This window comes from Camelus ferus, chromosome 9, assembly GCF_009834535.1.
Source record: "Camelus ferus isolate YT-003-E chromosome 9, BCGSAC_Cfer_1.0, whole genome shotgun sequence".
Lineage (NCBI taxonomy): Eukaryota > Metazoa > Chordata > Mammalia > Artiodactyla > Camelidae > Camelus > Camelus ferus.
This window is the reverse complement of record NC_045704.1, coordinates 31136095-31251953: the sequence shown is the minus strand read 5'-3', so window position 1 is coordinate 31251953 and position 115859 is coordinate 31136095. Positions and strand designations below refer to the sequence as shown.

Sequence of the window (115859 nt, the reverse complement as noted above, 5' to 3'; positions counted from 1 at the left end):
AACATCATTGTCTGTATTGTTTGTTTTCTGATGGGGACGTAATTAGGTTTCTTCATTGATTTTCGCTTGGAGGAGGTACCAGGGATTGAACCTGGGACCTCTTGCGTGCTGGGACTGCACTCTACCACTTGAGCTATACCCTTCTCTCCACTGATAATGTCATTGTTGCCCAGAGTCCACAGTTTACATTAGGGTTCAGCCTTGGTGTTGTGCATCCTGAGTTTGGACAAATGTACCCACCATTATACTACACTGAATGTGATGAATTAGTCTGATTAGAGAATGACTCAACTTTATCTATAATCATGAGCATCTTCCTAGAATATATAATATTCTTCCATGCTATTTTTTTAGAGGGGTACTTTTTTTTATCTATCCTACAAAATATTCCATGTGTACTTGAGAAGAACATATATTCTGGTGCTATTGGATAGAATGTCCTGTATATGTCTGTCAGGCCTATTCGGTGTATAGTTTTTTTTTTTTTTTTTCCGAATTCATTCTTTCTCTATCTGGATAATTTATCCATTTTTTGTTTTATTTATTTATTTTTTAATTGAAGTACAGTTGATTTACAAAGTTGTATTAGTTTCCGGTGTACAGCACTTCCACGCTGTTTTTAATAACGTTGTATTTTGACATATGTGCCACTGCTATTTTAACTGTTCTGTTTGTTCCAAATTTTCCTCACTACAGGCAGCGCTGTAGCAAATGCCTTGATCCAATGTCTCTTTTGTATTTGTGCTTTCTAAGGCAGTTTCTAGCAGTGGTTTTTCTGAATCGTAAACACGTTTAATGATTTTGATATTAATTTCTCTCTCTCCAGAGAGAGTCTATACTAACCCACTCCTCCCTGAGCCTTCCAAAACACTGGATGTTGACATTTTAAAACTGTTTTCAATGTGATAGTGATAAGTGGTATCCATGGTTTAATGTACCTCTCCTTGTTTCTGGTGCGTATGGACATTTTTCATGGGCTTACTGGTCATTTTTATTGTGCCCAAGGTTGTGAAAATGTTGTGTTTTTTGATTTTTGGTTTTCTTCTTTCCCTTTCCATGTGTCACTTCTGGATGGAGGCGGGACCGAGGGAGCATCTAATACTGCAGTTTAAAAAACGGCCAGCAGATAGCGCTGCCGCATTGGAGGCTCCGAAAGCTTCCCGGGCTGTGCTGGAGAAGAGGCATTAAACAGGAGGGAAATTGAGTGTTCTCTCTCAAAAGAAAAAGCCCCGACTTTGAAAAATCGTTCGAAGGGGGTTGAAATTATGCTTAAAAGAAAGAGATTTGTTGGGAAAGCATTGATCCTTCGCTGCTTCTTAACCGCCACTCCCCACCGCCCTTGTTTGGAGTTCCCCCATGACCCTCACTTGGGATTCGGAATCTCACTTCTCAGTTTCTGCTCCCTCATCCTCTTCCCGCAGCGCACAGACCCAAAGGGGCGGAAGGAGGCCCTCTCGCCGCCCCCGCTCCACCTCCTCAGGCCGATCAGCAGAAGGCAGTGAAACCAAAACTCCTAAAAAAAATAAGGCGCATGAAATAAGCAGCGCGCAGAGCCTCCAGGTTTCAGCCGGACTTTCAGCGGGCTGGCTCCTGAGGGAGGGGGCGCGATTCCAGTCCTGGTCGCTTGGGTGGAGCACGGGCTGCCCCTGGGCCAGCCCCTCCACTTACTGGGCCTCAGTTTCTCTGCTGGTAAGTTGTGTTAGTCTCCCATTACCACAAACCGGGTAGTTAAAGCAAACTTACTACCTCACAGTTCTGGAGGCCGGAAGTCTGAAATCTAGGTGTCAGCAGGGCCGTGCTCCCTCTGAGGGTGTGACAAGGAACCTGCTCCCTGACTCTCTCAAGGCTTCTTGTGGCTTCTGGCATCCTTGGCATTTCTTGGTTGTGGCTGCATCCCTCTAATCTCAGCCTCCGCCTTCACCGGAACTTCCTCTGTATGTAACTGTGTCCACATTTCCCTCTTCTTCTAAGGACGCCAGTAATTGGATGAGGGCTCACCCGGATCCAGTATGACCTCATCTAAATTTGATCACATCTGCAAAGAACCTATTTCCAAATAAGGTCACATTCGCAGGTACCAGGCGTGAGGAGATCCAGCTCCTCCCCTCTACACAACTGGCCTGTCTGGCCCCAGACCACTTCCCCTGCCTCATTTCTGCCCTCTCCCCTCCGCCGCATCCCCTTGAACCTCAGAACCGCCAAATGGTCCATCTGCATGGCATACTTTTCCCACAGCTCTGCGGGAGGACCTCCCTGGTGACCCTGCTGCTCTTCTTCCTCCTACCACTTATCTCTTTAATGGCTCATATCCCAGGAGAAATCGTCTTGAGGTCTGCTCACTGTCCCTCTTTGCCTCTAAGTGTGGGTCCCTGTGGGGCACAGCTCACCTGCCCTTGGCACCCAGAAGAATGTCTGGCAGGGCTGGCGTCACTGGTGTGTGACCTCTGCAGCCGCACGGAGCCCCATATCTACAAGGGCCCTGCACTTGGCTTAATGCTCTGTTGTCACTGTCCTGAAATTATTTTTTTTATTTTATTTTGTATTGAAACATAGTTGATTTCAATGTTAGTTTTAGGTGTCCAACAAAACGATTCAGTTATACATATATACATATATTATCAGATTATTTTCCATTGTAGCTTATTACAAGAAATTAAATATAGTTCCCAGTGCTAGAGTAGGTCCTTGTTGTGTATCTATTTTATATATAGTAATGTGTATATTTGTTAATCCCAAATTTCTAATTTATCCCTCCCCTACTTCCTCTTTCTGAAATTTGTAATACTTTTTGAAAAGGGATCCCACGATTTCATTTTGTGCCTGGCCTGTTCTGGTGCCTGGCAGATAGAAGTCACTCAATAACTAATTATTGAATGATGCCACAGCATCCACTGGGGGAGGCATACCCCTGTGCCCTGCACTCCCTGCTTAATCTCCTACTGAGAGTCTGGGCCAGGACTCCACCCAAGTTTATGCAGAGAATCACGAAGGGAGAGATTGCGGAGGTGGGGGGGCGGGGACAGGTCCGGCAGGGAGGCAGGGGAGGCAGGCTGCAGGAATCTCCCTGCTCCCCACCCCCACACCCCAACTCAGGGACCAATATGATGAACTCACTTTGAGGGGCACACCTGGATGGCCAGGGGCACACCTGGATGCCAGCAGTGGGAGTGGCCTCTGGCTCATGGGGTCCAGTCTCTCCCAGAGCAGAAGTGCAGCCCACCCAGTGATCTCATCCTTTAAACCGCCTGAACCCCAGAGTCCGACGACGTAAATCCCCTTTCTCACCTTCAAATTACAGCCTGGAGAAAGCCTCCCCTCCCCCTCCCCTACTCTTGTCAGCCTTTGCCTTTAACAAAGAGGGGGCTCTCTTCTCTTATCACGTCCTGTGGGCAAGAGTGTCTAGCTCGAATTTAATGATGTGTTGCTTTTCCCTGTATTTATTTTTATGGTTACTTTTCTTCCTCTGGACCTGATACTGTTTCATTCTTTTCCCATTTATGTTGGTGATATAAATTGTGCCTATTAAATTAAATGCATTTAAGTTAGGAATAGGGGAATCTTTGTGCATAACGGCCAGGTGGATATGGGGGAAACTTGCAGGAGATCCTGAGAAAAAGAAGAAGGGATTCTGAATACCGGTCCAGACCCTGAAAGAATGGCCCAGAGTTGGGGGTGGGGGCATGTCTGGAGCCCCAAGCAGGGCCGGTGGTGAGGCCAGGTCTCTGGGTTCCCTGCCCAGCACTCTCCTCCAGCTGACCATTCAGCCTTAACGGACTGCAATTCATGATGAATCTAAGGCTGGGTTGCGCTTTCCTCCCAGAAACTCTCTTCCACCAAGTTCCCTGGGGACCCCCTCCCCAAACTCAGGGCTCCTGGTCCGTTTAATAACCCAAGCTGCAGGCGAATCCTCCTTAACAATCCTCCGACAAGCCAAGCTGGAGACTGGAAATCATGTTTCTGCTTTGAAAACTGCCACCGACTGCCTCTCCCACCTTCTGCTCAGCAAATCTTCACACGCCGCATTTTAAATACTGTTTCTCCTTTTGCCATGATCAAAGCACTTGCTTGTTCCCCTGATAGGTGACAAAAGATGTCAGAGAGACTAATGAGACAACGTGGTGGCCGCCTCCTTCCTTTCTCCTGAGGGAAGAAGCATTGCAGGGCTTCTTGGGCTGGGTAGCCTTTAGGATTCCGGGGGTGAGTGCAGAGAGAAACGTACAGGCTACAGGCAGGGATGGAGGAGAGGACCTCAGGCAGGCTGATAATTGGCACCAGTGGTTGACATCAGTTGGGTGGGCCTCCCAGCATGCATTTTCCCTTCTCCTGGGCAATGCATCCCAAATTTTCCTTTAGAATAACCACCCTTCCTCCACTACTATTTCAAGAGGTGTTGGCTCTGCCTCAGCTTTCGGCTGTGTGTGTGATTCAGACCTGGCTGAGTGGAACCTTGTATTCTCCTGGCCCTGGCAGTTGGTCTTGTGGTGAGCATGGGAGCCAATCAGAACCTACAGAGAAGCAATCTTGGGGCTCCAATTCAACTGACTACTAGGAGAGAGGACAGCAATTCGGGCTGGCCTCGGTGGGGGAGGGATGCAAGCCTGGAGTTGCCAGGGAGTTTGGCCAAGAGGGACTAAGGAAATGGAGCCCCAGAATGGGGGGAGAAGTGAACACTGACCCCTGATGATCTTAAGCTCCTAGATCAAACCGCACCTGAATATGAAAGCAATAAACTCCCTTTTCTGCTTTACCTGTTGAGGTTTTTCTTTTCATTGTGACAAAAGATGGTTATTTCATGATCATCTCTTATCAACTGAACATGTGTCTTCAAGCACCTCCCTCCCTATGCCCAAGGATACAAATACCATTTCCTCCATGCCCCACGCAATTTCAGCACCTTTCAGGCTCATCATACACTAACACTGAAGACTTTCTGCTAGAGGGCGCAGTCCAGATATGGAAACTGAGGCTTGCTCAAGTAGGATACCACATGGAGCATTCCTGAGATGGGTCACACCTCTGAGGTTGTCTCTGCCTGGGTGTCTTCCCACCCAAGGGACAGCCCAGATGAATGGATCAAACGTCCTCCCAGCCCAGTGACTCCTGCAACCTGTATCACACTTCTTGAACATGAAAGTCCCATTTTACAGGTTCAGGGACTGAGGCAGCAGGGACCAGGAACATCTGACACTCCTACTCTCATTTCTTTATCTCGACACACATTTGGCACTTAATCCTCCACCTTGCAGCTAGGAGAGACGGAGAACAAGCACTAGATAAGAGTAAGTGAGGGCAAATAATGACATTGATTGTGCTCCTAGATTCAGCCATGCCTGAAGGCCTTAGATCAATTTCTTGAATCTTTCAAGTGCCAATCTATCCTTTTTTAGGCTAAGCCAGGTTAAGGATTCTGTCACTTGCAACCAAAAGAGTCCTGGTTATATAGCTGCCTTCAAATCTCTGAGGAGCTGTGCTTCATAGGACAAAGGGACAGCCATATCCAGTCAGCCCTAGAGGCCAGGAAGAAGACTTGTCACAGGAAACTCACATTTCATGCATCTCCCCAGTTATCTACTTGGTAAGGAGTCCCTGGAATCAGTGGGAGGGAAGGCTGTCAGTCTGGGGACATGATGGAGACCAGGATGCATAGGAGACCACAAATGCCAGGCCACTTCCACTCTGTCCATTGGCCAGAAACAGCCTGTGGCCCCGGGTAGCTGCAAGGGGGCTGGGAGACACCCGAAGACCTGTCAGACACCCCCAGCTGCAGGTCCACTCTGCCACCTCCGCGGGATGACTCCTTCCCTCACCAAACACCTATTGAGGAATGACTTAGAGCCAGGCCGTGCACAGCAGGGGCCCCACCACCATGAAAGGACAGGCTTGGTCCCGGTCCTTGAGGAGCTCAGGAGGGTGGGGGCGGGTGTAGAAGATCAAACAGACCCTCATCAAAGTTCCCCAGGCCCCCATGTCTGTGCCCTCCCCTTTGTGACTGCATCACCATCCTTCCTGACTCATTGACTAAGTTTAGTTGGCCCTCAACCCTTGACTGAGCCTCAGTTTCCTCATCTGTAGTTGGAGTAATAGAAGAGGAACAGAAGTTGTCCTATCACCGTGAGAAAAGTGAGTCTCATACTGGGGAAGCCTCACAGCCATGGCAGTGTAACGAGGATTCAAACACCATCAGTCTGATCCCACTGTTCGAGTCTCTTCAGTGGCCCTGATCTCTTCAGACCTCCCTGGGTGAGTGGCCCCTGCAGAGTTTCCCTCAAGCTTTCACGCTTAACTATAAGGAGGGGATATGAGAGCCCAGCCTCCCAGCCAAAGCAAAGGTTGGCCGTGCCTGTCCTCGAGCCAACTTGGTCCCCTGAAAAACAACTTGAGGCGGCCCAGCCTGAACTCCAAGGCATCCCTGGAGCCAGCTCCTGGCTCAGGTTGTCTCAGAAGGGCCATAGCAGCTCTCCCACCACCCGGGCCATGGACAGGGTCAGCGCCAAGCCCCTCAGCCCCCTCCGCCCTTTCTCCAGACTTAGATGTGGTTGAAAAGCTTACCACGGGACCAGCAAGGCCACCACCATTAGAAACCTGATCCTGAGTTGCTGATTAAAACCAGGAGGGGGTTTTAATCAGCCGGGGCCATATGCTGTTTAACTGAAGATGAAAGTACAAATGATAAGCATCATCTCAGAAAAGATGCCATTGAAGGAAGAGCAGAGCAGCGAGTGGCATCTTTCGTCATTACAGCAGCCCCTCGCAAAGCTCTCGTTATGGGCTTTGAGGACCACCTGGGCCCCCTCTTCATTACGCAGCGCTTATGGTGTCATTGTGTTTGACGCCGGCTCCCGAGCCCACGCCACGCTAGACTTCTAAATATACAATTAATGTCTATTAATTATCGTTTTCAAACCAGCAAAATGATCCTTCATTAACTTAATCGCTTCTTCTATTTTATCAGGAAATTGTATTCTCTTCATAATCCCTGCATCTGAAGCCACCCGTTGGCGGCGGCACGTGACTCTTGGCTGACTGTTTATGGGAAGGCCTGCCTGTCCTCTGGGCCACCTCAACAACCCCCACCCCATCCTCACCCCCAGCCCCACCCTCCATCACCACTGGAAGCCACTGCAGCCCTCTAGAGCATCACACTGGGCTGTCTGAGCAGGTGTGTCATCCAAAAGATAGTGGTGGAGGTAAGGCTTGGGTGGCTGCCACCATGGAACCTGGTCCAGCTGGACCCCAGGCCAGATTAAAGTGGATTTAAATCAATATGTGTATATGTAGGGGGTGATGTAGTGAGGAAACTGGGGTTGTCACCTTCTGAATCACTGTGTGTAGCCCTGGTCCTCACCATGGAACCCACCTGCTCCAGTCACACTAGCCAAGCACATATGGTATTACTAACCCCATTGCATAGGTGGGAAAACTGAGACCCACAACAGAAAAATAATTTCTTCAAGACTGCAGAGCAGGTCGGCAGCAAAATCTGCAGCTTTTCTAACCCCCAAGAGTGGCCTCACCCTGTCTGCAGGTGTGATAGCTGGCACTTTCGTCCCGTGGATTTCCATTCTCCATGTCCCCTTAGCATGGAGGGTGCTCTCCTGCTCCATTGCCTTTGGGCTTGGCCATGTGACCTGCTTCAACCAACGAGATGGGAGCAGTTGTGATGCCCACTGTGGCCCCTGCATCTTGGATGGTCAGGAGATGCTCAGGGAAAGAAGGGAGGCAGGAAGTCAAGAGAGAGAGAGAGGAAAAGAATGTCACAGAGCACAAGTTTTGCAACCTGATTGGGTCAAATGCCTTAGCAAAATTGTATAACCTCCCAGCCTTACCTTCCCCATCTGTAAAATGGACGTGATAGAAAACCTACCTCATAAAGTTGTCATGAGGATTAAATGGGCAGTGTCTTTCTATAAATCTAAGTCACCTCTACAGTTCACTCCCTCTGCTCCAACTTCGTTTCCACAGCCTTATTTTAAGCCATCTCACCTCATCTCATTTATGCCTTAGTTTACAGACAAGCTGTTGTGATTTGGGGACGTGTGGGAGGCCCAGGAAGGGCACCTGCCCCAGGCTTGGGGGTCAGGGAGGGCTTGGTGGAGGAGCCAGTTCTTGCAGGCGGAGTGGGGCAGAGGAACCGCAGGCCTGCAGCCGTGCGCAGCTCAGCTGGGGCTGCTGGGGCCAGCCCAGCAAGCACAGACTCACGTTACGCAGGCAGAATTGCATTCTCTGCTGTCCCTTGTCTTTCTGCAAATTCCCAGGGCCTTCTGCGGTCCCCCAGGAGCCTGCTTGCAAGCACACAGCATGGAAGTGAGGAGAAGTCAACATCCACGGAAAAGCACCAGGCTGGGACCTGTGAACACTGCAGCCTTTCGTCCTGCAGGTAGGACACTTGGGAGCGCTCTGTACACATCCCAGAGGTCCACCGCCTCCAGGGGCAGCCTTGGCAGCACATCCTTAAGTCAGCTTGTCACCTTGCATCTCACTCTCCTGCTCCCTCACTCCTCTTCCGGGCATCACTCTACTCAGACATGATCTGGCCTCACGTCCTTGTCTCAGGCTCTGACTTGGGGAGCCCAGGCTAAGCACAGGGTTAAGAATAGGCTTTGCAGGGAGAAGGAGCAGCCTCTTCTGGGAAGGAAGGGGAAGCAGAAGGCTCTCCCATTCAATGACCATCCGGGGGTGCAATGTGGCAGGGCAGAGGGGAGACAGGAAGGGACGGGAAATGGGCAGGGGCAGCTGACTGAGGGCCTGGTCTGCTGGTCTGGGACGGGTCCTTGTCCCGAGGGCAACAGGATGGGTTTGCACTAGGATAGTGTCATGGTCAGCTTGGTGTTTGAAAAAGCACTTTCTGTCTGCAGCTTGGGGACTGATGGGAGGGAGTGAGACTAAAAGAGGAGGTGACCATGCCAGGGGACAGCGGACAGGCTCCACCAGAGTCATGGCAGCTGGGATAGGGGGGTTGGGTAGAAGTGGAATCTCTTGAGGATATAGAACTAAAAGTTTTCAGTAATTGAATTAGGGGTGAGGGGGGAGTCGAGGAGGACACCCAGGCTTCTGGCCTGAGCTACTGGGTGGATTGTCTTGTCTATTAGACATAAGTTTAGACAAACTTAGAATAAGTTTGGAGTAATTTGTTTTGGGGGCATGTAGTTGGAACTCCTTGTCAACAGCCTAGAGATGTTCACTGAGGCCCTGGCAGTGAATGAGATCCCAGAAAGTGGGTCCACGGAGACGACAAGGGGGCCAGGACCGAGATGACAGCAATGCCACTATTTAAAACCTTTTTATTTTGGAATACTTAGATTCTGCAAAGATAGTACAGGGAGGTCCCATGTACCCAGTTTCAATGCTGCAATTTTTAAAGGAGGATTAGGCAAAGCTGGTGCTAAAAGCAGCTCAGAGAGGCTGGAGAAAATCCAACAGAGCTTGATGTCAGGAGAGTGATTTCACTTAGGATTTAGTTTGGCTGCAAGTGAGAGCAGTTTAAACCAGTGAGAAGTTGGTTTCCTCTGCACTTAATAGTCTAAATGTAGATGTCCAGGTCTGGAATAGAAGCCCTGTTCCTCTAAACCACTGGGGATACAGGCTTCTTCCAGCCACTCCACTATCTCTGGGGTATTGGTCTTCCCCTCATGGTCCAAAATGGTGGCTGCAATTCCAGCCATCATATTTGCTTTCCAGGCAGCAGAATGGAAGAAGGGTTGAAGAATGAAAGAAATGATGGGAATGAACAAGCAATCTCTTAAGGAAGATTCCCAGGAGCTGCCACACGGCACATAACACTGACTAGAATTTAGTTGCAAAATAGACTGAGAACTGTAGTCTTTATTGTTGAACTCAAAACGAGTGACTCCATTACCAAGAAGAAAGGGAGGATGGACACAGGGGAGCAACTAGCAGCCTGTGCACAGAATCCAAGGGTGAAGGGTGTTCTGAAAGGGAAGATATGGGCACTATCATGAAATACAGCCAAGAAGTCAAGGGAGGTAGCAACTGAAATTCCCACTGGATTTAGGGACAAAAAAGTCAGGGACAACTTGGTGGGGATATAATGATAATTGTCTGTCTGACCCCAGAGCCCTTGATCCTGAGCTCTTTACTTTTTCCAGAGTTGGCAGATGGTGGGTGGAGGGTGTACAGAAAGACAGAAGTGAAGGAGTTGAGGGCATTTGACAGAGAATAGTGGAAATCCAGACCACGGACTGTGGTAGAGGAAGCAGGAAGTGAAGATGAGAGAGTGAAAGGGAGCTGGTATCTTGGGAGGAACCAGGAGGGACTGTGGGAAGGACAGGAGTGAGGACAGAGAAAGGTGATAGTTTTTGTGGCTTCTGAGGTGGGGCACTTCTGGGTCCCCAGTGGGACTCAGGAGTGGGTGGCTGAAGACAGGAGAAAAAGGAGGTTGTTCCCGGGAGGGGATTAGTTTACAAAATTTAGAGATTGGATCCAGGTGAGTGCTGAAATCCACTAAGATGCTGGCAGGATGTCAGGTAGAAGCAGATGCCCAGTGTCTTTAGAGAAGTCCCAGGTGCCTTCCACACCACCCGCAACCCTCGTTCTCATTGTCATTATGGCACTCCCCAAAACCTTGAATGGCTGCTCATGGATTCCCAGGAAAATGTTCAAACCCCTCCCCCTTTCCTTTGAGGCCCTCCACGATCACCTGGCATGGATTAAGATGCTGTTAGCAACAGAAACCTCAAGGAGCACACAACGCCAGCACCTGGGCCTGAGTCCCCTGGATGAAGTACTTCTGTGTCTGCTAGTCCATTTTCCAACTGCCTGCACCCGTGACTCCTTGTGGAAGGCTCTGTGTAGCCAGCTAGCACAGTAGAGTTGGAGCTGCCCTCGACTAATGACTGGTAGGAATGGGAGGATCAATACCCCAGCTCCTTTGCTCTGTGGGTAGGTAACTCTGAGAGGCAGTCCACATGGGTTCCCCGCAGTAGCAAGCTCTGGTTGTCCACAGTTGCCTCCCTTCCCTGTCTCACTCCTCATGCCCTGCCAGCACTTCCCAGAAGCACCTCAAAATAAACACTTGCTCTCAAATCCTCATCTCAGGATCTTCTCCCGAGAAAAGCCAAACCACTGGAGTGCAGATGCTGAGTAGCTGCCAGGTACTACATGAGTGGTAACTCAATGACATCCTCCAGGACCTGGGTTCTCCCCTGTGTCTGTGCTCTGTGGTCCTCAGCCTGGTGGCAAGATGGCAGCCATCATGACATCACACAAGCCCCTCAGCAGACTTCCCTCCATGTCTCATTGGTCAGAATAGGGTTATGTGACCTTCCCTGAGCCAATCACTGCAAAGGGGATGACTACCAAAACTGGCTTAGACCAAGAACGCAATTAATAAAGAAGGCCTCCTACTTTCTGTGAATTTGTTGAAGAGGAGGAGGAAGAGAGAGAGGAGGAATAGAGTAGTGATGGAGGGAGAAGAAGATCAAAAAAAGAGAAGAAAAAGAACCCAAATGTATAATACCAAAAGAATAACTTTACAAGCTTAAAAATTCTTATTTGGTTATGTTATAAATACTAAAACCAAAATGTAGTAAGAAAAAAAAAAAGATTGGCTTAGACTAATCACCTAGGGGCAGAAAGGAGGTTGGGGTCAACCACAAGGACCAAAAAACGCCCCCACCTTCCCTTCCAGTCTGAATCTTCCTCTGTAGATGTGCAATAGTGAAAAGACAGAGCTGGTTGACCCTGCCTGCCATGCATTCCTTGATCCGTTCTTCCAGCAAGCGTATATTGAGCGTTTCCTATGTCCCTGCCTGCAGGAGCTCATAGGCTACTTGCTGGGGGTGGGGGTGGGGGAGACAAGAAAAACACAGAGGGCTGAGTGTGGTCGGGGTTGTGGGGTGGCAGAGGCATAACCCGGGCCCCCCGATTCATCTGTTTTGACATCTAGAATCCCATCCCCCTATACCCTCCACATCCCCACCCCCACCCCACATCATGCCTGCCCCATAGAGCCACTCTCCTCCAGGAAGCCTTTCCTGATTTCCCCAGGCCTCCAAGCTCCACCCGGACACTAAGCCCTCTTGGATTTTGGGTGGACCGGCCTCTGGGCTGACATTGCCTTGAATGGCTCCCAAGTGTCCTTGTGTCCATTCGTCTCATCTTTCCCGTTAAGGGTGAGGCTTCTTAAAGGGAGGGGCTGTGTCCCCAGGGCTGACCCACAGCCCAGGCCGACCTGCCTGGCCCCAGTCTCAGTCCCCAACCTGCCTCGTGGCCTCCTCCTCCTCTCCTTATCTCTCCCATCAATTTCTTATTTCATAAAAATCAATTTCTGTCCCGTTTTTGCCGTCTACATAAAAGACTGTGGCATCAATTAGCCTTCGTTCTCTCTCTCTCTCTCTTTTTTTCCTTCCTCGTCTTTTTTGGAAACCTCTTTGTAGGGAAAATCTCATATTTCAGCAATTTGCATTATCCACACACTCAGCTTTGAAGTTCTAAGTTATGGTAAGAAAAGGACCCACTTATCTGCCCATAAAAAATGTTCAAAGCTTATAAATTCCCTGAAACAGATGTACATTATCATTGGATTTGCCTTTCTTTTGCTAGAGCATGCCTAATAGAGTTTCGGCCGCCCCCTGGCCCCCTTCCCCCCCCCCGCCCCTGTTAGCATCTTGTCTCCACAGAAGCCCGCTCCCCACTGGGCCAGACCGACTTCAAAGGTCCCAGGCTGTCTGTTAGAAGCAAAGCACAAAGAGGGAACATAGGGGCCTTTTAAATCCCCCACGTTTAAGTCAATATCATGCCTCCCTTCTTCCCCCTCTCCCGGCAGAGGGACATCAGTCCGCCATTCGTTTTCTGCCTTTGCGAGCGCCAATTCAGCAATTACCAGAGGGAAGGGAGGCCTCTCCCTCTCCCTTCTCTCTGTCTCTGCCCTCTCATTCTCTCCAACTTTACTTTTTGTTCTTTCCCTCACTTATGAAGATGCTGTTCAACAACAGGAAAGGCATTGCTGATGCCGGGTGTAGACAAACCAGTGGATCCTCAGCACTTTCGCAGGTGAGAATGTTGTAAGTATCTTGTATCCAACAGGCGCCCTTGTGTCCTACGATGAGAGCCTTCTCTCTGGGCTGCTGTTTCCAGTCCCTTCTCCATTAAGTGGCCAGATGGTCACATTCTGTCCCCTACACCCAACCGCCTCTCCCCATTGACCCTCCAACTTATTGGTGTTTCTTCAGAGTTGTGAGCAAACTCTCCACCATGGTCCCCCCTGGGCCAAGTCCACCCTGGGCCTCCCCCTTGCTGTCTGTGCTCAGCTGCACTGGCCTCCATCCATTTGTCCAATGGCTTACCCTCTCTCCCACCTCAGGGCCTTTGCACAAGCTGTTGTCGCTAGCTTTTCACCTGGTGAATTCCTCCTCATCCTTGAGGTCTCCATCTAAGTGTGGCTTCCTGGAGAGGCCCTCTCCCAGCCTCAACCTCAATCAGGTCCCCTCTGGTCTGTGCAGGGAGCCTACAAGCTGAGCCCTGAAATGCTGTCCCTTTGCTCTGTGCCACCCAGAGTATCTTCAGCACATTCCTGGGTTTCATCTGTCCCAAGACTGTTACCCTTTCCTAGAGGCAGAATCAACATGTCAGGGAGCCTGAACAGGACCTTGTGAAAGGGTGTCCCCTGCCTGGCTGTCCTTACGAATCCAATCAACAGAGATGTGTTGAGTGTCGAGAGCCGGCCATATGCTGGGTCTGGCTTGGGGCCGGGTAGGGAGGCCAGGAACGTGCCATCGTTCAGTCGCTCAGCAGATATTTAACAAGCACCTATCTTTGCTGGGCCTTTGGGATTACAAAATAATCTTTGGGGAACGAGATAGCGCTTTAGTGGAAACAGATGTTAACCAAATAATCGGAGACACAAACAAGCTTATACAGTCAATCCTGATTATTCACAGATTCTATATGAATGCGCCTCCTCACTCAAATTTATTTGTAACTTCAGAATCGATGCTCACAGTGCTTTCATGGTCATTTGCGGTCACGAGCAGCAAAGCATTTGAGCCACTTGACGTGCGTTTTCTCAGCTGACATCAAACAAGGCTACAATCTGCCCTTCTGTTTCAGCGCTCATATTATAAACAAGTCTTCTTTCCAGGCTCTTTTCAGCACTGTGCTTTTTGCATTTTTGTGCTTCGTGTTAGCAGTGGCTGAGGGGCCGTGTAGTGTTCCTACGAGGAAATTGTATGTGTTAGACAAGCTTCGTTCAGGCATGGGTTACAATGGTTGTTGGCCATGGGTTCAATGTTAGCAAATCAACAATATAGAACAAATCAAGTGTCTTTAAACAGAAACACACACAAAACAAGGTTATGTGTTGATTGGTTGCTGGAAATGTGACCAGAGGATTCCCAGGAATCTAACTCTGTTTCCCCTAAGACCAGTGGTTTGGTACTGGCTAAATCAGTGTTGTCGATGACTTTAAAGAGCATAACTACCACGAATAACAAGACTCAGCTCTAATTACAAACATGATCAGAGCTATGAATGAAGGGGACTGGCAGGGCACCTGGAGACATTGGGCACCATCTTGCTGCAGCCAGGGGCTGAGGCCAGGCCAGCAGCCCCACCTCCCAGAACTTCCCTTCACTCACATTTCTCTGGACTTGGCTGGGGTGACTGTAGAGGAGAGGGTAGGACTGGTCTTTGCTATTGTGTGTCAATGCCCACAGGCTCCTGGAAGGGGGCAGTTGAGTGACTAACAGCTTGTCCCCATGGACAGGTGTCACACTACATTCAACCCGGCCACACATTCACCGTGACCTTGATAAGTCACTTAGCTGAACAATAACTCAGTTTCCTCATTGGTTTCCTAACAAGGTGTCCTAAGGGTGTCCTAAGGATGTCAGCGAATGCAGGCTGAGCATATAATAAGTGCTCCATAAGTGGTCAATATAGTCATTTAGACGCCTCAGCAATCCTAGGGCTCAGGGCCTGGTCCCAGGGGCTTGGCCGGATTCCTGGAGGACAAGGAGAGTCCTCGAGGCAGGGCAGCCAAGGACTATCCCTGAGGCTCCCCTCCCTCACCTTAAGCAGGGTGGAGCTGCTGGGCTTGGCTCTTAGGCTGCTAGTCCCACCACTGCCCCATCCTATTAGGGTGTTGAGCTGGTGCCACAAAGCTTATCATGCACACTCGGAATTTAAGGCTCAGAGAGGGCTGGGGCTTGCCCAAGTTCACAGTGAAGATCGGGTCTGTAATGGAATGAACTCATCGAACATGGAGGAGAAAAGCAACAGGGTAGGTGGAATGGCCCTCATGTGCCGTGGAGGGGACACATGGCAGTTGCTGACCTGCAGGGGCTCTTTGTCAGTCAGGACTGCACCTTCTTCCCCGCAGGTCCTACGGGGTCAGAGTCTCCTAACAGCAGCTGCCATTTCCCAAGGGCCTACTCTGTGCCAGACTCCGAGCTGAAGGCTTCAGCCTGTCAGATCATTTAATCTGATCCTCATAACAGCCCAGTGAGGTGGGTTCTCTGATTAGTCCCCTGGAACAGAGAAGGAAACGGAGGCACAGAGAGGCAGGGTCACTTGTCCAAGGTGGCACAGCTAGGAAGTAGCAGGATCAGGACTCAGTTTAGGTCTGCCCACCTCCAATGTTCTGCCCTTCTGAGCGAGGCACCAAGCCTGCGTTCTGTGGTCTGGCTACCACATCCAGTCACTTCCTCCAACTCCATCCACCAAGCCAGACGGGCAAGATTCAGGACAGCGGGTCCAGAGAATTTGGAACCACATCCGCCCAAGTCTGCAGAGGGGAAGGGCCAAATTCTAAGCTGAGCCGTGAGAAGCAGCCCAGAGGGACAGGAGTCATGGCGGGGGTGGGGGGGTATGTATTTGTTCAGGGGATTCCATGTGGAAGAATCTCCTCTTGCGTTTTTCACCTTACATCTTACATCTCCAAAGACCCAGGAGCTGCAGCAAAACAACCCTCATTAGGCCCACTTGACAGCAAAGCAAACTGAGCCTCTGAGAGGTGGGGTCACGGGCCTGCGGTCAGCAGCTCAGCTAGCAGAGCCAGATGGTGTCCAGCCAAGCCCTTTGAGTGGGGCCCCTTCCGCTTTGTCTCTGTAAGGGATGTCGGGTAGGGTCTCACACAGGCGGACATTCCTGAGGAAGCCCCGCCCACCCCAAGGAGGAATGGGTGGTGACGTGAGTGAGGGTCTCCAGGACTGGCCCCAAAGACCTCCCCACGGAAGTCCTCCCACAACTGAAACACCCCATTAGCAACCTTCCCTGTAAGACTCTGCCTTGAACAGGCCCAGGCTTAATGGCACGGGGGACCCCAAAGTTAGGTACCTGAGCATATTTGGGGTCCTGAGCATATTTGGGGTCCTGAGCTGAGATGCCACGGGAGCCAGCCAGGGAAGGCATGTGGGCACCAGACTGAGAGCGCACTGGGGTCCTGGAGATCGTGAGCTCACATGGCATTCTGAGGGGTGGACACTCAGCTCCTGCCAATGGCAGGCCTGGTGAAATCACATTCTTTGATTTTTATGAGAAAAGCCCCAAATCCAGATTTTTAGGTGAAACGTTCGCGTTTTGGAAATTAATTTTTTGAATCCCCAGATGGGTCAAACATGACATGTAGGTGGGCCATGCTGGGTAGGACTCAGGATCAGAGGGAGGACCCTGGAAGTCTCAGAGCAGGCAGGGAATGGGAAGGGAAGGGGAGGAGCGTCCTCAGGGAGCCTGCGTCTCACCAATCTGGCTCACCCACCCCACCCCCTCCATCACAGGCTGGGAAGCGCAGCTTGGTCCCCACTGCTGTGATGGCCCCTCCATCACAGGCTGGCTGCAGCGGGGCCCTGCTGACACGGGCAGGATGGTCACAACAGCCCCTGCAGAGTCACTGGCCAGTGATCCAGGCCATGGAAAGCCACTTCCCCAGGTATCATAGATGCCGGCCTGTCCCCTTATTCCCCAGAGGGCAGCTGAGGCTTCAGACTAGAAACGGGGTCTGGGCTCAGCTTCGGAAAGAAGTGTCATCACGGATGGCAATCCCCCACCCCTTCCCCAGTCTCTGTTCTCCTGTCTCTAAAATGAGAAGAGTAACTCCTGCCTGACCTCAATAGCTACTCACGAATATAATGAGCATTTGGACAAATTTTCACTGGTTTCCACCAGGGCAGGGTGGAGGGGGGAGAAAAAACAACGCAGTGAGAGTTTTTTCTTTTTAAAGAGGTCTGAATTATGTCTTTTCTTTTTTCTCTTTTTGGTTTGTTTTTCTTTAAACAGTAAGAGACTACAGTTTTCTTTCCTTCCTTCCTTTTTTTTTTTTACATTCTTAGCAAAATTAAAAGTCGATGCCGCTGCATTGCTTTGCCAGCTTTTCATTTGAAATGGCACTGCTTCGTAAAACTCCGCAGTCAGGGACTCACAGGCAAGAGGAGGCCATGAATCCTCCAGCCAGTAAGGGATGTGACCCCTCAGTCCTTTTTATCTCTCACTCCCTCTTTTCTGTGTACTGACCACCGCCGATGTACCCACTCTGAGGAACCAGCAATGCTGAAGAAGCCCTGGCCGGCCGGCAGGGCCTTTACAACTAGGAGGAAGGCGGCAAACACACCCAGATGCTGATGAGCAAGGGTGGCTGCCCCATTGTCTGGGTACCAGCCCAGCTGGCTCCAGCAAATGAGGCCTTGTTGATTTAAAAAAAAAACAAAACAAAAAACCAGAGAAGGTCACCTTTGATTAACTTACTCAGAATTTTGTGATGAGAAATATCTAGAAAACAGTTACAGTTGACCCTTGAGTCATGCAGAGGGGTTTTTTGGTGGGCAGGGGCAGGGAGGAACTTCCCTGCTTCCCCAGATGAAAATCTGAGAATAACTTTAGAGTTGACCCTTTGCATCCGAGGTTCCGCATCCCTGGATGGTGTAGCACGTGTTGATGAAAAATATCTGCTTGTAAGTGGAACCATGCAGTTTAAATCTGTGTTGTTCGAGGGTCAACTATATTTTTTTTTTGCTTGAAGTTTAGTTTATTTACAATGTTATATTAGTTTTTGGTGTACAGCATAGTGATTCAGTCATACATATATATGTGTGTGTGTGTGTATATATATATATATATATATATATATTATTATAGGTTGTTATAAGGTATTGAATATAGTTCCCTGTGCTGTAACATGGGACTTTGTTGTTTATCTCTTCTGTATACAGTAGTTTGTACCCATTAATCCCAAACTCCTAATTTATCTTCACCCGCCTTCCCCTTTGGTAACCGTAAGTTTGTTGTTTGTTTTCTGTCTGTGAGTCTGTTTCTGTTTTGTGAATAAGTTCACTTGTCTCACTCTTTTTAGATTCCACGTTTAAGTGGTATCGTGATGTCTTTCTCTATCTGACTTCACTTAGTCTGATCATCTCTGCTCGTAGCCCCGGGTCCATGTAATCTCACTCTCTGGCGGTGGGCCTGGATCGCTACATTTAATGTACTCCCTGGGAGATTCTTATGGCCCCTGAAGTAAGGTATTGCCCTCAAAGGAGCCCTCTGAGGTCATCCGGGGAAAGGCTCTGGGTACTTACCCTGGCTGCACGGGAGCTTGGAACATCTTGACGCCCAGACCAGGGAATCAACACCATCAGAGGCAGGGCCCCCAGGCATTGGTATTTTTAAAAATCCCCCCAGGTGATTCTGAAGCATTTATAGGATGAGCATTGCTGGCTGGGAGCATTCCACTTTCCCCACCTCCAGCCCCCACGCACAGCAATTCTATGCCAAAGTCAAGTCTGGAGGGGCTCCTGTCGAGGTAGAAACCCTCTTGTCTCTGCCAGGCTCATGGACTGGACACACCACAATTCTCCCACTTTGTGGGGATAAAGAGGAGGGGAGAGGAAAACTATGGGGTGGTCAATGGGAGATGGGGAGTCAGTCAGCCTCTGCCATTTCCTCCCCTTCAGGAGTCACCTCCTGCCACTAGAAGATGGGTCTTGCTCCCATTCCCTCTTCTCCTTCTAAAATAAGATGCTGGGTGCAGAAAGCCCTTTGCAGGGACATTAATCAGTAAAAATCATTCAAGGGCATGAGTTCCTGAGAAGAGGGGTGGGGTTCAGAGATCTGCTGGTTTGGGCCATAGGGACAAGACCAAGAACCAGATCAGAGTTCCAAACAAGGGGCACGACTGTAGGAAGTGATAAAACTTGAATGACTGGAGAAGGGAGCCCTTGGTACAACTTTTAGGAGACAATAAAGCGTTTGGCAAAATCACCTGTATGGATTCAGCAAAACAGTCATGCGCACATCGGGAGAAAGGGCGACGCCCTTCAGGAGCAAAGGCTGGGGCGGGAGGTGGATGCTGGGATTGGGCTGGACACGCGGCAAGGCTGCCTTGGGGTCTTCTGGGCCTGAACTCCCTGGTTTGCGCTGGGTGAAGTCACCGAGCACAGCTCAGGGGTCCCCTCTCATTCCCGAGAGTGCTGACAGGCCTCACAGAAGCCGGGTTATTAGTGCAGGCAGCCTTCCCCTCCTCCTGCCACCTCCGAGGTTGCCTTCCCTCTGGCCCAGTAATGATTTGACATCTAAACACTGAGAAAAAGGTCGGGGGAGGGGGTGTGAAAGAAACTGTTCCTGGATGTTTCCTTTGCCAGAATGTGTAATTGGCACAGCTGGGTGTGAGGTGCACTGGCCCCTCGGGGTCCCCCCCCCCCCCGTGCTCCCTGGGTGATGAGAGCCTCATCCAGCAGCTGCCCTAACCAGACATCCTCAGGGCTGGTGACAGATCAGCAGAACCAGGCATCCTAGCGACCAGCCGGTGCTTGTGTGCACGTGTGGGTGAGGCCGGAAGAGACAGGAGTCGGGTCTCCACCTCCCAGGGGAGCCCCAGTGCTTAGGGCTCAGGTTCTGGGGAAGAAGAGCAGCTATTCTCAACGGGGATCAGATTTGCACACAAGGTGACACTCACCCCCGCCAGCTTGCAGGGAAATGTGCTCAAAACCTCACCAAGGAGCATGGTTGATCCCTTCTCCCTTCCTTCCTTCCTTCCTACTCCCTTCCTCCTTCCCTTCCTTTTCTCTCCCTTCTTCCTTCAACTTCCAGTTACTTGGAGGTCACTTACAAATTGCATCAAAACTGAAATCACTCATGTTCTTGAACTCAGCAGTTCCGCATTGGCACTCTGTTACCAGGGCCCCGGCTGGTGGGCACCGAGAAAGCCAGGCACGAGGATGTGTCACGGCCTAGGATGAGACCCAAGTGCCTGCAGGAGGGGCTGGGCAAGCCCACGACAGCACCTCGGAGCAAGAGAAGACTGAGCAGCTGTTAGAGAAGAGGCGGCAGAGCTCTGGAACCAAGGCGGGGAGATCTCCAAATACATTAGGTCACAGAGAAAAAGGACCTAAGCATGAATACTATGCTACTCCTGGGGTAAAAATAAAAGGGTGGGGTGGAAGAGGATTAAACAGTCACTGCAGTGTTTTCTTTCTTAAAAATAGGTCTGAAATAAATATTGCAAAATGTCAGCATTAGTAAAATCTGGGTGGTGAGTTTCAGTTACCGTTAAACTGTTTTCTGTTTCAAACTTTGTTAGAAATGTTTTTAAAAATAACAAAATTAGGGGGGGGGGGTTACAGTTAGAGCGCATGCTTAGCATGCACAAGGTCCTGGGTTCAATCCCCAGTACCTCCTCTAAAAATAAATAAATAAATAAATAAATAAATAAATAAATAAATAAATAAATAAATAAATAAATAAACTTAATTACCACCCCCCCCACACACACAAAAAAAGCAACAAAAAAATTGGGGGTAGGAGAGAGATGAATAGGCAGAGCATGGAGCATTTTTAGGGCAGTGAAAATAGTCTACAATATTATAGTGATGGATATGGGTCATTATACATTGTCCAAATCCATTGAATATACAACACCAAGAGTGAGCCCCAAGGTAAACTATGAACTTTGGGTGACTACGATGTCTCAATATAGAATCATCCTTGGTGAAAACATACCCTTGGTTGAGTGATGTTGATAATGGGGGATGGGGCTGTGATGCACGCATAGGGGCAGGGGGTATATGGGAAGTCTCTACACCTTCTCAACTTTGTCATGATTCTAAAACTGCTCTGAAAAAGTCTTTTAAAAAATTAACAGAATTTAAACAGGGAGCAATCTCATATAAATGTATTCATTCTTGTGAAAAACGGGAGCGACACTTTCATGGAGCTCCTGTGGGCCCACCCCATTTTAACTCACCGAATTCTCACAAGAACCCTATAGGATGGACTCTTATGATCCCCCTTTATAAAGGGGAAACTGAGACTTGAGAGGTACACAAAGCTCCTAAGGGAGGGAGTCGGGATTTGAACCCAGGCAGCCAGGTACCACCAGCTTCTGCACCGCACTGAAGTCCCAGAAGGCACCGGGGAACTGGAGTTGGGGAGGTGGGAGGGAAGCGTACATCTTCCTGCACACCTTTGTGCAGTATTTGAATATTCTACATGTGCACATGCTATTATCTTTTTAAAGTTAGGTCAGTTTCAGTCACCAGGAAGTAACAGAACTTTGACAGAATTGGGCTTGGGGAGACACAGGGACCTCCTCTCAGAGGCTGAGAAACTGCTCTAAGCCCACCAGGCCACAGAGAGGCTCCCAGCATGGACCCAAGGCCTGGCCTGTTTCCATGGTGGCAGCAATTCTGGGCCTGGGGCGCCATCCATCTGCTCAATGCCCCTCCTCTCCCTTCTTCTGGCACAGACTCTACCCCATATCCACAGGTTGGACATGTGACTCTCCAGGTGGGCCATAGTGATCGGTCCAGGGATGGGCACTGGATCCAAGCTCAGCCGATCAGAATCCTTCCCTGGGCTTGTCCTAGTGGAAGATCTATCTCCATCTGGTGGTGTGGCCCAGAGCGCCAGCAGTCCCCACACTACGGCAAAGCACATCGGAGTAGAAGTATAAATCCAGGAAGGGAATGACATGAACAGTGAGCTCAGCTTCATTCACCTCCTGGATCTCAAAGTCCCTCCCCACCTTCCCTGGCTTCGTTACATTCCTATCAGTTTGAGGTGGTCCCTGATGGACAGAAGCCCACAACTCAAAACAAGGGAAGCCCAAATCCAGTGGTTAAGGAAGACTAGAATCCCACATCTGTCTCCTGCTGTGTGGTCTCAAGACTGTTACTCAACCTCTCTGAGCCTGATGTGCTCCCCGCACTTCCACTGGCTACCTCAGGGTTGTTGTCAGGATTAACTGTTCCAATCCAGTCCCAGGCACACCAGTAACTAATAAAATTAATACTACAGTGACAATAACTAATTTTTATTATCTTTAAAAATGACTCCTTACCAACCACATTAAACCAACACCTGAGGCTCTGGAAAAGGGGGTGCCAGCTGGGAGACCAAGCAGCAGAAAGACAGGCAGCTGGAGCCGCTTTTTCTTCCTGTGCCCCTCCAGATTCACCCTCCACTCTCCTCTGCCCTGGAAGAATGCCCTTGTGACCCCCATCAACAGCTCCCTTGGTCTCAGGCTCCCAGTGGCTTCAGCCAAGGGGGCCTCAGCAGGATACGGGCAGGCAGGGGAGTGAGGGCAGGAAGCCACTTCCCTATAGGATCCCCACAAGCTGGCTGCATCCTCTGAGTGAAGGTCATGGCTCCTCCAGGTGGCCCCATCCCCATGTCTGCTGAGGATGACTCCCTCCCACCTCCCCCCCGACTCCAGGGGTCGGGGCGGCACCCATAGTGCCAGCCCAGAACCCTGCACTCTTTCAAGAAGCTTTGCCCACACATTGTAAATATTCCCTTTATTCAACTCACCCCAAATTACCCAGTTATAAATGTGTGGCGTCAGTTTTTCACAGGGTCTTCGACTGGTTGGCAGGGGTCCTTTTCCTGGCCTCCCCAGGTCTCCATCAAACAAAATCCTGCTCTGCAGAGGACACTGCTCCAGGGTCCCAACTCTGGCCACTGTCCCCATTTCCCTCCAAGTTTCTGTACTCCAACAGGCTTCTCCCAAATCTGCCAGATCCCAAACCTCAAGAAAGGACCCCCAATGACAAGCAAGTGGCTACTGGCACCTAATGGACAGGGGCCCCCACAAGAGGCATGCAGGGTCATGTCTGGGCTTAGGATGTGTCTAGAGAAGCAAACCACGGATTTCTGCACACCAGAAAAGGTACCTGAGAGTGTATATTTATAGAAAGATACATAGAAACGGACTGACGGCATCTACCTATAGATACAGGAAGCTCTGTTAGAGAACCACGTAGGTACATCTATATTTGCCAACGATAGGACCCGAGGTTTCCACATCTTCGGTCACAACCAACAACACACAATTGCCCAATCTTGGAAAACCACGCTTGTTTATGTGGTTGGTTCCCTCTCCAGAGGTTTCCAAAATAAGAAGGCCGGTTTCAGGGGGTAGTCTTCAAACATGTGTGTGTATCTTTCTAAAGAAGAGAGGAGGAGGAGGAGAGAAAGGAGAGAGGTGTATTTTCATGTGGCACATGGCAGAGAAGATGGGAGTGGTTTGGGGCGAGGGCATGATCCCACTGGAAACGCATGAAAGATAACTCCAGAAAGGACAGCTAAGGTTTCTAGGCTGGGACATAAAAACACAACAGCTGGGAAGGTCGCACGTCTGCAGTCCGCTGAAATCCCTTGTAGCACATTGCAATCAGTTAAGGGCAAAATAAAATCCGAATAATACTAAGAGGTAGCAGCTGTTTATCTTCTCGGAGATTTCGAGGGTCTCTGGAAGCCAGGCCAGGTAAGGGTGTTCTTTTGGAAGAGACTAGGGTGGGGCAGAGCTCTGGCCAAGGGCTCCCGGGGGCTGGGATGGGTGTGGGATGTCCTTCGTAGACCCGGCAGCTCCAGATCCCCAGGGAGCCTCTGCCGCTACAGGCCACTTCCAGACCCAGAGTCACTTCTTGGGTAAGTTATGCAGTCCCCACAATATATAAATAAAAGTTAAGTTCTGTGTTTCCATATATCTTCTACATGGAGGCTAGCTGAATATTAGTGGAGTAACAATAATTATTAATAACAATAATCGTCATAATAACAATAATTAATAGAATAATAATGCCTTGGGGGCAGGGGGAGGGGGTCCTTCATACGGCGGGGGCGGGGCAGGGGGCGGGGCTCTATGTCTGGTAGAAGTGGTGGTAATGGTGGTGGTGCTCGTGGTGGTGGTGATGCTCGTGTCTCTGGACCGCCTGGCCGGCCGGGCTCTCGTACACCACCACGGCGGGCAGCTCCCTCACGTGGTCCCGCCCCACGACGGGGCCGCCCACGGCCAGCGGCGCCTGCAGGCCCCGGCACCCCGGCTGGCTCTCCTTGGCGCGGTGCTTGTGTTTCTTGTGCCCGAGGGGCGCCAGAGTGGGGAGCAGGGCCGGGCTGGCGGCCAGGTGGGCGGACGGGGACACCGCAGGGACGGCGGGTCCCACGGGGGGTTTGCTTCTTGCCCCTCTGGCCGCGTGGCCCACACCCACACTCTTGCCCTGGGCCTTGGGGGACCTCACAAAGTGCTTGCTCCCGTCCTGGGTGGCCCGGAGCCGCTGCTGGACCTCCGAGACCTTGGCGAATTGGGCGTCAAGGAAGTGGAAGGAGGCCGGGTCCGCGCCGGGCGGCTTCCGCTGCGGGACGTGGACGGCTTCTGGCTCATGCGAGCGAGATCGAGTCGGGTTGGAGGTGCGGGGGGCCAGTTCTGACTTCTGGGCCACGGACAGGGAGCCTAGGGACCAATTCAAGAGAGATTTCATGAGCACCTACTGTGTGCCGGTGTTGCAGTGTCCCAGAAACCACCCCCACCCCTAGTTCTCCAAGACTGGTAGAGGCAGCTGTTCCTTATCAGAGCTTCCCCCTCCCCACACATTGACTGCTCCTCCCTGCCTTGGAGGAAACTTTTCTCGAATGGAACTTTGCCATCTGCTAAGTGGGAAAAATTGTTTGTTAGATCTTTAAAAATAATTAAGTTTTCTTGTGAGAACTTTGAAAGAGAGGAGACAGAGACATTGTTAACTGTCTAAGGTCACTGGAGCACGAAGGAAATCGACAAGCAAATCCCTTAACTTAGAGGTAACCCACAGAGGAATTAAACATAAGAGGAGGAAGGGGAGAAGGGCGCTGGGGGGAGTGAAATTAAGTGGACTGTGTCTTCATTTATCTTAGTAAGAGCTAAGATGTCAAGGACAGAGCCATGTTTTGCCTAATTAAGCCAGGATCCTCACTGGAAGACAGGGGAACAGGGTGGGGTGGTTTGGGGTGCAGCACTGAACTGTCATTTTCATTGTATTATAAGCACTTGGATACCATTTGATTTTGTTCAACTTTGTGCGTGTGTTTTCATTTTTTAACTGTTTTGAATGTCATCTCCGCCAAGAAGACTTTCATCTGTCCAGTAAAAGCAACGCCTTCCCCCAGCCCAGGGGGGACAGTGAACACCTTCCACCCTGGCCCACTTGCCCACCCAGCTACACCCTCCCCTCGCCGCCCTCCCTGGTGAAGGAACTCCCTTACCAGGCCCAAACTGGGATGTGTAGTTTTCTATCCCGGCGAGATCTAAGTAGTGGTTTCTCCTCTCAATGTTTTCATCCACGCAATGGTGGTAGCAGCCATGCTGCTCCAGACGGCTGTCACCCTGGAACCTAGCAGGGAAGGCAAGCAAGCACGTGGGCCCTGGCCCCACGATGGGAGAGGTCCCACAAGCTACTGGGAAGCTGCCAGCAGGACAAGTCCTTCTGGATGTCTGTTAATTTCCATCTGGGTCTTGGGAAGCAGGGAGGGAGAGACTGGCCACCTTGCACTCATTCTATGCCCCCATTTCCTCCCCTGCCTGGCCTCCCTGGGCCTTCTGGGAGGACTGGACAGGGATGATGCTTTGAACAGGCCCAAAGCAAAGGAGAGGTTTACTGGTCAGAACCTAAGGATGCTCCAAAGCTAGGCTTAAAACTGTGTGTCCCTTAACGCCTTCCTGGCTCCCCAGGGGGTGGGGAGAACAGAAGCCCCCAGGCCCTGGAGTTGAGGCTGGCAGATTCTGTAAACTGCCCAAGGCCCAGAATGGGCCCTCCCAGTGTGTGTGCAGCACAGGGTGCAGGGAAGAGAGGTGACCATTCTCTCACTGCAGGATGCTGGGCTCCCTGCCCCTCCCCTTCAGGGGCCCCTGTGATCTGCCCACACCCACCTGCCTCCTCCCTGCTGCCCCCAGAACAGCCCCGCATATCTGTAGCCAGCCTGGGCCCCTCAGTTCTCAGTCCGGCCCCCACACCATGCTGTGTGCCTGCCTGGACGGCCTTCTCCCTTTCCCCTAAGCTAGTACTTGCCCGTCATTCCCTTTCCATGTTCGCAGCAGGTATCACACACTCACCCCTCCCATATTAGTTACTTCATATTACCGTTTACTCAACGCTTTTCTTCACCCAGTCTCTCTCTTTTCTCTTCCCTCCCTCTCTTCCCTTCCTTCCCTGTAGCTCAAAAAATAACAACAGGTGAAAGACAGATGCTGCCTTACCCACAATTCTGAAATCCAAAACGCCTGAAAACAAAGATTTTTCATAACCCATTTGGCAGCCAAGCTTGCTCTAAACAGATGTGAAAGTAGCCATAGTCTTTATCTCCCTTAGTGTGAGTATTTATACACGTCTCTGCAGAAATAGCGACGTACTAAATCCTGAGGTGCCTCTCAGACCCCAAATAGAATGCATGAGAAATACACCAGGAGACCCTTTCTCAAACCCAGCAAATGCCGGATTCCAAAACATCTGGCCCGAAGCATTTTGGATGAAGTGCTGTAGACCTACATTTAGCTATTTTGGAAAACTGAGTTTGATTTGTGAGCCTGTCCTCTGAAATCACTGCCCTCTGGGGAGAACACAGGACAGCGGCCTTCTGCTCAGAATCCCTCAGAGGCAGGTACACAGCTGGTGCTCAATCCGGGCTCAGAGGCCGTTGCCTGCTGTACCTGAGGAGGGCTCGCTGCTTCTTCTCCCAGCTTCGCAGCTCCTCGGCGGGCTTGGTCTCCGCTCTGGGCCTGGTGCTCTGCAGGTCTGAGTCCCGCCCGAGAAACAGCTGGTGAGTATCGTGTTCCTGCACCTGCCGGCCCCCTGGCTCCCCGGCTCCCCAGCCCTGCCCAGGTTGTCCCACTGCCTGGCACACAGCCCTTGAAAACTGACCCACAGCAGCTTCAGGACGGCTCTGTGGGGAGGGTTCCCCGAGCCAGGACTAAATAGAGAGGCCTCATAGCTACCTGCTCTGCTTAACTCCTCCCCCAGACTCACCTCCTCCCCAGACGCCTTAGCTGCCTTCCAGGGCCTGCCCACCCACACTCACCACAACACAAGCCTCTACTTGCTTGCCACGCCAGGCCCACCTCCAGTGCTCTGGAATTCCTTCCCTACCTAAACCCTACCCCTCCAGGACCTGCTCAGATCCCTCCTGTCCACAGAGCGGCTCGCAGGAGAGCCCCCAGGACTCCCGCCCACTCCTCCTAGCTGGGGATTTGACCCTTCCAGAGGGCTGGGAGTGGACTGACCCCCACGGCCAGGATGGGCCTCCAGCCCCTCACCGGGGTGATTGACAAGGATGCTCTTCCTGCTCTGGCTCCCATCGGGGGCCACGGTGAGCTTCACCCGCAGCGTCTTGCTCGATGTCGGGGAGTGGTTGACGGAGGAGTCGACCACCTCGTAGATGGTGTGCAGTAGGCTGGTGATGTCCTGGATGAGGAGGGAAGCAGAGCCCCACCCAGGCTTCAGTCACATGCATTTAAAACAAAGGATGGGGATGGGTACAGCTCAGTGGTAGAGCGCATGCTTAGCATGCACGAGGTCCTGGGTTCAATCCCCAGTACCTCCATTTAAAAAATAAAACAAAATAAAACAAAGGAATCAGAGGGCCTGGGGAATCTGATGGGCAGAATCCCCCTGGTTCCTCCAAAGCCCAGCATCAGGCAAACACTTGGATGTCAGAGGTTCATTGGGAGGGGAAGCAAGAGTGAGGGAACGAGGGAGAATGAATGATCTGAGAGCGCAGGAAGGGTGTAGGCAGCGGGGCTCAGTGGCACAAAGGCCCTCAGAGGGACTGTGTGGAAGTCGCTTCAGAAAACTCTCATCTGCTGCTGGTGGAGAGCTGCCCTGGGGATGCTACATCCTCTGGACCTCTGGGCTGTCCTGCAAAGATTAAGCCATCTCCCAGGCACCAGAGAAAGCTCTTATGCTGGGTACTAACAGGTAATCTTACAGGAAGGCCATGGATACAGTGGGGGCGGGTGTCAGCAGCGTCTGCTTCAGGTCTGATGAGCACCTTCTAGATGAAAAATGGAAAAGTGGATGTGTCCCTAAAGATAAGCTATTCTGTGAAAACTTGGCCAAATCTCATCTTCCCTCTGAGCCTCAGGTACCCCCTTAACCAGAACAGTGGTCTCCAATCCATGCTCCACAGGGCGTTTCAAATCCTTCTGATCGGGGGATGGAGTGGGGATTGGGTCCACCTCACTGGGTCTCCCTTTGTTCTTGGCATCTGCTAAGGTCCTTTGTCTGAAGGGAGGCTTTTAAATGATGTTGGAAACCTCTGGAAAAGGTATTTACTCTCCAGAGATCAAGCTCACAGATGGTCGATTATCTGCCCAGCATCTCTTTGGAACTCAGACGGACTCAGCCCGCTTTGCTCCTTACCCAGAAGCTCTTAGGCAGAGGTGACACCAAGCACTGCCATGGCCATGCAGGTGAGTGGATGGATGACCAGGAGTAGAGGGGCCACCTGGGATACTGTCCCCTGCCCACAGGAGGTGGCAGCCACCCAGCTCAGCTGCCTTGCAATGTGGCAATGCAGGCTGAGGGTCACTGCAGAGAAGCCAGGTGTCCAGAATCTCCTGTTACATCTTCAGAATCTTTGATACTGGCAACTAATTTAATTTTTTTCAACTCATTCCCTTCTGCCCCCCACCCCTGGCAACCACCATTCTCTGTCTCTCTGAATCTGACTCCTCTAGGTACTTCAAATAAGTGAAAGCACACAGCATTTGTCTTTTTGTGACTGGCCTCTTTCACTTAGCATAAGGTCCTCAAGGTTCATCCATGTTGTAGCATGTGTCAGAATTTCCTTCCTTTTTATTTATTTTTTTATGTTTTTTAAATTTATTTATTTATTATGACAGTTTACTTTATTTTATTTTTAACATTTTTTATTGAGTTATAGTCATTTTACAATGTTGTGTCAAATTCCAGTGTAGAGCACAATTTTTCAGTTATACTGTTTCCTTTTTAAAGCTAAATAACGTACCACGTATGGATAGGTCCCATTTTGCTTATCTATTCATCCATCAGTGGACTCTTGGGTTGCTTCCACCTTCTAGTTCTTGTGAGTAATGCCACTATGCACATGGCTGTACAAGTATCTCTTAGAGAATCTGCTTTCAATTCTTCTGGGTGTATACCCAGAAATGGAATTGCTAGATTGTATGGTAATTCTGTGTTTAATATTTTGAGGAACCTCTATACGATTTTCCATAGTGGCTGAACCAATTTAAATTCCCACCAACAGTGCACAAGGGTTCCCTTTTCTCCACATCCTCACCAACACTTGTTATTTCTTGTCTTTTCGATCACAGTCATCATAACAGGTGTGAGGTAATACCTCACTGTGGTTTTGATTTGCATTTTCCTGATGATTAGTGATGCTGAACATCTTTTCTTGTGCTTATTGGCTATTTATATATATTCTTTGGAGAAATGTCTGGTTAAGTCTTTGTCCATTTTTTAATCCAGTTGTTTTGTTGTTGAGTTGTAGGAGCTCTTTATGTATTCTAAATACTAATCCCTTCTCAGACACATGCTTTGCCGATATTTTCTTCTGTTCCATAGGTTGCCATTCACTCTGCTGATTGTGTCCTTTGATGCACAGATACTTTTAATTTTAATGTAGTCCAATTCATCTGTCTTTGATTTTGTGGCCTGTACTGGGCTGGAATATCTGGGGGCTAGATTGGGGCTGCCAGTTAGGATCTGGGCTCCAGCCAGTCACTGGCTGACTCACAGGGGATCCCAGCTCTTCTGGCAAAGCCCACAAAGGACCCCTCTTCTCCCTTCTCTTTCCCTTGAGCTGCTCTGCACAGCTACAGTTGCCCACTCTCTCTCATCATTGTAGGAAGCCCGTGAAAGGGGAGTCATTATCTCTATTTGACAGATGAGGAAAGTGAGGTCCACCAACATCGCCACCTAAGCATCAAATAGCAGGCCTGGGGTCCTGGTGTGCAATCCCAGAGGGTCCCAGCTGATTCAGGGTCTACAAACAAGTGAGCAATCCCAGCTGGAAAATCAGCCCTGTTGACTGCATAGAGTCTGGCACAGAGGAGTGGGTGCCTGTGAATATTGATGGTACAAATGAACACCTGAAGAATGAAGAGGGACTTTCTTCTGAGTTGGGAAGTCAGCCCAGATGCCAGCTGCAGGCTGTGGTTGCCGGGAGCCAGGAGCCGGTCTGCCCCAGCACGCAGGAACTTGCGTGCTACTAGCCAGAATGTGCGGAGGGGAATGGTATTTATAGTCAGATTGAAGGAGTGGCTTTGGGGCTAAAAATAGACCAGGGGAAACACCAGGCTGGGTCTTCCCTGGACTGGAAACCAACCTCCTTGCTCCTTGGCAGGGGAAAGACACCAGTGAAGGCTCTCTCTGGGGCTGGGGCACCCTCCCTGGAAATCCTCACTTCCTGGCTATTTCTCTTTTTACCAAGGGTTAAAGGAAAGCAGAATGCAGAATCAGAAAGCAATGACTGCCTGCAAGGTTCCTGTAAGGCCTCCTAGGTGGGGGGCACACCCTTTTTATCATCAGCTCATGAGGCTCCTCAGCCTCTTCTGAACCGGAAAAAAGGTGGTGGCGACGGGGGGCTGAGTTCTCTTGGCCACTGCACATGTTAGAAGAGAGGGAGCTTCCAGCACACCCCTGGAACCCAGGCTGGCTAGCCCAGAGATTTAACAAATAGGTGCCCCCCCCAATTCAGTTCCGTTACACAGGCTACTAGCCTGTGATGCTTCCCCTGTGAAGATAATGACATTGTAGCTGCCACTCCCAAACAGACTGGGAGGGTGGGGAACAGGGACTCCGCTCTCTGGAAAAAGAGTAACTCCTCACAGAAAGCATTGCAGCTGGAGGGCACTAGTGGGGGTCTCACCTAAACCATCCCCTATCTCCCCAGAGTCCCAAACTGGGAATGGTCTCCACTGCTTCTCAAACACCCAGGTCCCTCTGGGGGCTTTGCCTACCTCGAATCCATTTTCCCTTCTCCTAATAATAGCACTTTGATTTTATTTTGTGAGCCAAATCCATCCTCCCTCCCACTTTCAAGCGATGTGACTCACGTGTCAAATAACTTTCCCCTGACTCCAGAATGAGCACACGGCCCCAGAACTGGCCATTAAACACATCTTCACAAACTTATGGCAAAAATGACTGGTTCAGGACCAGACATGTGACCCAGTCAAAGCCAGTGAGATTCAGTTCTGGAACTCCAGCTGACATTCTGAATTTAGGGGTGGAGGGCGGCTGCAGACAGCATGGCATATAGATTGAAGCTATTAGCCATTGTCTTGCTCCTGCCAAAAGGAGAGCCTGCCTGATAAAGAATACAGAGGTAAGAAAACTGTGAAGAATAGTTAGTCCTAAAGACACTGAGCCCCTGGATCCAACCATGCCTGAAGTCAGTGCTCCTGGATTGAATTTCAGTAACATGTGCCAATACAGTCCTCTTTTTTTGTTTGCTTGTTTTAATTTATCTTAGTTTGTGTTGGAGTTCTGTCACACCCCAAAGAGTCTTGAATGATTAAAAAAGTCACTCACAGCTTCTTCTTCCAACCTGTTAGAACATCCTCTAAATCACAGCCTAAAGGAGAGATGGCCTTTTTTCACCCAGGTCTCCCCTCTGGCAACCCTCCCTGTACTATCTGCAGAGAAGAAAACACTGAGCCCTGAACCAGGACAGGGAGATAAGATGGCAAAGCTTCAGTTCTCCCTTGGAACACCCTGCAGCCCTCACGTGCTGGCCAGGGGGCAGGCGTGCAGCCAGCCATGCTAATCTCAGACCTCTATGCAGATCGGTTACAGGCCCCATGTGACCTGTCCTTTTGGCCTCTGGCTGAAGCCCTGTCTCCGGATAAGCAGTTAAGCAGCCACTGTACCAGTCTCCTCCATTTCCTTAAACACCCTGAGCACCTCACTCTCCCAGGCCCAGGGCTGTCCCCCAGCTTGGCACGCCGCACGGCTCAGCACCCACGTCACCTCCTCCAGGAGGCTTCCCTGCACACTCCCGCCCATTTTGGTCGGTCATACCACTCTGTTTATCTCCTTCACTGAACACATTCCAGTTTACAATGATCCTATGACTGCTTGGGCTCTGGTTCTCTCCACAGACCATCAGAGCCACACGGCTTGAAACTGCGTCTGTGTAGTTCCCCACTCTGCATCTCGTGCATGGGGGATGCACATGGCAGACGCTCCGTGTGCAGACCCAGGCGTGGAGAAAGTGTGAGAGGAACACAGGGAGGACAGAGATGCTCCATGTGGGAGGTTTGAGAGAAGAGAGACAGGCATGACCAGGGAAGGGTGAGGAGGAACAGGCTTGTGAACAGAGCCAGTGGCCAGGGGGAGGTGCTCATTCCTGCGTCAGTGAGGGAGGCATTGCCTGGCCTTCAGGTGCCCAGCCCACCCCAGCTCCTGGGCAGCCTAGCCAAGGTGGGAAGTGGCCTGGGGTGGTCCTGGCCCTGTCCCACAGCTCCGGGACCTGAGAGAGAAGGAGATAGGACAGCACTCCACTGGGGCCCAGGCTTCTCTAGGGAGGCCTCGTGGCTCTGTGCCTCCCTCTTGCCCTGCTGCCCTGTCCCATCAGCAGGGACAGCACCTCGGCTGCCCTGTCCTCTCTGTCACCTCTCCCTTGCTCATAGGTCTCCCTGAAGCTCCTAACACCCTCGCTCCTGCCCTCCCTACCTGCCCTGAGGAGCTGGGCCGACTTCAGGAGAGGGGAAGGGGCAGCAGAGGTGTGCACACTATGAACACTCCTGTGCCCAAGGGCGTGGCCGGTGGCGGGAGGCCGGGCGGGTGCGCTCACCTCACGGGTGACCTTGCCGTTGTTGTCAAAGTCATACAGGGTAAAGGTCCACTCCTGCCGGCTGTCCTCCTCCACAGACACGTCACACTGGAGCTCCTGGACACACACAGGCAACAGACGAGCGTGGCTGGTCACCTAGCGGCTGTAACACCTGGAGGCCAGGTCACGGGGCTGCCACCTCCCTGCTGCCTTCCCCAGACCCCACATGAAGAGGAGCATCATGATTGAGACATGATGGGCCTGGGAGAAGTGCCTGCCGGGGGGGGCCAGATAGTCTCTGGGTCTTCAAAGGCCAAAGAAACACAAGGGGGTGTCTAGGAGGAGGCTTTGCGGCCTCAGGAAGACTGAACTTGGACCAAGGGCTAAGAGCTACTAGAAGACACGGGAACAGTAACTCAGGGAGCCATGGCGGCACTCCCAGGGAGGGCGCCTGAGCTGGGAGGCAGGAGAGGAAGAGCATTAAGAGCTAAAGTTCCAGAGTCAGCCCCAGGTGCCAGCCCGCGCTGGGCCCTCCACAGCCGCGTGAACTTGGGCAAGGCCCTGCTCTTCTCCGTGCCTCAGTTTCCCCTCATAAATTATGGAAAACATGGTATTGGCCTCCTAAGGTTGTTGGGAGCATAAACTGTGGTGCCCCATGTCCCCTCGGCCCCCTCCGCGTTCCCCTGTAGTGGTGGTGGGCAGGTACCGGACTGCCCACCTCAAGCACCGGGTTTCCCTGTCCAGTGGCCACAAAGAGTCAGGAACTGAATGCCCAGAGGCAACCTGAACAAGGGAGAGGCTGAGCTGGGGGACACATCTGAGCGTGTTCTGCATGGCTCTCCAAGAGGCCTCAGCAGACGGAGCCTGGCTGCCTGTGACCCACTTACCAACCCCCATTACGGGCGTCCCTCCTTCCCTACTCCCCAGGATCACCTCCCAAGTCCTGTCTCAGGGTCTGCTTTGGGGAAACAAATACGTAAGCTGCTTGGCACAGAGAAAAGCCCAATTAATGGTGGCAGCTGCTATTGTCTTTGTTGGAACGATTAATACAACAATGACGTCATCTTCATCTCTCCCACAGCCTGAGGTGTCCAACCACAGGGACCCGGAGTGGGGAAGCGGTGAGCTCCGCCACTGGCGGCACATACGCGGGGGCTGGCTGAACATCAGAGAGAAAGTGGCCAGAAAGGATGGACGTTTGGGGAAAGAGAATCCACAAACAGCCTTTAAGATCTACAAGTTCTATGAAAACAAGCAAAGACGCCCCCAGACCATCCTGTCCCACGTCTGCCTCCCCTTTGGCACAAGGACAAGCTCAGCCCCCTAGAGAAGGGAGATGCCCAGCCTCCCAACGCCAGGGGTGTGAGCCCCAGCACGGCGTCCCTGCCCCTGTCTTCTGCAGCTCAGAGCCGCTTCCCTCCAGCAGTTCTCGGGCGGCCCATGCTGAGTTCAAAGTCAGCCTTCCCTCAGTTGTGACAAGCCTGTCTGATACCTGCCAAGTGCCCGCTCTGCTCTCCCGGGTACCGCTTCGTGCAGCACAGCACTCACCCCGCACATGCACACACACACAAGCACGCACACACATACATGCATGAACACACATATGCACACATGCGCGCTCACACACACACACACACACACACGGTGTTCACCTGATTCCTTCTCCCAGCCCCTCCACTTGGCTCCAAAGACAGCTTGGGTTAGAAGTTTGGAGACACAGGTTAAGTAACTACCCCATCTCCCGTGACCTGCGTCATGGGCATCTTGTCCACCCCCCACCATCTGGACCCATCAGGTGAGTCTTCCTCATGGACCATGGATGAGTCATGGGTGGTCAGCCAGCCCCACTCCAGAAGCAGACCCTCTCCAGCTTCCAGGGAGGCGAGATGTCTGGGTCTGGCCCTTCCCTCTGCTGCTGGGCTCGGCGCTCAGCTTTGCCAAGCATCACCAGGAGACTTGCAGGGACCCAGGAAGCGGTGAGCCACCCCAGCTCCTCAACCAGATGCTGCCTGCCCTGCTCGGCTCCTGCATTCAGGGCCCTTGGCAACCTGTCTTACCCCTTTTCCTGCTTCATCTCCCCCAGGCCCCAGCACACTCAGCCTCCTATTCCCACACAGCAGGCCCATGCTGGCAAGCTGCCAGGCCTTCGATCCTGCTGTTCCCTCCACCCCAAGTGCCCTCCTCTTCCCAAAGGCCCCCCCGTGCGTCACCGCTTCCAACTCCTGCTCCTATGCCCAGAAGTTCAGCTCAGACACCTGCCCCCCTCAATCTCTGCTTGCAGCCACTGCTCCCTCTTCCTGGCCCCATCACTCTGCACCCCTTCAGCCTGACTAAGGTGAACCCCCTGCCCTCCCAGCCCCGTGCCCCCAAATCCCCATCACATCACCGACTGTGCAGTGACTGGGTCTGGGTCACTCATCTGTCCCCCTCACCACACTGTGTTCCCTGAAGGCAGGAGCCACGCCCAATTTGCTGCCGGGTTCCCTGGTACCAGCGGGTGTCAATCAGCATTGGTTAGAAGGAAGAAGGAAAGTGCTTACTCTGCACTGGATGCCCTTTTGAGCACTTGAATGCCTTAGGTCATGATGCTGATGGCATTCCAATAAGACAACGTCGTTACTGTCCCCGCTTCCCAGGGGAGGGGAGTGGGGCAGCAGCAGAGCTGGGAAATGAACCCCCCACCTTGCTGGCTCCAGAGCTCTGCCCTAGGGATGTCGTGAAGGAAACAGAGAAGGAAGGAGGGAGGGGAAAGGTGGGTGGGGAGAAGCCGGTGGCTCGGAGTGGGCAGGCCTGGGTCTCTCTCTTAGCACCTGGCCCTGTGCTCGGCACACAGAAGGAGCTTAATATAATATTCAGGGAGAGATGGGGCAGACTATGGGCTCTGGGTGGGCATGTTGCTTTTGGTGTTGACCCTCCGAGGAAACTGAGTACCCAGACAGAGTTAGGGACCTGCCCAAGGCCTCCTGCCTCCTGCCTCCTGAGAGCCCCCACGTGTTCCCCAGGACAGCCTCGGGAGCTGGAAGGAAAGGTTTCTTTCACCAACGAGGAAACTGAGGCCCAAATAAGAAGGTGGTCCACCTAGCACTGTAGCAGCAGCACCAGGGCCAGCGTGCTGTCTCCCCTTGCCCACCCACATGTCCTTCCCCCAGACCACCAGGCCACTCCCCAGTGGCATCCTCTGGCCACCACCCTGTGCTGAGAGCATGAGCTGGGAGGGGAGGGCAGTGGAGCCCCCAGGCCTGCGCTGAGCTGGGGCAGCCCCGGCTGGGGCAGGAGGAACCTCTCCCAGAAGGCAGCTCTTCACACAGGAGGGGAGGGGCCTTCCCATCCGGAGAGGTCTCTGTTTCCCTCCTCAAAAAGCACCACCGGGAAGAGAAAACCCTTCTGTCCAGGGCCCAGCACCAGGAAAGGGAACTTACTTCAAACTTCAGCTGCTTCTTGGAGCCCGGGCAGGATTCGCTCACCTTCTCCATCCTCTTCTCATCCCCACTCGCCAGCCCGTCTGTCTTCTCGGGAGGCAGGGCCACTGCAGGGGAAGACAAGGGAGAAAGTATGAAGAGGAGGGTCCCTCGCCTCCCCACACCCAGACGCCAGACTGCGGGGCCACCACGCTCACTGTGGCTTTGTCCCGAGGATGTCCTCACCTCAGTGCTGGGGCTCGTTCCTGTCCTGCCGGTTTGCTGGAGTCAAAATCACTCTGTTCTCTGGCCCCAGTAACGCCCAGGGCTGTCCCAGGGGAGATGCTCACCAGATGCTCAGGTCACCCTAGTGGGCCCCTCTGTTCTCTGCCCTGACTTCGCAGCCCAGGAAAGCAGCCAGGGCAGTATTGGGCTAAAGAACAGGTAAATGAGGGCAAAGGGGTGCTTTTGGAGCCCAGAGGGAGCCTGGGACCCTGGCCATTTTCTGCAGTCGTGCTGCCTTCCATGAGGACATTTTGGCGTCCTCAAAGATGCCACTGGCCTGGACCCAGCATGGCACACTGGTAGGAGGTCAGGAGGATGGACAGAAATGGAGTTCAATGGGGTGGGTGCAGGGCACACACACGTGCACGCACGCACACGCATGCACACACAAGTGCACACACACGCATACCACGGTATCTCCAGCAGCCTGCTCTCCCTGTGCCTCTCACTCTGCCTCTGCTCACCTAGAGGGCCCGCCCTCTGCCAACGGGGTCGAGCAGAGGGCTCTGCGGTCCTTGTGTGTCCTCCCAGGAGCAGTGGGAAGATGGGCACGAAAGCCCATGGCCTGTGGACATCATTTTCCCAACAATACCCGCAAGAGGTGCCCGGGGGACAGCCCGAGGGAGCAGCCATCATCCCTGAGCTAGGACTCAGTCCAGGAGGTCCCCACAAGACCCCTTCAGCCCCTTCTGCCCACTTTGTCTCATCCTGACAAAGGTAACCTGAGTCTGACTGGGCGTGTGCTTCGCCAGAACATCTTCACAGCTGCTCTCATTAGATTCCCTCAGCTGCCCTGGGGCAGTGATTCTGTTGTCCTGTTTTCCAGGGGAGCAAACGGAGCCTGGCTCCCACTCGAGGAACTGTCCCCCCGATGCCCTACTGGGGTGGCCCAGGAGGACCATGTAAGGAGCTGAGATAGCTGGGCAAGGGCCCCAGCCATCGATGGGCTTTCTTGGGAAGTCAAAGGCCTGAAGAAATGAGGCCACAAAAATGAGGCCAGGAAACTGGCGGTGGGGGGGGCTTTGCCTCTCCCCCACCCCATCCCCCCCACCACACTCGCACACCCCAGCTTTGCAGACCAGGACCCAAGAGTGGCTGCTGGGAAAGGTATGGCCAGAGCTCCTCTAGTTGGGACTGAGCCCCAGCGTCCGGCTTGTTCCTGCCCTGTGGGCCCAGCAGTTATCCACAGCACTCTCCATGGGGCCCTTCCCACCATGGGGACCTCCGGGCATAAAGATAAGGCAGTGATCTCACACAGTGCTGACTACACTGTTTATCAACTCAGTCCTCACGGCAACCTTGTGAGGCAGTCACTATTATCAGCTCCACTTTCCAGATGGGAAAACTGAGGCACAGGGAGGCTAAGCACTTTGCTAGTATATGATGGGGCTGGGACTGGAACTCAAGTGGCCTGGCTCATGCTCTCGACCACTCCATGGTGTTCCTGGCTTGGTTAAGGAGACTTGAGGCCTCTCACAGCCAACCGGGGGAGAGGTGAGTCTCTGCTTGGGTTCTGATCCCCCCTACGCTGTGTGTGGTCTTGGGCAGGTGTCTCACATAGGTGTCTCAGTTTCCCCAACTGTAAAATGGGGATGAGAACAGTCCTCCCCAGAGGCTTCTTGTGTGGATTCAAGGAGCTTTGCGGGAAAGGGCTAAGGGCCCAGGGCCAGCACACAGGGTCCAGCCATGAGTAGTAACAGTCTAGGGAATGACGTCCCCAAACATTTAATCTTTTGGAAATCAGGAAGTGAGTAGTTAAGTTTTCTAGAAACTAAGGCTTTTGGATATAGACCCAAAAGCATCGTATCAAATACAAACAGGCTGGGTGGGGATCAGGACAGAGAGGGAGGACATAAAGATAAGGATGCTCTGGCCACCAGGCCAGACAGGCGGGGACAGGAAGGCCACAGCGGCCAGAGACTGACTGGGCTTCATCACAGTTCCCCTCCTGGCTGGGACTGGGGGCTGGGGCAGCCATGCCTGGATGCCTCCTTCCTTCTCTTCACCTCAGGCACACCCAGTGGGATGCAGGGAGCCCTCAGCTCACAATGCCCCCATATCAAGGCAACAACTCCCTAGAGCTGTCCAGGGGTCCAGCTAGAGACCCCGTCTCAGTCACAGACTCAGCTCCTCCCTGGTGGCTTCACAGAATGAGGCCAAGGAGGACAAAACTAAAAGATCTGGCTCCTCGGTGACCCTCAGGATGGGGGACACCTGGCATCCTCATCCCTGGGGTGGTCGTCAGGGAAGGCCACAGATGCTGACCGCTCCTGGTGTAGTGGATAAACCAAGTCCAGCCCTTCCTGTCCCGCTCCGGCATGGCACCGAGCCCCAGGGAAGTCAGGTGGGAGATTGGCCAGTGACCCAAAGACAGCCAAGCATATGGCCTGCATCACCCAACCCCTCCATCTGAAATCTCCTAGTGTCCTGCTGGGCCAGAGCTGCTGCCATCACGGGAAGAAGAAAAAGAAAAAGAAGAAAGGAAAACAAAGGCCAGATCCATCTTCAAAGCTGCTGCCTCCTCCGCAGAGGTCCTGGCTGGAGATGGAAGCCAGCCAGGCTTACCGAAACCAAACTTCAAGTTCAAAGGGAAGTTATCAGAAAACCACCTTCAGGTTCAATGTTGCCTTTCAAGTTCCACTTGATAAAACCCAAAGAAAAGAAACCTCTGTCCCTGCTCTCCTTCCCTGGAGCACCTCTCCTCCTGACACCCTCAGGTCCTCCCCTGCCTGCCCTCCTTTCTCCTCTCCCCGGGCTGGAGGGAAACATCCCCCTCCATCCCTTATCTTTTTCATGTCTTCTCCAAAGACCAAGGCACCCTGACCTGTCCTCTCTTAACCAGTGGGTCCCATCCCTCAGTCCATCCAGCTCAGATGTCCACCAGGGGCCCCTATCCAGGGGCCAGGCACAAATGGGCAGTAAGACTGGCAGCCACCTGCCTTGGGGTCTAGGAGCCAGGAACAAAGACAGTCAGCACCGCTTTGCCCCCACCAAAGAGAGCCTTTCTCCTCCTCACTGTCCCCTGCCCAATGGCCAGAAGAGGTATCAGAAAGCTATGCAGACTCCAATGCCAGGGGCCGGGGCTGTGTACATCCACAGGTGAACCCTCTGAAACCAAACAACGTCAAACTGCCACCCGGCCCCAGCCATCCCTGTGCGGAACAGATCACCCTCCCTCCACCCCTCCATCCTCGGGCTTGTAGGCAGGTGGGAGAAGGGTGAATGGGGGTCACTGCAGGCTGCCTGGGGCCAACCAGCCAGAGAAGAGCAATAGTTTTGTCAAGATGGGTTTTAGCACTAGAGCCCGAGCCCTGCGCCTGTCCCTTACTCCTGTTCAGCCCAGTGATGATCTTTTGTGGGGCATAATTTCAGGGGGACTCCGATCATTCTTCAGTGGCCACAGTACTAGCACTGCTAACCTGACAGCAGGAAGGAAAGCAGTGGAAAGGGTAGGAGAAAAATGGAGGGAAGGGACAGATTGAGGAGGAAGCAAAGCCCCTCCCTGCCCATGGAGTACCCTTGGGTGAACTAGAGCAGGGACTGGCAAACTACAGCCCGTGAGCCAAAGCCAGCCCACTGCCTGTTTTTGTCAGTAAAGTTTTACTGGGACACAGTGACACTCACACCCAGTGTATGTGGCTGCTTAGCCAAAGATCATGGCTGAGTTGAGAAGCTGCAAGAGACCCTCCAATGCCCACAAAGCTTAAAATATGTACTTTCCTGAAAGCCCTTGACAGAAAAGTGTGGGGATCGCACCTTAGGTCAGTACAGCTCTGCACACCCACCAGCGTACATCCTTGACAGGCACAGTGCATGCTGAACTTCACCTGCTGCTCACCTGCTTAACCAGAAACCCTTGTGCAGTACACAACCTGCCCAACCATACACAGTAGCTATGGAAGAAAGAAAATGTCAACTATGCTTTCTTAAAACCAAATCTTAGCTCAGACAGGTCTGGAGCAATGTGTGAAGCGCCTTCCTTTGGAAGCTGTTTTCTGTCCCTCCTCTCATCATGGCCACAGCCACAGCCACGAGGAGCCAGCCGGCCGGCGGTGTTTACCAGATGATGGCTCTGTCCCACATTAGCTCCCAACCTGGCATCTCTCCACCCCCAGCAACTGCCAGATTAAATGCATTACTTGACCATCTTCACCCGGCTCCCTTTGATGTTCCCTTCTCAAGCTTCAAAATACCTTTTGGAGGGAGATCAGACAGCATTAAACAGAATTACTAATTAATTAAGCAAAGTTAAATTTTAAACACTGTTTGTTGTGTTAGCCAAAAGCCTGAACAGAACAGACTTCTTTTCCTCCACTGAGATCAAAGACAGTCTCTTCCCTCTCCCCTCCCCCAGTTTAAAAAAAAGGGGGTTGGGTGGGGTGGGGAGGAAGAGAGAAAGAAAGAGTGCTTGAGGAGCACTGAGCACAGGGAGAGTAGGAAATACCTGAATGGGGGCAACTTTGATCACGGGTGCCCCACGCCTACCCACGGACCCAACGGGTGGCATCCGGGGCTCATTTGGGACCGCACGCTGGGAGAGCCATGGCCACTTTCCTGGGACTGTTTACCCAAGCAAATAACAGCAACCCAGGGAGCAGAATGGCACCACCCAAACAGCGTGAGAAGAAGGGCTGTGAAATAAAACAGACCCACCCTCCCAAGATCCTACCCTCCTGAGCTAGATGAGCCCCTCGGGGCTCTTCCCCCTGAGCTTGGGGTCAGGGTCATTTGGGGTCATTGGGAGACTGGCTCTGAGAAGCGGGCTATGCACTGTACAACTCTAGGGGGCGCCGTTCACATGCTGGCCATCCTAGATTTGTTTATTGCTTCTGACATTTTCCCGACAGATGGCAGAAAGGTGTCTTGAGGAGGGGCCCTTTTTTCCAATTTGCACAAATGCACCTGTTGCTAGCAGAATGCTGTCTAAACCCATTCAGTCTAGCACTTTATTCTGCAGTCCTCTCTGGGATCTTCTGATGGCTTCACAGGAGCCTGCGCATCCATGCAGCCAGAATGCACGTTTCTTGAGAGCTGGGGCCCGGCAGGCTACTGCCCCTGGGGGTACAGCCTGTCCCATACATGAACAGAGCAGACACTCCATCTCAGTGTGCTCCACTGCACCAAATCCCACGGGTGGAAGGCTGTATCACAAACACCGTGAACTCTAGCGTGATTGACATTGGTAACCGGCATGGGAAAGAAGGGGGTTTAAAAGGGGTGGGTCTCTTCCTGAATCCCAGACTTCAGCTAAAATCCCAACCCTGGATGATATCAGCAAGTGCCAGCTTACTTTAACACAATCCAGAAAGGCCTGGTTGATATTAAACTTTGGAAGAAGAGACAAATTTGAAACACGGTATGACTAAATCAGCCCCACCAAAGACCAGAAATGACTAATACTCAGAGGCGTGGCGGACACCTCTCTTATCCCAGATACCTGGCAAGTTCTTCTCAGTTGATACAACATAAGATTTAACACAAGCCAGAGCTTCCTGGCTGGAGTTTGGACACTCGCCTTAATGTATCCACAGGCCTTTCTAAATTGTCCACGTCCAGATTATCTGCTGCAAATATTTTAGTCTCAGAGTGGCTTGCCAGGATGTTTCTGACTCCCCAACCCTCCAGCAGCAGCTGTTAGAGGGAATGCAGATGAATTTCAATATTAGCCTACGCCAAATATAATTAGGAGGGGAAATCTGCTGCCCGTAAAAAGAGAAAGATATCATATGCGCATTCCAGGCCAAATGGTTTCTGGAGGCTCTCCTTGGGGAATGAGGGTCCTAAAGATACACATATCCGTTCATCCATGCACACAGCAGCGGGCCATGCAGGGGATGCTCGTGAAGTCAGTGGGTACACACATTATTTCATTAAGTCCTCTTAATAACACCACAGAGGGTGTTATGTTATTTGCATTTTACAACAGGAAACTAAGTTTGAAAAACAAACGTGATCGAGCCACATCCTTCCTGCTGTCTCTCAGTCCTGACTCTCCGCGGAGCTGCTTTTCTCTGCCAGGAAAATTTTCTCTGTCTCTCCAACTCCTGCTCATTCTTCAGGTCTTCTGTTGAAGCTTCCTACTTCTGAGGTGCACGCCTTCACGCCCTCAGGAGCCAGGTTAGGTTTCCCTGCTCAGTGATCCCTGGTTACCCCATTTTTTTTATTTGGGGAGGGGGGAATTGGGTTTATTTATTTATTATTTTATTTTTAGAGGAGGTACTGGGGATTGAACCCAGGATCTCATGCATTCTAAGCACGCACTCTACCATTTGGGCTATACCTTCTCTCCTTGTTCCCCCAATATTATCATTATTCATTTAACGGAATCCTCCTCCTACTGCTCTGCTATGTAGTGCAGCACCTGTCACACTAGACACAGGGGTTTCACCACCACCATCATCAAAATGAAACAGCAATCAGGAGCAGAATCAGGACTGGAACCCAGAAGGTATGGAAACATAACTAAAATCCCAGTTTCCTGCCTCCTCAGCCACTGGCCTCGCCACTGTCACATCACAATAGTTCACACCTGCTCCCGCCTATCCCGAAACCATTCTCCTCCTTCCGATAATAGAATCCGGGTTTTCTCTCGTGGACTGCCCCTCCCCCATCTCAAGCCATGTGGCTTATCGGGGGCTGATCCCACCCCAAGCTTCCGGGATGCACCCAGCACCCAGACCCGACCAGCTTCTTTCATCCTCATGGCCATGTGTCCTAGGTCAGTGCCAGAGGAGAGTTCATGGTGAAGCTGACCAAGATAAAAGTTTCTGGGCCCCTGGCCTGCACGGGTCCCTTCCAAGTTGGAATGTGTTCACATGGTTGTTTGTTTCTGTGACATTTTCAGAATCAGGTCTTTTATCCTCAGTCTGTTAAGAACGCTGTCTCTCTCCACGCTGACTTTCCAGATGTCTCTTTGTGTCACGTGGTGTTGGAGTGAACACAGGCATTTCTGGAATCGAGCTAAGGGGAGGTTGAGTTGGGGACCTATTTATTTAGGCTTAGAGGGAAATATATCTATATTTAATATAAATATAGAGTGAGTCCATCATTGTGAAAGAGAATCATGTGTTCTTTTACTTAAAGGAGGCCCCCCAGATTGGATAAGCTTTGGGTCCCATGAAACCTAGACCTACCTTGGCCAGTAAAGTGAGAATCAAGTTTTGCAAGAAATAATGGACTAGGGGGCTCTCTTTCACCCGTGATGGCTCATCCTAGAGCTGGGCAGTCATTTGTGCACCTTAGTGGGAGAGACTAACAGCACACAGAGAGACGTGATGTAGAGAGAGAATGAATGTGTGTGGGTGTGTGCGTGCGCGCGTGCACACACGTGCATTTGCATGTGTTGAAGACATGGTTTGAGCTCCTGGATCCAGCCAGCCCCTCTTAGGCAAGATCTACCCCTAGGATTTTTCCATTTCATGAGCCAGATCTTAAGTGAGCTTGGGTTGAGCATCCAAAAGAACCCAAAGAATCCCAACCTAACGATCCATCACTCAGAGCCCCTGCCTGCTTTTCAGGAAAAACAAAACCACCACCAGAACAGTAATTGACCCCATGCAGTCCTCTGGAAGGTGGTTTCCGGCTGGTTCCACCAGTGGTGTCCACTCCTTCCTGGGTCTTTTTCTCCACATTCCTGCCTCCTCAGGTCACATTTTTCTGTAAGCAGATTTTATTTAAGGGCCAGTTGTGACTGAGGGGAAAGAAGAAAGGGGGGAAAAAATCTGCCCAACAAATAGCATTCTGGCCTTTTTTTCTCATCAGAGCCTAAGGTTGATGGCTACTCTGCTTTGAGGTTTGAATAGGATTGAGACGAACCATCTGTTGGGGGAGGGAGGGGGGAACGCCAGGAGAGGGCGAGGGAAAGGGAAAAAAGCCTTCTTTGGGCTAAAAATACCACGGCCCTTCCACTCTCTCCCCATCCCCGCCCAAGTTAAAACATGTGATGAAATTCAACTTTAAAAATCTAACCCCGAGCTACTTGAAACTATGAAAGCCTCCTCGGTATCTGACACAAGTCAGAATTTCCACTGTTCAAGCTGAGCTTTTATGAAGATCAGACTTGAGAGAAACTGCTGTCACTGCTGCAACCGGGCTTCTGGGGGGACCGCAGTGGAGTGGAGTCGGGGCGACCGACGCGCGCCAGCAGGACAGGTTCTGAACTGAGGGAGAGAAGCCAGCGGGGTGGGGCCCGCCTGCCCCCTCCGTCTGGGGGTCTCCGCTGCTCCTCAGTGAACTCCCCTTCCTCTCAGACTTCCAGGGAACCGCCAGCCAGCCCCACCGATCGACAAGCCTTGCCCGGGGCTCCTGTGGAGCTGTCTGTGGCCCCTTCCAGAGAACCTGAGAAGTCCTCTCTCTTTCTCTCCCCCCACAACTGCCCTCCTGAACTCCAGACCTGGGGTCCAACTGTCTACTCAGCATCTCGACTTGGACGTCAAACAGGAATCTTGAACCCAACACATCCAAAAACAAAAGCCTTCACCTCGAAGTGACACCACCAATTCCTTAGTTCCTTAAGCCCAGACTCTAAGGTGTACCCGGGACTCCTTTCTTTCCCTCATCCACCTCCTCCCCACCACACCTCCGTCTCCCACCTCTTCTGCCCCTCCCCCAGACCCATCCACTTCTCTCCAGCCCCCCAGCTCCCAGGTGAGTCCAATGCCATCCCATCGCCTTTCCCCTGCACTCCCCAATCACCTCCTGCTTTCATTGCTTCCTTCCTCCCCCTGAAAAACCCATCCTTCCCAGCAGCCCCAATTATCTCCTTAAAATGGAAGTCAGAATCTGGCATTCACCTACCTCAAAACTTTCCAACAGTTCCTTTTCATAAGCAGCATGAGACTCAAGCGCATGGCCCCACCCTTGTCGGCTGCCCCACCCTCCTCTCCAGAGCCTCCCTTCTGTTCTTCCCTAAACCCCACATCCTTCCACCCAGGGGCTGTGCTCACTTCAACTGGCTGCTCTCCCTTCCCGTCCTCCCAGGGCTGGCTCCCTCCACCATCTGCATCTCCGCTGAAATACCACCTCCTCAGAGAGGTCTGTCACACTCCACCCTTCCCTGGGTTTTACCTCTTTGCGAAGCACCACTCCCAGAACCTTGCATGCTCACTTCCTGGATGATTTATCCACTGCCTGTCCCCCTCCCACCAACAGTCTGACAGCAAGGGCCACCTACCTGTTTGTGGCTGGAACCCAGGGCGCAGCAGGGCCCCACACCTGCAGCAGGTACTCCGTAAATACTCACTGAATAAGGAGGTGTTAAAGGCCTGAGTTCTGTTCCCACTCCGCTGTGTGACCTTGGACAGGTCACATCCCCTCTCTGGGCCTCAGATTTCCTACCACAAATGAAGGGAACTAAAGGCCTCCCAAGGGCTCCTCTGCTCAGTGAATGGTTGACATCTCACACCTGGGAGCCTGGATGGACTGGAGCGGGGTACATGGGACCTGCCTGGGGGCCTGACTTCAGTAACTGCGTGGTGGTGGCTTCATTCATCCAGTGAGTACAGCTGGTCCCTGACTTGCGATTTTTCAACTTTACAAAGGTGTGAAAGCAATACGCATTCAGTAGAAACTGTACTTCGAATTTCAAATCTGGATCTTTTCCAGGGTCTGGTGACCTGCAGTATGGTCCCCTCTTGTGATGCTGATAGCAGCAGTGAGTCAGGATCCTGACTCCAGGGGCTCTTAGGGGCTTTTAGTCCTGAATGAAGGCAGGACCAGAAGGCAGGACTGGGTTCTCTGGAGTCAGCTTTCTATAGAAGTAGCCAAGCTGAATCAGCCACACGATCACGGGGCACACAACACATACACTGACACCCATCCCGCACCCAGACAACCATTCTGTTTTTCACTTCCAGTACAGTATTCAACAAATGGCATGAAGTATTCAACACTTTATTGTAAACAGGCTTTGTGTAAGATGATTTTTCCCTAGTGTAGACTAACATGAGTGTTCTGAGCACGTGTAAGGCAGGCAAGGCCACGCTATGATGGTCAGCAGGTTGGATGTATGAAATGTATTTTCGAGTAACGACATTTTCAACTTATAATGGCTTTATCGGGACATAACCCCATCATAAGTCAAGGGAGATCTGTATTTACTGAGCTCTTACAGCATGCCAGACTATGTCACGCACTGGGAGTAGAAGGAGACATTCAGAGATTCTAATAGGATTAAAGAAGCTTTGAAAATAGGCCCTCTTTGATCTGGACTAGTAAATAATTACAAACACCAGTTGGCCCCTCGTCAAGAAAGATGGACCCACGAAACAAGAGTCACGGCAGCTCGCAGACATTGGCATACTCTGTACCAGGGCTGTTCTCTGGGCTTCCATAAATAACCTCGCTGTCTTCATAGGAACTCTGAGGAAGAAGTGCTATGGCTGCCCCCAACAAGAGACTGGGGAAACTAAAGCACAGAGGAGTTAAGTGAGTCACTCAAGGTCACACAGTGATTTGTAAACCAGGCTGGATCTGGGATCTGACTTCAGAATAAAGGGAGGAGGGCGCCTCTCATGCACTCTGATAGGGTTGGAAGAAGACAGGGCTCGGTGGTGCAGACTGGGACAGGTCCTGAGCTCACAGTGGGGCTGCTCCACCTTCCGGGTCTCAGTCCTAACACCGCTGCCCTGCTCGGCAGGACCTGCCGCTCCAGGTACAGCCACCCTCAGGCGAGGGAAGCAGAGAACCCACAGACCTGCCAGGCCAAACCCGAGCTGAGCCAAAGCGAGGCCTGCCTGGCAGCAGCCCTGGGAGCCTGGAGGGAGGGCCTGGCCCCCAGGATAGAGGCCACCTGACTCCAGGGACTTTGAGGGGCTTTTAGTCCTGAATGAAGGCAGGACCAGCAGGCGGAACTGGGTTCTGCAGAGTCAGCTTTCTACAGAAGATGTCAAGCTGACTGCACCCTGCCCGCTTTCACCCGTAAGCAAAGAGGTGGAAAGACAAGAAACAGCCATGCTGCTGAGGGTCCGTGGGCAGAGGCCGAGGATGAGAGGGAGGAGTGAGCCAAGAGGCTGGGCAGGGGTGAAGTCGGGTCACGGCACTCGGTGCGGGGGGAGGGGCCCCAGAGGGAGGGGCCTGAGACCACTTACAGGTATTCCCTGCCTGACGAGCGCGTCCTGGAGGCTGCTCAGGGTGACACAGGTCTGCCAAACAGGCCTGGCACCAATGTCCACCTTAGGCCACAGGCAGCCACCACTTGTCATCCTGCCCAACTGGAGAGGTGGGGACGGCAGGTGGTAGTGGAGTGAAGTGTGGGGTGACCGTCCCTGGTCCTCAGTGTCCTGTGGGGTCAGCAGAGGAGGGTCCCTCTCCCCTTCCCCTGCAGCCGCAGGTCCTGCCTGCCACGCCTGCGGCCTCTGGAGTGCGGGACTCTTCCTGCTCACTTTGTTCTTGCCACAGTTCAAAAAGAGCTCCCAGCCCCAGCCCTCGCTCCCAGCCCAGCCTTAATCTCCCATCCCTCGAGCTCCCAGCTGGCCAGTTAAGGCAGTTAAGACGCTGGATTAGGGGCCGGCTTTACATAACAACGCAGGAGCTAAAGCCGTCCTCTCCTGGGATGGCTAAAAGACTTCTTTTTATCTTCACGCCTCAGATGGCCTTTTTCCTCCCTTAACAGCCCTCCAGCCGGCCAAGAGGCAATGAACTTGGCCAACAGGAAGACAAAGAAGAGATTCAGGCTTCAGCTTGCTCTCCCTTGGCCCGGAGCACAGAGGGATGCCCGCAGCCCCAATTCTGGGGCCAGGTGGATGCTTCTCTGTGGCCAGGACTTGGCAGCACCCATTCTCACCAGGCCTGGCCATGGGGTGGCCTGCCGTCCACAGCCATGTCCTCCATACTGGGGGGTAGGGGGTGGCCTTGGACCCAGAGCCAAGGGTGGCCGGAGGACCACAGACAGTCACTGGGGCCAGCATCCCTTCCAAGGAGTCTCAGGAGCGACACAGGCAGCCCCACGCCACTGCTTTATTTACTTATTCTTCTCGCTTTTTAACTCTGTTGTGAGTCTCCCATTTCAAAGGAATATATGATTACATTCTTCTTGTAAAAGTTAAAAGATTAATTACAGTTAATGCTACAAACCTCTTTGACCACGCTTTCCAGTTTTAGTCTCCTCCTCCCCTGCCCAGAAGGAGCCACTGTTTTTGTCTGTCTAGACCTCCAGCTACACGATAATATATAGATGTATGTGCTATTCACTCATGTATACAAGGAAATACAGAGTACTGCCCACGCCCTTTTTTACCTAAAAGATAACATACTGTTTATAACAGACATCTTTGTCTATGCATATATCTAACTGCGTCTTTCTGCAACCTAGTCTGTTTTACACTTTGTGCTTCTGTGTGAGCTTTTGTTTGAAGAAAGGGGCTGGAAACTTGAAAACCTAGTCTAACCCCTAGTTGGGAAACTGAGTCGGACTAGTGGCTCCCCTTCCCTTGTCAGTGGTGGCATCAATGTGCCCAGACACCATCCAGGCAAGGCACCCTGGCTGCCCTCAAAGCTCGACCTGTAGCTGTCAACCATGGGGACAGATCACGTGCCACCAACCTCAAGCCCTTTTCCCAACAGGAGCTGGGAAGCTTGGGCACCTCATATTTATTCCCCATCTGTCAGCCAGTGTTTGTCAGTGCCACCCCCACCCCCCACAGCAGTTCATCCTCCCTGTAAGGTGCCCATATCCTCTGAGCATCCACCAAATCCAGCTCCATGTCCCCAAGCATCATGTTACCAAAGGCAGGGGACCCAGAGAGGGAGGAACTTGGCCAAGGTTCACGGCAAGTCACTGCGGGAGCTGGGAGGAAGCCAGGTCCACAGGTTCCTAGGCCAAGTGTTCTTTCTACTTCATTACAACAGGACTCATGCTCTGAATGCAGTGACTGAACAAAGTACTCTACCTTTCAGAAAGAGAGGTTGATGCCATAGGCAGGCCATTTCATGTCTACAGGGAAAGATGCCTCATTTGAAATCAATTACATGATTTCAGACTGAGCCTCAATGGACAGAAGTGCCTCGTGTTTTGCAGGAACCAGGGACTCAATAAATGATGAATAGATAGATAGGTGGATGATAATTGGAGGATGGTTAAATGGATTAAGGAATGAGTGATGGATGATGAATAGTTGGGCAGAGGATGGATTATGGGTGGCTGAGGAATAGCTAAGGGCTGGCCAGCTGATGGGTGAGTGACAAAAGAGGAGGCAGATGAATGAACAGGCAGTGATGGAAGGATAGGTGGGTGATAGGGGGAGCAACAGATGGATGGATAAGTGTTGGATAAGTGGGTCATGGATTATTGGGTGGGTGATGAGTGAGTAATGGGTGGATGAATGAACAGATAGATAAATGGACAGATGGATGATTGGATGGATAGTGAATGGCTGGTGGATGGAATAGATGGGGAGGCATAAATGAACAAGAGAATAAAGTTGCTAAGTTCCCCAGTGAGTGAGCAAATGAATAAGTAAGTGGAATGAATACTGAAGCCCATGTAATCCACATGGGGTGGGGGGGTTGGGGGGTCACCTCAGTCCCCAGGGACATCCTGCAGACCTTCACCTGACTCCCCAGATCTTCTCTAGGCCCCAAGTCCTGGCATCTCTCCACAGAGCCAAGGATGACAACTGAGGGTTGGGAGAGCCCAGGGAACAATGAGAATCAAAACCCCTGAGCCCCTGAGTGTAGCTACCAGATCCACAGGCAAACACGCTCAAGGCAAACACCCCAGAGCCTGGGCAGAGTCATGTCCACGTGACTCCTCCCGCCTCTGTGCGGGATCTACTTGTATCTGAGCAAAGTCTGACAGATATCTGGGTCCCCAACCAGCTTCCAACTCCTGGGCCACTGCGTGAGTCTCTTAAAACAGTGCTTGTCAAAGTGCAATGTGCATACAAGTCACCTGGGGAGCCTGTTACAGAACAGGATAGGGGCCAGGGATTCTACACTCAACACAGCTCTCAGGCCCAACGTGGCCACAGTCCTCGGGTCTGGCCCAGGCTCCCCTCCAGAACCTCCTGGCACAGACTACTCTCCTCTCAAGGCCCTACAGGACCCTCAAGGCCCGGATTCCCCCCAGAGACCCCTGGGTGCCCAGCTTTCCTGCCAGCTACCTGTCCTGGTCCCGGTAGAGAGGACTTTACTGTCCTACAGGTGCCCCAGTTTGACAATTCTCTCCTCTGTTTCTCAGTAAAAAAGGGAAATGCTATCTCATCTATTAAGTGTTTTCTAATGCCAGCCAGTCCTTGCACCAACGCAGGGACTCAAGCAGGAAAAGGCCCTCATTCTTATTCTACAAACGTGGAAACTCAGGCTTAGAAAGGGGATGTGGCTCCCCAAAGCCAAATCAGCACACCAGAGGCCAGCCGGCCCTCTACTGAAGGGTCCTAATTCTGTCTGCACTGTGCTGCTTCCCCTTGAAGAAAGAATGGAGTGAGAGCAACAGAGGAGAGCAGTGAGGGGCTGGGGTGCGTTTGTGTGTGTGTGCACGCCTGTGCTCCATCCAGGTGGGTGACGTGAGTGGAAAAAGGGGGAAATACAAGGACTACTTCGTGCAGTGCTTGCTACATGCCCAGCCTGCTTGAGGGTCCTATGAGTGGTTACTGTGATCACCCTCAGTGGGGAAGCTGCAGTCAAACAGCCTGTCCAGGACCCCACAGCTGATACAGGGCAGAGCCAGTATGAGAACTTGTGTGGTCGGGCTCCACCCCAGGCATGTCCCTAAGAGGTGCTTTACTTCCCCTTTGCTCCTCACTCCACCTACCCCTAGACCACCCCTATCAAGAGTCAGAGTCCTGTCCTCCACCTGGTTTGCAAATTTTCTGGAGGAGACGTGGGGCATGAGGTAGACCAGATGGCCCTTTTCCACTTCACTGCCCTTAGGAAGGGAGTGATGGACTCTAGTACCTTCTAGCCGAAAGTCTTCCTCTTCTTCCTCGCTGAGCGTTTCTCTGAAAACTTCGCCCACAAGCTCCTAGAGAAAGACAAAGCAGGGATATTAAGGCAGTATCGGGGTCAGATAGGAACCTAGCATTGTCACCATCAAGGTGGTATCATGAATGTGTGAGCGGCTGGATGCAAAGAAGCAGGGACCCCGTTCTGATTCTTCTGATGGGAACTTAGGTCAACTAGGTAGATTCTATCACACATGAACAGTTAATTATTGCACTGCTTTTTAGGAAGTAAGTTTTTCCTCAGTCTACAGCCCGCTATGGAGCACTACACCGGACCACACTTCTCTCTCAGAAAGGGAGTTCGACCCCCTACCCTGGAAAAAGACAAAGACAAGATGAGAAAATGTCCCTCCTCTATCCCTCTGAGGCACTTTATGGATCAGGACCACAGCTTCCCCTCTGAGTTCCAAGAAGAGATCCCAATTTGGACCCTTCCCGTACCAGAGGGGCCCAGGTGGTGCGTCTTGGTGGATTTATCAAGAGGGCATGGTGTGCTGGTAGGGCAGGTGCCGACTACCCTTAACATAAACTCCAACTCTTTAGCACAACATCTAGGAACCTACAGGCTTTGGCACCAGCTGACTTCAATCACACCTCCCGCATCTCCCCAACACACACACCTTCCAGCAACTAGCCTGACCCTTGCACACGCCTTGCCTTGGTTCCCACGTGTGAGTTTAAAATGTCTGGTATCTCATCCCACATGGCAGAACTGCTCCCAATCAGCCTGGTCAGGCTACCACCCAGGTGTTGTCAGGTTGGCAAGGGGAGTTTGCTCAGTCCACGGGCTGGGAAATTTTCGGGATGTCAATAAAGGTCCGATCTAGCTGATCCCACCCCAGCAGGACCACCTAGACAGGGAGGAGAGCCGCTCGTCAAGCTGTCTTCCGTATTTATGGGTATTCTGCCAAGAGGAGTTCCGTGATCAAAAGAGATTGTTTGAAACAAAGTTAAACAAGATCCCTTACTGCAGGACTTACTACGCTAAAGGACACTGAGGATCTCAAAGTAGCACTCTATGTTGCATACCCCAAACCTACTCAGACCACGAAGTTTTGTTTTTCAAAAGCATTACATGGGATTCGTGTTCTGAGGAACCCACGGTGGAAAATGCTCCCCTTTTGGGGGAGAAATGAAGTTTGGTTGGGGGCGGGGTCCACAATGCTTCTCTCTCTTGATATCCACAGTGATGCCAGGCAGTGCTTCTCCAACCACAAAGTGACAAGCGATAAAAAAAAAAAAAAAAAGCCTGAACTCAGCAGCTGTCACCAAGTTCTCTTTTTTGGGGGAAAAAAAAAAGTATAAAGAAAAAGAAAAAAACACCCTCTTCTTGAAAAATTAAAAGAAAAAAAATCCTGCACTGGAGATGCTTTAAAAGAAAAACCAGTGCTCGCCTTGATTAACAAAAGAAAAACAATGCTTTCTCTAGTTGATCTTATCAATTGGACACAGCTGGAGAGAAGTCTCGTGTGTGTTTTTAAAGATGAACAGCTAACAATTTATGGATTAGGGCTGGTCTTCTCTGTTCTCATTCTTCTTTCAAATTGTTCTGGGGCATTACACACTCTCTCGGAGGTTGTTAAAATGTGGTCATTCAGACTCTTGGTGTCCCATGGACTTCAAAACCAGGCTGCTTTATTCCTCGAGTCAGGATGGCTTCTCTCTCCTCCTCTACCAATTATAATCACCGAACACTTCCTGGGCTTGTAAACTGGCTGTTTGTGTTAACAGGGCTGGAGTTGACAGGGGGACTGGGAGACGGTGACAGGAAAGGGCGGCACTCGGCTGGCATCATTAGATGGCTGGGATGCCCCGGCAGCCAATTAAAGCCCATCTTTCATGCCGGAGGAAGACGGATGCCGCTTCCCAGAAAGGCTGGCAGGCAGCACTTCCTCACAGGAGCAGGCGACCATCTTCAAGGGAAGCAAGAGACCTGTTCACGCTGGTGCCTTGAGGAGGGCGGGATCTGGCGGTGACCTCGGCCGTCACCTTGACCGCTCCTGGCAAGGCTGACAGGACCCGTGAGATGGATACTTTTGGGAACTTGCATCTTTTTACTGGTATACTCAGAGAAGTTTAAAGGCTCCAAATGTCACCACCAACAAAGCAGCCGTCTGGAAGTCCCATAACGATGCCTCTCGGTGTGTCTAATGCACCCACAGTCATCACTCTGATGGCGGCTTCAATGCTCTCAGAGAAGAACTGTCTGCTGGGGGGACCTAGCTCTCTGACATATTAAAGATATGTCTCTGCACATTAAAGCAGAGTTCTGGCAAGTTCTGGGGTCGCCTTCTTCCTGCTAAACCTTACCCTGCTCTGTACAACACAGCGAAAGCTCCTCAGCTCTACAGTCTGCTGACACACAGTGCAGAGCAGGTGCTCAACTGTGGCAAAAATTCATTTCTTCCACTGACCCAGACAGCCTGGGACCTGAGAAGTGCGGTGTCTGTGGCCCTCAAGCTTTGAATCACTGGGCCAGAGGCAACACAGAATGCTAAGCCAGACATAGGATCACATCCTGGCTCCACCGCCTCCCACGCCCCTGGATGTGCGGCCAGCCACTGCCTTCTGGGAACCTCAGTCTACTTACCTATAAGTGGGCACATGGATAAACTATAACAATAACAAAACAGCTGACGCTTATTATGCATTTCCTACGTGCCGGGCACCATGCCAAGCACTTTATACATGTATTATCTCCCTCCATCATAACAACAGCCCTGCTCTTTCCATCTCTCAAGGAGCACATGCTCATAAAACTGATTTGCAAATTGTAAAGTGAGAGGTGTAACTGTTATTATTTTCTTTGACAAAGTGCCCCATCCCTCAAGGAACGAGACAGGACAATAATGCTAACGATGGTCACTTACATCACCAAGTACTCACGGTGCATGAGGCACCGACTGACAGAATATTCACCAGAACCTCCAGAGAACGGGGTTCCCAGCAGCCCTGGGTTTAAATGAGGAGGAGGCTCCAAGAGGCCAAGCAACTGTCTCTGGATCATCAGCAGAGCCAAGACTTGAGCCAGCTCCTAGTGGTGCCTGGCCTGAGCCCGGACAGTGGAATCAGGGCTCCCATGGGCATGGGGACAGAGGTGGCCCAGAGTCCCGGCACTTGTCAGGGACCAAGAGTCATGCTTATGGAAGTGCAAGAAAACAGCCCAGCCAGCAGCTCCAGTGGGTCAGGGGCCAAGTACTCCCAGCTGCCCTGCAGGACTCAAAGGCCCCACGGCTCCTCCCCACTAGGTTTAAGACTGGACCAGGCTATGGCTGGGAGCCTCTGCATGCAAGGTTTGGGGCCAGGCCCTCAGGACCATCCTGCAGGAAGGCACTCAGACCCCCTCAACAGCCACGAGCCCCAGTGGGAGCCCCAGCACAGAGGGTATGGGGAATGGAACTGGCATTATTCAGACCTTGGTTCAAAGCCCAGCTCTGCCTCACATCAGCTGGCCATCTGGATGAAGGAGCTTTATCCCCCAGTGTGCCTCAGTCTCCCCATCGGTACACAGGGAGGACGGCACTCACCCAGTCTCAGGGCGGGTGTGAGGACTAACTAAGTCATTTCACATCAAGTACTGAGCGTTATACCTGATACCACGACTGGGGCTCGGCAGACAGTGGTTACTGCTTATTGCTTCTACTCTTATTGTCAAAAGGCCACCGGAACATTGCTGGGAGAAGCTGAAAGGCCCAAGGTGCCCTCGCATACACGGAGAAACATGTTCTTGTCCTGCCTGGTGCATATTTTTAGTGCTTTGCGTTTAATCCCCATGGCAGTCCTTTGAGGTGGCACCATTATTATCCCCACTCTACAGGTGAGAAAACTGAGGCACAGAGAAGTTAAGTGACTTGCCCAAGGTCACACAGCTAGTAAATATCAGAGCCAGGACTGAAAGCAGGCTGCCTGGTTCCAGGGTTCTTACTCTTCACCGCTGCCCTAGAAGAAGCCGAGTATGGGGCTTGGTATGCAGTGACTGCCCTTCACTGCTTCCTTTGTCCATTCAGCTGTCACTCTGGCCCCTGGTCCCAGCCCCCGCTCCTCTGGCCTCTAGGACAGTCAGCCTCAGCCTCTGCTCCAAATTCTGATCAAAGACCTTCCTGGATACCCAGACCTCCTGCCCCGGCAAGCTTGGTGTCAGGCTACCCTCTGCCCAGTGGCTAGGTTTGGTGGCTTCTCAGGCCACAGGGCCCAGAGCCTGCCTCCTTCCTGAGTCCCAGCACTGCCCCCTCCTCTGCCCCACACTGGGCCCCAGGAAGAGAGGCCAGCTCCTCCGGGTGCTGAGTGTGCAGCCAGCACCAGCCCAGAGCCCAGGACTGCAGGCACAAGGCCTTATAAGGCCTCCAGGGAAGGGAACCCACATCAAAGTAGGGCCTTGGGGAGCGGCTGGAGTTCGGTTGGGGTTTTTCCTCTTTGTCTTTGAGACTTCATACTCCTGAGCTTAATATCTTCCCCCACCGCCGGCCCCAACAGTTCTTTGTCAATCTTTCTGTTCTCTAAGAGCTAACAGATGTTGGTGCCACAGGGTTTCAAAGGAAACTCCTGGTGCCCACAGAACACGGCACAACTTACAGATTCCAAGAATGCACAGGGCTGCGACATGCGGGGCGAAGAGAAAGGTGGGAGGCAGGACCCAGCCACCCTGGATCCCTTAGATCCAAGCGGTCTGCCCTGGAAGCTGCTCCAAGAAATTCCTGGCTCTCTCTTCTCAGCACACTGCATAAAGGCAGCGTTCCCGCACACAGGACATTCCTGGGGAACCAGCGCCGCAGTGGGCAGGCCCCTCAAAGAGCATGCTCTGGCTGTGGAGGGCAGGGATGCTCCATTCCCGGAACCCAGCTGCACCTGGGAGCCAGGGTGCCTGCCTGCCCATCTTCGATAGCAGAGTGACAGCAGATGCCTTCCTTAACCCCTCTGGGCCCCCTTTTGCTCATCTGTAAAATGATGATTTCGAGGTCAGAGGAGTCAGTAAGAAAATGTAGACAAAATACGTAGCATGGCATCTGATGCAAAGGTACCAACTTCGCTCCTCCATAGTGCCCTCCTCCTGCTACGTGTTCGGAACATTCTCACATTTTATCTTTGCAAAACCCTAACACCCAAAGATTTGATGCCTCAGGCTCCACCCTGGGACAACACTCCCACATGTGTCCTGGGAAGGCATGTTCAAGTTCAGTGATGTTGATGGTAACATTGTTCCTATTAACCTACCGTCAGAAACACACTGAACACCCATCAAAAGAAAGTGTGCTAGTGGCAGTTCAAAGGAGCTAGGCAGGTCTGTACACACTGACACGCAGAGCCCACACCACATGAAAGACACACAGCGTGTGAAGTTCCTTATACATCCAAGAAAACGCCAAACACACACATGTACCATGAGATCACCCCCATGTGCACGATGTCCATGGTTAAACCCAAGGAGGGGAGGGAGACGAGATGGAAGCGGGTGGGAGTCAGAAACTTCAGGTGTATCAGAACTGTTCCAATGTTTAAGATAAGTACATCCATGTGTCACTTGGGTCATTAAAACCTACTTTAACAAAACCCCCCACAATAACCCACTTGACAGAAGAGGGACTTGAGGCTCAGCCAGGAGATGAAGTGGCTGGTCCAAGGTCACATAAGGACAGAAAGTGGGTTAGAGGCCCCAGGCCCTGGGGTCCTCACCTCGAGGGCAGCAGGCCAGGATGATGCTCGTGGTCTCCTGGGGCACAGACCTTCTGGGGCTCTGGCCCCCCACCCAGCAGTGGGGCAGACCCCTTATTTTGGGCCAGACCCTGGAATCAAGAGTGGGTGGGAAACCAGGGCCATCCACTTTCTGGGCCTCAATGTCCCCGACTCCAACATGCGACTCTAACCTGGAGACCTTTATTACTTCTGCCCCTGGGAGCTTTCTCTGGCCTCCAAAGTCTGCTCTGCCCACAGGGGTGGGGTGGCGGGGTGGCGGGGAGGGAGATGGCACTGGCTGCGGCGTTAGGGAGGGCTCCTGGGGGCCCAGGCTCCAAGAGACTCCCCCCTCCCTGGGGATGGGTGGGAAGCCGACTCACGCTTCCCGGACCAGATGTCAGCAGAATCCAGATCTCAAGGGGCGGCTTCCAGAGAGAAATGGCCCTTCCTCTCAAATGAGCGAAGTGGGGCAGAGCCTTCAGCCACTCCCCAGAAGACACTGCAGCCGCCCACAGCCACAGGTCACCAGTGGGGGCTGCAGCTTTCCACCCGCATAGCACCTGTCCCCTGGCCACGGCTCAGCCACGTGGAGTCATCCCCCGGGATCCTTCTCATGAGAGCTGGCAGGAAAGACTTCTCTGGTGCCAAGGCTGCGCGTCTAATCTCCTCTGCAGCTGCTAGAGAAGGTCCTCCCCAGGAGAGAGCTCCCACGGGGGCAGAGAGAGGCCAGTGCCGGGAGAGGGCGCTCGTTCACGGCCTCAAGGCCAGCCTTCCCTAACACGCAGCCCCTCCCAGGGCTGGGGTCTGGATCTCTTTAGCTCTAGAACAGTGCCTGAGGCATAGGGCGCACGTAGTAGATACCTGCTGGGTGAATCCTGGGCCAGGGCCACCCTCACCTGCCTTTCCTGGGGACGGGACAGGTACAGAAGCCATGAAATTACCCGTCTTGCTTACACCAGTTCATGTGGGCTCTCGTTACTCGCAACTGGAAGCTCTGATGCCCACAGCCCCCAGCACCAAGCCACAGGCTCCTAAAACCCGAGCCCAAGACGCCTGGATGAGGTTGGAAGCCAGACAGAGGAGGCTGCCACCACTGGCCTTGCTGCAGCACCGCCACGAGGGTCCCCGAGCCTGGCTCCTCCGTGAGAGCCCAGTGAGCTGGGTGGAGGCGGGAAGCCGGACTCCCAGGGCTGCGGCCTGCAGAGCTGGCCTGCATGCTTGGCCTACGAGGACCAAGACTTCAGGACTCCAGGGATGTGTGGCGGTAATTAAAATTCCTCAGATTTCTCCCTCACTGTTTTTATCTGCTCGAGATGTAATCCCTGGGCATGTAATCTACATCCTAGGGGCTCCAGCCTGAGCTTGCTTCCTAGACTTCTCAGGAAGGTGGATGGTGGGCAGGGAGTGGGAGGCAGGGCTTCGCAGGGAGGACTTCAGACCCTTGGAGCCTGGCTCTGAAACCACTGCGTCCCCTTCCTCTGAGCCTCAGGCCCTAGTCCCTACAGGATACAAATGACCCCTAAAGATTGGTTGGTCCCATCCTGGAGACACAGCCGGCCACAGGCAGCAATAAGCCAGCAAAGTCCACCTCCTGGGCTGTCACCCCAGCAAGCTGTCAGCACCCACAAACCATTGTCCCAACTTCTCCCAGAACCGGGTCCCACCTGGGCTACCATGAGTACTTAATACTTTTCTTGAAATCAGCCCTCTCTCTTCTCTTTTTAAAAAAACCTAGTCTTGCCATAAGATCAATACAATCATGGGTGTGATGTCCTAGTTAGGAATGGGGTTTTAAAAAATGTAATGCACATAAAACAAATACAGAACCATTACAATACAAGACGTCCACCACTGGCCTCAAGTCCCATCCCCCCAGTAGAATGTGGGACGTCCTCTGGGAACGACAAAGTTTAAGGAGCCCAGAGTTGAAGTCTCTGCTCCTTTTTCAGCCCTAAGCAATCAGGCTGCTTCTAACAGGTGGGAAGAGTTGGGGGAGGAAGGAGGGAGGCCCCAGGCAAGGCAAGCACCTGGTGAGGACCGTTGAAAGAACGCTCTGCTGGCCCAACGGACACCCCTCCCACCCAACCACAGGCCTTTCCTCTAGGGCTCATGCTTTTGCAATGTGATTTCTGGACACAGAGAAAATGGCTGATGCCAATAGAAAATGGCCAAGTTCAGCATTACCCAGAATCCGCCCTGACCTCCAACCTTTGGGATTTCGGAGCTCGGCGGAGGAGATGTCCCCACACGAGGCAGATCGTCCAGGGCTGGGCTGGGCACGGGGCTTCAAGAGCTTGCTGCTGGCGTGACTGGGATTTTCCTACGAGTCAGTGCTCAAAGGAGTTTCTGCAGTGGAAACCAGGATCTGAGGATGGGCTTGTCTGGGTGTGGGAGGAACTGAGGTCACAAATATAAAGGACTCAGTGATAATAATAACCAGCATTTCTCTGGTAAGGGCCCAGCGGATGCCAAGCGCTCTGTTCTGCCCATTACATGCACCGCTAAATGCTCAGAACAGCCCTACAAACTGGGTGCCTGTTGTTACCCAACTCCAATCACAAAAACTGAGGCTTCGAGAGATTAGTAACTCATTTGAGGGTCTGATTTTGACCATGGCTCCTCTGTGTGACCATGTACAAATGACTTCACCTGTGTGTGCCTCAGTCTCCTCACCTGCACATGGAAATGACAGCCCCGCGACTGGAGGGATGGCTGCCACGGGGACACGGGAAAGCAGCGTCCGGACGCGTGCAGCACACGGCCAGGCAGTCCGCGTGTCATCAGCACAGCTGTTCCTTCTCTCGGGGCCCCCTCTTTCATTCCCGGCCGTTCCGTCCTCTCTTCCACCCCCGCTGTCTTTGGGATGCCGTACAGCTGATCAAAGCCGGATCCAGCAGAGCCTCAACCACCCCGTGAGGCCTCAGGCGGCATCCCCGGCAGGCTGCCTGCACTCAGCACCTCTCAGGGTCTCTGCGCTCCTGCCTGGCCACTGGCCAGCCGGGCTGCTGCCCCTGCCACACGACTGGCCTGTCATGCCACTGGTCCACCACCCGCTGGCCTGCCACACCCCACAGCCGAGTGCTGATAACAGGAGAGGCCAAAGGGGCTGGGGTGTGCACTGATCACCGAGCAGCTGGGCCGCCTCTGCCAGCAGCTCCTGGCCCGGGGACAGGCCCCAGGTCTGCTGCCAGGGTCTAGCCCGTGTGCCCTGCTGAGCAGGGTGGCCGAGAGCCAAGCTGCTTATGACGGACGGCACTTCATCAGTCGACCAGAGAGCAGTGCCCCCATAGACCACGGGCCGCTTCATTGTGGGGAAAGGATGTACACCCCTGCCTGGTGCAGAGCCCAGCCCAATCAGGGACCCTGTGCAGCCAGGGGCCCCGGGGCAGCACGGTATTTCTCTCAGCCTGGGGAGTGAGAGGTTTGGGCTTCTTGCTTCCACCAATGTAAATAAGTAGATGGAATAAGATGCTCTTGTTTCAACTGTCCAAAAAGTCCTCACTTTCAGGACAGAACCAGAGAACAATGGTTTGGGCCGGACTCTGGGACCCTCCTGCCATACACACACACACAAACACACACACACACACACACTCAGCCCACCCCATCAGGCCTTGAAGCTGTTGCAGGAGTCATCTTCCTGCCCCCCTGATCCTAGCCACAGCAGGCCTCCCTTCCTCTCTCCTGGGCCCCCTCCCCACCCCATAACCCAGCTTTGATGACCTCTCACCATCACCCTCACTGGCTGGACCACCCGCCTTGGGGCCTCCAAATCCTGCCTGTGCTGTTTCCTCTGCCAGGAGAGCCCTTGACTGTGGGATGAGGCCTTACCCTCTCCTGCTCTGGGGTGGCTGCAGAATCGCAACATCCCCCCACCCAACTGAGGCAGCATCAAGGGTTGCACCTCTGGGATCCCAGAGGACTCAGATCATTCAGGTCTTGGCTGACTATGTGTTGCCCAATCTGTGCCTCAGTGTCCACATCTGTAAAATGGGCCTGTGACACAGGAGTGCCCTGAGGGTCACACAAGAGGTGGCCGTGAAAAAATAGAAGAGTTAAAGACATTGTTGGGAGTGAGAGATCCCTGGGTCCACGCCGTCGGGTGGGAGAGCAGGTGAGGAAGAGCTTAGAGTCCGACCCTGCTGTGTCTGTAAACAAAAGAGGCATACTCTCCGGAATGTTTCTGGAACGACATGCAATAGTAGTGGCTACTCTCAGGAAGCTGGGGAGCGGTCCCTCTAACTGTCCAGCTTTCTGGATTGTTTGAATTTTGTCTTGTCTCTCTCCTTTCTTTCTCTTTTTTTAACCAAGAACATGCAATGCTTTTATAGTAAAAAGAAATTAAACTTTTGAAAGTGGCTGTTCCATGAAAAGAATGATGCGGCTCCCCCGCCTACTCGAGGGCTCCACCAAGCTGCTGGACCGGCATCTCCAACACCACGTGTCCCAGCTCTGCCACCTCCCCTTCCCCCACCCCCCACCGATTTCCTCCCTGGGTCCATCTGGGGCAGCTCCCTCCTTCCTGCTGCTCAGGCCAGAAACCTGGGAGTCATCCTGCCATGTCTCTTTCAACCCTTCTGTTCAATCCGCAGTACATCCTGTTGGCTTGGCCTCCAGAAGGTACCCTGACACCGAGTCCTCCCTCCTCCACGCCGACCACGTGCTCCGGGCCATGAAGAGAGGCCTTCATCCCTCACCAGGATGATGGCCTGCACCCACCTCCCACCCGATTCTCCAAACTCCTCCCAATGCCCCACAAAGCCCCGCCCAATCTGTTACATCACTTCCCTGCCCTCATCTGGTACTTGTGCGGTCACCCTGCCCCAGCCACCTTGGCAGCCTTGCTGTTTTTCAAACATGCTTGGCACAGTCCCAACTCAAGGCCTTTGGACTTGCTGTTCCCTCTGCCTGGAATTCGTTCTCCAAGTATCCCCTCCCCCTCCCCCTCTTTCAGGCTTTGGTCACCATCATCTCATCACCTGGGTGAGATCTTCGAAAGCCCCCTATTTAAAACTGCAGCACCTCCTCCACTCCCTCACCCTCTTCCCTGCCTCAGTTTTCTCTGGGGCATTTCCCACCATCTGACACATATATCGGTGCCTGACAGAGGAGACACGCCACAAATACGTGTTGACAACTAAATGCAGCTCTATATTTACTGACTCAGAAAAACATTCCCCGCATTTTCTTGAAAGAGAAAAGCAGTTGCCAAAGAGCAAAGGGAATCCGATTGCATCTGCTAAAATTATCTGCGTGTGTCTCCACGCGATGTAGTCAGAGAGGCCCATCTGGTGAGACCAGCACCAGAGTGGCCCCAGGGGTTTGTGCCTGGGGGCCGGACTGGAGGGCATCAAACTGTCATGAGCATGCATGAGGACCCCTACAATCAGAAATAACAGTCAGGCATTTGGAAGAAGGCACAGGAAAGCAAACAAAGATGGGGACCCGAGCTAGTTCTAGCAAGGCCCAACACACGGAAGTCCGCCAGCGGGGTCCTGGCCCGAGCAGGTGGTGAGGCCCACAGCTCTCCAGTGAAGTGGGTGGTTTTCTGATCCTAGCTGGGAGGGGAGGTGGAGGCTCCGGGCTTCTCTGCACCCTATGCCCCATCGCTCCTTCCCACAGCCATGCCTCGCTCACAGACCGCAGAGAGGCCACTGCCAGAAACCCACCACTTCTCCCTGCATTTGGCTATGCATGCATAGGAAGCCCGGGGGTCTTGCCAGCCCCCCTTTTGTGGTCATGTAATGCAGACAAGGCTTTGATTCCACAAATGGCATGAGGCCAGCTGAGCATGTCAAACTGGGCTGTCACTGGAAGTGGGGGAAGGAGGCAGCTCCCTCCTCCCTCCCAACCGCTGCACATCAAGTTCCATTCTGAGGCAAAGAAGGAAGGAAAGAAGGAAGGGAGAAAAAGAGGAAGGAAGGAAGGAAGGAAGGAAAGAAGGAAGGAAGGAAAGGAAAGGAAGAAGGAAATAGGTTTTGGGGATCAGGCTACCTGCCCCTGCTTGTCTGGTCAGCAGCCCAAGTCTGAGACCCCTATTACAACACAGTGGTCCTCTGGGAAGTCCATGGAGGTCTGTGAGATGCTGTGTGGCCAGCATCTAAAGTCTAAGGATGTTCTTGGGCCTGGGGGCAAGAAGGCACCCACTGCAGTGACTCCATCCATCACACCTGTCCCTTGGCCCACTGCAATCCTTGGGGCATCTGACCCACACAACAACCCTGGGAGATCAGCAAGGGAGCTATCACCCTTTTTACAGATGAGGAGACTAAGACTCTGAAAGCGAAGGCAAGAACGTGGTTGGGAAGGACAAAGGCCTCGTGGGTGGAACGCCCGGGTCCTGGGATATGACACCTGGTATGTGCCTGTGTGCAGTGCGTGAGCACACCGGTACACACACACACACACACACACACACACACACAGCCTCCCAGACCACAGGCAATGGGGCCAGAATGGAACCCTCATTCAGAAAAGTCTAAACCCCTCTAAGAATGTCCCCCTAGAAAAGTGCCACACAGATAAAACTGCGCATTGAAACTTCTTGCAAACTTTCAGTTAAGGGTTCTGAGTACAGATGGAGAAACTGAGGCCACAAAAAGTGACAAGACTTGCTCAGAGCCACAAAGCCAAAGGATGCCAGAGCCATGATCAGAATCCAGATCATCCAAAGTGAGCAGCAAAAGATCAGCCCCCACGGAGGCCAGAAATAAAGACCAGAGCCCCTCAACTCCAGTGGAAGCCGGGGAGCGAGCACTCTGACAAGCGTTTCCACGAGCAGGGTTCCGTGGTCCATGTAGTTTGGGAAACAATCCCTGGTTCTGCTGAGGGACTTCTCAAACCTTTACAGACTATTTGCATTAGGAACCCCCTCCAGGTGCTCACTGCATGTGGGATTTCCCTTTGCTGCTGGCTCACCCCCAGTCTCTGACCATTTCTGCATCCCTCCTGCCCTGACCTTCAGTGTGTGGTCCCCGCCATCAGCCCACACCTGAGATTTCTTCAGAGGACAGCCCTCTGGCTTTGTCTGCAGGGTCAGAGAAATGTACATCCCCCACCCCACCCTCCACCAGGCCGCCCTGGATCAGTGACTGCCTGGAGCAGGACATTGAAAGCCCAGCATCCTTGCCTCCCGTGGGGACCGACTCTGAGCCACAGTTTATACTCCAGAGCTCTCCATGGGGTCAGGCTAAAGCCAAGACTCTGCCTGAAACCACGCCTTGCTTGCCTTCTCCCCCTTCTCTGCCCACCCGTGCCAGTCTGCCCTGGGAGGACGTCCTCCATGAGCCACTGGCACACGATCCTCGTCTCCAGCTCTGCTTCTGTGGTTCCTGTGGATTTAAGTCATCTCCCCACTGAACTACCCAGGGTAATTGGAATGACACATTGGTGAATTCACAGGGAGCAGACAAGGCCAATGGACAGCAAGCTGGTTAGTGTCAGACAAAGCCATCACCCCATGGACTGGCCAGCGAGGTGAGGGGCCAGGGGGCTCAATGCCAGGGCTCAGGCCTGAATGACAGGCAGGCAGGGACAGACATCTTCTCTCCCCTCATCTACTCCACCCCCACAACAAGAATACTTCGCCTTCTTTGAGGCCCAATTCAAGTAAAGGAAGCCCTCTCTGGGCACCTCATCCCCCAGGACTTCTCCCACTGACCATCCACAGCTCTCAGGGCTGACTGACATCCACAGATTGTACCTTCAGGAGGAATCCAAGGCTGAAAGAAAGCTCTTCATTCCTTTTTTCGCTTCTGCAGGGGGTACCCGTGACTCGGACAACCTCCACCCCTCCCCTCAGTACCCACTCCTCCTTCTCCTGACAACACCTGAAGAGCCACCCCTCCATAGGCTTGCCAGATTCCACAAATACACAGGACATTCAGTGAAATTTGAATCTCAGATTCAATACTGTTTAAGATAAGTCTGTGCCATGCAGTATTTGGGATATACTTATATTAAAGAAGTTATGTTATTTATCTGAAACTCAAATTGAACTGGCCATCCTACATTTTATCTGGAAACCCTACCCCTTCACCACTTTCATCCAAGAGGTGTAGACAGGGCTGACTTCTCCCCCAACCACAAAAGTGGACATGTGTCCCAGGCCTGACCACTGAGAACTCTGCACATCCCTGGCCACAGGGACAAGTCAAGGCTGGACACATGACCCAAGTTAGGCCAAAGAGACGCAAACGCGAGACATCTGCTCTTTTTCTGCTAACATTAGTGAGATGTGAGGGTGGGGATCTGACACTGAGGAGAACATTTTGCCTCCTCACAGAGAGATTCAAAGAAAAAAAGCCATCACAGAGGAAAAGAGGACCAGGAGGTGAAATAAAAGAAAACATTATGCTGTACACTAGAAATTGACCCAATATTGTAAATGGATTATACTTCAATTAAAAAGAAAAGAAAAGAAATGCATCCTGACAACACTGTCTGAGCACCTGGATCAAACTATGCCTGAAGCTAGTCTTTCCCCTAGACTTTTCAGTTACCTAAACTAATAAATTTCTCCTCTTTGCTTAAGCCAATTTGAGCTTGTTTTCTGTCAAAAATTGTCTGCTCAGTTCAGCTTCTTCTCACCCCACCCACCCCTGGCACAATGCTGGGCACAGAGCCCGTGCTCAGAGAGTATTTAAGTTGCATATGTTTGTAACTTTATACTTTACTGAGGATGGTAGCATGGGATTATGGGAAAGCCTGGGCTTTCAAGTTAGGCAGGCTCTGTTCCCATCCCAGCCCTGACTCATTCTCATTCCAGGACTTGCACAAATAACCCAAGTCTCGTGAGCCCCAGCTTCCTCATCAGTAAAACAAAGATCCAAGGACCTCTGCCTGGCATGCCTGTACAATTTCACTGCCCAAACCAGCACACGTCTGAGAGTGAAAGGGGGCAGTGTTAATAACCAGGCCAGGACAACAGGAGTGGCTGAACTGTCTTGGGTAAATGGGCCACTGGTAGCCTGACCTACAACGGACCTTGCCCATGCCCACCTGCACCTGCCCCACGGTCAACGCCTTCCAACCTGTCCACCCTCACCTCTGCCCAGGACACTCCCCACACTCTCTCCTTCTAGCTACTTCTGCCTCAGCTTTAATGCCCCCTCTTGGAGAAGCCGTCCTGAGACTGCCAGACTCCGTATGGTCCCCACTCTGTGTCCCCTGGCCACCTGTGACACCCTGATTGTTGTCCATAGTCCTCTGTCTGACGACTACTTGTGGAGAGCCAGGCTCCTCGCGTGCTAGACACGCCCACCAAGGACAAGGACTGTACATTTCTTCCTCATTCCTGAAGGTCCCGCAGGCCTGGCACAGTGCCTAGAACACAGAACAGCCGCTAAAGGAGTAAACAGCTAACCCTCCTCGTCTTCTCTGCAGGTCCTGTGTTTTCTCCGTGTGTCGGTAAAACCATCCTCGGTGAGATGTCAAGTAGGGCCGAATGGGAGCAGAATCCCGGAGGGGGAGGGCATGAGGCAGGGGAGGGCATGAGGCAGGGGCAGGGCCCGCCCCCAGCAGGCCAGGACATGCCAGTAATGTACTCAGAGCCAGTGACTCTGGGGACAGCAACCCCAGGAGGCCCCACCCGGCTCAGCAGCCCCTAGGCGGTGGCGGCAGCAACGTGCTGGCCCTACGACAGCTTTCACTGATCTGGGGCCAACATGGACTGGACCTGGGCCGGTTGCCTATTCCAGAATCCAGCCCTGGCTCCTGTTCAAAACACAGGCCCGGCATCTCCCTGCAGCCCCAGCCAGCTCTGTCCTCGGCAGTAGCCAAGTCACTGCCCAGAATGCAAATTGGGCAGGTGCAAAGGGGCCTCTCCAACCTGAGACGGAGACCATGACATCCCACACCCAGCCCAGACTGCTCCACTCACAAGCAGATAGCGTCCCCTTGGGTGACTTGTCGCCTGCCCACACAGCATCCCCGCCTGCCCCAAGGCAGCCTCCCCGCCTGATTTCTTGGTCCAGCCAGGATCCCAGCCTGAGGTCGGCTACCTGGGGAACACTTGCACCTTGACCCACACCCCGATCCAGATGGCATACTACTTTTTTTTTTTCACAACATCCCTCCCCTGCTCTACAGCCCTCAATGGCTGCCAATTCCCGACCCACTCAAATCCCTCTGCAGTCCTGCCCTACCTTCCCCGTCCTGCCTCCTGGGAGACAAGTAGTGAAGGGAGCAGTGGGATGCTCGCCTGGGGAGCCTCACATCCTGTCTCAGTTTCCCCACTGGTACAATGGGAGGAGGCAGGGCTACAACAGTCCATGATTCTACGGACTCATGATAGGTCTAATCTAGCCAGGACTTGACCTCGGTCCTTCCTCTGCTCCTCAGGCCACCCCAAAGGGCTATCGCCCACTTGCACAGCCACTGGTCAGTCTCTCAGGACTGCCTCTCCCAGGAGCAGAAGTGCCACAAGGAGATTTGTGCGATCTGAATGCTTCCCTCAGTCAGATGCTGGGTCAGCTCAGCACATAGCAACTTCAGCCCCACACGTCCTGCCCCACGAGTGAAAAATGGACAGCTCACAGACTGAGAAACAGCAAACATATAAAATACCCCAGGCAGGACCCCAGCAGCTCAGCCTGACTATGTGCACCTCAGAAAATAATACTTCTCAAGGTTAATCTCACAACAGGTCGAGTCCTAATGGCCAGGAGCGCAGACGGTGCCTCAGGTGCCAACAGCCTGAGTGGGGTGGGGCCTGGATTTTGCCCCAAGCTTTGGGTCTTGGCTCTGTCGCCTACCAGCTGTGTGATGCTGGGCAAGTTGCTACCTTCTCTGTGCCTCAGTTTCCTCCTTTGTATCATGGGGAAACGATAATATCTACTCCGTGGAACTGTTGTGATGATTAAAATAGGTTAATTTTTATAAAGTACTTAGAACAGTGCCTGGCTCATCTGAAGCTGTATATAAATGTTTGTTCAATAAATAAAACTAAAGGGTAATATAAAATACATAGAAAGGTACTTGTCATAGTAAAGAAGGATGATTCCTCTCCCTGCCCAAAAGGATGACTGTTTCTGAGTATCATTAGCATTTGTTGGTGTTGACGTATAGGAGGGTACGAACGTCCATGGGTAATTCTGCTTCTTCCATTGGGCGTAAGCCAGTCTTACAGGAGGTATTGATATGTTCCCATAGTACCCATACAAGCACAGAAGGGTCAATATAGAGACGAGGCTGGGCCCAACAGTCCTAGAAAGGGCTGGGCCTCTTCCAGAAACAGGAAGGCTGAACTGGCAGGAAAGGTTACTGACAACACCAAGGTCAGAACAGAGATCACACATAATCCACCTGCCCGATCCCTTTATAGGGAAACAGAAACTGCCCAGACTGGAGCCACCAGTAGATGAACCCTCAAGGCGGTCGGACTAATTACAGGGACAATGCTAGCAAGGCCCAGCCCTGCCTTCATAGTGCCCCTGACCAGGCTAATATTTCATGAGGCCAGGGGAGCAGGCTGTGAGCCCTAGCCACATGGGGCTTCTGCCCCACAGCACTGCTGGGCACGCTGGACTGCAGAAACACAAAACCAAACAAAACCCCAGGAGTTTCTTGTGGATAGTGAACAGTTTTTAATACATTCAGCCACTCTATGTCTTTGAACTGGGGACTTTAACCCATTTACGTTTAAAGTAACTATCAAAGGGAAAGGATTCACCATTGCTGTTTTGTTCACTGTTTTCTGTTCATCTTATAGTGCTTTGGCCCATTCTTTTCTTCTCTTACTGCCCTCTTTCTGTTTTGTTGAATTTTTGTATTGGTATGCTTTTACTCCTTTCTCTTTTTCTTTTGTGTAGCTTCTCTGGGTATTTTCTTTGTGGTTACCATGGGGCTTACATAGAATAGCTCACAGTTATAAGAGTCTATTTTATGTTGCTGAAAACTTAAGTTTGTGGATGGACCTAGAGATTATCATACTAAGTGAAGTAAGTCAGACAAAGACAAATATCATGTGATAGCACTCATATGTGGAATCTAAAAAAAAAAAATGACAGAAATGAACTCATTTACAAACCAGAAATAGACTCACAGACATAGAAAACAAACTGGTTACCAAAGGGGTGTGGGGAGGAGGGATCAATTAGGAGTTTGGGATTAACAGATACACACTACTATATCTAAAATAGATAAATAACGAGGACCAGGTTACGCAGGGGACTATATTCAATATCTTGTAATAACCTATAATAGAAAAGAATCTGAACAAGAATGTGTATATACATACATACACACACATATATAAAACTGAATCACTTTGCTGTACACCTGAAACTAACACATTGTAAATTAACTATACTTCAACTAACAAAAAAAACTTAAGCTCAGTTGCACACAATAACTCAACACTTACTTCCCTCCCCAACACACTTTACATTTATGTCACAATTTACATCTGTTTATGTTGTGTATCTATGAACATACATGCTAGTGATAGTTATTTTTAATACTTTGTCTTATAACTTTTGTCCTGGAAATGAAAGTGATTTACCCACTGCCATTATAGTATTCTGTATTTGCCTAAATATTTCCCTTGACCAATGAGTTTTATACTTTCTTATGCTATCATGTCACTGTTGAAAGACTCCCTTAAGCGTTTCTGGTAAGGCAGGTCTACAAGCCTCCCCCAGCTATTGTTTGTCTTCGAAGGACTTTATTCCTCTTTCATTTCTAAAGAACAGTTTTGCCGGATAGAGTATTCTTGGTTGGCAGGTTTGTTTTTTTTTTTTTCCCTATCAGCACTTTTAAATATATCAAGATTTCAAAGATCTATTAGCATCCTCATGTTCATTGCAGCACTATTCACAATAGCTAACAGCAGAAACAACCAAAATTTCCCTCAGTAGATGACTGGATAAAGAAGATGCGGTAACTACACACAACTGAATAGTCTTCAGACTTAAAAAGAAGGAAATTCTGCCATATACAACAACACAGATGAACCGCATGGTTGAACATTATCACTAAGTGAAATAAGTCGGTCACAGAAGGACAAATACTGCATGACTCCTCTTACATGAGGCACTTAAAATAGGCAAATTCATAGAATCAAAGAGAGGAACGGTGTGGTCAGAGGCTGGGGGAGGGGAAAATGGGGAGTTGCTGATCAGTGACTATAAATTTTGAGCAAAGCAAGACAAATAAACTATACAGATCTGCTATACAGCACTGTACTGGTAGCCAACAAAAATGTATTACTGTACACTTAAAAACTTATTAATAGGGTAGATCTCACATTAGGTGTTCTTAACACAACAAAATGAAATTATAATAATTTGCTTAAAGCATAAATAAATAAATAAGAAGACCCCCTTAAAAGCCCTGTTAGGTTGCAAGTAAAATTTAACATGTAAAAAGGAAGTCAAGAAAGTTGACTGGTTGGTATATCTGGGTGACTGGTTTAAGGGGACTCATTTCAACATTCTCTCTACTTTTTGTGCATGATTGAAATTTCCTATAATGAATACTTTTTAAAGGGTCGGGGGTGGGGGTGGCGGGGGGTGGGCAGCTTAGCCTGAAGACCAAGAACTTGACTTTGAATCCTCTTGGGAGAAGAAGCTGGGTCCAAGGCTCACCAGGCATCAGCGAGTCAGCCACCAGGGTCTTGTGATGTCAGGTTCCGAGAAAATGCTTTTTAGGCACAGAGATCATAGCAAAACAGGACAGGGCGAGATGCTGGGCGGCACTGACATCATCCTAGGCACTTCATGCTTATTAACGCATTTAATCATCACAACAACCATGAGGCAGACACTGCTATTTCTCCCTATTCTACAGATGAGGAAACTAAGGCCTAAAATGGTTAAGACACTTAACCAAGTGGCTAAGTAGTATCAGCCGTGGGAGTCAAACCCAGGCCACGAGGTGTATGAGGCCAGGCTCTAACCACCGTACAAACTGCCACTGCATGTCAGCCCAGAGCACATCGCAGCCCAGCAGGTCAGACACAGAAACAACCTAACTGTGGGTAAAAGCTGTAGCATTACTGTAGCTTTGGAACAGATTTCATTGTAATTTCAGTGATAAGTTGACAGCTATGATATCTGCTGGTAGGGTAGCCAACCTGTCATTTTAAACGTGTACTCTCAATCCTACTTGTTTATGGGAACTCCACTTGAAATTAGCATTTAAATCTTTAAGAGAAATTGGCTCCTCTATTAGACATGTAAGTTGAATGAACTGAGCAAAAAAAGTACGAATACGCATGGGCGCCCTCTCCATGCACAGAAGTCAGCTGGACATTAGGGAATCCCATCAGGACTAGCCCATCACCCACACGGGGTCTGCTTTATTCACTACACGCCTGAGTTGGCCACCCCTGACCTGAGGAAATTTGCTCCATTGGACCCTACAGGACTGCCTCCACTGACTCAGCTTTGGGCTTCGTCACATGATACACCCCAGCAGAAGCAAGTCATGTCTCTCAGGGACTCTCAGGTTCTTTCAGATCCATCCAGATATATGTAAATTGCAGGACAATTTTTCCATTAACCTCTAGTTCAGATTCAGCCAGAGGATTAAAGTTATCTTGATATTCAAGATAATACTTCTTCCTGCCTAAGTAATACAATGTTAGGTTGCATTATTAGAAGTATTACATCTATATCATTGGAGGTGATGATTCTACCATCACTAGAATAGGATGGACTTTGCCTAGAAAATGAAGTTTCACATATAAAGACATGGGTACATGTCTTGAAATGCAGTGTGGCCTGAGTGCCAGCAGCCTCCACATAGCCTGGGAAGTTGTTAAGACACGCAGAGTCTCAGGCCCTACCTCACCTACTAGGTCAGAATCTGCATTTTTACCTGATCCTCATTCAATTTGTATGCACGATCAAGTTCAAGAAGCCTTAGTCTAAGGATAACCAGAAAGATGAATACATAATTAGATATGATATTTACTTACTTAGCATGTATCAAGCCCTGTTTTAAGTCCTTTACATATGTTAACTCATGTAATCCTCACTAGAATCTGAGGCAGGGACTATCACAATCCCCATTTTATAGATAAAGAAACTAAGGCTCAGAGAGGCTAAGTAACCTACTCCAGAGCACATAGCTTCAGGGTGGTAGAGGTGACATAGCACAATGGTGAAGAGGTGGAAACTCAAGCTGAGGACCCTAGATGACCTGCAGGAAATGGTGGAAGAGGGAGAGGCCGGCTTCCTCCCTCCAGCAGAGGAAGAGGGTCCATTCTGGGTGCCTCTTGAAGGCAGAGCAGAACACATGGCAGAAAGGGCCCTTATACTCTATCCCTTGAGGAGCTGGAGCCCTCCCACAAAGGAAGAGGCCACTCAGGGTGGTGAGCTCCCTGTCACAGGGAGGAATTCAAGCAGAGGCTGGGTGGCCGTCTGTTTGGGATGTACTGGAGAGGATACCTACTCCATGAAGGCGACAAGCTTGATAACTTGGCCTTTCCTCTTTAATCCCAAGGCCAGGGAGATGTTTCCTACATCTACTGAGGGACTAGAAGGTGGGTGTGCTCTCCTTCCCCACCCAGGCTGTGGATGGCGACTGTCCATGGGAGCCCAGGAAGTCTCTGTGCCCTTATGAGTCCGAGTAGACGGGGCCTACTGTTAACCCTCTGGCCCAAGCACCTTCCTCCTCCTGGCTCCCAGACATGTGGTCCTCAGAGAGCAGGTAGGCCCAACTGACCCCTGGCTGGGGACGGGCGGGGTGGTGGGGAGACGCCCCTCCCTGGCCCTGAATGCCTCTGTGGCTCAGTGATTCGAGCTTTCACACAGGGAAAGAAGCCCCCATTCACTGACCGCCAGGCCGGGGCTTTGGCTAGGCAGACCCCACTCTCTGGCATCCTCAAGGAACTGCAGTTTGCGCTTGGCCCGCAGAACACGGGGAACGTGTTAAACCCGGATGGGAACCTGTCTTCTAATATGTCAGACCATGGAAATCTTCCCGAGGGACACAGACCTGGCCTGGAGGCACCACTGCCAAGGCTCAGAGCCTGACCCCCGAAGTTGAAGGTGCTTCTCCACGTGTGAACGGACCCGTTCTGTGCCTCACATTCCAGGAACAGGAGGAGAGTAACGGTACCAATCTCGCAAAACACACTTTAGAACAGTGCGGGGCACACAGTCAACACTGCGTTGAAAAATACACACAAAAAGTGGACCAGAACATCCTCAGTGATATAAAGGAAGGGGAGCTTTACTGGGTACGCTGGCTAAGTAGCACACTCGATGAAATACTGAACAAAAGCACTCTGCATGTCTGGGCACGTGCAAGGCTCCAGATAAACGGTGGCTGTTCTCACTGTGAATTCTGCTATCATTTTTCCTACTATTATCAGATTCTAAGGAGAGAAGAGAAAAAAATCAACACGGTCCACCCTGTGCAGCCCAGGGGGCTGAGGTACAGAGAGGAAGGATGTGAGGCTCCGGTGGCTGAAGAGGGCAGCGCAGGAGGAGGGAAGGCCCAGCCTGGGTAAAAGCTGGCCGGCGGGATCCTGGAGGCAGCGAGGCCTCCGCAGAGCCAGCTCCTCGGGCCTTAGAAGTCGGGCCAGCTTTCAGTTCCCGGCATTCCGGCCCCAAGTCCCCCGTTGGGCCAGCTGCCCAGGGCGCTCAGATTCTTCCAGGGCCTGGGATGTGCTTCCAAAACAGCCTTCATCTCAGACTTGGGCCCAGAATTCCTTGGCCAGCAGGGACCTCATTTCCACGAGGCTGACACGGCCCAGCTGCTGGGGCGCCTGCTCCCGCACCCCCATTAAGGTCCCGCCAGCTCCTGCGTGGATGAGCCTGGAATTTCCAGTGCCCTGCCTCAACTACATGCTTGACACAAACACCAGTGATGGACTTTGGCCACCTCTCTTAGCCCCTCAGTGCCTCTACAGTGGCAGGCCCCCCGTGGTCAAAGTCAGAATCTAAAGACAGGTTTCCCCACCTGGAACAAAATCCCATGAAAGGTCAAGTTTTAAGGAAAAAGAAACAAAGAGGAACCCTCTCTGTTCTCCAGAGCAGCACATCCTGAATCTAGCATCATCCTTGATTCTTCAAGGGAGCCAGGGAAACTGCCACTGCCGTGCCCCTCAGTAGGTGCCTTCATCAGGAGGCTCTGTGCACCCAGGCCCACATCTGGGACCTCAGTCTGGGTGTCTGGGACTTGTCACCATCTACAGATGACAGCCCAGAGCTCTTGGGGCACAGGTGCTGCACGAGGGGGCTGGGGTGTCGTGAGGCCCCTGACGTCCACAGGCAGGGAGAGACGGGTTCAGCGGGGGCCATCCTAGGTGATCACTCGTTCATCCATGGAGGCCAAAGATGAGAAACCAACCAGCCCCAGTAGCTACCAATTTCCATGTGCCTGTGACCTAGGGTCACTTCTAAACTGGCTGATAATTATAATCAGTGCAGACATTCACCAGGTGCTTACTCTGTGCCAGGCATTGTGCCACATGCTTTCTATTTATCTTCTTTTTAAACCCTTGAAACAGCCCCCTCTATTATGCCCATTTTATAGATGAGAAAACTGAGACAGGCTAAATAATGGCAAAAGTTACACATTCGGAGAGTGGCCACTCCAGAGCCTGTGGGCAGGAAAAAGACCCCTCAGCCCAGCTGTGGCAGGCTGACTGCATTAACAACCCTGATCTGTTCACATCCCCCTGCACCCCTGCCTCTGGTGGTGTCCTGACTTGGAGCTTAGCCGTGTGACTTGCTCTGGCCAATGGGACTGTAGCAAATGTGATACAAGCAGAGCCTTGATAAGGCACTTGGGGTTTCCACTTCCTCTCTTAGATGCTGGTCACCATAATGAGAGATGTCTGGGCTGGAGTGCTGGAGGAATGTGACATGCACCTGAAGGAGAGTCAACTGGTCCCAGCCAGTTCTTTTCTAGACCAGGCAGCTGCCAGTCCAGTCGACCGGCCAACTGCCCTCTGAGTAAGCCCAACCTGGATCAGCCCAGCCCTACGCAGATCAATAAAGCTGCTCCAACCAATCTACTGATGTGAGAGGAATACCTAACGGTTGTTTTAAGTCACTAAGTCTCAGGGTGGTTTGTTACACAGCCATAGCTCACTATATACACACACACACATATATATTCTCTCACTGCCTATTCTTTTTTGACATAGGAAAAAACCTCCTGAGATGAACAAAGTAGCAGTGAGACTATCTTGAACGAGAAACCCATTTAAATCGAGGGGTTGATGCTGGATGAGAGATTGTCAGTGAGTGTCTGTATTTAAATGAGTCTTTGAATCCTAGAACTTTTGACAACACCCCTGAAGGGATCAGGCCACATCTGCATCCATGACCCTTGTTTCTCCATCACACCTGTGCACTGTGTCCCCTAAGTGGAACCACTTACTGCCCCAGCCCACTTAAGAGACAACGTGCCAAGGGATGCATTCTCCCATGCAAGCAGACATCAAAATACACCTCTGGGTTGGTTATCTGTTGTATAACAAACCACCTCAAACTTAGTGGCTTAAAACTGCCACTTCTTTATCTCTCACGATGCTGTGGGTTGACTGGGCTCAGCCAGGCAGCTCTGCTGGTCACTCCTGAGTCTCTCGTGTGGTTGCCAGCAGATGGAAGCTGGGGCTGCCATCTCATCAGCAGCTCACCTGGGCTGGATGGAGCAGGAAAATTGGTTCACTCCATGCCTGGTCCCTTGGCAGGCATGCCTGGAGGGCCAGGATCAGCTGAGGCACTGGGATAGCCAGGCTTCCCTCTTTTGCTCCATTCTGTCTCCAAGCCTCACTCTCTCCACTTGACCTCTCCATGTGGTTTCTAGCAGCCGGGCCGCTGGACTTCTCATAGGGCGGCTCAGGGGTCTCAAAAGCACAAGAGTGGAAGCTGCCAGGCCTTCCTGGGTGTTCCTTCCAGTGACTTCTACTGAGTAAAGCACTTACAGGGCCTGCCCAGATTCAAGGTCGGAGAATAAACTCTGCCTCTCAGTGGGGTGTGTGGGGGCTGGGGTGGCAGAGAAGTTGCAGTCACTGTAGCCCACCACAATCTCCTGCCTCTAGACACGCCCCCTCGGCCCCACACCCAGGTCGGCAGCAGCACACACCCGGCAGTGAAGTGGCCACGCAAACGTGCGCCCCCACCAGAACCACAGCCAGGTCTGGGATGAACACCAAGGCGAAGGCAGCGGGCTCTGGACCCCAGAGTCCTTGCTGGGTCACTGGAGACCCCCTAGGCCCCATCCAAGGAATTGTGAATGGCGTCGTTGCCATGGCTGCACACACACACAGCGACGCCTGGAAGGTGTGAGGCCACCATGTTCTTTGCAAAGACCTCAGTCAAGAAATAGGCACCTGCAAGACTTAGCCTCCCTTGGGCCTGGGAACAGAAAAGAATCTCATCTTGGCGAGAGCTCCAGGCAGAGGCCTGAGGGACTGTGGTGGGGAGAGCAGGCCCAGGGAGAGCCCTTAATCGTTTAACTAAAATCACATTCGAGGAGTAATTAGCAGACAGCTCCAAATTCATGATCTGAGGCCCATCAGCTCAAATGGACTAATTAGTTGAGACATCCTTGGGCAGGCAACACACTCTGGCCTTCTCAGAAATATCCCAGGGAACTCAGCAGATCAAGGCTGGCATCTGGTCCCCGAGCTGACTTACTCTGGCTGGGCACAGACAAGTGCATGACTGGGCGAGAAATGCACCGTAGAGCACGCACAGCTCAGGGCAGTCAGCTGGGCCGTCTCCCCACACCCACGATTCCACCCTCCCCAGGTCCCACTCCTCCAGCCTTGCAGGTTCATAGAGACTGAGAGCTGTTGCAAAACTGCCCAGCATCATCCTGGATCAGAAAAACAAGTCACCAGCTCTGTGGAGGCCAACAAAATACCCAGAGCCACAGTCCCACCACAGACGCAACACCAAGAGCCGGCACTGGCTGTTCAGCCAGCTCGCTCAGTCCAAGTTGCCTCTGAGGAAGTGGCAGGGGCCCCATACAGTGAAGAGGACCCGAAGTCTCGATAGAGAGCTTGGGAAGCTAGTCCCCAGATTGAAGGAACACCGAGTTATACTAAAACCCCGTGTTCAAGATTCACGACACACCTTAGCACAACAAAAGCTCCGAGAAGTCCTGCAGTAAAGAAGCTTGTTTAAAATACTACTCAGCCACAAAAAAGAATGAGATAATGCCATTTGCAGCAACGTGGATGGACCCAGAGATTATCATGCTAAGTGAAGTAAGTCAGACAGAGAAAGACAAATATCACATGATATCAGTTAGAATCTAGAAAAATGAGACAAATGAACCTATTTACAAAACAGAAACAGACCCGCAGACATCGAAAACAAAACTTATGGTCACCAAAGGGGAAAGGGAGAGAGGGGTAAATCAGGAGTTTGGGAATAGCAGATACAAACTACTATATATAAAATAAACAAGGTCCTACAGTATAGCACAGGAACTATATTCAACATTTGTAATAACCTATAATGAAAAAGAATGAATTTATATATATATATATATATATATACAATATGAATTTATATATATATTATATATATTAATATTATATATATAACTGAATCACTATGCTGTACACCAGAAACTAACACATTATACAACATTATAAATCAAATACACTTCAAAAAATTTAAAAAAAAAAAAAAACTTGTTTAATTGGTTGCTGTATCTATTGTTTCCCAAACTTATTTTAGCACTGGATCTTTACTCTCCCAGAATCCCTAATGGGATACTGTATTTGGGAAATACTGTCCTAGAGAAAGCAGGACATGAGCATAGGACAGATGTCACATCCACAATCCTACAGGAACTCAGTTATTCGAATAAGTGAAGTGGTCCAGGTTTAGTATTTCCATAGGAAGCACATAGAAACTCTCATCTCCATGAGGAAATACACTATCTCTCTTTTTTTCTTAAAACAAAGAACCATCTTGGTTCATCTTTCCACCCGATCTTTGATAGAAATTTGTTTCCTATGAAAGAAATAGAAACATTTATTGAAAAGAAACTCATCTCTATAGGAAAACATAAGCAAGAGCAGCGATCAAGTGTAACAGAGAGAAACAGGATTGGTGGCCACTGCTGGGGTTTCCATACACAGCTCCAGCTGAACGTTGCCAAGCCAAGAAGTTGACACCAACGTCACCACATCACTGTGTTGTGCACCTGTAACTTACATACAAGTATACCTCCATTTTTGAAAAATGAAAAACATAAAAAGAAGTCAGAAATCTGGACTTCTAAGGGAAATCCCCCGTTTTTAAATGTTGGTTCTATTTTTCGTGTGGTTGTTGAGTGGGTCAAATACAACATTCCTGGGGTCTAGGATTTAGGCCACCAATTTGCAATCTCTGCCAAAAGGAAGAGAGGAAAACGCTCATTAACCTGGTGCTATCCCCTGTTTCCCAAGCCTCCGGGCCAGCCTCTCCTTGGGAAGCAGAGCTGTAGGGTCAGTGTGTCCTCACCATCTTGGGTGCTGGCTCTTGCATTCACCTGGCATGTGTACATTTCCTGCATGTACCTGCAGTGAAGGCCTCACAAGGATGCAGGCTTTGCCTTTGCAAAGGCTCCACCCCGAGCCCTGGGCCCTCCCCTCTGCTTGGGCTCACCCTAGCACATGCAGAAAAGGGGTCAGCTAGGAGCCCAGCCCAAGGTGGGAGCCCAGAGTGGACAGGACAGGCCACCCAGGGGACCCATCAAGGCGTCATAACACCAAGGTTCCTTCTAGAAATGGGATCTGTTCTCAAGACAAAAATAAAAACAAAAAACCCATCTGGAAAGACTTACAAAGGAAGGGAAGAGGTGTCACGACAGCAGTAACCAGATACAGCCGATCCTGCAGCCAGGTCAGCTCCCAAGCTGCCCAGGAGGACCCAGGCCTGCAGGATGCCTCCTAGGCATTTTCTGAACCATGAAGGAAAGGCTATTGGCCTCACACATTTCTCAGAATTGGACAGTCACAGCAGTGTAAGAAATGCACACATCGTGGGCATCCAATTGGAGCATGAGTGTCAGTCTCTCAAGCACTAGCAGCCCCCCAGGGGCAACACCACCACATGAGAAAAGAGGCAGAAACTTCTGGAGCACAGAGCTAGACACGAGAAAGTCAGCAGAAAAGGAGGCCCAGGCCCCCAGAGCCCCCTGCAAAGGGCACAGGACTCAAGCTGGGGCAATGGCAGAGATAGACACTTGTGCCCAAAGATTCATACTCCCCCTTCTACAGTGCGGGGTTGTCTGGGAGGTGGCTGCCCAGAGGGGACTACACTTCCCAGCATCCTTTCTACCACGGGACCTCATGATTACACACTGTGTGCCATATCACGGCCAGGGATCTTAAGCAGTGGGTAGAGCTTTCCACTCTCTCATTCCCTGTTGCCAGCTGGAAGCAGAGGGATTCAGAGAAGCAGATGAATGAGCCACAAGATGGAAGGAACCTGGGCCACTAAATCACCAATGAGAGAGTCACCTCCCAACCCAGATACCTGTTTTTCACTGGCACGTGAGTGATAAATAAAATTCTTATGTGTTAAGCCACTGTAATATCAAGGTTTACATTTTTGCTACAACAACTAGGGTTATCCCATTTACAACAGCAGAAGAAAGAAAAAAAAAAATACCATGGACTGAGAAAAGAGATCCTCACCAGGATCAAGGCTCAAGGCAAAAGCAATACAGGAAAAAACCCCTTGCTACGTCAGATTTGCCACCACTTCCTACATGCAGCCTTCCTGAAAGCCCCCAAATAAAACTCAACCTTTAGACCACTAGGTGCTTAATTATGCCTACTACCTTGAAGAATGCCTTATGAAAATTTATTTTGGAAAAAAAAAATAGTTACTTACTGAGTGTATTCTGCCCACCCACCCAATGACCTGCCCTACTACCCTAAGAGGAGGTATTCTACTATCTCCATAGACAAGTGAGGACCACTGGGTCAGGAAACTCAGTGACTGGTCCAAGGTCAAGCAGCCAGGAGAGGCAGAGCTGGGTTTTGATCTAAGCCCGCGTTCCTTCCATCAGCCCCTCCCGCTCTGGAATATTTCACACCTTTTCCCACAAATCACTTCCTGCACCTCCCACTACACTGGGTACCTCCTAAAGGAGGTGCTGAGGCCATCCCTCATGCAGTCTCATTGTGCCCCAGGGGGCACCTCTCAACACTCACTGCAGGGAGTCACGTACCAACCTACAGCCGCTCTCCAGCCACATTCTGCTGTCTCCTGGGCTTACCTGGGAGTCTCGCATCCAAATCCAGCACTCTGGCCCAGCTTTCTGGACAATCTTATTAGTCACTAGTTACAGATACTTAAACCAGGCATTATCATTCCTGGGGGTCTGCATCTTCCTTGCTGCCTGGGGTAGAGGAGCGGGGTGAGAGGTCAGATGCCTTCGTGTGATCTGACATGGGGGTAGGGAACACTGCTCCTCCCAGCTGTTCTGGGACGTGCTCAGTAGTACACACATCTGCCAGCCACCGAGCATCCATTTATCCAGGGCCTGCACAGGGCCTTGGGGGCAGTGAGGGCAAATGATCACATAGTTCCAACTTTGAACAAAAGGCAGGAATAACCTGAGAAGCCCATCTCAGGAGCTCAGAATCGTCTAGAAGTCAGAGGTGGGCTCAGTGGGAGCTCTGCAGCCAAGTGGAGCCCACAAGCCCCCCACAGCAGGATGGCACTACTGAGGCCAGATCTTTGTTGTTGTGGGGCTGTCCTGTGCGCTGCACAGTGTTTAGCAGCACCCCTGGCCTCTATCCACCAGGTGCCAGTAGCAACACCCACCCAATTTGTGACAATCAAGAATGTCTCCAGATGTTGCCAAATGTCCCCTGACCCCACTCAGAAACCCCACTCTAAATGAGGGTGTGGCCAATAGTGGCCATGCCAAAATTTAGGCCTGGTGCTTTCAGATCTTCCATCTTCTCAAAGCTGGGTTTCTATGTGAAATGTCCCAATTTTTAAATTTTGGCAACTAATTTATTAAAAAATTATCTGCCTATGCCGTGGAGCCAAAAAGCAAGTATGAGGGTCACCAACTGGGCCTCTGCTAAGTCCAGAAGGAAAATAAGAAAATACATAACCCCCTTCCCAGCGCTGGAGGCCCTGATCTCCCTACAGGCCAAGCTCAGACCCCACGGCCCGGAAGAGGCCTCCGAGGGGCTCACACAACAGAGGTGGAGACGGACCAGGAATCTGAGTTACTTCTGGGAGAAATACTGCACAACCTCACCCGCTTTGCAAACTCCCTTTCCAGGAGCACAGGCTGACAAACTCCCAGAAGCAGAGAACAGATTCCCTTTGCAGGAAAACAGAGATTTTCCTCACCAGTGTCCCTGCCCCCACTTAGCCGCTCTCTCCCCCTAAATACAATTACCTTCCTGCCAACATTTCTAGAGCCCAGGCCCTGCGTGGTTCTGGTCCATGAAGCAGGTACTTGTGAACCACCCGCCTCTGACAACAGCCAGCCTCTGGACACTCTGGTGAACCTTTCAGGGCCAACATTCCCCTAGAGGACTGGGCTCTGAATCTCCTAGCCCCAAGTTAAAGAATTGTTCTAAGCAAGTTTCCTTTACTTTGAGCGAAAATCTGGGTTACTAGGGGGAGGGCAGTGGAGAAGCTAATAAATCTTAGAATATACTTTTTGGCTAAAAGAAAAAAAAAACCTACTTACTGGTGTCATGAAACAACTTTCCAGCTCTCTCTGAAGAGAGCGCGGTTCAGAAGTTACTATTGTATTCAAGCTGTATTAAATCAAGCTGTGAGCAGCACCGGGGTTATGCTTTTAAAGAATGCCCTGAGCCAATTCTGATGTTTAAAGGGAAAAGGAAAAGTTTCCAAGGCTTCCATAAATTCCAACGGGAGGAAGTTTCAAACTTGGGTGTTCACAGTCCGTGGCCCCCACATGGAAACAGCTTGGTTTCATGTACTTGGTTTTCCTGTTCAAACTTGAGGGTCTTTTAACTTTTTATTTTTACAGGGCTCCAAAGAAAACGGAGAGAAAGCCATTAGCTTCCCAAGTGCCAAAGAAAACCCCGGAGCCTCCCTCAGAGGGCCTCTGCCTGAGGCAGCCGCGAGGCTGGAGGGGGGGTGGGGAGGGGACCCCCTGGTCCCTGGCACACCCCAGGCAGGGCTCCTCCTGCCCGCTGGAGGCCAGGCCCGCAGGGCCAGCTGCTAATTAACTCAGACAAGAGCAATTCAGGCCAAAGCGTGTGAGTGGAGACCGGGCAGGATAGTCATTTGGCTGGGGCTGGGCTTCGGCCGCCAATGGCAGCAGGAGGAACAAAATGGAGCCTTTCCAAAAACAAGATGAGGCCCCGCCAAGAGCCGAGGAATCCTAATTTTAGTCCCTGGGGGAAGACGGCTGTGTCTGCTCAGCCAGAGCACCAGTGAGGCCCCAGCATCCCTCAGAAATGTCAACCAAACCAAACAGGCCCTCCCAGGCTACCTCAGCCCCAGGCCCTGACTTCAAGGAGCTCACCCTCAGTCGGTAGGGCTGACTCACACACACCAATCCCTGATCCCCAGCCCCACTCTCTTGAGTGCTGTCCACCCAGGAGGTGGTCAAGGCAAATGCAGTATACCCATTGGACAGGTGGGAACACTGAGTCCCTAGAGAGGCAGCAGTGAGGCAGAATGAACACGGGCAGTCCTGAGCCTGGATCCAATATGGAGTCCCGTCACACAATACCTGTGTGACCAGGAAGAAGGCACTTTGTCACTCAGAGCCTCAGTTTTACCACCTGTAAAATGGAAGTGAGAATGCATACCTCAAAAAGTCGTGATGAGGCATAAATAAAATTTAGAAATGTATATAGACATATATATACACATATGTGTGTACGTGTGTGTGAAGAAGTGGCTCCTGGGCCACACCCCAGACGCAGATGGTTGACAGCTGTCGTCCCTGCAGCTGGACACCCCTCCACCACCTGCGGTACCAACACCCTGACACTCCTTGGGTCGCCGCCTCCCCTCTCCCAGTCCCTTTGGCTGTGGGCCTGACCTGTTTCCATGTGGGTTCTCAGACACATCCAGAGTCAGAATCGCCAGGGGTCAAGCCCAGAAGTTACCTATTTGTTTAATTTCCCCAGGTGCACAAGAGGCGTTCTTAGGAACGCCTAAGAAAACTGGAGAGGGCTCAGAGGCTGTGCTCATAGCGGGTGTTAATCCCCCCAGGAAGCAGCATCTCTGTAAATGGTCTCAGATTCCGGAGGGCTGTCAGGATGGGACCCTCTCCCAGACCCAAGCCAAGATGAGAGTGTCCAAGGAGCTCCCGGGAGGCAGAGACCAGGCAGAGCTCTGATCTGACCCCAGAAAGCATTCACTGGCCCTTCTCCCCACCATCCGCCTTCACCCCACGGGGCAGATCTAGGCAAGGATGGATGCCCAGTCTCTAAACTGTGCTTCCACTTGTCCCTTTAATGTTTAATCATAGCCCCTAGGCCTAAGCAGGGAAACCGGAGACATCCACCCTGCCAAGGGGCAACTTCCAGAAAAGGAGGTCTCCATAGCAACCCTCCAGATGGAGAAACTGATGAGTTATCTGGTGACCAGACAGGGTGCAGGGGGGACAGTGGTGGGTGGGGACAGGATGGTACTGAAGGGTAGGGCTGGGGCTTTTCCAGCAAGTAAGGAAACAACAAAGACCTGTCCAGAAGCAAAAATATTTCCAGAAAGATTTTTCCCTCTTCTATCTCTTTCTCCCTTGTAAGAAGAAATCTTGAAGGGAATAATTATTAGTTATAATAAGAGCAGCTTTACTGAGCACCTCATCTATGCCAGACCACAGGGCTTCACAAGCAAGACCTCACGCAATGCATACACCAGCCTCAAGGGAGAGGTTCAGCTGGTAGTCCCATTTTACAGGTAGGGAGACTGAGGCCTCAGAAAGATGAGAAAAGTTGTCTAAGGTCACACAACTGAGAGGTAACAGGCCCCAGATTCAAACTCATCCAATTCCAGAGCCCACTCTCCTACCCTCTTCTGCAAAGGCACATCAACACCCCTTCTCTGGGCTTAACAGAAACTGGCTTTGGATCCAGCTCTGCCCGACTCAGAGGCACACTCAAGCCCCAATGCCAAGCTGCCTCTAAGCCGGTGAAGAGGAACTGTGGGGGTGGGGAAAACCCATTTTTAGGGGTGGGCTACCTGTGTACAGAGCATTTATTTGTTTCCCAGGGTCCCACAGCAGACGCCCTGAACCCCTGCCCAGCTAGAGCACAAAGGAAGGGGGTTGGGTACATAACCTTGCAGCATCCAACCTTCCAGCCTGCCCCAAGTAACATGTAGGGGGGAAGAAAAATCACTGGTTAATTAGAAGAAAAAAAATCCAAGATAGAAGCAACTTAGAAGTGACTCAGTCCAACTACTCCACCCTGATTTACAGACAGGATATTTGAAGCCCAGAGAAGGGAAGCAACTTGTCCAAAGCACACAAAAGCAATTCCATTCTGCAAGTATTAATGGATGCCTACTATGTGTCAGGCACAGTACTAAGCATGAAGCTCTGGGGGTTAATAACAAAAACTGCCCCCTGAAACCCCAGAGGTGATGTTCCTGTGGGAGGTGAGCAGTGGGTCAATTACCATGTGAACAAATCACTGATGACCAGTGGTAAGGAGCACCCCAAGGGAGTGGAAAGAGCTGGGTGTGATGAGGAACAGCAGTGAGGAAGGAACTGGTCCTAAGTGGGGCCTCAAGGAAGGCCACTCTGAGGCCGTGATGTGGAAGTTGAGTCCTGAAAAGTGGGTAGGGGAGAACCAGGCCAAGAGTATCAGGAAGAGCATCCCAAGCAGAGGGAACAGCATGTGCAAAGGCCCTGAGGTAGAAGTGTGATGGATGTGTTCCAAAAAGGACCAGAGTAGCTGGGACAGAGAGAGTGAGGGGGAAGGCAGGAGGGGATGAGAGGTGGGAAAGGGGCAAATCATGCTCACTCTTAAAGACTGTGGGAAGCATTTTAGACATTCCTCTCAAAGTCGTGAGAAGTCATAGTAGGGATTTAAATAGGAGTGTGATTCTGTAAAATCCCACTGTGTTCTGTAAGATCATCCTGATTGAAACACAGAAGATAAAATCAGGGGCTGTTGGAATCCTCCAGGAGTAATATGGTGGTGGCTTAAACCAGGATGGGGACAGTAGCAAGATGTGGATAAATTTAAGGTTCATTTGGTCACAGAATTGACAAATATTGTCCATCTGTTGGCTATTCAGTTGAGAGAGGGGAGGAGGAGTTGGGAATGACCTCCAGGTTCTGACCTGAACAATAGGTGAATGGAAGGCCAGTCACTGGGCTGGTGGGGACTGGAGCACTCATGGGTTCCCAAGGAAGATGAAGAGAGTAGTTTTGGACAGGTTATGTTGGGTTTGTAAGTGACACTGAGAGGAGGTATCAAGCAGTGATATCCAGGTGTCCAGTCTGCCTGAAACTCCCAAGGCCCTCACTCAACCTCCAGAACCACCATGTACATACACCCTGGGTCCTCCCAGGATGCGGCCAGCTGGTCGTCCTCATCCTAACTGACCGGCCTCTCTCCATCACCTCCTCCCACAGAAGGCAGAGTCTTGGCATCTCTGTCTCTCAAATCGTGATCTCAGAAGAGGGAATTTGGTTTAGTTACGGGAAGGTTGCCGGCCGCAGTCCACAAGCCAGGGCCCATGTCACTGACAATTTCCAAGGCCTTGAAAAGGAAGTTTAATCCAATTGTCTGTGTCAGGCAGTCAATGAGCAGCCCCTCCTTCCCCCTCCACCTTCCTCCCAGCTCTCCCTTTGAAGGCAGCCCCAGGGAGGAGCTACCAGCACAGCCGCGGCCCAGCCCCGGCAGCTGCACACCCGCACAGCCAGGAGGGCCTGCCAGGAACCTGGAGAAGGCCACCGATGACCAGAGCCCAGCGTGAAACCCCTCAGCGCCTGGTCTGGTGCTGCTATGGCTGGGGGTCGGGGGTGGGGGCACATCATTCAAATACCCTCCAGCCACGTTCCTTGCTCAGCGCGAAGTGCTGCCCAGATGTTAACAGTCCTCCCAGCAACACATTTTCCAGATGGAAAAACTGAGGCTAACAGACACTATGGTCACTCTGTAAATTTTGGAAGTGGAAGCCCTACCCCAGTAAGCCTCCAGAGGCTTCGTTTATTACATATCAATGTGAACGACAGTAATAACCACCCTGCTCATTGCCTGTTCTGTCAGGTCCTGAGCTAAGTGTTTCACAGGCATTCTCAACCTACACAACCATTTCTCCTCCCATTTTACAGGTGCGGAAACAGAGGCACAGAGAGGTTAAGGAACTCGCCCAAGGTCACATAGCTAATAAGTGGCGGAGCCAGCACCTGCATCAGGTCTGGCTGTCTCTGGAGCATTCCTCATTCTTTATTATCTGGCCTCACCCCATATAGAACCTACTGAAACTTTTTTCCTAATCACCCCAACGTGAAATTTTAATATCACTGTTTGTCTATTTATGTAGATATATATATATATACACACATACATACAATCTGCTTTATATCTAACGAGAGTAAGATTTTTGTGCCCCCCAACCCCGAACCATTTTTAACCTCCTTGGGGCCAGTATCATCACCACTGAGAATGGTCTAGTATCTAGACCAGTGCTTGCTACCCTGTAGGAATAGAATGTTAAATCGTATGTGTAATTTTAAGTTTTCTAGTTGCCACGTTAAAAAAAAAGAGAGAAAAACAAGTGAAATTAACTTTATTAATGTTATTTAAGCCAAAATGTCAAAAATACTTCCATTTCAAAATATCATCATTATTTACTATCAATGTAAAAATTATTAAGGAGAAATGCTACATTCTCTGTTTTTATACGAAGCCTTTGAAACCTGCCATGTATTTACAACCCAGCCCAGCCCTATTTCAAACGCTCGACAGCTGTGCGAGGCTAGGGGCCACATTGTGGACAGTGCCCTCTGCGCTCTAAACACTCTGCTAAGCAAATTGTTTATCTTTCCCCCAAAGCCTTGAAAATGAAGTTCTGAGACACTTTCTCCATCCAAGGGACCCTTTGGAGAGTCACCACCATCCTAACCAGTAGGTCCGACTGACTGTGTTCTCAAGCCAACTGTGGACCAGACGCCACGCTAAGATGCTCTCAAGGAGACAGGAAGATGACTAAGAACTGGCATTTGCACTCAAGCAGCTTATAATTTAAGGTGGGGAGGGTGAAATATTTACCAAACCCTCCTGCACGCCAGGCCCATTATCTTTTCATCCTCACACTCAGCCTAGAAAGGAGGGGGGCTCTATGTTGCCATCCCATTTCACTGAAGAAACTGAGATTGAGAGAACATGGGTTTTGTCCAGGGTCCATCTGTCTGATGTGGCCAAACCAGGGCAGAACACAGGAGGGATCAGCAACTGTGATATGAAGGCTTTCAGGAGCAAGAAGGGCAGCTTTGGGGGAAGACTTTGGTGGCATGGTGGGAGGAAGAAGAGGGTGTAACTGAACAATGGAGGCTGCGTGAAAAGAAAGGAGGAGGGCAGGGTTCTGAAGATAAAGAAGGAGCAGTGTGCATTTGCAGGGAAGGAAGAAGCAACACGTGGACTCCTGGAGGAAGGCACAGCACAAGTGGGCCCGGAAGCAGCAGGAATTCTGGGCACTAAGATGCCTTGGCACGTAGCCCGTGTGCAGGGCATTGTATGAAAAGAGTCCAAGTTCCATCAAGCAGTCACAGAAAAGCACCCAGTGCCCAACCCACGGGCCATAATGCCAGTGGAATCCAGCTTCCCAAAATATTTACCAGAAGACTCTGGGCACCAGACTCCCTTCTGTAAACTTGGGTACCATTCCAAAGCTGAAACGATAGATCTCCCGGAGAACAAGATAAACTCTCCCTCACATTCTAAATAACGACAGGGAGGTGAGGAAGAGAACGAAATAAATCAACCCTCTCCAACCACCCAACTTAAAAGGGATTATGCTCAGAAGCAAGAAGAGGGCAAGGATGCTGTCTCCTTATCAGACACACGGCCGCTCCAGACACAAACAAAACTCTTGGCAGGCACCCTCCTTCCACGTCGAGGTGGGGAGGGGAGAACAAAGTCTTAATCCGCAAAGGTCAAACCCATCCTCCTTGAGCACAATCAAGCCAATATTCTTTTCCCCTTATTTCCGGGAGAGACCAGTCCCTTCCATGAGCCGAAGTACAGACTGGAGCTCAAAGAACGAGGCCCGTAAATCTCCAGCTTGCTGGAGCGGCCCCAATTTCCAATCCCCCACCATGGTATCAGACTAGAAGATATCATTTGGGACTCAGGAAATATGCCCACTGGGCTCCAAGTGGGATGAGTTGGTTCTGGAATGTGGATGAGGAAGGCCCATCTCTCTGCCCCCGACAAATCACCATCGGACATCATGGATTGAGAAAACGAGGAAGTGCTTGACATAGATGATCTCACTTAATGCTCACAAGCCCAAGCGGTGGATAAGCATGTTATCCCCGATTTACATGTGAAAATGGAGGCTCAGAGGGGTGAGGGCCCAGAGTCACACAGCATATAAATGGCAGAGCCAGGTGACCCCAGCTGGGGGCCTCCCACACTGCTATACCACCCCATTTCTTCCTCTCTCTGCCATGCATCCCCAGGTCAAAGCCCAGCTCTGACCACCTCCCTTCCCTGTTCTACAAGCTTAGGCTCCCTTCTGCCCATGAAACCAGCCCCACATCCCCAGGGAGGGTTAAGAGAAGGTGCGTACACGCCCAGGAGCCCGCCAGCCTCCTGCACCACCTCCTGTCACCCACTCCCAACTCCAGAAAAGCAGCCTGGCCTCTCAAACGGCCCATCCAAGAAGCGGGCTTTCTAGCATAATATTTTCCTCCCACAGAACGTGAGAATAAAGGGCTCTTTGCTTGTCTCCTGAAATAACTGGCTCTCACCATAAAGCAATCTTCTGCCCAGTAAAAATATTTCTGTAAAACTTGGTAACTCTATCTGAGGTTTCTTTTCTGAAAGTCAAAAATCTTGGGAGAGTGAAACATGGCAGGGACAGACTTTATGACAAGCTCATGAAGTCATGTCTCCCCAAGACATAACCTCCTTAATGCCGTGATTAATTTGCTGTTAACCACAGGGACTTTGTGTCTTAATACTCTCAAAGCAAGTCACCAGTTGGCATTTCTACAGAACAATATCCACCACCTGAGACCTGGTGTCCAGCCAGGTGGGCAGTGGAGCCACTGGCCGGGGCTTAGAGGCCAGAAAGGAACTCTGCTGAGATCGCAGAACTCCTTCAAGTGGCCATAATGCACAGGTGAGCCCTCACCTGTGGCCTGTCCATGGCCAGGCAGGAGGCACAGTCAATAAAATAAGTGAGAGGTATCCTAAATGCAGAATAAAAGCACTCATGACTAACCCAAACTAACCCCAAGACACCTTGATAAGCCACTGAAACCTCATTCCAGGGAACTCGCGAGTGAACAAAGATGTTGTCTCTGAAACTCTGCATCCATCAAACAGCAACCAAGCCCTTTCTGAATGCTGTCCTGGGCCCCGGAGAGACGGAGTGGGTTCACTGGGAATCTTTCAGAACATATCACCAGCTCCAGAGGTCTTATCGGGCCTTTGAGCGTGTTTACTGAGTGCTTACTGCATACTAAGCCTTAAATCACAACATGCATTTTTCATTTAATCCTTGAAATGATTCCAAGAGATGGATACATTTTTCCTTCATTTTATAGGTAAGGAAATTAAGGCCCAATGTCAAAACAGTTCAAGACAAACCCAGATCCAAAGCCCAGGTCCAAAGCTCTGTGCCCCCTGGAGTGGAAAAGACCCATAGAGGGGAGAGGGGGAAAAAAAGTAAAATAACAAAGTTAGAAAAAAAAAAAACAACCATGCAAACTGAGGCAGAGCTTCTTAACTTGGGGGCTACGGGTGCCCTGGAATTGGAGGTAATGGGGGAAGAGAATTTATTTGAAGAGGAAGATACCATCAGATACAGCAGATTCCCAACAGGGTCTATTACCTATCCCCTGAGGTTTATGATCACTGAACTATGATCATCGCAGAGAGGTTAGGAGCTTGAAAGGAAAGCTGTGACCCATGTGGGCTGCACGGAGGAGGTGGCAAATCACCCATGCTCTTCCCACTTCCAATGTCAGGGAGTAGTTCTCCCCAGACAGTCAGCTAATTGTCGGTCTGCCTTGTTCCCACCCACGCTCACCAGCTGCTGCCTGGGGACTGCGGTCAGTGAGTCTTACGTGGCGCATAAATGTTGGTTCTGTCCACCCGTGTGCACTCTGCAGCCTTCTCCTCACAGGTGTTTTTTCTTTAGGGAACCATCCAACCCCTCCCTCCCAGCCCTTGAGGTTTGGGGGTAAGGGGTGCTGATCCCAGCCCTCACTCCAGGGCAGCCACGTGACCCAGGACCATCAGAGGCACAGAGTTTTGTTCTGAGGTGGACATGTGAGCCAGGTCAAAACAATGAGAGTCCTGCCTGAGCTTTGGCTGAAACTCTCTCTTCCAGCCAGAGATGGAAGCCCAGACCACTGAGACCCAAACTGCCACTACCTGGGGAGAGTCTGCCCTAGAATGAAGCTGACCCAAAAGAAAGCAGAGCTGAAGGCATAGGCCGCCAACCCGGGACACAGCCAGAGCTCTAGGATCCAGCTGTACCTGAATTCAATTCACCCTCCCAACTTCCCCATTATACAGGCCAATAATGCGCCTCTGTATGAAACAGTTAAGATGTGCTTAAAACCCAAAGGATCCTGATTAATCCATTCAGAGAAAGGTTGTACTTCCTTAACCACAAACCTTCCTGAAGCTGCTGCCCTTTTTGGTTTTGAAGACCCTGGCCTTGGGGGAGAAACCTTGGTTTTGTTAGGAAAGTAGTAGAACCACACCTGGAGACCACATCAGGGCGTGTAGTGTGTGTGCAAAAGCACAGCTACAGAAATGAACCACACTCACCTAACAGTCTACTTTAGACCACGGGCACAGGCCTGTAAATAACCAAGATGCCCAGCAGTAGGGAATCAGTGCAATAAATTACGGTCCATCCCTACGAGGGAAGGCTTGAGAGACAAGAAGAGCAAGCAGATTCGCTGCAGCGATATGGAAAGATTTCCAAGACACACTAAGTTAAAAAAGCAAGGTGCAGAAACAATATAACATGCAGCTAAGGCTAAAAGAAAATTAAGTCTCTATCACTTGTTTACAATTCCCTACCTTCAGTGAATTTTTCAAGTAACCAACAAAGATCAATGGCTTCCCAGTCTTGCTGGTCAAGAGGGCTTCTACAGTCCGTGCAGGGATAAGGGTCCACACTCACAGAGCAGGGCTGGAAGTGCCTTCGGGAGCCACAAACAGCAGATGCCTTGGAAGAGGGGCGCTGGGAGGCGGTGGTGTTGGCAGAGGTGGGAAGGAGGCTTCAAGTACATACACTTCAGTCCTGTTTTGATTTTTTTTTCTTTTTTTTTTTTTCTTTTTTTATTCAAAGGTTCAGAGCAGTGAAGCTCTGTGAAGAGACGTGGGGACTTGGAGGACAGGACCTCCAGAGGCCACGCGCCCTCTGGCCAAGCTGCCAGGACCCTCTGAGCCTCACCCACCCAGCAAATGGCCCTTGAGCACCTGCCACATGCCAAGTAGTGCAAAAGGCCCTAAGGACACAGTGGGGAGCCACACGGAGCCTGCCCCACGGACTCTGCAGTCAGGCCTCAGCTTCCCCATAGTATTAACACTGGCCCTGGCCAGGTTTCTGCAAATGTGAAATGCCCGACAAATCACTGGGAGGAAGGTTTTGCAGACCATAAAGCTCTGGATGAATGCCGGCTCTTCCTGCTGGAGAAAAGCTGGCCCATCTCAGTGCTGAGCCCCAGCCCCAGGAGCCCCAGCTTCCCAGACCAGAGCCAATGGGACAAGTCCTCACCCACGAACCCCAGAAGCAGATGCCAAGCAGGCCCTCCAAGGATGAGAAAACTAGGAAGGCCCCAAGTTAGGACACCAGGAGAAGGTGCCCCAATCCACCCTCTGGGAGACCCAGTATCCTTCCCATCACTGACCACGGTAGTGGCCAGCCTGGGCTTCCTCTGTCCAAGCTGGAGGGAAGCTGGAGGGAAGACATGCCTCCAAGTAGCAGGGTCTGGAAAGGCCCCAGGGAGGGTTTCACCAGTGCTTCCTGGCGGCAGAGCTCTCCTTCCACCACCATCTGCTGCAAAGTCCCCTTCCACCGCCCCCTGGTTCGGGGTTAGCCTGGTGCCCTGCAGCGCTGGCTCCTCTCCGTGGGTCCAGAGCTGTGCTATCCAGGCAGAGGCTGCTAGCCCCACATGGCTGTTTAAATTAGCATTTAAATTAATTCAAATATAATATATTTAAAATTCAGTTCCTCAGTCGCAGTAGCCACATCCAAGTGCTCAGTAGCCACAGGTGGTGCACGGTTCCTACACTGGACAGTGCAGACATAGAGCCTTCCCATCATCACAGAAAGTTCTAGCACTAGTCTACATATGCTTTTCACATCTCCTTCCTTCTAGTTATAAAAGAAGCCTGGCTGAGCTTGAAAAAGAGACCAGGTCTCAATAACAGTCAGCAAGGTTCTCAATCCACTTAAAGGTATGTGGATCCGCAGCCATGGGGAACCACACAGAAGGGAACAGGACCACTGACTGAGAGCTTGTCATGGGTCAGGAACTGTGGCGGCTTCTCCGCACCCGATCCCCACACTTCTACAGATGGGGAGCACCATCCCCACCTCTGCCCTCCCCCTCCTGCTCCCTGCCCCCATCGCCTTTCCTGCAGAGCCAGTCACCCAACACAGAGAGGCTCTGATTGTGGGAAGGGGCGGGGGGGGGGGCAACCCATGGTCTCCACACTCTCTCCACACTCTGGACCTTGGATGCAGGTGGTCCTCGGGGCCATACCCTGAGTCCTTCCCAAGCCCCCGTCCCCCACCTCTAGCTACCGTCTTTTCTCTCCACCCCTTCTAGAAAAGCTTTTCCAAAGAGTTTTGCCTACACATGCCATTTTCTCATTTCTCGTTGTTTTAAAACGTATTGGCACTTTGAAAAATACACAAGTAATACATGCTCACTGGGGGAAAAAAAGTCAAACAATGTAGAAAAGTGGAATGTGAAAAGTGAAATTCCTTCTCTCCTCACCACCTCCCAACACTCCACTCCTCGGGGAAAACAAACCTTGACGGTGTATTATTCCAGATCTTTCTACATGCACCTGCAGATATGTGGAGATGGAGGCCAGAACAGACTTTTGCACACTGCACAAAGCAGGACCACGTTGCACTGATGTCTCGCTCTTGCTTTGCTCATTTAACTGCATTTCAGGCCTCCTTCCCATCAGCCTGCAGCCCTCCCTCCACCTGGTTTTACCAGTTGCAGAGAGATTCAGGAAATGGCTGCACCACTGTTTATCAGCCTGTCTCCTAGTGACGGATATCTGAGTTGTTACAAAATTTCCTCCTTCCAAATAATGCAGCCATGGATGTTCTTACAAGTATGTGCTTCGGCTCCCCTACAAGTGGTCCTCAGTCCCTTCAGGACCCATGCCAGTCTCACCTCTGCTGTCATTCCACCAAGATAGCTCCTGTCAAACCAGACTGTGACCACCAGCATCCTAAATCCAATGGACACCTTTCAGTCTTTTCTCTTCCTCAGTCTCTCAGCAGCTTCTCTCCAGGAGACCACATCCTCTCTGGTTGACTATTTTGATGGCCTCCAGTAAATTACACCTCCCAGTATTTACGCCCCTGTGTAATCCCTTCCCCTACTCCTGGGCTGGACCCGTGACTTACTTTAACAAAAAGAATGCGGCATTGCCGATTCCAGGACTAAACTTAAGGCCTGGCAGTTTCCACTTTTACACTGTGGGGAAGCCAGGCCCCCTGTAAGAAGTCTGATTACCCTGAGACTGCCATACTATGAGGAAGCCCAAGCTAACCATGTGGGGAGGTCACCTGGAAGAGAACTGAGGCCCCAGACATGTGAGCCAGGTGGGGCTGTGACAGTTGGCCCCTCGCTGTTTGAGCTAATCTGACTATGCCATCTGGAGCTGTAGATAAGCGGCCCCTGCCAAGCCCTGCCCAAATTGCATAATCTTCAGCATAACATAAAATGATTAAGTCACTAAGTTTTGGAATAATTTGTTTCATAGCAAAAGATAACCTAGACATTCACCTCTTCTTTGCTACATTTTGAGAAGACAAAGCAAAGGCCAGGAGAGGTCACAATAGATACCTAATAGCTAAACTGCGGCCACCCCCAGGCTCAGGATTCCCAACAGTGTTCTGTCCGGAAAGATTCAGCCATGTGTTCCTGCCAAGACGTAGCTGCTGCTCCTCATGCTCAGAGGTTGGTTTCTAAGGTGAGAGGACATGGGAGTCCCCCCAGGTATCCCTCATTCTTTCCATGCCCTACTCAAAGGGAGTGGTGAGCAAGACATCACCCATGGCAATCCTGGGAGAATTTGTTCTGACCAAAAAGTCAACACACCAAAAGACCCTGAAGCCAAGAAAGAAAACTTTGGCACAGAGAAGTTAGGGAATTTGCCCAAGGTCACACAGCTGGTGAGAAGCAGAGCTAGGTTTTGAAATCAGGCATTCAGGCTCAGAGTCTGTACCAGTGACCAAACACAAGTGTTTTCTAATACATTGATAGTGACTCAAAGTAAGAATTATGTTGTATAATGGGCCTCTGGATGTATGGGTTTGTGTCTAGATATGTGTTTAGATATACACAGATTTAGACCTATTTATTGGTATGGGTATCCATGTCTGTCTGTCTGTCTGCCTGTCTGTCTGCCTGTCTGCCTGTCTGTCTATCTATCTATCTATCTATCTATCTATCTATCTATTTACCGTCTATAGACATGGATATCCATGCCTCTAAACAAAGTTACACAAAGCAATATTTACTATTACTATACAGGATGTTCTTCCTTATTTTTATTTTTTTCTATTTCATTGTTTTAAAGTGGGTTACTAAATTGATACGGTTTAAGAAAAAAAAAACAAAACCCTCTCACCTATAGCAGTTTAAGGACAGCTCTAAAATCAGACTGACCTGAATTTGAAACTTGCTAGCACAAGATTCCATTTCCAAGTCAATTGACTTTGGGTAAGAAAGTACATTCTTTAAAGCCTCAGTTTCCTCATCAGTAAAATGGGAACAATAATAGTACCTGCCTCATAATGGTGCTGTGAGAACTAAGTGGGATGGACGGCTCTTGGCAAGGGCCTGGCATACAGCAGACACTCAATGCTGCACCCATGGTTCAGCACAAGGCTCAGCATACAGCAGGCACTTAATAGCCTCACTGAGGCTGCAGCCACCAAACAATGAGAAAGGAAGCACGTACCCAAGACTGCCCAAGGCAGTGGGCTCCTTGGGATTTCCAGGGCAGGGGCAAGAAGAGTACCTCCAGAGCCCACTGAAAAGGCAACCTCATTTCTGGTTTGTAGTGGTTTTGTGACATCATTTTTTTGCTTTTGAAGTCTATCTACAACACTAGGGGAAAAAAGGATAAAACAAAGTCAAGGTCAAAAACTGCCCTGTAACAAGGTTCCCTCTACTCTGGCAGCCAGGCATGGAGTGGCCTCAACACCCCAAAACAGCACCCCCAAACCCACTCAGTGGAGCCACCATCAGTCAAGCCTCTGTGCAAGGGGGCCTGCTGGTCTGCACGGACTTCTGGAGTTAGACACACACCCTGGGCCTGAGCTCTTTTGGGAGGTTCTGGTCTTCCCTAGCCTCACCCATGGCCTGAGGGTGGCCAGGCCCACTTTGCTGACCGAGGCTCTTTATGCTCTGCCCCACCATCTCCAGGGCCCCAGCTCCAAGTACTCAGGTTCAAGGCCAGGGGCTTGGGTAGCACACAACAGGCCAGCCAATCAGCTCCAGGCTGACACTACTTCACATGACCAGGAGGTTCTCCCCAACCTCCCACCCAGCCAGAAAGGAGACAAGCTGGAGTGATCAGACACGATAAAAAGTAAAAATAAAATAAAACCAAGTAATTTGGTTTCTGTAAAAATTGGAAGATTTGCAGTGGATGGACAAGGGCTCAAAATGGGTAAAACATATAGCATTTCCATCCCCCCCAGTCCCCGGGCGCTACCCACCCCCTTTGCTGGACCACGTATTTCTGCCTAAACATCTCAGAGACTGGATTCTCGTCATAAGTCAGAAACCCAGAAGGGGGTTGAAGGTTCTCTATGCACTAATCATGTCTCCTGGCCTCTGCACTTCCCAAACCCTTTGTCTGAGATGCTTCCACCAAATCGTTTATCACCTGGTTATTTGAGACCTTTGGGTCCCAACGACTTCACTCCCCAATCCAAAATAGAACCCCTCCTTATTCTCTTTCGCCATGCCCCATTCTTTTCCCTTCATTACATATAGCACACGTCTGGGTATTCCTTAGCTGATCACACCAGAAATCTGCAAGAGGAGGGACAAAATCTACTTTATTCCCCCTAATTTGCCAGAACAAACTCATTTCACTCTTTGAACAACTTCATGAGGTAGGAACGATGACTCTACCCATTCCACAGATGTAAAAGCTGAGGGTCAGAGATGAGCCATCACATGGCCCAAGGCTGCTCAGCTGGGAGAGGTGCAGTTGTGTCTCGACCTCAGAAGTCTGATTCTGAAAGCTCTAATCACACTTGTGACACCTATTATGTGCACACGGTGGGGGCCACAGTACAAAGTGGCCCAAACCACATCTATACTGCACTTACCCCAGCTGCCCTCCCCTCCTATTCCCACCCAACTGAAACATATTATCCATGATGTCCCAGCACCCAGCCTTGGCTTGGGCAGTACCTTCCCCTTTGGAGGCAGCCTGAATCCGGCTCTCCCTGGCTGGGGTGAGGACTTTAACTTGCTGAGCCTGTCTCCTCATCTGTACACAGGGGAATAATTCATGTAAAGAAAGCATGTAAAGCATTAGGCACCTTTAATATTCACTTGTATGTGTTATTATCACTAACACAACCATACCCTACCAAAGTCCTGTAAGTCTAAATCAACAGTCACAAGCCAGGCCAAATCTAGCTGTCTGGGGTCCACCCAAAGAAAGTGTTTTGAAATGTTTTATGTGGTTGATGATAATTTTTTTAATTAGAAAATTTTCACATAAAAATCCAGATGGCTGGATTCTCCTAACAATCAGAAGATGTGGCAACACCAGGGCAATGCTCCCACATGGAACAGTTGGCTGGGCTGAGGGGCGCTACTCTCTTGACACAGGCATGTGCTTCCCAGAGCACCCTACTCCCCACACCTCCCAGGTGTCTCCCACCAGCCAGCTGCATTCATTAATATGACTTCTCTGGCCCACGGAGATCCTTTAGATTCTGAGTCCTGGTCTCAGTCTTACCATCCTTAGCCACACTCACATGCCACCTCCTTCAAAAACACCTCCCCAAACCTCCACAACCCTGTGTCTCTTCATGGTTTTATAGCTGTAATAGCTAACTTGCACTGAGCACTTACTCTGTGCCTGACATTACAACCATTTTACAATTTGAGTCCTCACAACTACCCTATGAAGCAGGTACTATTCTCATCCCCACCTGACAGATGAGGAAACACAGATACAGAGGTGATTATTCAATTGCCACCCCACCTCCATCCACTCTCCACCCTTCTCTGTGTCGCTCTGCGCCCTCAGGAAGCTGACCCTGTGGACCAATTCACTGGGGCTTCCTGGCCTCTGGCTTCTATATTCAGCCAATGACAGGCCCCAGCAGGAAACTGGAGGATGTGAAGAGATGGAGGCTGGACTTTTTCTTCTCCATCACCTCACTACTTCTGTACCATGTCTATGACTGTGGTTAATCCTCCACACTTACAGCTTCTGCCAGGTCTCCCCACTCCTCAGCTGTGGCTCCTACAGTGATCCAACCCCAAAACGTCCAACAACATTTCCTCCCCTGGCCCTTTCTGCCCTAGAGGTAGTAACAGCTTTCCACTGCTGCCAGAGGTCCACCAGTCCCCGGGTACTTCAACCCCCCATGAAGTTTCCCTTAACTCTTCCCATCCCTCTGGAAGCTAGTTTCATTTAAACTTTCCGGAGGACATCTGTTTCCCACTAGACCCCTGGCTGACACAGAGGTTCAACACTATGCCCAAAGTCCCACACTTAGAAAATGGTGCAGCAGAATTTGAACCCAGGTCATCAGGCTCCAGGGTCCTTGCTCCTTAACCAAAACCCAAACCTGCCTTACGTCCTATCTACTTCCGCTGGTCCTTTACCTAGCTGTGGCCTCCTCAAGAGTCCCCTGGGTGACCCCCAAGAACCAAGCACTGAGCCTGGACCAAGGCAGACCCTCAAGAATCTCTCACTGAGCCCACAAAATACAGTCACTTGATTCCTCTTTATCCTCCAAAACATTTTTACAACAGAGAGCCCATCTCCACATTCCTTCTTCCCTCAGATCACAGGGCTCACCTCTGTCCTGCTGGCCCCTCACACAGGGCCTGCCACTTTTCTCCCCTCTAGACAAAGACCAATCTCCATAACATGGCAGAGAAGGCCCCCTGGGCCCAGGCTGTGACCCCTCTTCAGCCAACTGAACTTCAATGAGCATCTCAGATGAACTGCCCTCTTCACTACAAGGCGTTTTCACATGTGGCCAGTCTCCAACAAACACTCACATGACTGTTACACATCCTCTCCCCTTGTCTTGCTCACCACCACCCCTCCCCCATGCACCTTTGGGCTTAAATCACAGCTCCTCTGACCCTAGACCAGTTGGCACTCCCTGCTCTAGACTCTCATAGCCCCCCCAGAGTGTCCTCTAACATGCCGTTAATGTTGTCTTCATCATTCAGGATCTACCCTCCCAAACCATGAGCCAATCTGACATGAACATCAATGCAAAGTAAAATATTAGCAAATCAAATACAGCAACATTTTAAAGCAGCAATCTATCGTGGCAAAGAAGGATTTGGTTCAGGAGAGCAGAGAAAGTTGAACACTAGGAAATCTAGCGATGTAAATCATGCATACAAATCACACATTACGTTAGCAAAAAATCATGAACTCCATCAACACTCCAACAGCATTTGATAAAGTTCAATAATTATTCCTGGTTTTAAAAATCTGAGCAAGCTGGGGGTGAAGAAAGCTTTCTTAACTGAATAAACAATGAACATCAGACTTAATGATTATTAAGTAGAGGAGATTCTAACCAATGCAATAAGATAAGAAAAACAGATGAGAGGTAAAGATGAAAGTTTAGTTCCACTAAGCTTTAAGTTCTGTGAGATAGGAACTATGTTCTATTTCTCATAGTTTCCACAACAACCTAACCATACTCAAATATCTGCCGAATGAGCAGCCACCCAGATTAGGTCTGACTCCCATTAAATGTTCTCAAAGCACCCAGCACTTTGAGGCACAAATCATAACTTAGATTGTGTAATTTGTTTTTAAAAATACTTTTTTCCTACTAGAATGTAAGCTCTATTGAAACAAGGACCATGCTCTACTGACAGAGCAAATGTATGCCTGGCCTAAAGTAAGTCCTCAGTTTCTACTGCACAGCTGCACAAATGACATGAATAGAATGCATTCAATATATTGTTGCTAAACTATAATAAATGATTTTATCCTACTTCTCAGCTGGAAGATCTGAGGCTAAGAGAAAGGAGGGACTTTTCAGCTGACGCCACACCACTTGTGAAGCCCACCCCATACCCTGGGGTCCTCTGAAAGGTGTTGGCCACACACAAGGCCATGCACACAGGACACAGCCCACATGGCTCAACAAGAAAGGAAAGTGAAGCCCAGAGCAACTCCTTGTAGCCGTCTAAACAAACACACATCCAGGGCACACCCCGGTGGGCAGAGCCGCCTGGCGAGAGCTCCTGCATGGCGCCCTTCTGGGGCTAAGGATGACTTCAGTGGAGGGACCTGAGGCTTCCCTCGTGAAGCCCCGAGACGGGTGCCCACATGGATAAACAGCCCCCTCTGCTTTCCCGGGGAAGTTATCAAAGAATTACTTATGTCTCTGGAAATGCTTGTTTGGAAAAGGTTCTCCACCCCACCTGGGCTTGGCAGGAGCGGCAGCATCACCAGGCCTGCCCTTTGGGGAGTGATCAGGCTTTTCCTCCAGCTCCTGAAGGAACCCGGCCATTCTTCATGCGCTGAGTCTGAAGCCAGCCATAAAGAAGCAGGCAGCCTCCCAGGATAAACTGAGCACGGTGACATCAAAGACTGCCTTCCAGATTAAACAACTGAGGCCTTCAGCTCTCCCTGGCATTTCTTCCAGGATATTCTGGGCTCCTGCCTCAGTTCTCCCTCGGATGGAATGGCAGATATTTTGTTTGTGAGAGTCTAAATTTTTTCCTTCCTCGGGGAGGTGGGGGAGAAGGAGAAGGCGAGGGGAAGGGGAGAGGGAGAGAGAGAGAGGAAGAGAAAGAATGTCTGCGAGAGACAAGAGCTACAAAAAGAACATGTGTGAGTAGAAAAAAGAGGGAAGTCGGGGAGGCAGACGGAAGTACTTGCTTTGGAATCCAATAAGCGACCTAAAAACTCCAAAACTGTGAAACCACAGTCAGCAAGTGAAGCTACGAGAACCCCTGAGCTAGGAGGACTGAGGGCCCCTGACTCCCCAGGGCCAGCAGATCCCCTCGTGGAGCCCTGACTAACCCCCTGCCCAGAGGGTCACGCTGCCCTCGACTTCCTCAGACACGTCTGGTAAACTGAGGCGAGGGACCCTCTTCCCTCAGGCACAGGCTCACAGCTGTTCTGGGACAGGATGGGCTCTCTGGGATTAGCCTGTCACTTCTAGGCCCCTGGCCCCTGGGGGACCTCCCTTTGCCAATCCCACCCCTCAGGCCACCACATCCCACCAGGGCTGAGCTACTGGCCCTACAGCTGATCCTCCCCCCACCCACCCAAACAGCTGGAGCAACTCCAGGAGTCCTGGTGCACAACACTTGGCGGCGTTAATCCGCTCTGCCAGGGCGGCATGCTGGCTGCCCACCTGGCTCCGCCCACCTGGCTCCACCCACCTGTTCAGAAGGACAGCCCACAGTCCCTGTTCCGCGGCCCAATCCCATCACCACGCATTGTCCACAGACACTAGTGAGCCAGGGGCCTCACCCAGCTCTCCTCTACACAAATGCCATCCCCACCTCGCACACTTTCTTCCTCACTGTCTCAGCTCCTCTGAGCATGACCGTCTGTTGTTTGGTTTTTGTTTTTTCCCCTTAACGGAGATACAGGGGATTGAACCCAGGACCTCACGCAAGCCTAGCACGCGATCTCCCACGGAGCTGTACCCGCCACTCCTGTGGAACTGTTAATGTGCCTGTTGACATGCTTATTCTTTGTCTCCTTTATTAGACTGGAAGCAATAGGAAGACAGGCACCACAACTCTTTTATTTGTCACTGTAGCCTCAATGCTTGGCAGAGCTAGGGAATGAATAGTTAATAACAATTCATTGTTGATCATCATTAATAGCTGAGTACTTGAATGAAAAGGTCTAAGTCCACTCTTCCTTGTATTCCTGCTTCCAGCTCCACCTGGCTGGGGAAGGGAATCTGGAGGATGAAGGGGCAGGGATGGTGACCTAATCTAGCTTCTATTCATTCACTCAGCAAATACATCATGTGTACCCACTACATGCCCTAGGGCTGCCACAAGGAAGATGTATTACTCAGAAAGTGATTCTTCCATGGCTGACAGAGCAGCCTTGCTGCTTTAAGTCCTCAAACAGACAGTCTGGTCCCTGAGCCTGGTGATCAAGCTTCCTGGTATGAGGAGAAGTACGCTCTGTTCATCCAGCGCCCGCCTTCTCTCCTCACTTCTGACATCCCCACTGGATGAGGGGATGGGACATCCCCCTACGTTCCAGGAGCTGTAGGACAGGCCACCGTGTCTCCTGGTTTAGCTTCTCCCTGGGTTTATGACAGTCTGTACAAGATGCAAATGGAGAGGGTCCGTTCCTGAGTTCGAGGGAACAGGACATGTACACAGCCTGACACAGCCTGAGTGTCCTTCTCAAAGCAGAAAAGTTTTGAAGGGAGGACAAGACAATCCTTGAAGCTTCAACCAGAGACCCCATCACAGAGGTGCATTAAAGCAGCCAGAAAATGACACTTCTGCCCACCACGTACCACCTGAGGGACCCAGGCCTACTGGAAACCAGAAGCCCCACCTGGCACACTGCCCAGCTCCAGCTTGCCCCACCTCTCCTCCCTGCTAGCCAGGGGTATAGAAAGCTGCCAGGTGAGGCTATGAAGCTGGCCTGGGTGCCACGGGCAGAGGGGACCCTCCGTGGAGAACTCAAAGAAGCCAGCGTGTAGAGGCCCAAACGCCTCCACCAGCCTCAAAGCAAATCATCTTTTAATCCTGAAACACCAAATATTTAATTTATGCCTTACCTCAAATGTCAAGTCCACCTCCCGGCACATAACTTTGAAACCACGTAAGGAGGCCTAACACTTTCCATATGGTGAAGACATGGGGCCTTTTAATTGTGCCAACTGGTATCATTCAAGGGTAATTCCCCTGGAATCCGGCACTCAGGCAGCAGCTGGGCCGGCCTCCAATCTCATCACCCAGCCCCATACATCCCCGCAGGCTACAGGCGGGCCGGCACCCTCCCGATCTTCCCCAAATAGCCAAATGCACTGCATGCCCCCTAATCACATCACCAAACCGCCTGGCAGCCACCTCTGATCCAGAGGCGGGTTTGCCTGCCCCGAGGCTCCTTGCCTGTTTCTTCAGGCAGCTTGGCCAGAAAAGAATAAAAGGGCCAAACTAGGGGGTGGGGGAGAGGACGGCCTTAAATGCAGCTGGACACACTCATGTGCACACGCATGCACCCGCTGCGTGAGCGTACACAGACGCACGGCTTCTGCTTCTCCACGTGCTCCCCTATCAGTATCTCTGTGTCCGTTAGGCTCTTCCGTCCATCTACTAAGCTTTTTAATCTCACCCCTGATATTTTCCAGATCCAACATTTCCAGCTGGTTTTCTTTCCTAACTGCCTATTGCAGCTTCGTGTTTCTCATTCCCTCCTTTATCTCGGAGGTTATTACGCTCATTTCAATTTCTAATTGTTCAGCACATTGTTGTCTGACATACAAACTGTTGGCGTCTCGTTCATCTTCTGTAGTACTTGTACACCGCACATTTCTCATTATTTTTCTCCTCTGAGCTCATATGCCCTTGAAGTTCATCATGTACCCACTGAAAGGGCAGAAGCTTTAGCCTGTCTCTCTCCAAGTGAGGCTACAGAGTACGAGGGAGGGGCAGCCTATGGTGTCATAATCTGGGCCGCCATCTCTACCCGACCAGAGCCTCAGGCACCTGCCAGGACCTTTCTCCCAGGCTCTTCTCTTTGTGAAGAGTTATCCGCCAGAACCCTGCTGGAGATTTGCTTGTTGGTACACCCATACTGCTGATGAAGATGAGCTAATGAAGATGGACAAAAGTAAGGTCTCCCTTCACTCCTCTGCTCCTATAAGGTGACAAGCTATTGTGGCCAAGACTGACCTCATTTATTTCTGTATTTGGGAGGGCAGGTATAGGTTAGTGCCAGCGAGGAACCCTCTTATATCTCAGGATCCTACAGGCAACTCAGACCCACCCACCTTGAACATTTATGAAGCTACTCAGATCCCATTGGGGGGAAGAGGGCAAGCAGGGGCCCCTTGTGCTTCTGCTCACCCCACAACCTGCCTCATCCCAAAGTCCTCAGCAGCTGGCCACCGTGCCACCTCTCAAGAATTAATGAGCGCAGCACCTCCAGGCACATGCTCTGTGCGGGACTTCCCCACACACAGCTTCCGTTGTCCTAGAAAGTGCTCCAGAAAGGGAGAAAACCAGAGTCCCCACCAGCTGGCTGGCAACTTGACAGGGCTATGAGGAGGATTAAGATAATGTAAGCAAAGTGCTTGACACATAGAGGCACTTAATAAATAGTGGTTATCATTGCAGTAATAACAATGCTGGTTGGATGAGCCACTAATGTGTCCCCCGGTGCTTTGGTGAAAGGCTGGATGAAGAAGTGGAGCAGAGGCCATCCCCAGGATGGGTCTGGGGCTGGTGCGGGGACCTCTGCCAGCCCTTGGGACTCAGCACACTTTGGAGCCCACGCCCTCCTACATCCTGGTGAGATAATGGAAGAACCTCTAGCCACCTTTTCCGTGCCACTGGGAATCACGGAAATTCAACCAGACCGAGGGCTGTCCACTGCTGTTCTGTTCGGTATCTCGATGTTTCCCAAATTCTGGGCACTAACAATCTTAACCAATTGTACTTAGTATTTTTCTCAAGATCGACTTGAGACTATCCCTTTCAACGTAGCTTCATCCGCAGAAATAATATCCATGAAATCAAGGGTTTGATGTCCTAGTTTTTTGTTTTGTTTTGTTTTCTGATTAAAAAAATATGGAACCATTAAGATAAAAAATATTCCTCCAGGTACCACCTGAAATCATCTCACAGGCCCCCACAGGGCAGCCCCACATCTTGGGCTCACCAACTTCTCTCCAGAGTGGACTCACCATCCCCACCTCTACAGACCCAGTAGCTAGGCCAGGGGTGGGGGGAACCCAGGCATCCAGATCCATCGACAGGCACAACTCTCAAGGAAGCAGATGCTCCCTTCCCTTAATGTCTTGGATGGCAGGGCCCATCCTCCACCACCCCACATGTATCACACTGGAGGCTTTGTGTCTCACATCTTCAAAAGTGCTTTGAACAAACATTAATGACCCCTCAGCAACTCTCTGAGAGAGGGGGCCAGGAACGGAGGGGACAGGCACCATCCCATGCTGTCCTCAGCTGAGGGAAGAAACCAGGCAACAAAATTCCGTGACTTCAACAAAGCCACAGACTTAAGCTGGGGCCCCTCCCCACCCTCCCTCATTTCCCCCAGTGGCAACTTTTACTGGCTGGCATTCCTCTTGCTGGGAACACTACTATTTAATTAAAAACGACAGACTTTTGTTTTCCTCCCTTCCTTCCTCCTCCCTCCCATCCTCCAGGACTGGATGCCAAGGAGACCCACCAAAAACATGCGGGTAACATTTGTTATGGCTTTGAAGATAAAAGTCAATTGAAGTAAGCCCTCACTGTATTTCAAGTTTCCCCTAAAGCATGGAGCAAGCTGCCTGGCAGTTTAGGAAAGAAAAAAAAAAGGGACTGCAAATAAATGTCATTCTGCAGGAATACTTTGTAAAAATAAACAGGCTGAAAAACCCCCAAACTTGATTAATGGAAATCCACTCAGTTGGCCTCTGTCTTGAGCTGCAAATACATTTGTTCATATGGCTAAATCGGATCATTTTCACTGGGCTTTAAATAAATAAGTAGATCAAAAACTAGAAATGGTGGGGGAAGAAAGGGAAGTTTGTAGTTCTGTTTTTAAAGGGTCCCAACTGCGGTGCCCCCACCCATCAAGCTGTGGCCTTTACTAGGGTACAGCAGCTCCGATTCCAACCCAGCCAAAAGATGAAGAGAAATGGAAAAGAGAAGGCCCCCAGCTCAGCAGAGGCAGTGGAGGGGGAGATAGGAGCTCCTGCCAGATGCAGACGTCGTTTCATACATGCACAAGAGTCGACTTTATCCACAGGCTTGCCTCCCAACATTGGCCCCTGCAACCGACTGCAGCCAGCCCAGGTCCTACCACCCAAATACACACACACACACCTGAAAACTACACCGGTCCCTCTCCAGCCCATGGACAAGACCAAAGAACTAACCAGACCTGAGACTCAGTCTGTTCCCCTCTAAGTTAAAAAAAAAAAAAATTAAATGTCACATCAAAAAGTTGATTCATCCTTTGATCCTTGGCTTGCTCGAGTTCCACGCAGACCATCTGAAAGCCCTGTGCAGAGTTCCGGAGCCCATAGGACATCTGTGAACACCAGTCCCAGGCCAGGAGCTGAGGCTGGACTCACTCACTCCCCTGTCACATCTACTGCTCCCCTAGGAACAACTCCAACGTCAGGGTCCCGCTGGGTGAAGGCTGAGGATGGGCTCAGGCTACAGCAGAACCAAGGCCCTCTCTTTGTGGGCTAAGCTAAAGGGTCTCCTGGAACTCAGTACCCCCACGTTCTGCCCCCTGCCCCAGATCACAGCCTTCTCTCCTGGGGCTCCGGGGCAGATGGTACTAATGAATGCCACAGACACTTGGAATGCATTCGGAGGCCAGTGCAGTCCTGCCTTCCACCTGGACACCCCCAGATGTCTTCCCTTTCTCCCTAGCCCCAACTCCAAACCCACCTTTGAACACTGGCCACAGAAGCAAAGTAGAAGTCAGAGCAAGCAGCACAGACAAGCTTCCCCATCAGCCAGATCTGAACCACCTCCTCACCTAGGACCTTCCCACCAAGGCAGCCCTTTGCCCCCAGCTGGACAGGAGACTGTCACCTGTGTCACCAATAAGCTCCCCCAAGGCAGGGGGGATACAGGGTCATGTTGGTGGGGCAAGGGTAGCTGAGAAGGGATTTCTGGACTTAGAAGCTTGGCCAAGAGGATGCTAAAAGTTGGAGTGGGTGGGTATGGAGACCTATCTCTAAGGTTGAAAGGAGGGTATGTGAAGATCGTACCCGGGTTCCTCTGCCAACAGTGCCCGCTGCCCGCAGCTGTCGGGGTCCGGAGCTGCCGCCCGAGCAGCGCTGCCTCCCGATCCACTCCTCGATGCCTTTCCGAGCCCAGGCGGCGCTCACAGCGAAGCTGTCACCTGGGGCAGGGACGACACGAAGCCCCTGAGTCTGGCCCCTAGGCTGAAAGTTACCCGAGAGAGGAGAGAAAAGAGTGGGCGAGGCAGAGGTAGCAGGGACCAAGAGGGTGTTGAGACCTGGGCACAACCCGAGAGAGGGACGCAGGTAATCAGGAGAAGGGAGTTTAACGAAGCCCCAAAAGCAGGGACCCAGAAGGGAGTGCAAAGGGGAGGCAGTACCCCAGGAGGACGCGTCTGGAGATGAGGAGAGCAATCGCCAGAGGCCAGGGCTGCGGAGGGGAGGGGTGAGGGTCAGAAGACGGGCGTAGTGAACATGGGATGAGGAGAAGAGCTGAGGGTCAGGAAGAGGGGGAACAGGGGGTGCAGGAGCCAAGATCTCGAGAGAGGGGGTTTGAGGGCCAGAAAGAGAACGGGCAGGATCTTAGAGAGGGGGCTTGGGAGTCTGAAAAAGGGGTGCAGTGAGTGTGGGTTTGGAGGACCGCAAGAGGAGGGGTTGAGGGTCAGAAAAGAGAGCACAAGATCGCGGAGAGGGGGTAGGTGGACAGAGGAGGGGGCACTAAGTCTGCTTCCAGGAGCAGGTTTGTGGGACTGGTGGCTGGAGTTGGGGTTGGGGGTGGGGGTGGCCCTGGTAATAAGATCCCGCGGGGTAGGCCATTCCGCGGCCGTCTGCGGTGCTTCCCAGTCTATCCCCCCCGGTCCGTGCTCCGCGCGCCCCTACCTTCCGGGCTCTCCCTGCGCTTGCACACGGCGGCTGCAGGCACATCGCGCGCGGCGGCGGCGGCGGCGGGAGCCGGAAAGAAAGGAGAGGCAGAGAGTTAGCAATCGCAGGGGCGAGGGCGGCGGGGGCCAGGGGGCCGGCGCGCGGGCGGGGACACTGACCCGGCTTGGAGTGAAGTTTCCCCATGCTGGGGGCGCGGCGAACGGGGGCGTCCCTAAGCCATGCGCCCGGCCCGTGGCCCCTGCGGCTAGCCGCGCCTCGCCTCGCTCGCCTCCTCCCGGAGCAGCCCCCGAGGCGAGCGGAGCCCTAGGTGGCGCCGGGACGCGCTCCTACCGCCGTCACCGCGGCCCGACTGAAGCCCGGGCGCTCTGAGCCCCCAGCCCGCCGCCGCGGCCCGCGCCTCCCCGCGCGCCCATTGGCCGGGCGCGGCGCATCAAAGGCGAGGCGGGCCGCGGAGGGGGCGGGCTGGGGGCGGGGCCGGAGGGCTGGGGGCGGGGCATGGAGTGGCGCTGCAGGGCTGGACACAGCGCCCCCCTACAGGCTGCGGTCTCTGACCCTGGCGGGAGGCTGGGGACCCGGACTGGGGACCGGGAAAAGGGGGGAGGGGGAGGAGCTCTGGCCAGTAGGGATATTGGAACTGACACTCTTCTTGGGTCTTGCCCTCTCTTGAACAACCGCTCCTCTCGCTAACAGTGCTGTGCGATCCCTCCGCTCTATTTTTCCTCGAAGTGGGCATGGTGGGACTCAGTGGTTCCAATTTACAGGTGATGAAACTGAGGTCGGCGAGGAGACGCTGCTCGGCGCTCTTGCTTCATTGCCCCTTCCCAGTCTTGCACGGCCTGACTTTGCAGAAAATGTTCGCTTATTACTCGCCCGGTGCTGTCCCCCTACACGTCGCTGTCCCCCGACCCTCTAGGTTTTGCTTCGGTTGTTAAGGATAAGCTCCCACTGCGTCTCCGGCCAGCTATGAGCCCAGCCAAGTCCCGGCGGCTACAAGTGTCCGAAAGCCATGAGTTGCCAACCAATCGCTGTATCCGCTCATTCCGGGGCCCGTGGGTGCCCGCCGGGGGTCGGGGCACGCTGCCAGCTGTGCTGCCCGGAAGGGGGTAACCGCCGGGTCTTTGATCTTCCCTGGCTTCCGCTCCCCGCTGCAGTTTGCCAGACCCAAGGGCTTGTTTGTTTTGTCTGGGGAGGTCTCTGCGGAGGGGAAAGCGACATCAAGGGGTTCCACTGCACCTTTGTGGTTCTCAGAGAGAACGCCTGCTCTGCAGGGAACACTGTGGGACTGTTAAGTTCGTCCTGGTACTCGGCAGCCCGGGCGTGGGAAAAGAAAACCCTTTGCTAAGAATGAGGAGACCACCTCTGCCCCTTGGACTGAGTATTCTGTGTGAGCCTCAGTTTTATGATCTGTAAAATGGAGGCTCAGTTCTTCCCTTTTTTGCCAACTCCTTAGAGGGGCACTGCCCAGTAGAAAAAGTAGTAAAATAAAGCTGAGCAACATGTGTAATTTCTAAATTTTCGAGTAACCACATTTTTTAAAAAAGTAAAATCAGATGAAAATAATTTTAATATATTTTAGTTAACACAATATATCAAAAATATTTTAATTTCAACATACATGAGATATTGTACACTCTTTGTTTTGCACTGTTTAAAATCCGATGTATATTTTACGCTAAGTTCATCTCAACCTGGACAAGCCATGGGTCATGCTGCAAGTGATCAATAGCCACATGTGATTGCTGGCTATTGTATCAGATCAAAACTCTGGAGCATCTACATGTCTCAGAAGGATATTGGGAACTGTATGGTCCTCCAGAGTCATAAATCTCTTCATCCGATAGTGTCTTACTTCCATCCTCCAAACTTCATTTTTACACACCTTTTTGGGTAGAAATAAAGGCTAATCTTATAAGCAGGTACATTAATGCTCTTAGCAGGCTGGCTTCATTTGAGGAGTGCCGGGACTCCCCAAAACATTAGTATTGTCCATTTTATACTGCCATTCTCCTGGATGTCAGTCATTGTCCTAAGTCACGTATAGCCCTTACGACCAGTGTCTGATGCAGGCTTGCACTTGTTCTACAAAGGAGGGAAGCTCCTTTATACTAGGCTCAGAGACGTGAAGTCACTTTCCCAAAGTCACACAGCTTGTCAGTGACCTGGTTAGGAAGTAAAACCAAGCATGTTGATTCCATTGCCCATGCTTTCACTACATCAGGCTGTACATCCCAACACTGTCCAAACTTAACACCCCACCATTAGAGAGAGACCAGCCCATCTGGAAACAAATACTGATTCAGTGTCAACTGTGGGACCAGCATAGTTTTAGGCACTTAAGATACATCAGCAAATAAAATAGATGATCCCCACTCTCACAGAGCTTTCACTCTACAGGGAGGAAGACAGAGAAAAAACAATAAACGTAATTGAACTGGCAAAACTTGGAAGGCATCACCAACTATATATAGCAATGGTTCTCAACTGAGGGTAGTTTTGCACTTCAGGGGACATTCGGCAATGTCTGAAGGCATCTAGCAAGTAGAGGCTAGGGATGTGGTTAGACATTATACAAGGCATGGCACAGCCCCCCCAAAACAAAGAATAATCCAGCCTCAGTGTCAACAGTGCCAAAGTGAGAAACTGCGAACTGCAGGGAAGTGGGAACGCAGAGCAGGATGACTGGGATCCAGAGCAGGAGGGAGGTGGGGGTTCTGCGGTTCTGAATCAGAGTAGGAGCACGCCTGCAGACCCTTCCAAAGGAAATCGAATTATTTTGGGGGTGCCGTTTGTCTCTCTCACCCTCACCCCCACCCCCACCGGTGCCAGGGTGCAACTAAATCAAAGCGAAACTCCGAGCGGTCTTTCTCACATTGCTCAGAAAGTTGGTTACTTCCTTAAACCGGTCATGGCTTTCTTCTTGCATGAGAAAAAAGTATCCCCTCTTCCCCTTGGGAATTTCTTTTTACAGTTCAAAAAGAGATAAAAGCAAGAACTAAAACTCTGCTTTTACCAGTTTGAGTCTTGGGGGAAGTAAATCCTAAATGTCCAGCCCAGACACAAAGCCCCTCCCCCACAACTCCACCTTCAGCCTGGCCCTTCCCAGCCCAGCAGGCGCCTGGGACTTCACTGCTATTGGAATCATGACACCCCCACCCCCACCAATCTGGTCCTGGGGCAAGACAGTGGGCCTGGTGGTAAAACCTCTGCCCATCCAGGGCTCTGAGGTGGGACTTCCCAAGGACCACCAGCCCACCATCCACCTGGGATGGCTATTCGGCCTTTGCTGGCTTCCCATCCCACGACTCACTGTCTTTTTATGTGTTTTAATAATTTATCTGGCCCACTTCTTGGGCTGTATACTTACAGTGACACATCTTTTTCTTTGAAGATTTCCCATCCTTTGGGGGAGGAGAATGGGGAAGGAAGGCAAGGAAGAGATAAGAGAGAGAGATTATAACAGAAACGGGTTTCATGGGGCTTGAGATTTAGCAAGGCTGGTTTAGGTGAAATCTGTTAGACATGGAGCTGTGAGGTTTAAAACACACACGCACATATCACCCTAGTTGGCTACCCCAGGCTTAGCCCCAAGTTAAGCCATCTGCTCTGGTCCCCTTCAAATGCCACTTCCTAGAAGAAGCCCTCCATGACCTTACCTCCTGAAGAACTCTGACCACTCTGAAGAGCCAAGGTCCCCCCCAGCTCTCTCCATTTGACACTCTTTTTTTAAGGATGGAGCTAAATTTCCCTCCTTTTTAAGGATGGGTCTATTTCCCATCCATTAAGGATGGAGCTAAATTTCCCTTGTAGAGTCTGGGTTCCTTGAGGCGGGGTCTTGTCTGACTTGCATCTCTAGGTGCAGTACCCAGCATTGCCTGTAGGAGGTGCTCTATATGGAACAAGAGGAACCCACCCAGTCCCATCTCCATCCTGGGATGTGTTATGGTCAATAAGAGAGTGAGAGGGAGGGCTTTCAAGAATATGACCTGGGATATACTAAAGAAAAAAACTAACATCCAAGTCTTGCTGGTTCCCCTTAGGTCCCTGGAGTTGCTTCATTCCACAGTTCCCTGGTGAGTTTGGGCATTGCTAAGGGCCAGACTTGGTTTAGGAGAGGAGAGTTAAACTGTTCTGCATGAAAAAGTCACAGGAATTTTCAACATGGCAACTGGGAAAGGAAAGGAAAGAGTGTCAAGGGAAACAGTATGAGGAGAGAAGGACCTAAGAAGGGCAATCCAGTGAGGTGGGGGCCAATTGAATTTCAGGACAGTGAAATCTAATACATGATCAGCAGTTGTCACTTGCTCAGCTCTATGCTGGAATCACCCTTCATCCCTCCAAACCTTGGCAAAATCCTAACCACATCTCTGGGGTAATGGCACAGAACAGGATGAAGGAACCAGAAAGACAGCTCAACATAGATCATCTATAGGGCAACAGGCCACAGACAGTCTCCAAAGTGGAGATGTTCATCAGGAAGAAAAGACAGGAGCAAGAGGCAGCCAGGAGGAACACCAGCCCCCAACATAAGTCCTTAGGGATGAGGGTGGGGGCTGGGCTTCCCCCAGAATAGGGGGTGGGATCCTTCAGCTGCTCTATTCAGGTATTAGAGGAAAGACAGCTATTTCAGCCTAAATGTTGGTGAAACTGAATTGAACTTTTGTGCCACCAACACCTCCCACGTCTTGGGTGTTTTAGCAAGTTCGGAGTGCAGGCTTCCTGGGTGGCCTTGGAGGAAGGAGAGAGCCAGCCTGGCCTCATCATGCCCCTGCTCTGCTTCAGTCACTGCCTCTTTGCTCCTCTCCAGGTTCATCTAAGAAGCCCTTCCAGTCATAGCACCACAATGTCTACTTCCAGACTTCTTTCACAAAAGGGAGAAAGAAACCCCCATTCTTCTAAGCCTTGGTTTTTCACTTACAGTCTGGACGTAATCACCACCCCAAGTCTGCACACCCATAAAATAGAAAGAAGGGTCCAGCAGATCAATAGTTCCCAAAACATATTCCATTGAACACCAGAATGGTGAAATTCTCTTACTGTGTGAAAGAAAGGGCTCTGTGGGAAAATCTGGGCAGCCCTGGCCTACCCAAAGGAACACAAGTTCTTTTTTCTGCAAGACTTGTCAGAACCTTCAGTGAGTGGCCAAGCTTTGTGATTCTCCAAGAAGAGGGCATCCTAAGCAGGGTTTTTCAAACTTACCAGAGCAGGGAAACTTTTATAGGAAGTGCAAGTGAAAACAAATATTCATGAAACATGCTTTGGAAAATGCTAGATTAGATTGCTTCTAAGGTTCCTTCTAGTCTGAGATTCCAAGTACTAAATCCAGGGACCTAGCCTAGGAGGGTGGCAGAAAGGAAAGTTCAGTGGGGACAGAGCCAGCATGGGGAGGCTCCCTGAAGGAGTACATCCACATGTGTCTATGGTGTGCATTTAACATGTCACAGAATGTGTATGTCCTCCTCCAGGCCTCTGAGCAATTGGACACCTACAATGAGTGAGGCCCCATGCGGGGCTTCTTAGGGCCAAAGCTCTAGGCAAAAAAGGAAAGCATTACTGTAGCAAAGCTCACTGTCAGTTTGCCTGCCTCACCTGCATTCCCTTCTAGCTTAGCATTCCCCGCTCCTCTTCGTCCCCCAGGCCCTCCACTGCCACTGCCTTCTCCTTCCATCCCACAGTACACAGCTTCAGGGTGGCCCTGCTGCCATGTTGGTACCATGTGACCTCTTCACTCCTGAGCCACAGCTGATTGGATGCCTGACCCATGAGCCTGACCAATCAAGATCTCTTTGCAAAATATGAATAGTGAAGCCCAGGGCCTGAGGTCCACCAACTGGTGGTCGCTGAAGGGTCCACAGTCCCAAGGCCTGGAGCAGCTGCTTAGGGGTCCATGGGCTGATGAACGAGCGGAAAGAAGCAGGAGTAGGAACAGTCAGAGGGAAGCAGAGATTGTAACCCAGGAAGAGAGAGACATGCAGACAGACTATCTTGGTCCCTGATATTGCCTGTTCCCAGCTCCTAGCCTTATTAGTTCTTCCTGTATATTCTGTTCCAACCTTGAGTCCTTGAAAGACCCTTAGTCCCCCTTTCTTAGGCTTGGATCAGAGAGCCTACATGAGGGTTCCTTGGAATTTAATGTGCATATGAATCCCCTGGGAGCATGTTAAAACCTAGTCTGGGGGAAGGCATAGCCTAAGTGGTAGAACGCATGTTTAGCATGTGCAAGGTCCTGGGTTCAATCCCCAGCACCTCCTCTAAAAAAAAAAAAAAAAAAAAAAAAAAAAGGAAAAAAATTATAAATAAACCTAATTACCTCCCAACCAAATTTTGTTTAATGCAGTCTGGGGTGGCACCTGAGAATCTGCATTTCATAACAAGCTCCCAGAGGGACTGATACTGCCTGTATGTAGTCCACACTGGAGGCTCTGGGAAGTGAAGCCTTCTCAGCAGTTGCTTAGGGTGACAGGACTTGCCTCTTCACTGAGTAAGTAACAGTACTGGGCAGGAGGAGGAGGGACAGAGGTTGGGAAGGAGGGTCTTGGGAAATAAAAGCATTCTTTTTTAATAATTAAGTCATTCACCAAAGATTTGAGGGCCTAATTTATACCAGGCTGTTATGTTACCAAATAAGTCAGTGAAATATATGGTGTGTCTATGGGAAAAATCAAAGTAGGAAAGAGGGAGAAGACATACTAGGGGATGGGTTGCAATTTTAGGTGGAGGGGTCAGAGGGTAGCCTTTGAGCAAAAATGAGAATATGAGGAAGGGAGGCAAAAGGATGCCAGGGGAAAGCAGGTCCAGGCAGGCGGAACAGCAAGTGTAAAGGCCCTGAGGTGGGCACGTGCCAGGAGTGTTGGGGGAACAAGGAGGCCAGTGCCTCTGAAGCAGAGAAGGTGTGCAAGAGGGGAAGATGAAGTTGGAAAGTGACAAGGCTGGATCATGAGAACCTTGTTGGCCTTGGCAAGGGCTTCAGCTTGATTCAAGGGAGTTGGGAATCTTCAGAAGATTGTTGCCTGGAGGGACAGGGCTGCTGAGTTGAAAGCAAGAGTGTGGAGGCGAGGGTGGTGGTAGGAGACCAGGAGAGGCAAGGAGACAGACCGAGAGGAGATTACAGCAGCCATGATAGTGGCTTAGACCAGGGTGGTGGCCATGGAAGAGGTGAGACATTGGATGCTGAACGTATTTGGAAGTTAGAGGTGACAAAATCAGCTAATATACTGGATATGGGGTGGGAGAGAAAGAGCAGAGTTAAGGGAGATGCCAAAATCACTGGCCTGAGCCACTGGGAGGATGGAGCTGCCATTAACTGAGATGAGGAAGCTGGTGGACGGAGCTGTCTGCAGAGCTGGGAAGCTCAGGGCTCGTTTTGAGCATGTTATTTTGAGATGCCTGTGGCGTATCCCAGCTGCAAGATCCAGTAGGCAGTTGAATCTATGAGCCTAGAGTTCAGAAGCAAGCTGCAGGCTGGAGAGGTACACCTGGGTGTCATAAACCTATAGAGGGGATTTTTTTTTAACATTTTTTATTGATTTATAATCATTTTACAATGTTGTGTCAAATTCCAATGTTCAGCACAATTTTTCAGTTATTCATGGACATATACACACTCATTGTCACATTTTTTTCTATATAGAGGGGATTTAAAGCCTGACATTGGATGAGATCCCGTAGGGAGTGAGTGCAGACAGAGAACAGAAGAGGCCCAAGGGAGAGCAAGTCTGAGGGGTTGGCAAGCATTTGCCTAAGAATCTCAGCAGCTCCGTGACCTGTTGACCTCCATCCGGTGTTCATGGGTTCCCCTCATAGAAACCCCCCCACCTCGGTGAATCCTTCTTATACCTGCTCACCTCACCCCTGCACCACCACCACCCCTCCATAGCAGGCAGGATTCCTGTCTCAGCATCTGAACATTCAAAGCACTTCTTTGTTCAAACCAGCCCTAGAGATAAATGAGACAATGTCTGTGAAGCGCTCCGGGCGTCCAGCTCAGACCCAGCGGATGCCAGCTCGCTCTGATGAGGTGGTTACTGCAGAGCGTCCCACCCTCCCCAGGTCAGCCACGTCTGTGCCGGCCTCAAACCACCTCGTGCCCCGCACACAGTAGGGGCTTTAGAAATGTTTTCTGTAGGCAGGAATGACTGCGCAAACGGGCCCAGCTGACCAGAGGTGATGCTGTCTCCCACGGCATCTCCCAGACT

General features: G+C 51.3%; 1 protein-coding gene across 3 annotated transcripts; it reads right to left on the bottom strand.

The window, feature by feature from the left end:
• Window positions 1-22724: 22724 nt before the first annotated feature.
• Window positions 22725-108040, bottom strand: NKD1 (NKD inhibitor of WNT signaling pathway 1). Of its 3 annotated transcripts, none has more exons than XM_032486280.1 (10): window positions 107826-108040; window positions 107665-107697; window positions 106813-106946; window positions 51585-51651; window positions 36429-36535; window positions 33031-33126; window positions 27470-27650; window positions 26900-26984; window positions 25459-25586; window positions 22725-24673 (listed from the first exon to the last, which is right to left on the bottom strand). In XM_032486280.1, exons 1-10 carry the CDS (start codon window positions 107848-107850, stop codon window positions 24084-24086), a joined length of 1446 nt encoding a protein of 481 aa, XP_032342171.1. In that variant the 5' UTR covers window positions 107851-108040; the 3' UTR covers window positions 22725-24083. The 3 variants fall into 3 exon arrangements, with proteins under 3 accessions (XP_032342171.1, XP_032342172.1, XP_032342173.1); XM_032486281.1 differs by having other exon boundaries at window positions 27503-27650; XM_032486282.1 differs by lacking the exons at window positions 106813-106946; window positions 107665-107697; window positions 107826-108040 and adding an exon at window positions 56204-56248.
• Between the last annotated feature and the right edge of the window lie 7819 nt (window positions 108041-115859).

What these genes read in the sequence shown, in the direction of transcription:
- NKD1 (XM_032486280.1), bottom strand. Translation starts at nt 107,850, where the DNA reads ATGGGGAAACTTCACTCCAAGCCGG. An exon ending in GCGCAGGGAGAGCCCGGAAG is followed by an intron (nt 106,947 to 107,664) that starts GTAGGGGCGCGC and finishes TCCCTGCCCCAG; the next exon opens with GTGACAGCTTCGCTGTGAGC. An exon ending in CTGTTGGCAGAGGAACCCGG is followed by an intron (nt 51,652 to 106,812) that starts GTACGATCTTCA and finishes GTCTTTCTCTAG; the next exon opens with GAGCTTGTGGGCGAAGTTTT.